Here is a 144,179-nt window from a genome sequence, read left to right as displayed (position 1 = left end):
GTGATGAATAAGAGCACTTGAGCCCAGGAAGAAGAGTGGCTGGAGATGGAATACGAATGATGAATAATGTGCTGGAGAAGCTCTTTATATATAAATAGCTCCATAACTCTGATCACATTACACCGTAACCCAGGTCAGCCCAATGCGGATTGCAGCAAGGCCCTGTTAAAGAGGATGATGCTTTCTGCTACTGCTCTCCCTTGCCACTTATCTGTGAGTTGCCATGGTCTTTTCAGTGCAATTAGTCAGTCAGTATAATCCAACCTTTGCCTTTGCTAGTACTGAACTTGGCCAAATCTGAGAAAATTAGGAAATGAATCAGAGGATGAATAACATTAACAGTGATGCAAAAGGGCCAGAGAAAACCGAATCTCTCTTCATATCCCTTAAAGCCAAGGAAGACAAAGGGTTTTCATAACAGTATCAAAATAGGTATTGATATATAGTAATAGTATCTCTCCATACTCTATTTCTTCCCATGACAGATCTAAAAAGCAAACTCAAATCTGATGCTTTGCATAATTATTAGATTTATTTTAATGCATATCCTATATATACTACAGTGTATGTTTCCAGTTTTTAGTTCTCTGTTTTTTAGTTCTCTGTTTTTATGCAGTATTTACTTTATTTATCAACCTTATATACCTCCTTTTGCCAATAAGGCCCCAGGGTGGTTTAAATCAATAGAAATATATAAAAGCAATACAGTAAAATAAAATTCAAAGGTAATAAAAACAGGTCCATAACTCTGAGAGCAGCAGAAGAAAGATAGCATTAAATTTAATATTTACCATATCTATATAAATCTGTTATATATATATATATATATATATATATACTTAAATGTTCTGCTTTAAACATTGTAAACCATCATAGAAACTTGATTTGGAGTAGAAGGCGGGGTAAGAAAACGCCAAATAGAATACATACATTAATATATAATTTATATACAATAACTTAGATCTATGGCCATTGCTTGCGGGACGCGGGTGGCGCTGTGGGTTAAACCACAGAGCCTAGGGCTTGCTGATCAGAAGGTCGGCAGCTTGAATCCCCGCGATGGGGTGAGCTCCCGTTGCTCAGTCCCTGCTCCTGCCAGCCTAGCAGTTCGAAAGCACGTCAAGGTGCAAGTAGATAAATAGGTACTGCTCCGGCGGGAAGGTAAACGGCGTTTCTGTGCGCTGCTCTGGTTTGCCAGAAGCGGCTTAGTCATGCTGGCCACATGACCCGAAGCTGTACGCCAGCTCCCTTGGCCTATAGAGCGAGATGAGCGCTGCAACCCCAGAGTTGGCCATGACTGGACCTAATTGTCAGGGGTACCTTTACCTTTACCTTTATGGCCATTGCTTGGTGTGTGTGAGCTTCCCAGCCATTGACTCCGCTGTTGTAGTACCATGGAATGTTCCTGAACACTCTCAGGAATGGCTAACCTTTTTATGGCTCATGCATTTTAAGCCACAAAATGGCTGCCAAATGTGGTGGCATAATACAAAATGGCTGCCACATCAAAAGGAGCAGAAACAGAGACAGGAACACAGAATAGTGTGGGCAAGACGTTCCATCAGCTGCCCAATTAATTGGAAAAAAGGCACCTACATTGGCTACCACTGAGCTGACAGAGATAAACTCTTTGCACTCAGCCTATTTTCTGATGGTCGGGGGAGCGTGGGCGTCCAGTCCCAGCAGCCAATGCAATGCTGACAAGTGTAAGGGGATATGCTCAGTCTAAAGGTAAAGTTAAAGGACCCCTGGATGGTTAAGTCCAGTCAAAGGCGACTATGGGGTTGTGGCGCTCATCTTGCTTTCAGGCCACGGGAGCCGGCGTTTGTCCACAGATAGTTTTCCGGTTCATGTGGCCAGCATGACTAAACCGCTTCTGGTGCAACGGGACGCCGTCACGAAAACCAGAGCGCACGGAAACACCATTTACCTTCCCGCCACATCTGTACTTACTTATCTACTTGCACTGGCATGCTTTCGAACTGCTAGGTTGGCAGGAGCTGGGGCAGAGCAACGGGAACGCAGCCCGTCGCAGGGATTCAAACCGCTGACCTTCCGATCAGCAAGCCCAAGAGGGTCAGTGCTTTAGACCACAGCGCCACCTGCATCCCTGCTCAGTGCAGAAGAGACTGCACCAATGCAAATAGGAAATGAGCAGGAAGAGCGGTGAGTCTCTCACGCACTGTGTGCTTTTGAGGGGATATTTACTGATACCTCTTGGGAGTGCTATAGGAAGTGCCACAGGCACATTGGCACCCATGGAGACCACATGAGAAACTGCAACAGCAGAGCATGAATTAGTTTACTGTTATGTACTGAATTTCTCACCATGGCCACCAGGGGTATTTCACTCAGGTCCACATAAGTTAATTTAGGCGGGAAACCCTGGGTTGTTGTTACAGTGTTGACAGCTGGCTGCCTATAAAAGCAGGCTGGCTGAGCTGTTTGCAGTTCAGTTCAGTTCCAGAACCACTTGGAGAAATCTCTGTGTCGACTGCTCTGTCCACCCACAACTTAATATTTACAGTGAGAAACAATGCAGTAAAGGAAACGAAATGTCAGTCTGGATGGGAAAGAATTGCTACTTAAGGACAGTGGGAGGTGGAAAGACCAAGCATGGAGCTGGGTGACAGATACACTTTGCTGAAGCTCAGAGGTTGGATGGGACACAGTTTGTGTTGGTTGCCCTTTAACATGAAGAGGAAGATGGGGCTAAAATGAGCCTCATTTTGTTTGTGTTTGTTCCTCTCCCCGCATCCGTATTTCCAGATCTTGTAACAGTGTTAGAACAAGCAACTCTCTGAATAGTGAGCTGCTAGCCCTGGCACTCCTCTGGCGCTTTTAGTCTGAGAGGCACAGAGATGTAACACGTTCCCTCAAGCACTATGAGCCAACAGGGTGTGGCAGCTGACTGGCAGCAGGAGAAAGGAACAAACACTACGATAACCAAGGATGTGGAGATCCCAGGGGCAAACTTACATGCTCCAGAGCATATAGGGGTAAATAAGTCGGGTCTCTAGTGTCCAGAGTACATAGGGGGAAAAAAATATTCCAGAGTGCTTTTAAAAACAAAAAACAAAAACACCTGATTCTGAAGCAAGCTGGTAGAAATTCCAGCTGAAATAGCCAAATAAATAGGGATATAATAGGACAGTGTGGCAGTATGAAGCAAGAGGGAAGCAGTGGGAAATTCAGATGAGAGAGATAAACATTTAAAAGAAATGAGGACAGGAAAAGCCATTGTAGAATCATCTTGTGGAACGAATGAGATAGTGAGAAAAGCCATCTGGAGAAAAGATGCGACACAAGGCCTTGAAGACGTAAGCCCCAGCAAAAGCCAGGTATACCTAGGAGCCAGGATATTTTAAGGATGGCAATAACCACTAAGGCTGCTACAGTTAATTGAAATTGTTGCTACAGCTCCTGGCCGGAAATAGCCTGCCACCCATTTACGGCTCGTATGGAAACAGCTCGGACTTAGCAAAGCAAATCTGGCAAGATCTTAAGCAGCTTCCATGCCAGGCCTCTAGAGGACGCCAGTACATGTCTGTCTGGCAATTTAGATGACCAAGCAAGCAAATAGCATGCCTGTCTACTAAAACGACTTTGCTTCAAAGCTGTGTCTCCGAGGGTCAGCAGGTTTAACACCAAATGTATAGCTGGCATTTGAGGTGGCTTGTTGTCAGTGCAGCAGCTGGATGAATTGCACCACAGTCCTTGGGGAACATCAGTGACAAATCATTATATGACGGCCACTGTCTGTTCAAATGTCTTTTTTATTGAAACAGGATCTTTTCAGCATCCTTTTCTTCAATAACACCCCCCCACACACCATGTTTCTGGCACAAAACATCATTTTAACTTTCACTATATCCATTTTCATCTCTCCATCACTATGGATTTTAATTACCTTCCTGACACTTAGTTGCTTTTTGGTCCTTGATGCTCATTCCTTTTTACAGTTTCCTTCACAGCTCTTGGCTTGTAGCTTAAACTGACACGTTTCTGGAATCCCAGACAACATCCAGCATCATCTTTTGTTGTCTGCATTCACGGCTATTTCTCTTCGCTGCATGTGATTCTTTCATTCACTTAGCCTGTTATTTATGCATCTGACTTTCCATCAAGCAAGTGAGCAATTGCTGGCAGAGGCTGCTTTCTTGTAATGTCATGCTTCTCCAGTAAAAAGCCAATTTAACAAATTTGGGCCCTCTCTAAATGCATGTATCTGTGTGCAGCGTATCTCGAGACATGTGTGGATATTAAATGTGGGATTATTGGATGTGAGTAGAGGGTGAGCAGAAACACACTGATAATAATAATAATAATAATAATAATAATAATAATAATAATAATAATATGTTATTTATATGCCACCCATCTGACTGGGTTGCCCCAGCCACTTTGGGCAAAAACAAAAATACCTGATTCTGGAGCAGGCATGCTCCCAACAAAAACAGTAAAAACTCAATACAACATCAAACACTAAACAACTTCCCTGAACAGGCCTGCCTTAAAAATCACATAGTTGTTTATTTGTTTGACATCTGCTGGGAGGGCACATTTGGCATGACTTTTTACAGCATATGTATATACAGACACTAATGAGCTTTGCCTGTCAACCTCCTAAAAGCAGGATCCCCATTCATGTGTAAGCTCTTTCAGGTCTTGTGCTAAATCTGAATGAAGGCGTGGGCACAGTTAACATCCCCCTTCTTTGCATGTTCAGTGTCTTGCCCCACTTTGAGTCTCACAGAGGGAAGCCTTGGTCTGTGGCACTTACAAGCAGGCAAGGCAGAGTCCTATGAGGCAAAGCAGCGTCACTTCCAGCAAAGCTGAGTCACATCAGGACCTTGGACAGAGCAGTGTAGCTTCTGTCTGGAGCACAACTGTTGTCTCAGCAGAGCACAGAGACCTTTTGCAGTCTTTGGAAGGCTGTCTCTTCTGAGAAACTATGAGTGCTTCTGAGGGACCACTGTCCAGTGTTGTGGCACTGTTTCCTGTTCCATGGGGACAACATGGGATGTATTGGAAAGGCATCTTGTGAGTCTGAGGTGCCTGACGAAAACATCCTCTGGCATGCAGGATCCCAAAGCTGAGAACAGAAACGTCACTATTTAGCACGCCCACATCTGGGTCTTCCTATGAGGCCTGGGTGGAATTGGGAACTGCAAAACATGATATTCAGTAACCAGGTTTAGAATATCTGCACACAGATCTTACTACAGCTATTATTAGTTGAATGTATGTGCCACTGTTTATTCTAGAGCGTCAACCATTTGCAGATGGGTCTCAGGCAGTCTCCTATGCATTCAGGACCACTTTCACATAGCTCCAGCAGTAAAATGGCATCATTTGCTCAGACCATTCACTGGACCAGTTACTTTCATATCAGATGACTTCTCACCCTCCTCCAACAACATCAATAGAAATGTAAATGGACAGCTTAGGGAAGTTTACATGTGATAGCTGTCAAGTGAAGGCTGTTTTAAATCACTCTGCCTACTGACTGTTGTTACTTGGATTCTGATTCAGATGTTAGCAGACCTATTAACCTCCTACAGGCTGTGGGGCGCAAACCTACAGTATTTTTCAAGGACATATCAGGGGCACCAATATAAAAGAGGGAATAAAACTTCCTAGGTGCTATGTATTTCAGTATTCCAAACCCTACAGTCTATATTCCTTATCCCCTGAGAAATTTAACTAAGCGTTCCTCCCAGCTTAGATGGGGTTTCTTCAAACATATGAATGGCTTCAGCAAATTTCAACCAAGGATGGCCAGTTGTGGACCAAATCTGCCTGTCATAAAGATGGCTGGATCTGTTAATTTGAGTTTTTCTCAGTTTTCCAATCTTATGCTCAGTTCTCCATATTTTCCACATCTGTTTGCAATGATCAGCATCATTATTTTGAAAGTCTTCATAAAAAGTTATCAGCATTTTAGTGCAAATGTCTCCTAATATTCATGTTTATACACATTTTTGCAAAACAACTTCCCCAAACATAATGCATTTTTAATGTTATTTTTACTAATACATGCATTTTTATGCATACCTTACCACAGTATATGCAATTTTGTACACACTCTTTGGCCAGAGAAATGCAGTCCAAAATCTGGGGAAGCGTGAATTTCAAACAATGTGCTTTGGTTCTCATATTGTCACAGAAACTGAATTACGGAGGTTCACCTTTAAAAGTGAACTGAATCAAATCCTCCCCATCCCAGGGCCCTCTTATGAGTCTTCAAGAGCCTGAAGCAAAACTGTGTTGAGCTCATACTGCAGAAGCCGTTTGCTCCCCCAGTAGCAACAACCTTTGCCTCAAGTCTCAGTAGCTACTAGGTTCCACACATCTTCTGTGAGCCTAGGATATTAAAAGGCTATTTCAGAGTGCTCCTCTAATACTCCACTTAGCATGATGTTTGAATGAACCCACTGTACCCCTGTCAGCTGAGTGCTAAAGCTGTTTTTGCACCTGGCCTTAAGAAGCTGGCTATTCCTCCTTTAGAGATTAGCTTGATTCTACCTTTGTGGGGGCATTGGGCATTCTCCAGAATGGTAAGTGTTCTGTTTTGCAAGACAGAAATCAGAGAGTGTTTGTTTTTCAAGCAAGCAAGCAAAATGAAAAAGAACACTCTGTGTCCTAAGCAAGACCTTCTAAATGTGTCTGAAATTTTAGCTTTAGGCAAAATAGTGTGTTAACAACAGAAGAAAGCATGAGTTTGTCTTCTTTTTTGATGTGCATTGAATCAATGGTAATTTCAAGACAAAAGTGAAAGAAATCTGGTTTCTTGTCAGCACTTAAGTGGATTTCTTGTGAATTGCTGCCAACAAAAGTTCTGAGCATGGAGGTCAAAAAGACAGGGCAATGACAAACATCACCTTCGCTGTCTTTCACAATCTTCCCAGATCCTTCAAACTAGAGTTTTAGATTTAACTACCATTGAGATAAACTAGTATTTTGCTAAATATTCAAGAGAGGGCTTTCATGGGCAAGATGTTTCTTGATTTCCTTCCCCTTTCTCTTTCTTCACGGCTGCTCCTTTCCCCAATCATCTGCTTCAGCGCCATTTTTTCTTAGCTCATGTGCTCCAAACCAATCATTTCATGGATGAGATAGATTGCCGTCTTTGAATTAGCTTCATAATAACATGTAGCCACATTTTATTTGTTAAATGGAGACATTATGAAGTCAAGGGAGGGCAATGATTCTTGTCCTCTTTTAATTCTCTCCCACATCCACATTTTCTGAAAAAGAAAAAAAAGAACAAGGAAGAAATTTTTGAGGAAATAGCTACTTTTCAGCTCAGCCCTAATATAAAAGCAAAATGGCTACCCATTCGTTTGCTTGCAACTAATATTCAGGTTCCAGGAGCAAACAAATTTATGGAAGAATGTAAACTGATGTTTTTAAAAGAGAACTTGTGTGTGGTGAGGTGGGTTTATCCTGCACTAGTTTCTTTTGAAATTTTAACTCTTTGCAAAAGGCCTGTGCAGCTATTATAAGTGTGTTTATTTCCAATAATAGGGACACAGGTGGTGCTGTGGAGCCTAGGTTGGCGGTTCGAATCCCCGCGATGGGGTGAGCTCCCGTTGCTCAGTCCCAGCTCCTGCCAACCTAGCAGTTCGAAAGCACCTCAAAGTGCAAGTAGATAAATAGGTACTGCTCCGGCGAGAAGGTAAACGGCGTTTTCGTGCACTGTTCTGGTTCACCAGAAGTGGCTTAGTCATGCTGGCCACATGACCCAGAAGCTGTACGCCGGCTCCCTCAGCCAATAAAGCGAGATGAGCGCCGCAACCCCAGAGTCGGTCACGACTGGACCTAATGGTCTGGGGTCCCTTTACCTTTTATTTACAACAACAACAACAACAACAATTTATTTGTACCCCGCCCATCTGGCTGGGTTTCCCCAGCCACTCTGTGTGGCTTCCAACAAAGATTAGGTAAAGGTAAAGGTACCCCTGCCCGTATGGGCCAGTCGTGACCGACTCTGGGGTTGTGCGCCCATCTCGCTTAAGAGGCCGGGAGCCAGCGCTGTCCGAAGACACTTCTGGGTCATGTGGTCAGCGTGACGAAGCTGCTCTGGCGAGCCAGCACCAGCTGCAGCACATGGAAACGCCGTTTACCTTCCCGCTATAAAGCGGTACCTATTTATCTACTTGCACTTAGGGGTGCTTTCAAACTGCTAGGTAGGCAGGAGCTGGGACCGAACGACAGGAGCTCACCCCGCCATGGGGATTCGAATCGCCGACCATACGATTGGCAAGTCCTAGGCACTGAGGTTTTACCCACAGCGCCACCCGCGTCCCTATGTCCAACAAAGATTAAAAATACATTAAAATGTCACACATTAAAAACTTCCCTGATTGCATGATACTGAATTGTTCACATTCTAAGATCACCAAATTCTTACTGAGCACTCATCTGCCTCGTACCATGCTGCTTACCCTTCTGTGGCATCCAAATAGCTTGGTCAAAGGCCACTTGTGGTGCCAACAACAACACTATGACTTCTGCTTGCAGAACCCCATGACAGCATCACAGCAGAGAAGAGAAGGTCATGACAGGCAAATAGGCCAAACAGATAGAACGAAAAAGGCATAATGATGATAATAATGGAGAAATTTTGCTTTGCTAAGAGTCCACATATGAAAACCTCAGCTGGTATCATGACCAAGATTTGCTAGGAATCTAATGCTTTTAATACTATTTTAATAATATTTTCCTAATGAATGCATTTGGTATTGCTAGTTTTTTTTTAGTATAATTTTAAGAGCTGGATTATTTGACCTAAAATCAGATTTGCATTTTCTTAAACTGATTTGAATGATGGATGTTGTTGTTTTAGATACTTTAATATCTCTTGAGCATCTCGTCCTGCACTTTTGCACTACTTTTTCATATATAATTAAAAGCGGGCGTGGGGTGAGGAGCGAGGAGCTGACAACCAATTTAGTGGGGCTGTAATGTGATACAGGCCACATAGTCCAAGAAGCCCATTATGAAATTCTTAGCACTCACAGAGTTTTCTAAGACAATGCTTTTGGAATGCACTCAACTGTTCCAGTTTGCTCAAGCTCATTACTGATTTTCAAAATAGAACATTTTGCTCAACTCCTATGTAGGAAATAGCTGGGACGACGGTGCTTTACAGCTGTTTTGGAAGTGTGTTCCATCTCAGCTAGAAGGTTCAAAGAGTTGTTTATTAAGCTGCAGCTTCTTGTTTTCGCAGGCTTTGAACTCTGCTGTTCTGAAGCTAACTAGATTTCTTTTTCGGGTGGGGGTAGCGAGTGAGTGTGATATGCTGTCTCGTGAGACACGGTGACATTAACAAAAAGAAAAAGGAATCTTAGCTTCGGTGATTCATTAATATTGCATCCATATGCTATTCCAGTTTCAGAACTTCAGTCAGGGGGAAAGTGCATTAGGAATAGTTTGCCCTAAAAATTATGTTGGAAATACAGAGCAAAGATATATTAGTTGAAGCAGCTGCTCCATGTGTAACATCAATCGTCTTGATAGGAATCTCATTATGAAGGCATAGTCCTCTGCTTAGTAGACTTAGCAGGGATTATGTCTTAGGCACAGTGCTTCTTCCAGTGGAAACCCTCAAATTTACTTTGTTGTTAGGGGTCTGCAAAAATAAAAAATATGTCCAGGGTAGCAGGCATAAGCCACTGGGCCTGAATGAAAACCCAGCAAGTGTGTAAGAAAATGGATTAGAGGATTTTGATGACCAAGCAACAGTTATGAGAGAAAATGCAGGAATAGTAGGTGAATTAGACAGGATTGATGGAAGTCATAGGCTAACTATAGCCATAAATGTATAGGATGAGAAGGGATGGTTGTTTAGTCTGGAAAGTATGTTAAAACCAATAAAAATTTTATTCAAAAAAAGAAAGAAAGAAAATCTAGCAAGTGGCAATAGAAGATGGTCTAGGAGCAGGATAGGGGAAAAAAAATCATTTTTAATACATTCAACTTGGGCACATTTCATATCCAGTGAATATCAGAAAAGAAGCGTCAGCAGACTCCCCCAATATGGTGCTCTACATGTTTTGGACTACAATTCCCATCAGCCCAGCCTGCATGGCCGATGGTCAGAGATGATGAGAGCAGTCTTTTCCCAGAGAAAAGACAAACCTAACCTGGGAAGTTAAAGCCATGGTTTTCCCAGTAGTGATGTATGGAAATGAGAGCTGGACCATAAAGAAGGTTGATCGCCGAAGAATTGATGCTTTGAATTATGGTGCTGGAGGAGACTCTTGAGAGTCCCATGGACTGCAAGAAGATCAAACCTCTCCATTCTGAAGGAAATCAGCCCTGAGTGCTCACTGGAAGGACAGATCATGAAGCTGAGGCTTCAATACTTTGGCCACCTCATGAGAAGAGAAGACTCCCTGGAAAAGACCCTGATGCTGGGAAAGATGGAGGGCACAAGGAGAAGGGGACGACAGAGGACGAGTTGGTTGGACAGTGTTCTCGAAGCTACAAACATGAGTCTGATCAAACTGCGGGAGGCAGTGGAAGACAGGAGTGCCTGGCATGCTCTGGTCCAGGGGGTCACAAAGAGTTGTACATGACTAAACGACTAAACAACAACAACAACCTGGGAACTTTTTCATCCAGGTCAAGGGAAGCCTAGGGGCATCTTGAGTAAGGCAGGGTCACTTTTAAAGCACACTGTCCTCCTCTGGAATCAGTAATATCACTTAGGAACAAGGTGGGCAGGCAGCAAGAATAGCTTCTTCCCTGTTCTAAGACCTTTCAACACCAGTATCAAGAAAAAAGCAAACTGCAAAGGATGCTGGATAGCTGAAAAGCACCCTGGGACATATTTTATTTTGGGGTGGGGGTGGGGAAGGGGACTCCAAAAGGCAAAGCACTGCCTTCAGAATAGATGTTGCAGTTTCTTTGAGTCGTCACAACAACTTATATGCTGTATAAATTTTCACTCTGCCTTCCTGAGGATGGAAATAAATGAATAAGTTGAAATGACCCAAGTTCAAAAGCTGACCACAGATTTGGTTCCAAAAGAATAATTATTTAATGCAATTACAAATTGTAACATAACATTCACCCCACTACTGGCTCTTCTAAACATCTTTGAAGTGAATGATAAATGATTACAGTGTAATAAGTTGATTATCTGTGTGTTAACTCCATAATGGCCTGATTTTGGAGAGATCTAGTTGGAGTAGATATTTATTACTGGTACATGTGACGTGGGTATCGGAAGGAGCCCTCCTAGAAAAATTCACATAACTTGAGACCCTCTAGAGATCAAATAAGTAAGTACAAATTCATATCTTTTTGATATGATTTTATTGTTTATGTTAATAATGCAAAACATAGCCAATCTCCCCACCCAACCTCAACCTATAGATGACTCAGGATAATACAACAAAGTAGCAATATGTGCAGATCTTCAGAAACAAAGCTTTGCTGGCAACGCATGCAACTCATTCCCCTGGAAAACAAGGGATATCCATGTCAATGGATTTTTATAGATTTGGTATAATTTCTATTATTTTCTATTATATAAAAAGTCTGGAATGTACTACTGTTTTCTCTGGTCCCCTCTTTGTTTCTGCTTCAATATTTCATACATATTTTCAGTGATATTTTTGTTCTGTGATGTTTTTGATTTTGTATTTTAATATACGTATATATTTTTCTTTCTTTTTAAAATAGTCTTTATTTGAAATTTTCAACATAACACAAATTAAAACTAATCAATTATTTATCCCTTCTGGACTTGCCCCTCCCCCACCCCCCTGGTTTCCAATATCTCCCCTTTGTTTCCTTACACATCTTATCTTTTCCATTCAATCTCAAATCCATTAATAACCTTAATTCATGGTACTTCATAGATGCTATATCAATCCTGCTAATGTTTTTAACTCTACAATGAACTTTAAGGTATTCTATATTTCCCCCCCAGTCTTGTACAAACTTTTCTTCATCTTGGTCACGTATCTTCCCACTCATCTTTGCCATTTCAGCATAGTCTATCATAGGATAGATGATAGAATATATATATATATTTCAAGTGTTCACGTTCCCAGTGATTCCTCTTCCCTTAGGGCAGGGGTCTGCAACCTTTAAGACAAAAAGAGCCACTTGGACCCGTTTCCAAAGGGGGAAAAAACGGGGAGCCGCAAAACCATTGTGACATTTAAAACAAATATATCTCCGGAGCCGCGATCTGACAGCGGGTGGGAAGGTGACGTCGGGACGCACGCACCGCCCCCATGTGACGTCACAGCCAGTACAGCGCCCGCCACAGTGGGGAGTGTCGGGGCGCACAATGCGCCTCCTCCCCTCGCTAGTATCTGCCCCGGAGCCGCAGAAAAGGTGTAAAAGAGCCACATGCGGCTCCGGAGCCGCAGGTTGCAGACCCCTGCCTTAGGGGAACCAAACCCCTAAACACCACCAATGAAACATCTTCTCACTGCGCAATAATATGTTCTAGCCCTTCCGTTGAAATCCATGGATCTCTCCATGGATATGGAGAGAGGCTTCCGGTTCCGGTCGCAGCCTGTGTGGAAGCGCGGGAAGCCTGCTCTCGGCTTTCTGGGTTCTGCGGAGGCTTGGGGGGACGCTAGGGCGAAGCGTACCCCAAACCCTAAGGGGGGCACCCTTAGGGAAGGTTCCCCAGCAGCGTGGAAGCGGTCGCACCACCCTCCTGAGCCGGTTCGGGAGGTGTAAGAAGGACCGCGAGCGCGAATAGGGGGAATTGCCGACTCTGCAGGGTGACGCCTCAGGCTTCAGCCAGGAGGAGCGACGGACCGCCTTAAAAGAAGAACGGAACCCCCAGCGTTTTCTTTCAGGTGTTTTGTTTTCATATATTATACGTTTTTGCTTTCTACGTACAAAATGCAGTGTGCATGGTAATAGCGAAGCTGGGTGGTGCCTGGAGAGACTGGAATTGTGCTAAGGAGTCCGCTTAGTGGAGGATATAAAGTGGCGCAGACGGAAACTCGATGATATAAGGGGACTTTGGAAAGCCTGCTTGAGTAAAAATAACTTGATCTGAAGATTTAAACCTGGACAGAACTGATTTTTAAGGACTACTTGGCCCCTGGGGAGTTCTAAAGTCTGATGCAGACTGTGTTAGATGCATTGTTACTCAGGGACCATGGCGTTTAAGGACAATAACCCAACTCAAATATCTAACAATTAAATATATAATAATCAAGACGAGGAGCATCTAAGTCAAGTTGGGAAGGTGCTTTAGGAGTGCTCAGGGGCGGGACGGCGGCAGAACGAAGGGGGGGAGGACTTTAAGGTCTTGTGCTTGCTAATTACCACTCCCTCCATCTTACCCCCGGGAGGATACTGCAGGGGGATTGTAACTTTGCGTGGCCGAGACCTGGCTGCCGACTGTGGCCTCTGGAATTTGGATTTTTGGACTTTTGGATTTTGACGCCAGCCAGGACTACAACTATTAGTGAAATTTTGAGTACACGGACAATTAGTGGATTTAATGGACTAAATGGAGACTACACCTTTAAGACTTTAAGACCTTTAAGACCTTTAAGACTTTACGACTGGATTATTAAGCACCTGCCTGCGTGAAGAGGGCGGGGCAGCCTAAGCGGAGCGGAACCGGAGCTGGGCAAGGAAAGAGATCACCAGGAGCGGAGAGGGAAGTACCCATCCCACAACCTCCACCCAGCGGCTCGAACAGGGAACCTCTGCTCTGGGACGTTTGAAGTGTATGTTGGGAGCATTGCCTTTTGAGTTTGTTGTTTAACTCGGCTAGAATCTTTGTTTTTCAGGTCTATTTTAGAGGGTTCCCACCACTAACTCCCACCGATTACTGACATTCCCTGTCTATAATTGCGCTTAATTGGAGGGCGGAAAGTGGAAAGAAGTTAAGACAGGGGAGCAGGAGGGGAGTGCCGGGAATGGCGGGAAAGGATGGGAAAAAAGGGGGTGGGACACCGGGAGAAAGAAAGCTGTCGCGGCAAGAGGAAATCAAAGATTTAGATAATCTGTGGGCCAAAATAAAGGAGGAATTTAGGCAAAATACATTGTATATGGAAAATAAACTAGGAGAGGTCCAGGAGCTGATCGACAGAAAAATAGAAGGAGCAGTTGGCGAGCTCTCAACCAAAATTCAAGATCTTACCGCTAAGTCTAATATGATTGAGGAATCAAATAAAAAGCTTCAGAAAGAGATGAGGGAACAAAAAAAGGAGACATTGAAGGTAAAAGAAGAGCTGGGGGAGTTATGCATCTCTCAAGATAAGATCTGGGACAATTTAGCCATGGCAGACATGCGGCTAAAGCAGCTCCATCTTAAATTCAGGGGAGTAGCAGAGGACAAAAACGAGGATATAAGAGGGAAGATGATAAAGGAACTCTCTAAATGGCTAGGCATAAGTGAGGAAGAGATGGCATCTTCCGTAGTAAGTGTATATAGAATGAATAGGCCTAAACATGTAAACGTGAGTAAATTCCTGGGGGACTGTCTGGTGATCTTTAGTTCCTTGGAAATGAAAAATTTAGTCCTGAGAAAGAGTTATAATAACAGACTAAGAATTGGTGGAAGGCCTATTATCATCTACAAGGAAATACCAGTCAGGCTACTCCGGAAAAGAGAGGGTTATAAACAAGTGGCAGCAGCTCTGAGGAGGAACGGGGTTCCATTCCGATGGGAGTTCCCGGAAGGGATTAGTTTTTTTTATAAGGAGAAAAAGTTCAGATTATTGGAGGTGCAAGAGGCGGATAAGTTTTTGAGAAGATACGAAAAAGAATTGGGTAAAGTAGAGATCAGAACAAGGAGCAGGGGGGAGGAAGAGGAAGGAGATTTAAGGAGCCGGTTAGATGAGGGGAGAAGAGCTGGAGAGGAGGTAGAAGAATCAGATGAAGATAAGGATGAGGCCGTAGTGGGAAGGGATACGGCAGAAGAGGGGGAGCCTCTAGGAAGCCAAGGCGACAGGCCATAGTTTGTGATCCTGGTTAAAGGTTTAGAAGCGGACAAAGGTAAACAATTACACACACATTAAAACTTTTATCATGGAATGTTAATGGGCTGAACGAGAAGGTCAAAAGGAATAAAATTGAGAAAGTTGTGAAAAATAAGAAGTATGATGTAATCTGTTTTCAGGAAACCCATATTGCTAAGAAACACAAACATATATTGGTGAATAAAAAGTTAGGAGTCGATTTTATTAATTCAGATATAAAAAAAAAAAGGGGAGTGGTAATATATGTTAAAGAGAAGTGGGAACCAATTTTGACCTGTAAAGATGAGGAAGGAAGAATCCTGGGGATCCAACTAAATTTCCGAGGGGAAAAAATCAATATCGTGACGGTTTATGCCCCAAACTCAAACAGAGCAGAGTTTTTTGAGAAACTGGAAAGTATGTTGTTAGAGTTGGAAGCGCATAAATTAATCCTGCTCGGGGACATGAACGGTGTCCCGATGCCGGAGTGGGATAGGAGCGAGAAGAAGGGGAAATTGGACAGGGGGAAATTACCGAAGTCTTTTAATGACATGGAAGGGAATTTAGACCTAGTTGACATATGGAGACATAAAAACTCCACCTCTAAACAGTTCACGCACTATTCCGAACCCCATCAGAGCTGGAGCAGAATTGACCAGATCTGGTTAACAAGATTACTTACTACAAGGGTAAAAAAATGTGAGATCCTGCCCAGGACGGTATCTGACCATTGTGCCCTAGACATGGAAATAAAAAGTGAACTGAAGAGACAGTACAGGTGGAGGATGTGTGAGAACCTATTTGATAATGAAGAGGTGAGAGAAAGAATTAAAGGTGCATTAAAAGAATATCTAGAGCTAAATCTGAATAAAGAAACCCCCATAGATATAGTCTGGGACGCCAGCAAGGCGGTCCTGAGGGGCCTCCTAATACAACAAAACAATTACAGGAGAAAGGTAAGGGAAAGTAAGAAAGAGGACATCCTGGCCCAACTGAGAGATTATGAGAGAAAGCTGGTCATAAATCCAACAGATCCTGACGCTATCCGGGTTATTAAGGTCCTCCAGTCTCAATATTCTGCAATATTAAACCAAGAGATAGAGTGGAAAATTAAATTTACAAAACAGAGATATTTCAAGTCTGCAAATAAAATGGGGAAGTTACTTGCCTGGCAGTTAAGAAAAAGAAAGAAACAGAATGTGATAAATAAATTAATAGTGGAGGATAACATCATAGAAGACCCAGAGGAAATAGAGAATAGATTTACTCAATTTTTTGAAAAGTTGTATGAAAGAGGAAGTGAAAACAGTATAGAAATCAAGAACTATCTGGATAGAAACGAAGGGAAATATATCTCAGAGGAGGATAAAGTGCAACTGAATAAAGAGATTACAGTAAACGAGATCAAGGAGGCTATCAGCAGGATGAAGATTGGGAAAGCCCCCGGGCCAGATGGCTTGACTATAAAATATTATAAAACATTAGAAGAACATCTAGTCCCCGTGCTCAAAGATGTATTTAATAATATTTTTCAGGGAGGGAAGATTCCAGCCTCGTGGAAAATGGCATATATAACCTTGATCCCAAAAACTGAGAAAGACAAAACAGATATGAAAAATTATAGACCGATCTCGTTGCTTAATAACGATTATAAAATCTTTGCTAACATAATGGCTGCCAGACTCAAGAAACTTTTAACGAAGTATATACACAAGGACCAAGTGGGATTTCTCCCTAATAGACATCAGAGAGAAAATGTCCGCCACATCTTAAATATCATTGAGTACCTAGATATGAGAATAGATGTCCCGGCTGCACTGATTTTTATAGATGCCGAAAAGGCATTTGACAACGTTTCATGGGAATTTTTATCACAATGCTTGGAGGCGGCGGGTATTGAAGGTCCCTATATGAAAAGCATCAGGGCAATCTATTCAGAACAACAGGCCAGGCTGATTATAAACGACAACCTGACAAAGTCCTTCAAGATTGAGAAGGGCACCAGGCAGGGCTGCCCATTGTCCCCCCTACTGTTTATTATGGTTCTAGAAATAATCGCGAACAGATTAAGAGAGGCAGATGATGTGAGGGGGATAAGAATTGGGAAGAAAGAATTCAAGCTCAAGGCCTATGCCGATGACCTGGTCGTGTCCGTAGAGAGTCCAGTGGACAGTGCAAGTAGGGTTGTAGAACTGTTGGAGGACTTTGGCAGACTGTCGGGTTTTAAATTAAATAGGAATAAAACAAAAAGCCTAGTAAAAAACATGACTGAACAGGACAAAATACAATTGGAAGAAAAGACAGGTATTAAAATTGTGAATAAGGTTAAATATCTAGGAATCTGGCTTTCACCAAAAAATATAAATTTAATTGAGGATAATTATAGTAAGGTCTGGCAGGATATCAAAAAGGATATAGACACTTGGCATAGATTGAAACTTTCATGGACGGGGAGGATGTCTGCAATTAAGATGTGCATCTTGCCAAGACTGTTATTCATGTTTCAAAACATCCCGATAATTAAAGGTACCTCCCTCTTTAAGAACTGGCAAAAAACCCTGTCCAGGTTTATCTGGCAGGGAAAGAAAGCCAGAATTAAGTTTAAATATCTAACAGACTCAAGAGACAGGTTTGGATTCGCGGTCCCGAACATCAGGCTCTATTATGAAGCAGCCTGTTTGTGTTGGCTAAAGGAGTGGGCCACCCTCAGAAATACAGACCTTTTGGATTTGGAGGGATTTAATATTAGATTCGGGTGGCACGCCTATCTCTGGCAAGAAAAAGGGGAGATTCACAGAGGCTTTTCCAGTCATATAATTAGAGGCCCACTACTAGAAGTGTGGAAGAGGTATAGAAATCTGATTGAAAGAGGTATTCCATGGTGGCTCTCCCCAACGGAAATAACTGAAATAAAGAAAATTAATATGAATGAGGAAAGATACACATATGAGGACCTTCTGGTGAAGACTGAGGAAGGATGGAAGTTGAAGCCCTATGAGGAATTGAAAAATAAAATAAAAGAATGGTTACGTTTTCACCAGATCAATGCCTTATGGGGGGAACATAAGAGAGTGGGGATGAGTGAGAAAAAATCAAGGTATCAGGTAGAAATTCTGGAAAGCAATGACAAAATCCTGTCGAAAATGTATAAACAATTATTAGAGTGGGACACCAAAGAAGATCTGGTGAAGGGAGCGATGTTAAAATGGGAAAAAGATCTTGGTTATAATATAGAGTATAATAAGTGGCAGACACTCTGGATGAAAGGTGTAAAATTCACAGCCTGTGTAGCCCTTCGTGAAAACCTAGAGAAAATGGCATATCGCTGGTATTTAACTCCGGCAAAGCTAGCAAAGATGTATAAAAGTGTGGATAATATATGTTGGAGATGCAGGGACAAGGTCGGGACTTTTTTTCATACTTGGTGGACTTGCGAAATAGTGAAGGAATTCTGGACACAAATCTACGAGGAACTGAAAAAAATTTTGAAGTATAATTTTCCCAAGAATCCCGAGCTGTTTCTGTTAGGCATGATTGGAAAAGAAATAAAGAGAATAGATCAAACCTTTGTTCAGTATGCTATGGCCGCGGCAAGAATCCAAATCGCCCAAAAATGGAAAACCCCGGACCTACCCACAATCGGAGATTGGCAAATAAGGCTATATCAATATATTGAATTAGCGAGATTAACACGGAAAATAAGTCCAAACAATACAGTTAAACATAAAGATGAATGGAACAAATTTTTAATTTATTTTGAGTCGATCCAGGGAATAAATAATTTATCAGTAGACGATAATTAATATCATCGAAGTAGACTGTTTTAGAAATACTGTAGAAATAATATAAGAATTGATAATTCCAAGACTAAGCTGGACTGAAGTTTTTGTTATTCGTAACTGTATATGTCTTGTTTGTTTCTTCTATTTTTTGTTTCTGTTTTTCTTTTTCTTTTTTCTTTATTTGTATATGTATATGTTTGTAACATGTATTTGTATACGTATATGTATATGTCTGTAATATGTAAACTGTGTATTTCTTCGTAAATAAAGCAAAAAAAAAAAAAAAAAAAAAAAAAAAAAAAAAAAAAGAAATCCATGGATCTTCAAAGTGTTGATAACCTTGGCAGAATTGTGCTCCTGCTGTGAAAAAGGAATGAGATTTCTCACACTTCCAGCATATGTGGGGTGCTTTTTTTGAAACAAGTTCAGATAGGTAGAGTTGCAAAGAGGAAAGTAACTCATCTGACAAGATATTAACTAGAACACTTTTTCATACTGTGAAATTATACACATCCTTTTCTGCTTATTGACCCAAGAACTACATCTGGGATTTCTGTTGTCAGAATGAACAATGGAGCCCCCTCTCCCACGCCCATATCGAATCCATTCACACCCCAAGCTTCAACAGCAAGGATTACAGTGAGAAATAGAAGTCTGGGTCATTTTCAAAGCCTAAAGTCTATTTTAAGTGTTCATACTTTTTCTTTCAATTGTCTGAAATAGGAGGAACCCGTATGTCAGAAAGCAATGTGAAATATAGAACTGAAGACCATCTATTATGCTCCAAGTGGCTGTGGTATTGGGACAGCTAGCCAATCTTAATCATTTCCTACTTGAAATCAATGTGCAGTAAGTGCTGGACTTTGATAGGATCATGTCCATGCTACTGAATGTGTTGTTCTTTAATGCAGACCAGACAGGTTTGGTTAGGCTAAGTGGTGAAAAGTTGGTGACCTTGTGCATTGCTCCTACATTAATTAGATTTTGGTGGGTTTCCATGTTTTTACATCACTGTGTCTCTATTGTGGGGTGGTGGGGATGGGAAGAGAGGCCAGCAACTGCTGATATTTCCCTAAGTCTGGTCATTCTAGCAGCAGGTGAAAAACAGAAAACAGAAAACTGATATCCAATTTACTGAGCTCTGCTAATTTTTATTTAAGCATGGGTCCACAAACTGCATCTTCATTTGCTGGAGGAAAAATAAAAATAAAGCAGAACCCAGTGAACAGATGAAGAAGAAAGAGAAAGAGGGACCTCTAGTCACATGAGAACTTAAAAGCAAGGGAGCTTTTAACAGCAGTGCAATGGGAAGAGCACAGGCTGCTTTTAAAAAATGAAAGGAGCAGAAGGGAAGAGCACATTTCATTTTTCTTTCCTCTAAAAGCAAGAATATAGTGGATGAGATTATGAAAAGTACCTGCTTGGCTTGTGTTTATAAAGGGAATCAGAGAGCCAGTTTTCTCTCATGTCTCTTCTACCACACTCACAAAGCAGATCAGTGGGTTTTTCCTCTCTCTCTCTCTCTTTCTCTTTCTCTCTCTCCCTCTCTCATGTGGATGAATTGCCTGTTTGGACCACAGACATGCCCAAAGCATGTCTGCTCTATTAGGCACTGCCACAGTTCTCTTCCTTCTCCTAATGAGACTTCCTCCCAGAATGCCTAGCTGCTCTTTCTCTTTCTCTTCCTTCCCTCCTTTTGCTGTTCAGTTTTTTTGGGCATAATCCTTAACACAGTGATGGAGAACCTCCAGGCCTTTTTATCTTTCCCTCAGGACTCTCCCCAGGCTGCACCCCCTCCCCAACTTTACTCCCTAAGCCACATCCCTCAACAGCCCTGCTTTGCACCCTCCTTGATTGCTTTTGGTTGGCTGGAATATGTCCTTGAACTCTCATAATGCTCCTGCTTGCCTGGAAGGAGGATGGAATGGGATGTGTGAGTGTGTGTAGACGTTAGCCTACTGTACAAATGTAAAATTTGCATTCATTGCTCCACCCACTTTTTCCTCTGGCTCTGCCCACCACTGGCATGTGGCCCTCGGACTGAAAAAGTGTGCTGGTCCCGTGGGTTACCCAAGAGGCGAGGTCCAAGTCCGGTCCGTGGTCAAAGGCGCAACATGGAGACAGTCCGTAGTAGCTGAAGCTGGGTGCAGGGCAGGGAGTCGGGTGAAGTCAGGAACAGGCTTGCAAGCAGGGAGCCAGGGCGGGTCAGGAGCTCAAGCAGGAAAGCAGAACAGGGTTCAGGCAGGAACTAGCAACCAACAATGTTGCTCCCGCAACTTGGGACTGGGGCTGGCCGGCTTTTTCTGCCCCGAGGCATAGGGCGGGCCCGATTCTCTGGTGACTCGCCTCTCCTGGCCTGGAGGCGAGCACTCCTCCTGCGGGAACTTAGTTCCCTCCGCCTCTCTGCCCTGAGCCTCTGCAGCTCAGGAGAGGCTGGAGGGTTACCGGACCCAGAGGCAACCTCCTCATCCCCTGACAGGGCTGCGAGTGGAGCACCTGCAGGCAATGGGTCTTCCATCACCTCAGGAGCCAGAGCAGACTCAGCTGATGCCTGCACCTGAGGATCCAGCACAGGTGAGGACCCTTCAGGCTCAGGCCCCAGCCCCGGCTCAGCTGGTTCTGGAGGCGGAGAATCCTGTGCAGGCTGGGATCCCTCAGGTTCAGCATCCGAGTCCGAATCCCAGGCCATCACAAAAAGTTCCCCCATCTTGGCCCTTACTCTTCTTCCTCAACTGAAACAAAACTTAAAGACTGGCAACTTGTTCCATTTGAACTATGTTATCTTAACTCTCTCTCATTGTTCTCCACTGCCTGTTGTTTGTTATCCTTTCCTCTCCCTTCCCATATCTTCCGCTCCCTGGCTGAAATTAAACTTCTCATAGTAGGGACCTGCCTTTGATGCTTGTTTCAGTTCAGCACCTTGGAGAGTACCATTGCTGTAGGTAGCCAGTTGTCGGAGCAAGCCAGCAATAAACCACACTGTGCAAGCAGGAGCTAACTCATTTATCAGCAAAAATACGTTCTTCACTGGCGTGTCAGGCCTAATGAGCACAGCAACACATCTCTGGTAGCTCTTGCCCCCATGAAGCAGTTGCTGAGACTGAAGGTCCTCATCTTTCTTTCTTTAAAAAAATTATTTATTTGGTTTTTCAACTTAAAATTTTACAGAAATATTTCAAACATAAGTCATAACAACAAGATTCCAATAAATCTCCTGGACTTCCATTCTCCCCTTTGTGGGTCCTGTTATTAATCAATTCCTCCTGTATCTTTTATGATAATCCAAACCATTTACCTCTTCCATTATGTCCAGAATTCAACCTTAAACTACAAGTGATATTCCAATCCTACTAACAATGTTAACTGTTTACAATGGTCTTTAAGATAAGCTATAAATTTTTCCCATTCCTTGTTAAAATTTTGGTCTTCCTGATTTCTGACTCTTCTGGTCATTTTAGCCATTTCAGCATAGTCCATTAACTCCATCTGCCATTCTTCTCTGGTAGGAACTTTTATCTTTTTCCCATCTCTGGGCCAGTAACATCCATGCAGCCATGGTCGCGTGAAGGTCCTCATCCTTCCACAGCTGCCTAAGTCTTCCCCCAAGCAATCAGAGACTGGGTCTGAGCGTCACCAATCTCTCCTCTACCCTCTTCTGGTGCTGAGAGACAAGGAGCGGGGAGGGGACCTTGTCGCAGCTGGAGGGGGCGAGACCCGTGACTTCACCAGCCTGACTCATTTCTGCCTCTTGGCCTCTCTTTTCCCACCCTCCTGCTTCAGCTTCTGCCTCTGATTCTGGACTTCTCTCCGTCTGACTCCCCCTGCTCACTAAGCCCTGATACCTCTGTTAGGATATAGTTCCGTTCCACCTTAAAATGGAACAGGCATGACTGTTGTGTGTCACATGCCTGTTTACTTCCAGCACAGTCTGCTGGGAACTTCCATTTGTATATTGCTTTTGCTATTTTGCTGTGTGCTTGGACATGAAGGGAAGCAGACATGTTTTTCCTTTGTTCCTGAACTATGGTGAATAAACGCTTTTAAATAATGCTTACACATGTCTCTGTCCGCCACTTCCGTTGTGAGGATTTATTCACTCTGCTGATAAGAGCGTACACAGCTTCTGAAGCCTTCTGAGGCTTGTGTCACTGATTGATGCTGTTCCGGGAACCGGAGATCACCGAGCTGCCGGCCAGTGGCTGGAGCCAGCTGGGGGCATGCCAGATGCCCCCGTCTCCCCGGCAGCATCCCAACAACCTCCTCAGCTTCCAACACCTCCCCCCCAGTCATCTCCCTCTTCTCCCTCTGACCACTCATCATTGTCGCACCATTACTCCCCAGGCTCTGAGCCTTCTTCCCTTGGTGGTTCCTTCCCCAGCTGGTTCCTTCCACCATTTCTCTGCATCCAACCAGTCCATGACACCACTGCCTTTCCATTGTCACGGCTGCACTAACTGCCCCTGCTACTACCACTACTGCCGTTATTGCTACTCCTGCCACCACTGCCACCTCATAGTGCCTTCCACTTCACTTCGTTTTGACTCAGGCTTTAAGATGAATGTATATTACAATGGAAAGGACGCTGGTGGCGCTGTGGGTTAAACCACAGAGCCTAGGGCTTGCCAGTCAGAAGGTCGGCGGTTTGAATCCCTGCGATGGGGTGAGCTCCCGTTGCTCGGTCTCTGCTCCTGCCAACCTAGCAGTTCGAAAGCACGTCAAAGTGCAAGTAGATAAATAGGTACCGCTCTGGTGGGAAGGTAAATGGTGTTTCCATGCGCTGCTCTAATTTGCCAGAAGCGGCTTAGTCATGCTGGCCACATGACCCGGAAGCTGTACGCCGGCTCCCTCGGCCAATAAAGCAAAATGAGCGCCGCAACCCTAGAGTCGGCCACGAATGGACCTAGTGGTCAGGGGTCCCTTTATATTACAGTGGAAGAAATAAGAACATTATGCTTTCCTTTCTTTCACCTCCCAAAACAGACTACCATATAGCCTGTAGGAGTGGATGGAACAGACTATTTCTGGTCTGTGTCAATTTCACAATTTCACATATTTTTAACTCCATTTCTTCATTCATTAATATATATTTTTTTAAAACCCATCATAATATTCTTATCCCAGTGTACATACTTTTCAAAGTATTTTATCCTAAAAGACACATTTTTAATGCCTTTAATACCATTTACAGTCCCTCAGCCTAACCTACCACACAGGGTTATTGTGGATATAAAATATAAAGTGGGGAGGAAGAGAACCCTGTAAGCCATCTTGAGTTCCGTGGAGGAAAGGTGGGATAAAAATGTAATAAAAAAAATTAAAGTACTCTGCTAATGCCATAGATCATGGGTAGGCAAACTAAGGCCTGGGGGCTGGATCTGGCCCAATTGCCTTCTAAATCCGGCAAAATGGTGTTTTTACATGAGTAGAATGTGTGCTTTTATTTAAAATGCATCTCTGGGTTATTTGTGCAGCATAGGAATTCGTTCTTTTCTTTTCCCCCAAAATATAGTCTGGCCTTCAGACAAGGTCTGAAGAAGAGTGGACCGGACTCCTGCTGAAAAAGTTTGTTGACCCCTGCCATAGATTCTGCACAATTCAAATACACTTAGGCTTTACCATTAGGAACCATAAGGCAACACTACCTGCTTATTATTAACTCACTTGTTTCTATATTCTGCCCTTTTCCTTTATGTTTCAAATTATTGCTCCATCTTAATCATTGCCTTTCTGCAATTGTTTTGTTTTTGTTTTGTTTTTGATGCAACATAAATTTGCTTCCTTGCAGCACACCTTTGTTGTAAATATCTTCTCAAAGCTTGCATGACTTGCCAGGTGCTAACCCCAAATTTGCCAGTTTTATTCTTTTTGGTGAAATATTTTAGAATCAAGCCACCAAATCTAGACTTTGTACTAGCATAAAATCTACTACCCACTCTCCCAAGGAAAAAAAAAGTGTTCCCATTCAGAATGTCCTGCTTTTTCAATATGATTGCTGATAAATGTCAGTGGAACATCACCCCTGCTAAATGGCATAGCAAGGCTCAGGTAATTCGGAGAAACTGAATTATACATAAGTCCATTACCGATGATTGATCCAAATTCCATTATGCTTCTCCATTGGATTTAATGTGTTTTTGGAAGACCATGGTGTACTGAAACTTGCCAGCGCTTTTGTCTCCCAGCATCATTAATACTATGCTGAAAGCACATTTACCAGCAAAATCTACACATTATGAACGAGAAAGCACCTGGAGGATATTTGGCAAGCAGTGTTCCCTCAATGGGCTCTTGTTCTTACTCCCTTGCTGCCTCGTATTCTTGGAGCTGTTTCTCAGAACTGTCTGATGTCCCCCTCTACTTCATTCAAACCATCCTTCTAAAAACCCCTTTTCATGGACCCCCTAGTTCCCACTGTAATTAAGCCTAAGTCCGTGCAACTGAAACAATGGGATATTATTTTCCCATTTCTCCACTGTTGTTTCCTCTGTGTTTAATTTTAGATGGTAAGCTTCTTGGTGCTGGAGCCTGTCTTCTTGGACTCTGTAAAGCAGGGGACTGGACAATTTTGACAGAGCTGCCCACCTGTTAATCACCTGCTGACACAATGATGTCAGGTGAGCATTCTATTATTATTACAGTGGTACCTCGGGATGCGAACAGGATCTGTTCTGGAGCCCCGTTTGCATCCTGAATAGAACGTAAAACGCGACTGTGCGTCTGTGCATGTGCGGGTCGCATTTTGCCGCTTCCGCACATGCGCGTGATGTCATTTTGAGTGTCTGCACATGTGCGAGCGGCGAAACCCGGAAGTAACACACTCCATTACTTCCAGGTTGCCGTGGAGCATAACTTGACAATGCTCAACCTGAAGCACATTCAACCCGAGGTATGACTGTATTATTATTATTATTATTATTATTATTATTATTATTATTATTATTATTATTGCATGGGTCTTGCAGAGCCCTTTGCAAAGCACTGCACATGTTAGCTCTCTAAAAGGAGCTTAGTATGACCCAGCTATCACCTGGTTGACAGGTCTTGCGAAGCCCATATACAAGCATTCCACAAGATAGGTGGGACATGAACACAATAGCCTTCTCCTGCTCTTCTTATCAATTGGTATTTAGAGTTATGCTGCTTCCGACAGTAAAGACAGATGGCTAGAAGCCATTGATAGCATTATCTTCCATGAATCTGTATAATTCTCTTTCAAAGCCATCCAAGTTCATGGTCATCACCATGACTTATGGTACCAAATTCCTTATTATGTGCAATTGGAATATTATTTCATTTTGTCTGTCCTGAATCTTCCACCATTCAGCTTCTCTGGATAACCCCAGATTCTAAGATTACAAGAGGAGGGAGACCCACATCTCTGCCCATGGATATTTTTCTATTCCTCTGAGATGTCCCCTTTGCTGGCTTTTGTTTCTAAATTAAATAGCTGCCAGTGTTGTCACCTTTCCTCTTAGGGGACTTACCCTATGTCACTAATCACTTTGATTGCCCTTCACCTACACTTTATACCTCTCTAAAATATCCCTTTTGAGAGGTGGCAACCAGAACTGCACACAGTATTTCAAAGGTGGTTGCAGCGTAAATTTCACTAAAGGCATTGCAAAATCGACAGTTTTATTGTCAGTTCTTTTCCCAACAGCTCCTAAAATGAATTTTGCCTTTTTCTTTTTTACAGCTGCAGCACACAAAGTTAATGTTTTCATTTAGCTATCCACTTTGTTCCAAGATCAAACTTGTTGCCACTGACCTGGAGTTGGAATGCAAGATCTGTCTGTCAATGTCTGGGTAAGAAGAGGGTATGTTGGGTTATGGGGAGTTGGGGTTATGGGGTTGAGGGATAGAAATGAACAGGTGACTTGTGCCCACATTTCCTGAATGCTGACCTTCAGCAGCCTTACAAAGACTGGTTTTGAGTTTGTCAAGGGCTATCTAATAGATGGTGAAAATGGTCTTTGGTAGACTAGATTGAGTTTTGGTTGCTGGACTTAAGAAATCAGGCGAAGGATACAGTAGTAAACTAACCATTATTATGGGGTCGAGTCTGACCTTCTTTGAATTCATATTAACTTGACGTGTATAGGATTGTACTATTATTGCATTATTACAGACTAGACCAGAACTTCAACCTTTCCAATTCCTTTCAGTTTCCAATGTTGTTCCAACAAAAAAAAAAGTTTTTTGTTTGGCTGTAAATAAAGTGTGAATATATAAGTTTGCGTGTGTATGTGTTCGATAGAAATGGAGGAAGGTACCAGTGAGGCGATTCAACTCTGATCCCAAGAGATGAGATTTATAAACCAAGATATCTCAGGAACAAGTATTTCACCTACTGTAATTGGAAATGAAGTCATTATTATCACAAAATTATTATTACAGAAAATCCCACCATTAGCTCCATTTTTAACATCTTATTTCATTCAGTTTGTTAAAAGATTGAAACTATGGGACATTAGCTGGTAGAAGGAGCACATTGCAAATTTGCCATTTTTAATAGTGATTGATAATATTACCGTGAACATCAAATTAACTGTTGTCACTTAGAGAAGAATTAATAGATATTTTCCTTGTAACACCTCAATCAGTTCCACTGCAGTGATTATGATTTTAATGTGAATTATTCCAATTATCTTTTTAAAATGTTGATATCAGTGTGTAGTAGTAGATTTTGAGTTGTGTGTGTGTGTGTTCTGAGAAGTGGGGTGAGCATAACAAAATATGTTGATATACATGGAATTATGCTTACCCCACTTCTCCAAATGGTGAGATCTTCCAAGTGGTGATCTCCAGAGAGAGAGAGAGAGAGAGAGGGAGAGAGAGAGAGAGAGAGAAAGCGCTTCCCAAGAAGGCTCATCCTCTGATTCCAAAGCTGAGCTCTGTTTCTCACATGAAAGATACACACCCTTAGTTTACATCAGGGGTCAGCAAACTTTTTCAGCAGGGGGCCGGTCCACTGTCCCTCAGGCCTCGTGGAGGGCCAGACTATATTTTTTAAAAATAATAATGAATGAATTCCTATGTTCCACAAATAACCCAGAGATGCATTTAAAATAAAAGCACACATTCTACTCATGTAAAAACACGCTGATTCCCAGACCGTCTGTGGGCCGGATTTAGAAGGCAATTGGGCCGGATCTGGACCCTTAGTTTGCCTACCCATGGTTTACATCAGCCTTTGATGTGGGAGGAAGAGTATGCCCTTCCCCCTCCCTTTTTATCATTTGTTCCTATTCTGAGCATTCCAGAGTGGTCCTGCATGAAGAAGCAATTATCTAAGAGTTCGCTCTGATGGAGACACATCACCTGAATATCACAGGCTATTAACACTCCTTTATCAAGTTCAAAACTCTGGTCAAGTCTTGCCATAAGGGAGCTCACAGTGATAGTCCTAATTACAGAAGTCTACCTACCTAGTTACCAACCCAACCATCCATCCACCTATGTAATTATGCAACCATCCAGTGAGTGGTTTTACTCCTTGATTCCAAATGCCTAGGTGAACAAGATTGCTTTTACTTGTTGGCAGAATCCCAATAGATTTCTACTGTTGGGCAGGAACACCATGCAGCTCTATGTAGCAGGCCCTGCATTCCCCTGCTGACCACAGAATCTGGGGCAGAAGAAATGGGAGAAGGCACTTTGCCGACCACATGTGGTTGAAATTATTTTTTACCATAACTTTTAAGTTGCAGGCTGTGCCGTTTGCCCTCCTAGTTGTGTGACATCATACTGGGTTCATAGGGAAAGGGTTAACTAATTGTAAAATGACTAACCAATGGGAACCCAGGGGGTGGAGTTAACTTTGTATAAGGTTTAAGCACAGAGGGTTTTTTGAGGAGAGTTAGAGTTGGGGTGGAGAAGACAGTCTGGAATTAGAAGAGACAGATAATATAAGTCTGTGGGTTGGGCTAGTCTGGTGTGAGAGAGTGAGAGAATTTGTTAAGAGGAGTCAGTCAAACAGTTGAGATAAAGAGTCAGAAGGTATTAGGAAGGTACAGGCCGGTAAAGAAACTAAAGTTAATATACTGACAGGAATATTATCAGAGAAACCATAAACTTGTTAATGTCTGTAAAATAAACAATAAAAGTTGTTCACTTTTAACAAATGTCTGGACTCAGTGTTTTACCAGAGAGTAACTGGTTGGAGGGGACGTGGGTGGCGCTGTGGGTTAAACCACAGAGCCTAGGACGTGCCGATCAGAAGGTCGGCGGTTCGAATCCCCACGATGGGGTGAGCTCCTGTTGCTCGGTCCCTGCTCCTGCCAGCCTAGCAGTTCGAAAGAACATCAAAGTGCAAGTAGATAAATAGGTACCGCTCTGGCGGGAAGGTAAACAGTGTTTCCGTGTGCTGCTCTGGTTCGCCAGAAGTGGCTTAGTCATGCTGGCCACATGACCCGGAAGCTGTACACTGGCTCCCTCGGCCAATAAAGCGAGATGAGCGCCGCAACCCCAGAGTCGGCCACGACTGGACCTAATGGTCAGGGGTCCCTTTACCTTTACCTTAACTGGTTGGAGGCAGTGGGGAAGCGGGCACAGTGGTGGCACAGGGATCAATAGACCATTAAACGTCCGGGGACCCTGTGTGATCACCACACAGGCTTTGGGGACAGAGTAAGAAAAATAATCAGATATCCAGGATAATGTATAATATTCATTAAATTGCTGGTGGTGTCAGAAGACAAACACAAAGCCCACATTTTACTAGGGGAAACACTTGCAGAAAATGTCCTCAAAATCATTCACATTTTATTATTCACTATGTCAGTCCCACACAATACATGTTCCAAGGGCCTGAGCGCAGCCTCCCTAACTATTTATGATAGCCTGTCAGGGGCTCAGCCCAGGTTTCTGCTGCCTGCCTTCAGCTGCAAAAATCAGGTCTCATTGGTTAGAGTGAGTGGCTGACTTGGAGCTGTCCATGGTTCAGAAACATCTGGCCGGGCTTTCCCTTGCCACTTTCCCCATTGGATCTGGCATTAGACCAGAAAGTGAGATCTGGTTACTGTCCTCTTGTGTGTTTGGAAGCTCTATGTACATTGATGGTGCTATCACTCCCTATAATACTGGACTCAGTGCCCACCCACCATGCCAAATTGGGGCCACCAACAAAGAAGTGGGAAGTATCAGTCTATCCAGGTGAATCTCAAGTTATGCAGAAGTACAAAACTGCCCACTCCAAATAAATAAATAAATAAATAAATAAATAAATAAATAAATAAATAAATAAATAAATAAATAGACATGCTCCAAAACCAGAAATCAATATGCAAGACACACATGAGCTTTCTCATTCGCCCCCAAAAGCCACAGAAGTTTGAATGGGAAAGGAAAAGTGGAAAATGGGGGATTTTTTAAATTATTATTAAAAATAGAATTTTTATTGAAATAATTCAACATTGATACATTTAGACATACATATTACGGATATACAAACTGACATACATTTCATACAATCCTTTAAAATATTCATACATACCCATGTATGTGCGGGATTGAAGTATGTGTGGGATTGAATGTGGGTATGTAGGAAAATGGGGGATTAGTGGAGAAAAGTGATTTGGCTTACTTGAGTCCTTAACTGCTTATGCCATCCCAGAAAAACAATGGGAAACGGAATTATTTCAAACCAGCAAGCAATGGAGATCTAGCAAGCTGGTCGTGCTTGCAGTGCCGTTCTTGCAACCCACATGGGGTGAAGGTTATGCTTGGTAACCTACAGTGATTACGTCAGCCACTCTACACCTTGTAGAATAGATTCTCTTTCTTCTGATCTGCAGTCCATGGTTTACTGTCCAGCCTGACAACCAAGATGGCTGCCAAGAATGGAAAACTCTCTGCCAAGAGGTTCTGTTCTCTTTTGCTAGTAGGGATTCTCTACCTTCGCAGGCCGAATTTGTTTTTCTCCAGCTTCTCTGTCTCTCTTCTTTCCCCTTTTTTTGTACTGTTGTTAAATGGAATGAAATTGCTATGAATTATTATGTTTGTCTTGTATGTTATGTTCTTGACTTGGTTGTAGCTGAAGTATTTTGTATAAGGAAACCACTTTGAGGTGGGCATGACATAAAGTGGGATATAAAAGGTAAAGGTATCCCTGACCGTTAGGTCCAGTCGTGGACTACTCTGGGGTTGCATGCTCATCTCGTTCTTTAGGCCGAAGGAGCCGGCGTTTGTCCACAGACAGCTTCCGGGTCATATGGCCAGCATGACTAAGCTGGTTCTGGCAAATCAGAGCAGCGCACGGAAACGCCGTTTACCTTCCTGCCAGAGCGGTACCTATTTATCCACTTGCACTTGATGTGCTTTTGAACTGCTAGGTGGGCAGGAGCTGGGACAGAGCAATGGGAGCTCACCCCGTCGTGGGATTTTGAACTGCCAACCTTCTGATCGGCAAGCCCTAGGCTCTGTAGTTTAACCCACAGCGCCACCCGTGTCCCCTAAAGTGGGATATAAGACTTCTAAAAAAAAACCACTAAACAAACATTGAGCCTGTGGCAGGCCACAATAAATGCCCAGTGGACTGCATTCAGCTTGGTGGGTCACCTGTTGCATAGGCGCACACTGTTTTGAGCCTTCTAGATAGGCTAGAAGAAACTTTCATTGAAACTTTGTTCCAGTGAAAGTCCTTTCACATCAATATTTCAACACTAGAAAAAGTGTTTTACACTGCTGCCGAGACATAAATTAATATCATGCTTACCGGGATTTATAATTTTCAAGGTGAAATTGACTTAGCATGCTCTACCAAGTGCAATAAATTTATAATAAAGTGCCTTATCCGGTCTCCGATTTGTCCTTGGTAATGACACATATTTTAAAGGAAAGCCAACCTCACTTGTTTCCTCCCCTGCAAGGAAAAAGCACTTTCATGCAGTATTCTAATTTTGGATATATGTTCAGAATACTCAGCATATTTACTGTAACCCCAATCTGTGAAACTGCATGTGAAGCTGGAGGATGAAACTCTTTCCTTCAGTCCTGCTATTGATAGTGCTGCTTCAGGTGTGGCCGCTGGTGAGGTAGCCTTCCACACACACCTAGCAGGTGATCCATTAACAACAACAACAACAACAACAACAACAACAACAACAACAACAACACTTTTATTATTTATACCCCACCCATCTGGTTGGGTTTTCCCAGCCATTCTGGTCAGCTTCCAGCACCTATAAAAACATATTAAAACATGAAACATTAAAAGCTTCCTGATACATGGCTGCCTTCAGATGTCTTCTAAAAGTTGTGCAGCTCTTTATCTCCCTGACATCTGTTGGGAGGGCGTTCCACAGGGAGGGCGCCATTGCCGTGAAGGCCCTCTGCCTGGTTCCCTGTAACTTCACTTCTCACAGTGAGGGAGCCACCAGATAGTCTTTTAACCTGAAACACCAGGACTGAACTTGGAAAATTTGCCATGCAGAGCACATACTCTACCATTAAGTGGTGGTTGTGGTTCGAGGACCCGTACCCTGTGCAGTGGAATGAAACACAAGGACACGCGATATAAGGTTAATGGGCAAGAAAAGGCCACAACTTTATTGATTACAGCAAGTGAAAAGGTATTGGCTTAGGCATTGGATTACGTCAGCTGACTCCACCCCCTCAGAGAGGGGTGAGTCAGAAACAAGGTGGGTTTATTCACCAGTAGGTGGAGCCTGTTGATGCTAATCCAACTATAGGCTCTCCCCTGATGTCACCGAGGGTCATGCCATGGCCTCCCGCCAAGCAGGCATCGGACAGAATACACGACCGCCAGATTCCTTTAACGGAATACCCAAAAATTGAAGGCATAGGCAATGGCCACACCTAGCCCTTCGACACCACAACACATTACTCTACCATTAAGTGGTGGTTCCTCCACTTAAAAGAAACCATTTTTGCAGATAAAGACTACCCCATGAGGTGGGGGGGGGGGGTGCAGAATTTGAGTATTTGACCCCACAGGCAAAAAACTATAGAGACAGCATGGTTGAAACCTCAGCCTGAGTTGCACTTTCTAAAGTGAAATAAGTTTTGTGAAGTGTTGCTTCAGCGATCTTGGATGTAATTTATTCATTTTGCATGCTCACTGACAAATAAATCAGTGTGCACTGTATAGTAGTACTTCATGACTTGCACCAGCTGTGAATTTAACTCAAGTTTTCAGTATAGATTCATTGCAATTGCTCTTACACAAGGGATGAGCTTAGCCCACAGGCCAATATGCCAGCGCATAACTGTCACCAAGATCACATTTTCTCTGTAGTTTATAGTTAGAAGTCAAGGAAGGTCTAATAAGGAGATATTAGAAAGCCAGGAGAAATATAGTGTGGAAAATATTTGACATATAGCTGAAATTAATCTTCTCAGGATTTGAGCATTTACATGTCCATGCTGTGCAAACTTGAATACTCATCCATATTTCTCACATTTGATTCACAGCAGAAACTCCGTTTTCAATATCCCTGTTATTCAAAATTCTTTGTTACTTTTATTAACTCTGAGTATTTTATTTCTCACGTCTCCAAACTTTCTTTCAAGGAACTTCAAGGAATCCTGGGTTAGGCTCAAGAGTCATCTGCAATTTCAACCCACATATCTGACATCTAAGTCCATCACTCTCAAGTACACCATACTGACTCTCTAGTCATCCCATGTTAAGTTAAATAATTAACATTTCAGACCAATTGCCCAGGAAATCCTAGGGGAAATTGATTCCCTTTTTTTATCTACCCTACAAATGTAATGCTGCCCTTGCTGGGAAACCACTGCAGCTATCCTTCTGAAGGCCAGATTCAGAAGGTGTCCTCAGAAGGTGTGGCCATGCCTGAAAATTTCATTCCAATGTCACTCTCTTGATTAATTCAGCAGGGTTGAATTAATCCTCCTTCTCCAATTAATGGTTACTGCTATCAGAGCTGAAAGCACTGACTATGTAAACTGGTGGCATGTTGATAGCCAGCAGGTCCTCCAGGGGACTATATCACACCTATATTTTTTGGACAATAACTATCTCACAGTGCAATCCTACCCATATCTACTCAGAAGTATGCCAAGTTGAGTCAAATGAGACTTATTACTGTACAAGGTAAATGTGTATAGGACTGCAGCCTCAGCCTGGTAAATAAATGTTAGATGTTAAGAGTACAGTAGTAGAACATAATATTGGAACAACATTGGAAGAGTCCTGCTCAAGCAGTTCAAATGCCCATCTAGTCCAGCACTCTGTCTAATCCTCTTTTAAAGCCATCCAAGTTTGTGGCCATCATTACCTCTGGTGAGAGTGAAGTCCATAATTTAACAATGTGCTGTGTGAATAAATGCTTTCTTTTGTCTGTCTTGAATCTTCCAACATTCAGCCTCACTGGTGTTAGGATTGTCCTACTCATGTGTGGGACCCTGGTAGAGACACATGCCCGACTGCCCGAACATCACAGCGACCGATGCCAACCGACACCGGCACACTTAGGGATCCGCAGAATTTGCACACCTTGTGCAGACCTTGTGCAGACCTCAGCAACTCAGCATTTTGGCTAATCTACTTTATTTACATCTAAACACACACGGAGCACTGCAACATGGCTCCCTCTCTCTCTAGCATCAGACAGCAAAGAGAAAGAACAAAGGACAATAGTCCCACTTCACGGAACACAGGAACACAAACATCCTGTCTCCGTCACTTCCCACTTTGTGGAGTCAAAACATATACCGTCATGTGATAGACAAAAACCCCATGACTGCAATCATAGATCAGGAATTCTAGCATCTCTATGGATGTGCCCTCCCCCATCACTGGAGAAATGAGAAGCAGCTGCAATGGCTTCCAGGTTCTGGCATGATCTCACAAGAGCTCCATGAAATTGCATGTGAGATCTCACTGGAACCCAGAAGCTGCAGCTGTGTGATCCCTGTTAAGTGAGGCTTTGGCAGGGGCAGCAAGGAGCACATGGTGCACGGCACCCATGTAGGAAAATGGATGGGCTGTCCCTGTCTTTAGGAGACTGTGAAAAAAATTAATCAAGCAATTTAAGAAGAGATTTTGAAGAGGAAAACCTGGAAAAAGTCAGGAACTGGAAGCAGTTAAGAGTCCAGAGAGGGGCTAGGAGCTGAGGAATCCTTGTGGCAGCAGGCAGCTGAGAAAGGGGAAGGAGCCAAGTCTTCAAGCTGAAATCACTGAAAACAAAAGCTAATGTTTGCAAGAGGAGAAAAAAAAAGACTCCAGCAGCAGTCCTTTGGGAAGATCTAAAGCCAGTGTTTCACCAGCTGACAGTTAATCTGAAGAAACAATAAGTCCCTGACCAGAGGGAAGACTTCTGGTAAATATTGCAGTGACTTCTGAGCATTTGCTTTATTCAGACGCAATACTATAAAAACAACCATCATGCCATGTAGACATAGCTTCCTGCCCTTAATGTGTCTTGTTTGCCCACTGTGACATTCTTGCATAGCCAGGAATGACTTTGCAGGGTTGTGACATCATCATGATAACTGCATGGTCCCCTCATTGGCTGGGATCATGTGACCCAAAAAACAAAAGTGACAGCAGAATTCCAAAAGAGCAGACAGGGGAAACAGCCATGAACAGTAGTGAAAAAAGACATAGGATTAAGGATTATTTTTGAGGAAACAATTGAAGATATTTTGAAGATCTGGATTTCCCTGTTGGGAACTGTTGTGAATCAATGAACTGCAGCCTTCTCAGTGAAGAATTCTTCCAGTTGTGAACTGACTCCACCCACCCAAATTAGCCATTGGATCCTCCTGGTTTACGTACTTCTGAGATGCATAGGCTTGTGATATACCATAACTAATACATAAGAGTTAAAGCAAGATCTCTTAACATAAACTGTAATCTAAAAGTAGCTTAACATGTATTTGCTCAAGTCTTCCTCATTTGCACATTGTTTCCCCCCCCTCCCTTTGGCACCCAAGCAAGATGAGGTTAGACAATAATACAATCCCATGCTTGTCTCATAATGTTAACATGGCTGTTGGATCAACAGACATCTTCTGGTCTCAACAATGGTAGTCATAATTTATAACAGGAGTCACATTTAATGTCCTCCTGAGGGAATACTCTTTCTACTCAGAAACCTCATCTGTGAACTGAATGTGGCATTCATTAATCATTTCTACTTAATCACACTTTCATATAATTGAACCTTGAACTAAATGGGTGCCAATAGCTTAAATTCTTTTTTCCTCTTTTTCCCCCAACTGGCTAATAACAAAAAAATTATTTACCAGTTGCATTTTTAAAGAGGTGCTATCATTTCCAGTGCTTAAAAAAAAACCCCCAGCTATGCTAGAACTTTTACTACTGCTTACTATTATTGCTGCTAGTGTATGGCCACTGCGGGGGGCAGGGAGGATTCTATGTTAGAGATCATTAGGAAGGATATTGAAAATAAAATGGCCAATATCACCATGCCGTTATGGTGAGATCTCACTTGGAACTCTGTGTCCAGTTCTCAGCTCAAAAAGGATAGTGTAGAGGTAGAAAATGTTCAACGGGCAACAAAAATGATCAAGGAGTTGAAGCAACTCCCTCTACGAGGTAAAGTTCAATATTTGGGGCTTTTTAGTTCAGCAAAAGTGTGGGTAAAGGGGGACATGATAAAGGCGTATAAAATTATGTGTGGTGTGGGAAACGGGATAGGGAGCCATTTTCAGCACTCCTTCATAATGCTAGATAGAACTCAGGGCCATCCAATTGTTAGGATTCATTCCCCGTGCTTGCAGTCATGAGATTGTTGTCTATCACATGACGGTGTATGTTTTCATTCCACAGTGTGGGAAGTGATGGAGACAGGATGTTTTTTGTTACTGTGTTCCGTGAAGAGGGACTATTGTCCTTTGTTCTTTCTCTTTTTGCTGTCTGATGAGAAAGAGGAAGGAGCTAAGTCAGAATGCTCTGAGTGTATTATGTGTAAATAAAGTAGATTAGCCAAAATGCTGAGCTATTGAGTCTGTTACACAAACCGCCAATACTCTGCAGGATCCTAAAGCATGCTAATGCCTCTTGGCATCAGTTGCTGTGATATTCGGGCTGAAGAAAGCTTTTGAATCTCCCAAACGATTGACCAGGAGGGAGGGAACATGCCAGTTGGGCATGTGTCTCTGCCAGGGTCCTACTCAAGTGTAGGCTGAGCTCCTGACAAGAGCTGCCCCTTGGATTCTGCCACCTGAGGCAGCTGCCTCAGTCTGCCTCGTAGATGGGCCAACCCTGCTCAAAGGCTGTCCGTGTGAGATGAGTCTGCCCATTTATTTTCTACACCTCCAGCCAATAAATAGCAATGAGGTCATTTAGAGTGCGGATTAATGAGGACAGCTTGCTTCAATCAAAGAACAGCTGTGGCTAGCAAACTTGGGAATGTTGGGCATAGGAACTCCTTGCCACTGAGTGCCAGTCTCAAAGAGAGCCTCCAATCTATGTACTTCATCCTTCAGGGGAAGTGCAACCCCATCCAGGACAGGCTGCCTTCCTAATTCTGAGACTTGAGAACTTCCTACCCATGACGCTTCCATCTTGTTGAGATTCAGCTTCAGTTTATCCAGCCATTTACTGGTTCCAGGCATTGGTCCAGTCTATATTGATTCAAAGGGAAAGGAGAAATTGAGAAGAGCATCATATACAGTACATATCGATGGGGCTTTTTTTCATCCAGAACCTACTGGAACTCAGTTCCGGCCCCTCTCCAGTGGATGCCATTGTCATCATAAGAGAACAAGTGACATGTTCATGGTGAGATCTGGCACTTCTTTTTCTAGAAAAATAGCATATTGCCTATTGATGACACAACACCCCAGATTCCTGGGTAACATCTTACAGTGGTCTCATATAGAGGTCAACCAGCACAGGGGTCAAGATGATCCCTGCGGGGCTACCAGCACAAGAGCCTGACAGAAGCCCTCCAATGCTGTGGTTCTGGTCGAGGAGGTGGAGAACATGTATTCCATTTGCATTTTAATGAGAACTCACCTAATTGGCACTTGCCCCAACAATATGCAAACCTAAACTCAAGACTTGCCCTCGCTGGAAGAATGGCAGATGCAACTGATAGACTATATGGAACTAGCAGAAATGACTGGCAGAATCCGCGATCTGGGAGAAGAAGCAGTGGAAGAGGATTGGAAGAAATTCAAGAACTATCTACAAAAACATTGTAAACTGTATGAATGTTAAGACGATGTAAGAGTAAGAAACAAATGTGGCATCAGTAAGTTAGCTGATAAGAGTTTGAGAAATAGATGAAATTTGAGAAAAAGTTAATCACATGGTTAATATTATGCTCGCTTAAGTTATTAAGACTTTGGAAAATAGACCTAAATTTGGAGACATAATATGGGAAAAACACAAATAAGAATTTGAAACAAGGTGATAATTTGCTGTTTAAAACTTTATACATTTAGAAAGCAGGAACGAAAGATGTGAGGAAGTCCAAAAGTGAGGAAAGCAAGAATTTGACCTTGACGTTATAATATTTTTTTCTCTCTTTTTTTTCTTTTTTGTATGTTTGTTTTTTGTCTTTTCTTTTTTTTGCTTGATTACTGTATTGTTGGGGATGGGATTATATGTGTTGGATGACAAATGTTTAAAAAATGTTGAATAAAAATTTTCAAAAAAAGAAAAAAAAGAAAAAAAACCAATATGCAAACCAAGGCATACCTATCCTTCAAATTTTGCATTCCTCCCAATTTTGTGATGCAGGTTTACAGCCAAATAAAATGTGTATATTAAGAGAAGGTGTGCATCAAAATTCACATATTAGCGAAAGTAGCCTAAAATGCATTACATTAGAGGAAAGAGCTTGCAAAAGTGTGTCTATTGCATACAAAATGTGTATATAAGAACCAATTTGCACCAATACGCTGCTGGATTTCCATTAGGTCTTTTTTTAAAAAAATCCCAAACTTATGCAGAAATGTGGAGAACTGAATTTAAGATTTGAAAAAAAACCAAGAAACTGAGAGAAATTGAAATTGATGGGTTCATCCATTCTCACTCTCTGGTTGTGACATTGCAGGTAGGAGCAAAGCCACTTTGATAAAGTGCCACCAACTCTTGGCCCATTGAGCTGCTCTAGGAAGATATCACAGTGTGACACATCACTGAGGAATCCACAACAATCAACAGGATGGTGCTCCTCATCTCTGCCTCCTGGAAAAAAGTCATCTATCTAGGAGAGTAAGGCGAACCAAACCAAAGTCTGAAGCCAGGCTAAAATGGGTCTAGATATTCTATATCCTCCTGGTGTGTCTGCTGTTGACCTGCCAACACTCTCTCAACCAACCTGCCCATGACCTCTGCCATCCTGTTCCTTTATACCAAGAGAAAAGAGCACACCAAGAACTCAGACCAATATAAGTTTCAATAGTGGGAGTAGTCCCTACTCGCAAATCAATAGTCAATTGCAACAAAAACTAATCCATTCAAAAGTATGTATTCTGACAAGGATTACAAACTCAAACAGAGATTACAAACTCAACAGAGATTACAAACTCAAACTCATAAGGATATGTATATCTAATTATGGATCAGAAACCAGTAAGTTCATGTTAGTCCATAGTCAGATTCGATGTGAAGGTCTTAGTTTCAATCATTGAGCAGAAGTTAGAAGTGGATCAGAAACCAGGACAGGGCCCTGTTTCGATGTTTTCACCTTCATCAGCTGGAAGTGTCAAATATTACATGAAAATACATTTAAATTCTAAATTATCATAAATTGTAAAACAGTCATAAATTATAAAACAGTATTATATAACATTTGGTCCCTTACCTAATTTTTAAAGGGTCATGTAAGTTTGAAGAATTCATAGAAATATATCCTGTTATTTTCTACGTTTCTCAGAGATAACAACAAGTGTGGAAAGGTACACAAGCCAGGCATTCTTGCTGAAAGGGGGGTATCACCTGGCAGGCCAGAGCACATGGCTGGGGGCCTTCATTTGACTTGGTAAAGTAGCAAATTGTTTCAGCTAGATGTAGAAAGACAAATATGTATGGCATATAGTTGGGCATGCCAATCTCTGCTGCTGAAGTGGACTTCTCTGCAGTTCCTCACCATGAAGGAAGAAGGGATTAACACTTCACAAGGGTTGATTTAAAGACTTGGGAGAATCTTGCAGGAAATGAATAACTGAGCTTTGGTGGCCCAATGTAACTTTGATACCACACCTTTTCCCTGAAAATTGGTGGGTTGACAAATGGAATGCAAAGCAACCAATTACTGGAAACGGCAAATAATACATCAGTACATGAGAGACAGCTCTTTGAAACAAATATTGACAAAGGGAAAGCTTTTTTTTGCCCCCTGTAGCCAGCCAGACTGAATCAATGATTAATAAAGACCAATAGACTTGTGCGCTAGATGGACTCAGAAAACAACATGCTGCAAGGCGAAACAATTCGCTTCTTATTCTTGCTGAAGGCGAAGATGATGAAAGCAAGCCCCCAGGGTGATTAGCATTAACTTCACACAAGCGTGTAAACGCCCAAGTTTCAGAACATGCAGTTCTGCTATTATGTATTTACAGCTTCTGTTATTGAATTTATTTCTACTTTTCTTTCTTTCTTTTAAAGCTGTGTTAGAGCTGATTCACGTATGCATATTCATCACTGGATGACTACAGAAATCAATGGTTGCTAAGTGGCAGGGGGAAGGAGGGAGGAGAAGGATGGAGGAGAAGGCCAGCCCAGAATACCCCCTCTCTTCTTACCAATCTAGCTCACTGGGAAATCAGTTTCAGAACTGCTACTCTTCTGTTCTATAAACAAACCTAGCACACATCCCCTAGCAGCTGCTCCTAACAGGCTCAAGGTGTATGAGTGAGGCTTGGGACGCCCGCCCAAATAGAGAGAGCACCACATTTTCTTCCTTTATTAAAAAAAAGTTCCCGCTTTTCTGTTCAATTGTTCAAGGTGGCTAACAAAATCAAACTGTATAAAATAATTACCAAGGCAGCAATCTTAACCCCTGGGAGTAAGGTAAAAGGTAAAGGTACCCCTGCCCGTACGGGCCAGTCTTGACAGACTCTAGGGTTGTGCGCCCATCTCACTTAAGAGGCCGGGGGCCAGCGCTGTCCGCAGACACTTCCAGGTCACGTGGCCAGCGTGACAAAGCTGCATCTGGCAAGCCAGGGCAGCACACAGAAACGCCGTTTACCTTCCCGCCAGTAAGCGGTCCCTATTTATCTACTTGCACCCGGGGGTGCTTTCGAACTGCTAGGTTGGCAGGCGCTGGGACTGAGCAGCGGGAGCGAACCCCACCGCGGGGATTCAAACCGCCGACCTTTCGATCGGCAAGCCCTAGGCGCTGAGGCTTTTACCCACAGCGCCACCCGCGTCCCTACCCCTGGGAGTAGGTCCTATTTAATTTAATGGGAGTTATTTCTAAGTAGAGGACACAGGTGGCGCTGCGGTCTAAACCACAGAGCCTAGGACATGCCGATCAGAAGGTTGGTGGTTCAAATCCCCACAACGGGGTGAGCCCCCGTTGCTCGGTCCCTGCTCCTGCCAACCTAGCAGTTCGAAAGCAAGTCAAAGTGCAAGTAGATAAATAGGTACCGCTCCAGTGGGAAGGTAAACGGCATTTCTGTGTGCTGCTCTGGTTTCACCAGAAGTGGCTTAGTCATGCTGGCCACATGACACGGGAAAACTGTCTGTGGACAAATGCTGGCTCCCTCGGCCATTAAAACGAGATGAGCACTGCAAACCCAAAGTTGTCTGCGACTGGACCTAACGGTCAGGGTTCCCTTTACCTTTACCTCTTTCTAAGTAGACATGGCTAGGATCACCCTGCAAGTTAGTGCAAATTAAGAAAATGAGGGCAGCCTCCTTCGGTAGCTGGCAGCTGAAGATGACTAATATTTGTAGACAGCATGGCAAGCTGGGTTTGGACATAAGCAGGCCTAAGTCTATGGTGGATTGGGTCCATTGCACACAAGTCTGGTTATATATTTTGTACATTACAGCTCCGGTTTCTTTATTTTCACTTTAGGCACTTGATCAATGAAGTTGCAGTCTTAGCATGCTTTAGTTCCTAGGGATTTTGTCCTTGCCCCATAAAGATTACTTTATGTGGATTGCCCATGAATACCAATTGCTGGAAATCACAAGTCGGGTGAGGGCCATTGCACTCAAGTTTTACTTTTAGGTTTCAGAGAGGCATCTGGTTCATAGCTGTCAACTTTTCCTTTTTCTTGCGAGGAAACCCTTGCGAGAATTGCGAGAATTTCCCTTAAGAAAAGGGAAACGTTGACAACTATGATCTGGCTGGCCACTGTGAGAATGGGATAATAGACTAGATGGGCCTCCAAAGTATTGGAGCCTCAGCTTCAGGATCTGTCCTTCCAGTGAGCACTCAGGGCTGATTTCCTTCAGAATGGAGAGGTTTGATCTTCTTGCAGTCCATGGGACTCTCAAGAGTCTCCTCCAGCACCATAATTCAAAAATATACAGTGGTACTTCGAGTTAAGTACTTAATTCGTTCCGGAGGTCCGTTCTTAACCTGAAATTGTTCTTCACCTGAACCACCACTTTAGCTAATGGGGCCTCCTGCTGCCGCCATGCCGCCAGAGCACTATTTCTGTTCTTATCCTGAAGCAAAGTTCTTAACCCAAGGTACTATTTCTGGGTTAGCGGAGTCTGTAACCTGAAGCGTATGTAACCCGAGGTACCACTGTATTGAATCCTCAAATAGACCAGCAGAGTTGGAAGGGAACACGAGGGTCATCTAGTCCAACCCCCTGCACTGCAGGAATACATTTTGCCCAATGTGGGGCTCGAATCCACACCCCTGAGATTAAAAGGTCTCACGCTATACTAACTGAGCCTAAGTTTGTATTTGGAAACCACAGGACAAATTTCTTCAAACTTTAAAAAAGGGCTGAATATTTTAAAAAACACACCCAAATAAAATATATCCCTTAACTATGAATCTCCTTGGCATAGAGCTTGATTATCAGTAGTTAGGCTGGATGGTCACAAAATATACATCGGAATCTGTAATGCACATACAGTGGTGCCTCGCAAGACAAAATTAATTCATTCCGCGAGTTTTGTCGTCTTGCAATTTTTTTCGTCTTGAGAAGCACGGTGTCGGGAAAGTTTTGGAAAAGCTTCAAAAATCACCAAAGTCTTTAAAAACCTCAAAAAAGGCTACCACACCACATTCTATGAGTTGCTCCTCAAAGTCAAGTCGCAACTGTATTAACGGTGTTAAGAAAAAGGAAACAAACTTGCAAGACGTTTCCATCTTGCGAAGCAAGCCCATAGGGAAAATCGTCTTGCGAAGCAGCTCAAAAAACAAAAAACCCTTTTGTCTAGCAAGTTTTTTGTCTTGCGAGGCATTCGTCTTGCGAGGTACCACTGTATGGGCAATAGTCTCTAGAATGCAGAAGTTGCTTAAGGCTAGGAGAGTGCAGGCCTATGGAAGGGGAGAGAGAGGGAGAATTACCACGTTTAAATGTCCAGAAGTGTCTGTCACTCCAAAGGATTACACTTTCTTCCACAGTGGCCAGGAGTGAGTTATTGAAGTGTCTGGAAGTGTCAAGCAGAAGAAGCACGGGGGCCTTCAATAAAGATTATGATAAAGCAATGGCCAGAGGCAACAGCCCAAAGAGATGGAAATTGTGGACAATGTAGGGCAAAGCCAACTGTGAAGGGAAAGAAGGGATAGTTAGTACCCCAAATACTACTCAGCAGCTTTATGGCTACATTTGAATACACATTCCCTCTCCTTGGTGGGCATCTTGTGTGTGTGTGTGTGTGTGTGTGTGTGTGTGTGTTGTCTCTCTCCTGGCGATCAGTCGTGGCCGAGTAAGATTATCTTCCATGAAAGCTGTCGGTAAATGACTGTGGAGGACAATTCTGGATCCGCACGTCCTTCCACAGTGGGGGCATAGGTTTCTGGGCAATCACGATGAGGATTTGCCAAAAATGCCTTCCTCTTAATTCATTTCTCCCTTACACCCTGAATTCGTGCTTCTTCAAAATCCATGACGCCTTTAGTCGAGACTATTCTCCAATTGGAGTGCTTGAGTCTAAAGGTAAATGTTATGGTACCCCTGACCATTAGGTCCAGTCACAGACGACTCTGGGGTTGCATGCTCATCTTGCTCTATAGGCCGAGGGAGCCGGCGTTTGTCCACAGACAGCTTCCGGGTCATGTGGCCAGCATGACTAAGCTGCTTCTTGAGAACCAGGGCAGCGCACGGAAATGCCGTTTACCTTCCCGCCAGAGCGGTACCTATTTATCTACTTGCAGTTGACGTGCTTTCAAAGTGCTAGGTTGGCAGGAGCAGGGACCAAGCAACAGAAGCTCACCCCGTCACGGGGATTCAAACTGCTGACCTTCTGATCGGCAAGCCCTAGGCTCTGTGGTTTAGACTACAGCGCCACCCGCGTCCCAGCTTGCAGTCTAGTGTTTCCCAATTATCGGTGCTTATACTGCATTTTATTTTATTTTTAGATTTGCCTTGAGAGCATCTTTAAATCTCTTTTGTTGTCTGCCAGTATTTCGCTTTCCATTCTTAAGTTGGCAATAGAGTAGTTGCTTTGGAAGAAAATAATCAGGAAGAATATAGCCCAGGCACTGAAATCAAGGGTTTTTTGGGGTTGGACAAGGTGGATGGGGTCAGCCTGTTCACTTTATGAGTGCTTAGGTTCCTAGTTCAGTACCACTAAAGGTTAGTTAATAATAATAATAACAATTTTACCCCACCCATCTGACTGGGTCACCCCAGCCACTCTGGGCAGCTTCCAGCATATACAGAAACATAATAAAACATCAAACATTAAAAACATCCCTATACAGGGCTGCCTTCAGATGTTTTCCAAAAGTCAGGTAGTTGTTTATTTCCTTGATATCTGATGGGAGGGTGTTCCATAGGGTGGGTGCCACTACCGAGAAGGCCCTCTGCTTAGTTCCTTATAGCCTCACTTCTTGCAGTGAGGGAACCACCAGAAGACCCTTGGAGCTAGATCTTAGTGCCTGGGTTGAATGATGGGGGTGGAGATGCTCCTTCAGGTATGCAGGGCCAAGGCCATTTAGGGCTTTAAAAATCAGCACCAACACTTTGAATTGTGCTCAGAAACGTACTAGGAGCCAATGTAGGTCTTTCAGGACTGGTGTTATATGGTTAATGCAGTTATTGTTACACGTATATCCCAACTTTCTTCTAAGGAGCTCAAGGTGGCATACGTGGTTTCCCCCCCCCCCCGCACCATTTTATCTTGCAAGATAGGTGAGGCTGCGATTCAGAGATGTAGTGACTGGTCCAGTGAGCTCTATGGTTCAGTAGGGATTTGATCCATGGTTTCCCTGGTCCTTGTCCAATACTCTAAATGCCACACTCCCTCCTGGGTGGAGCTGCTGAGAATGCCGTCTTCCTGTCCAGGTAACTTGTTGTCGTCCACCACGCAAGTGGCAGGAGCAGCAATTCTCTCTTGTACCTTTGAAAGTCATACTGCATTTGTAAATGCAGAGAACGAGATTCAGAAATAGTGAAAGCTGATTCTCTGCCTCTTAAAATTTCTGTTTGTTCTTCATGACTGTTGAATGCCCTTGTAAATGAGGACACGCTGAAATAAGAAAGGAACCAATGTATGGCTCCCAGACTTCTGCTTTATAATCTACATGGGCATGGATGTAAGGGGGGGGAAAGGAGAAACCAGAAAGAGAAGAAGAAAAAGAGCTGACTTCTGTTCAAATGAGACAAAGTAGAAGGCAAAGCTTTTATGAGGCTGCTGTAGATAGAGCCAAAGCATAAGACAAGAGAGAGGTAGCAGAAGTCTGAAGCAGCATAATAATCAGACTAAGTGCAAGAACAGGGGTAATAAAATGTATTCACCCTAGTCAATGGTGACAATAATTCATCCTGAGCTCTTGCAAAAGTAAATGCCTCTGAGTCACTAGATTAACACAAATCATCCAGTAAAGACCATTATTTTGAGAACTTACAGTTATGTGGGTGGACATTTTTTGATGCACCCTCTTTCCCAATCACTTTTCAATTGGTCTTCAAAGCACAGGTTACTCTGCAAGATCCAAGTGCTGCTGCAACCTGTTGTTTCGTTAGTGTAATAGTATTTGAAGCACATCTGCACAACTTGTGACCTTCTCAGTTAGATGTAGGCCAACAACCATGTATGGTGCCTCTCCAGGGTCTACATGGAATATTTCACGCTGCCTACCTAAAAGAGCAAAATTGTGTTGCAGGGGGCACCTTCAAGCACCTGAGATGCCACAATGCATGAATAATGGGCTACATTCTGGCTGGAGGTTCATACATGGAGTGGTCCTGTTTTAAGGTAAACCAGCACAACCATCTGGACAAAGGGAGTCCTAGTCACCAAGGTCACCTGAACCTCCAGTGACAGTGCTGAATCTAGGAGCAGCCGCAAGCTGCAGCCCTGCTCCTGCCAAGGGAGTGCAACCCCATTTGAGCAGGCTGTCTCCTTACCTTCCTAATGTAAGATCCTGGGGCACATAACACCTCTGTCTTTCAGGACTCTGCTCCAATTTATTTGCCCGCATTCATCCCATCATCACGTCCAAGCATCCGTCTAACACCTCAACCACCTCTCCTGATTCAGATGGAACAGAGAGATAGATCAGGGTGTCATTTGCATATTGATGACACTTTACTCCAGATCTCCTAATGACAGATCCCAGTGGCTTCAAATACATGTTAAATACCATATTTTTCCATGTATAAGACTATATTTTTTCCTAAATTTTTGAAGTTTAAAATAAGGGGTCGTCTTAGACATTGATATTGCATAGTGCATTTTCTTAATTTTGGGTTAAGAAAATAGGGGTCGTCTTATACACGGGGGTGTCTTATACATGGAAAAATATGGTAGCTTGGAGACAAGATGGAACCCTTTGGATGATGAAAGACAACTCCCATGGGGCCAAGCAATAAAAGGATCTGACAGTTAAGTCCAGTTGCATATGACTATGGGGTGTGGGGCTCATCTCACTTTACAGGCTGAGGGAGCCAGCGTTTGTCCTCAGACAGTTTTTCCGGGTCATGTGGCCAGCATGACTAAGCCACTTCTGGTGCAATGGAACACCGAAACCAGAGCAGCTCATGGAAACGCTGTTTACCTTCCCACCAGAGCGGTACCTATTTATCTACTTGCACTTTGGGCGTGCTTTCGAAATTCTAGGTTGGCAGGAGCTGGGACCGAGCAACAGGAGCTCACCCCGTTGCGGGGATTTGAACTGCCAACCTTCTGATCGGCAATCCCAAGAGTCTCAGTGGTTTAGACCACAGTGCCACCCACGTCCCTGGCAAAGCAATAGTGCCCCCTAACTACCTTTTGGAAGCAGCATCTAAGGTAATAGTGGAGACACTGTAAGTCAATACCCCATCTCCCAGAGCTGCTCCAAAAGGATGCCAATAGGTACTTGATTTCTGATTACAACTTTTTTATATGCTTTTAATTTTACCAGTTTTATGTACAGTTGCTTTGATATTTTATGTACATATTAGCAATATATATATATACCATAAGCAATTGTCTCAAAAGCCACTGCAAGATCAAAGAGGACATGCCCTCCTGTCCTGACATCCACATCTCTGTCTGAAGAAATGTTTTCAATCAGGGTGACTGTAGCAATTTTGGTGCCCCAATCTGGCCTGAAACTGAATTGAAATAGGTCCAGATAATAGTTTTTCTGCCAAGAATTCCTGAAGCCACCCTTTCAAGCACCTTGACCAAAGTGAGGATATTCACCAGTGAGTGATAATTGTTAAACACTTCTGGGTTCCATGGAGAAAGCCCTCTCCAGTACTTTCTTCATGAGATGGCAACATGGGCAGTCTCGTGGGGATAATGCCTGAGCCCCCAATAGTGAGGAAATTCAGAAGGTAAGCTGGAATCAAACTAGCATATGCAAGTGAAAATGCCTATAAGATTACACTTCGATTTACAAAGGCTGGAGCCAGAAATCTATAACAAGTCACCTTTCTGCATTATGTTCTAAGGGTGCTCCAAAGAGATATATTTTATAACTATTGCCTCCAGCGGTTTTGAGATTCAAGTGTCCTAGTGTTAAAACTATTTACTTGTGACCTGAATGTTGCCCTCCTCATACAAAATTAAGTAATTTTTACATTACAGACTCTCGGCTCATTTTAAATGATTCCTGTTGAGCTAGAGGTCAACGTTATTTCTAAATAGCTCAACTGAGAAACATTTTACAGTTCTTATTACTCGATCCTAATAGCAGAGGTGCCCACAAAATGGAATTGTGGCAATTTTTCTTCAAACTGGAAAGATAGCAGATCCCTTCTGAGCCACAATGGTTGAACTGGGTGAATTACTTTCTGTGCAAGTCTTAAGTGGAGAGATGGAACAAAATGTACATAATTCATACCCTACATTATGATTTGTTTTATAATTATTTCTCAAAGGAAGCTTTATCACGTATCTAAGGACACCAGATCAGTCGTGATATTCTAGTGATTCAGCTTGAACTTAAGATAACCGTGGTGAATAATCACTGATAATTCAGAGGATGCTTCATACACTCAAGCGAGCATGCGATTCCAGTGCTGTGTGACACACCATAACAAAGTGGGCTGGGTTCAAAATGCAGGAGAAAGCGTGGCTTGAGCCCTCAGTCTAAAATGCTTTGTGTATTTCCCCCCGCACGTTAGACAAACAATGTAAAACATTTATACTGGAATCACCTTACAGGTTCAGATGCAGACTGATCCAGTTGTTGTTGTTGTCATGTCCGACTCTTCGTAACCCCATGGACCAGAGCACGCCAGGCACTCCTGTCTTCCACTGCCTCCTGCAGTTTGGTCAGACTCATGTTTGTAGCTTCAAGGACACTGTCCAACAATCTCGTCCTCTGTCGTCCCCTTCTCCTTGTGCCCTCCATCTTTCCCAACATCAGGGTCTTTTCCAGGGAGTCTTCTCTTCTCATGAGGTTGCCAAAGTATTGGAGTCTCAGCTTCAGGATCTGTCCTTCCAGTGAGCACTCAGGGCTGATTTCCTTCAGAATGGAGAGGTTTGATCTTCTTGCAGTCCATGGGACTCTCAAGAGTCTCCTCCAGCACCATAATTCAAAAGCATCAATTCTTCGGCGATCAGCCTTCTTTATGGTCCAGCTCTCACTTCCAGTAGACTGATCCAGTAGACCCATCAAAATCAGTGAGCCCACTCAAACTATTATGATTAAATCTAATTTCAATCCATTGCGTTTAATTTGTGTGAAACCTGCTAAAGAAGCCATTTTCTTATAATTAGTTCAAATGATAGCCACGTACAGCAACATGCAATGACAACGTTGAGTTCTATAGGTGGCACATTAATCTAAAAGAAAAGGTAACCCAAACAAGATAACCAGTGAAGGATATAATTCCCTACTGCTGTGTAATCCACACTGGAAGACAAAACAAGTTATTTGACTCCTGAGCTGTCTGAAGGCAGTCCTGTATAAGGAAGCCTACCTATTTTGTAATTCGGCACTGCCGCAAATGTTCACAAGAACAGTTGGCTGTAAACATTGCTACAAACTCTGGTCAACACTTGTCATCATCACCACCATCATTTATTATTTCTACCCTGCCCATCTGGGTGGGTTTTCCCAGCCACTCTGGGTGACTTCCAACAAAAGATTAAAGGTAAAGGTACCCCTGACTGTTAATTTCAGTCGCAGACAACTCTGGGGTTGCACGCTCATCTCGCTCTATAGGCCGAGGGAGCCGGCATTTGTCCGCAGACAGCTTCTGGGTAATGTGGCCAGCATGACTAAGCCACTTCTGGTGAACCAGAGCAGCACACGGAAATGCTGTTTACCTTCCCACCAGAGTGGTACCTATTTATCTACTTGCACTTGACGTGCTTTCGAACTGCTAGGTGGGCAGGAGCTGGGACCGAATAATGAGAGCTCACCCCCCTTGTGGGGATTCAAACTGCTGACCTTCTGATCAGCAAGCCCTAGGCTCTGTGGTTTAGACTGCAGCGCCACCCGCGTCCCTAACAAAAGATTAGTAAAGGTAAAGGTACCCCTGCCCGTACGGGCCAGTCTTGACAGACTCTAGGGTTGTGCGCCCATCTCACTCAAGAGGCCGGGGGCCAGCGCTGTCCGGAGACACTTCCGGGTCACGTGGCCAGCGTGACATCGCTGCTCTGGCGAGCCAGAGCCACACACGGAAACGCCGTTTACCTTCCCGCTAGTAAGCGGTCCCTATTTATCTACTTGCACCCGGGGGTGCTTTCGAACTGCTAGGTTGGCAGGCGCTGGGACCGAACAACAGGAGCGCACCCCGCCGCGGGGATTCGAACCGCCGACCTTTCGATCGGCAAGCCCTAGGCGCTGAGGCTTTTACCCACAGCGCCACCCACGTCCCTAACAAAAGATTAAAAATACATAAAAATCATAATGCCATATATATTCCATACGCTCCAACATTTCTCCAATGAAAATTTTACTATTTATATCCCATACATCTTACTAGGTTGACCCAGCCACTCTGGGCAGCTTCCAACATATATAAGAGCATAATGAAACTGTGATGGCCTGGGAATCCGATTCAGAGGCCGAACCGGAGAAACTCCAGCCTGCACAGGAGTCCCCGCCTCCAGGGCCGGCTGAGCTGGGCAGGGCCTTGATTCTGAAGTGCCTGCACCTGTGCCGGATCCTCAGGAGCAGGCACCAGGTGTATCCACTCTGGCTCTGGAGGGGATTGAGGACACATTGCCTACAGGTGCGCCTCTCCCAGCCCTGTCAGGGGAAGGTGAGTCTCCCCCTGGGTCCAGTAACCCTCCAGTCTCTCCTGAGCTGCAGAGGCTCAGGGCAGAGAGGCGGAGGGAACTGGTTTCTCCCAGGAGGAGTGCTCGCCTTAAGGCCAGGAGAGGCGGGTCTCCTGGGGGCCGGGACCACCCATGGCCTCAGAGAAGATAAAGGCCAGTCAGCCCGGTCCCAGGTTGCGGGAGCAATGTCATTGGATACCTGCTTCTGCCCGGACCCAGACCTGTCCTTCCAGAGTTTCCCATCCCCGCCCGGCTTCCTGCTTCGGACCCCGCTTCGCTCTTTGTGAACTGTTTCCAGACTCTTGACTCAGGACCGGACTTTGACCTCGCCAATGGTAACCTTCCCCCTGGGACCAGCACAGAAACATTAAACATTAAAAAAACCCACCTTCCCTATACAGGATTGCCTTCAGACAGTTCGGGGGTTGGATAACTCCATACCCTCCAACATTTCTCCAATGAAAACAAGGACATCCTAAGGAAAAGTGGGACATTCCAGGATCAGATCAGAAACTGGGATGGCTTCTCTAAATCAGGGGCATCCCTGGAGGAATTATTATTATTATTATTATTATTATTATTATTAATACCCCACCCATCTGGCTGGGTTTCCCCAGCCACTCTGGGCGGCTTCCAATTGAATATTAAAATACAAAAACCTAGTAAACATTAAAAGCTTCCATGAAAACATTAAAAGCTTCAGATGTCTTCTAAAAGTCTGGTAGTTGTTTTTCTCTTTGATATCTGGTGGGAGGGCGTTCCACAGGATGGGCGCCACTACCGAGAAGGCCCTCTGCTTGGTTTCCTGTAGCTTTGCTTCTCGCAATGAGGGAACCACCAGAAGGCCCTTGGTGCTGGACCTCAGTGTCCGGGTAGGACGATGGGGGTGGAGATGCTCCTTCAGGTATACTGGACCGAGGCTGTTTAGGGTTTTAAAGGTCAACACCAACACTTTGAATTGTGCTCGGAAATGTACTGTGAGCCAGTGTAGGCCTTTCAAGATCAGTGTTATGTGGTCTCGGCAGCTGCTCCCAGTCACCAGTCTAGCTGCTGCATTCTGGGTTAGTTGTAGTTTCTGGGTCACCTTCAAAGGTAGCCCCACATAGAGCGCATTGCAGTAGTCCAAGCGGGAGATAACCAGAGCATGCACCACTCTGGCGAGGCAGTCCGCAAGCAGATAGGGTCTCAGCCTGCGTACCAGATGGAGCTGGTAAACAGCTGCCCTGGACACAGAATTGACTTGTGCCTGGAAAATAGAGACACTTGGAAGGTCTGCTATAATCTTGCATTGACCATGTCATAGTTGCCTTGTGTTTAAGGCTGGTATTGAGCAAAGAGGCTATCAAAAGAACAAGTGCATAGGAATGTCTGATCATGTTGCCTGGATGGAGTCTCCATGCAGAACTGGCTTCTTATTCAGTGTCGCTGTTACTGTCCTTATCTCCCACTGGCCTGTTCATCTTGAGCAGTGATGGGAAACATTGGCCATGCCGGCTGGGGGTGATGGGTGAGTCCAATGACAACTGGATACCCACATCCTCCCCATCTTAACTCCAGAGATATGCAGTGACTTGAGAACTACATTTAAAAAATCCACATTAATGGTTGTTTTTTTAAAGAAAAAAACAAATACAACCCCGCCAAATCTGCCCCTGATATAGCAGCAGAGACTCTCCTCCCTGAAAGAGAGGGGAGTGGTTGTGGGCGGGAGCCCGAGCACCGCCCAGCAGGGGGCGTTGCCCCCTGCCTCCAGCTCAGCTGGCTGGCGCTCACGCCCCCCCGGTGGCCACCCAACCAGGTGCCGCGGAGGGGGCGTGTTCAGCGGCCTTTTGCGGCAGCGCCAGCCTCTCTCTGGCCTCATTCCTCGTCGTCCCGTCGCGTAACCTTATAGTAATAAATGCTACAGAGAGAACTTCGCAACATTATGAACACTGCAGTTTCTTAATCTGTGTCACTTCTGTGATTGATTTTAAAGACTGATCAGTTGCAAGCCATTAGTGTCGTAGTTACATAACATTAACACCTGACATAAAAATCCTATATGCTGCAAAAAAATTTAATCTAGTTCATCAACAGGGGATTTTGCAGTGATGTTGGAAACGACCGAGGAGACAATGGCTTTATATCCTAAAATGGCTTGTAGAAAATCCTAACTGGGAATTAAAGTTCAGGTTACGATCTCTTTTAAGTACTCTGATGAACTAGATTTGAGAATGAAGGCTTACTCTGCAGTTATATCTGGGGCACACTTTCATGCAGAGCTTTTTCATTGTGAATTAAAGGAATATAGCACTATGCTGAGGTCCAACAGAGGAAACGAACTAGCTCCTTTGAACTTTTATGACTTTAAATATCATCTTGGATGTACGTAGCACTAATGAGTTTAGGTTCACAGTTTTTGCTTAGTTCTATTCTGCTGAAAACAGAATTGAAGGAAGTGGCAAGCAATATTTTTAAGCCCATGGCCACATTTGCAAATGGGCAAAACTGATATAGGCACCATAAAAAGGTAAAGGGACCCCTGACCATTAGGTCCAGTCGTGGCCGACTCTGGGGTTGCAGCACTCATCTCGCTTTATTGACCGAGGGAGTCGGCGTACAGCTTCCGGGTTATGTGGCCAGCATGACTAAGCCACTTCTGGCAAACCAGAGCAGCGCACAGAAATGCCATTTACCTTCCCGCCAGAGTGGTACCTATTTATCTACACTTTGACGTGCTTTCGAACTGCTAGGTTGGCAGGAGCAGGGACTGAACAACGGGAGCTCACCCCGTCATGGGGATCCGAACCACCGACCTTCTGATCAGCAAGTCCTAGGCTCTGTGATTTAACCCACAGCGCCACCTGCGTCCCAAATAGGCACCATATACACCCCACAACCAAGCATAGGCTGCAACTTATTCTATTGCTTACTCTAGAATTCTTCTTTCAGCTCCAACTTCAGCATCAGGGGAGCCCCTGCAGACTCCAGGGGGGAACTCTATGGGCATAGAGTATTAATAATAATAATAATAATAATAATAATAATAATAATAATAATAATTTTTATTTATACACCACCCTCCCCAGCCAAGACCGGACTCAGAGCGGCTAACAGCCAATAATAAAATCAAGTTGATTAAAATACAATTTAAAAAACAAGATTAAAATACAACATTAAAACATTAGGATGCAGCCTCTTCACAGGGGGAGAAAGGGAGAAGAAAGAGGGGGAGGGAATCAAACTGATTCTAAGCCAAAGGCCAGGCGGAACAACTCTGTCTTACAGGCCCTGCGGAAAGAAATCAGATCCCGCAGGGCCCTGGTCTCATGAGACAGAGCGTTCCACCAGGCCGGAGCCAGTGTTGAGAAGGCCCTGGCTCTGGTTGAGGCTAATCTAACTTCCTTAGGGCCTGGGACCTCTAGGGTGTTGCTATTTATGGACCTTAAGGTCCTCTGTGGGGCATACCAGGAGAGGCGGTCCCATAGGTACGAGGGTCCTATTATTATTATTATTATTGATGCACTTGCATGCACCATGTTGGTGAGCCATGGCTCCCAGTAAAGGAGAAGCCTCTAGAGATTTCAGACTCTACTGCATTTCAGTAAGAACTGGGGAATTTGGAATCAAGAACAGATTCTGGAAGAGGGGCTGAAGAAGCGTCAGGTTTTGAGAGATAAAATGTAAGACAAGTCAGAATAGATCAGAATGGTTCAAAGCATTGTCTGCCCACATGTTGGTACAGTGGTACTTTGGGTTACGAACTTAATCCGTTCCGGAAGTCTGTTCTTAAACCAAAACCGTTCTTAAACCGAGGCGTGCTTTCCCTAATGAAGCTTCCTGCCGCCGGTGCCCTTCCACCATTCAGATTCCGTTCTTAGACCAAGGTAAAGTTCTCAAACCAAGACACTATTTCCGGTTTTGCAGAGTTTGTAAATCAAATCATTCTTAAACCGGACTGTTCTTAAACCGAAGTACCACCATACAAAGAAAACAGAAGTGAAATTATGCATACCCAAATGATTGGTCAAAAAGCAGTTTCACTAATTCAGCAATAGGACATGGTAAAATCTGAATACAGTGGTACCTTGGTTCTCAAACCTAATCCGTTAGTCTGTTCCAAAACCAAAGCATTCCAAAACCAAGGTGTGCTTTCCCATAGAAAGTAATGCAAACAAATTAATTCGTTCCAGACTTTTAAAAACAACCCCTAAAACAGCATGAATTTTACTCTCTAACGAGACCGTTGATCCAAATAAAGGAAAGCAATAATCAATGTACTGTACTATAAAATAAATAGGACAGTATTGTAGATGATGAAAATTAAAATTATTATTTTTTCTTACTTGCTCTGATGATAGTCATTGTTTAGAGGGGGAACTTTTATCCATTTCTGCAGTCACACAATCAATCAATCAATCAATCAATCAATCAGCTGAACTGGGTTCCACACAGTCACAAAAACAAATTAACTGAAAAAGCCTCAAAAACAAAAATGCAAAATAAATAGCAAAACCAAAAGCATTAAATACAGTGGTACCTTGTTTCTCGATCTTAAGCCATTCCAGAAGTCCATTTGACTTCCAAAATGTTCGAAAACCAGGACGTGACTTCTGATTGGTGCAGGTGCCCCAGAAACAATAGCTGACAGCTGCATTGGACGTTCAGCTTCTGAAAAAACATTTGAAAACTGGAACACTTACTTCCGGGTTTTTGGTGTTTGAGAACCAAGGCGTTTGAGAACCAAGGTACCACTGTTTGGCCTCCTGTAACAACATAGCTGATAATGGAATGTAGTTTTGTTTTATGACGTGTCAGCCTGGCCTTAACATCTATCCATCTAGCTTAGGAGGACATTTTGAAGAACACAAAATAATCTAAAATCTAAAAATAATGATTGATAATCAACTGTTATCTCTTTTCTTTCAGCTTGTATGTGGGTACCAGTTGGGGGACTGTAGTTACAATGCAAAAACATAGGATTTTGAATCAGTGGGATATATTTTGTGTTGTCCAAAAAACAAATTGTCTCCACCCTAAAAAGAACATTCACAAAGTTAAGCCAACAGCAATTCTTCAATGACTCTACGAAAGAAGTAGATATATAAATATATTCTTATCCTTTGTGTTCAATTTGAAAAAAATGGATTACCCAGCAAAATGAAGCAAATCATGAAGGCTGATTCTTCCTGATCTGTTGTGTGAATCTCAGATAAGAAGCTTAAGTGCAGGATTATCCTTTTTGCATCTTTGAAATAGAGATTGTCACAAATCCTTTTGTCCACCATGTATATATGCACCATATTGAATCAGAGCATAAAGTAAGTTCTTCAGGTTTTGCAAGATGAACATCCTGGTCTAGGGATGGACTAAACACTGAACTTAGTTTTATATTTTACTTACTTTTGTTGCACTTAAGTGGCAAATCTATAGCTGGACTCTACCATTTCAGAATATAGGTAAGGGATCGTGGAAGTAAATGCTCATCTAAGCAAAAAGGTCCTTCCATCCAGAAAACTGTTCTTCGGAGAGAAGAGTTTCAGACATATAGCTGAAATTGACGATTGGTAATTATTTTAGGAGCAGCATACAACTGAGTCCAAGTGGGGCTAGTGGAAACAATGAAAACAATGTTGTTTTTTAACAAAGATTTTTACTGTTTCTCCAATAGATGGATGGATGGATAGATAGATGACAGATAAAATGCTAGAAAGTGGGCTTTAAAAAAACCAATTTGGGCTTCATTTGCACTATGAAAAAGGCATCTTAATGCTGTAATTTTACATCAAAATGTGCCTTGGTGTGTGGGCTGCCTAATTACAATTCCCTGAACTTTATTTGGTATGCAAGTGTAAAAAGTAAACAGAGAAATATTTAGATGAGAATTTACAGGTCCACCTACTCTCTCCCATGCTTTACAGGAAAGACATCTGGGGAAATCAATTTGAATCAAGGAGGTTTACCCAGTTGTCTTTTTCACCACCCTTCATGATGGTTGGTGTGTGTGTGTGTGTGTGTGTGTGTGTGTTGCACTGCCCTCTACTGCACAAAACGTTCATCATTTGACTTAAATTGTCAGTCAATTTAAACTGGTACATTGGCGCATCATATAAGTCCCTTGACTGCTAATAGCTGCTGAAATTTGTCCCTTGCCTTGAGACAGAGATGTCTGGAAGAGATTATGAGCCCTGATTTATTTTATTTTAACACCTTATTTATTGGTGGGGAGAGGAAGGGGAGAAAACCCTCTTTCCCTTTCTCCAGCCAGTGGGGTATGGTGAGCAGTGAGGTCATGGGAGAGGGGTGAGCGGTGGGTGGGTGGGTGGGTGGGGGGATGAAAAGGGATGAGATGGAGAGACTGAGAGGTATCAGTGGGGTGAGGTGGGGGGTTGGCAAGCAACATGAGCAGGGGTGGTGTGTGTGTGTGTGTGTGTGTGTGTGTGTGTGTGTGTGTAGAGGGAAGGAGGGAGATTGCAACAGTCTCTTGGAATTTTGTATAAGGGTTTTATACAAATCCAGTTATTTCTCTAGGACTCATACTTTTAATGTTATTGATTCTATTGAAGCCCGTTATGTTTAATGCATCTTTGCTAATTGGCACAGTAAGTTTCATAAAAGATGAGAACAAAACCTTTCAGAACCATTTTAGTTTAGCTAATTATAGAGCATTCGTCTTTTTTTTTTACTAGACAATGTTGCACAGGAATGCAAAAGGCCAGTTTAAGGTTAAAGGCACAAAAGTGGAAAACAGATAGGGTACCGACAAAAGAGGAATGGCACATTAAACTGTTTGAGTATGTGGAGCTAGCAGGGATGACAACTAGAATAAGAAATCAAAATGACAAAAGATATAAGGAGGACTGGATATTGTTTATTGAATATATGGAAATGTATTATAAGCAAACAATCAACAGGATTTCTAAGGTTTTCAGCAGTGCAAGAAATAATGTAAGTTTACAAAAGTAGTTGCAATAGAGGGGGTGAACCAAGACAATGAGAGAAAAAGCGGTGATAAGAGGAACCATGGAAGGAGGGGATGGGAAATCAGTTAAGGAATTTTTTTTTGAATGTATGCAGATTCTTTGATATTCTAACAATGCCACTTTTTATTTACTTTAGAGATACTTTTCTGTTAGCACTGTTTTAGTTTGTTTTGTTGATATGGAATTCATTAAAAAATGCAAAAAAAAAAAAAAGATAATTCAGTTGCCATTGTTACTATTAATTAAGTTTGTTAGTTGCTTTATCCTACCCAGGGCAACCCACCTAGGTACATTAAAACCAAGAGGAAAGAGAAATACATTAAAAATATCCCACCCACTTCTAAAAGGCCTGGTTATAGGGAAACAGTTTCATCTGGTGCCTAAAGATATGCAATGAAGGCATCAGGTGAGCCTCACTGGGGAGTGCTTTCCACAAGCAGGGAGTCACCCTCTGGACCTCTTGCAAAGGAGGCATGAGAAGAAGGGCCTCAAAAGATGATTGCAAGGTCCATAAAGGTTCATATGGGGAGAGGCCATTCTTGGTGTATTGGTCAAAACCAGCCCTTTGAATTGGGCCCAGACACTAATTGGCTGCCATTGCAGTTGGGCCAGGATCGGTGCTATATGTTCAAACCATCTTGCCTTAGTTCAGACCCCTTCCACTTATATGTGAAGCTGGTGTTTTTTAAAATTTCACTATGAATCTCTTTGCATCTAGTTACAATCCAATCTCATTTGCCATTTTGTTGCCCTTACAATCCAGTTCTGCTTGGGGTTCCCGTTTTGAGTAATTTGCTATCATCTTCAAATTTGGCTAAGTTACTCCTGACTCCAGACCATTATGAATGGATTGAATAGCCCCTGTCCCAAAACAGCGCCTTAATCAACTTCAATGTTTACTTCCCTCTATGGACAGGAGCTTTCCTCAGCCCTGCTCAGAACTGGCTCAGTATTTACAAGCTGTTCCAGTGAGTATTCAGAAAAGCAGCTCATTGACTCCTGAGGATTCTCTTCTGGTTCATAATATTGGCACTGATGAAAATCCAATACTGCTCGGTGCAATGCAACTGAGTCACGGTTGTAACAGTATTCCAGGGATCAGAGATCTAAACTGGGGAAGAATGAGCTGGAGAATACCAGCCAGGTTAAGAGAGTGAGTGTATGTGTGGGAGTTCGTCTCCAGCTCGTTGTAAAGAGCTCTAGGGGCATAATAATCCATCTTGTTTTTAAGGTAAACATTACAAATCGCTGAGTTTCATACAGTGGTGCCTCGCAAGACGAAATTAATTCGTTCCGCGATTTTTTTCATCTTGCGATTTTTTTCGTCTTGCGAAGCACGGTTTCGGAAAAGTTTTGGAAAAGCTTCAAAAATCACCAAAGTCTTCAAAAACCTCAAAAAAGGCTACCACACCGCGTTCTATGAGTTGCTCCTCGAAGTCAAGTTGCAACTGTATTAATGGTGTTAAGAAAAAGGAAACAAACTTGCAAGACGTTTCCGTCTTGCGAAGCAAGCCCATAGGGAAAATCGTCTTGCGAAGCAGCTCAAAAAACCAAAAACCCTTTCGTCTTGCGAGTTTTCCGTTTTGCAAGGCATTCGTCTTGCGAGGTACCACTGTATTCTCAGTCAAAAAATTATGAAACTTGGTGATATCTCTGTTCCAAGTGTATCTTTCAAGCTTTCTTCAGTGAAGATCCATGGCGAAAAAATAATAATGATCCAGCTTCTCTGCAATCTCCCTATCCCTTTTCATCTCATCACATTTCAAATAATGGTACAACTATTTTGCACCTACCCCACCCATTTTCTGCTTCATACATAAAACAACATTTTATTGCTTATGTTAATGTTTTTGGTAAAGTGCTCCACAAATTCTATTTTGCTTCCTTTAACATTTATTTACAGCTTTTTTCGCCAGAGATTGTGCCCCTTTTGATTTTCTTCATCTGGGCAAGACTTGCTAACATCCTGTGTTTAATCTTTACTGGTTTTGTTTAACCTTTTCTAATACTGGTTAAATAGCCTTCAACCATTCTGAAGAGATTTAAGTATCCTAACACTTTCAGTCTCCTTCCTTTCAACTGTTCCTTCATATTAAAGACCTTTTCTTTGATATGGAAAGCCTTAAACTGTTCTTAAACAGAAGGGGGGGGGGGAAGAATTAGAATTCTAAACTATAATCATAATCACAGCAGCATACAGATACAATAATAAGATAGGAGTCAATACAAAAGACAAAAGGAATCCAATGTAATTCAAATGATGTTTTATTGGAATCAGTGGTGAGTAGTAAATCTTTGAGCAGCACAGAGCCTTTCCCCCCAACCCACCTCTCCGTGAACAGTTCTGTGAAGTTTGAAAGCTTGTTGGCCTACCCTATCAGATGTTTGCTTTAATAAACACTAACATCTGAGCCAAAAAAGAAGCTGGTGTTCCCTCTTTTATTTTTTTTAAGAAGGTATAATGCTAGAGTTCCTGGATTATTTTCCATTTACATATATGTTGAACTTGACAGTACTATGCTCATCACTCCTAAGTAACTGGTTACATGTACATTTCAGTACCAGACCCTGGTCGTAATTAAGATTATGTCAAGGGATAGCGCTTCCTCTCATTAGTTCCATAAGTCACTGTTCTATGGAGCACTCATATGTTGTCCAATCTAGAAATGTTGTCTGCTTGCCATAACATGAATGAACATTTACCCAACATGTGGGTAATTGAAGCCACCGATCATTTCTTATTTAGTTACCTCCCTAATATGTTTCACCACAGTGACACCATCTTGAGAGATTGGGTTAGGGGTTTCCAGTACTATATTATTTTTTAGGCTTAGTATTTCCATCAAACGCATCCATTCTTAAGGAAATCAGCCCTGAGTGCTCACTGGAAGGACAGATCGTGAAGCTGAGGCTCCAGTACTTTGGCCACCTCATGAGAAGAGAAGACTCCCTAGAGAAGACACTGATGCTGGGAAAGATGGAGGGCACAAGGAGAAGGGGGCGACAGAGGACAAGATGGTTGGATAGTGTTTTCGAGGTTACCAGCATGAGTTTGACCAAACTGCGGGAGGTAGTGGAGGACAGAGGTGCCTGGCGTGCTCTGGTCCATGGGGTCACGAAGAGTCGGACACGACTAAACGACTAAACAACAACAACATTTCCACCCACGAAGATCACATAATGGTATTTGTTCCCTTTTATGGGATTCCACATACTATTTGACACACAACTGTATACTTCCTTTAATATGCACTTCACACTTCTTTCAATAGATTTCATATCGAGGCACAGCTGTATCTCACTGATACTCAGTTTCTGATATACACACTATATAATATTTCTGAATTCTCTTTTACTACCAAGAACTCCCAATTCCCTATCCTTGGCTTTGAGGCTTCTGGTATAGGGACACCTAACACAAAAGCTAAGGAGCATTAATAAGAATTAATTCCTGCTGCATCCAAACTTGTTGCTCTTGACTTAAAGGCACTGAGGGGATTGCATCCAAGTTTAAAAGTTAAGGGGATATTTTATTATGAGTTTGTGTGTGCTAGACTTCCCTGTGTTATGAGTTTTAGACTCCCCACCTGTTGTGAGTTTCTGGGTACCAAACACTGAACCCCTGGATTCAGCAAAGGTTAAAATATAAGCCAGGCCAGTTTCTTGAAGAGGGAATGGCATGAGAGATGATCCATTAAGAAGAAAAAGGAAGGTAATGGCCCATTAAGAAAGCTACATGAGAAGGGGCTCTGTGACTGGACAAATAGGAAGGGCACCTCCCTCCACCTGTTTAGTTAGTCAGAAAGACAAAAGCTGAGAGTCCTTGGAGTTTTTGCTGGTGTGGCAGGTAGAAGCCGAAAGCAAAAAGCTGCAGGCTGTAAAAGGGAGTAAACTGGAGTAGAAGGTCAAGAGTACAATGGCTGATTTCTGTTTGGATTCAAGACTGCAACTATTGGATAAGCAATACCCTTTTCGGGTGTTAATGCTGTGAACTCCTCCATCATAGGTTGTATATACAGTCATACCTCATGTTACGCCCACTTCAGGTTACGTGTTTTCGGGTTGTGGACCGTAGGAAACCCAGAAGTACCGGAACGGGTTACTTCTGGGTTTTGCCACTCGTGCATGCGCAGAAGTGCCAAATCGTTCCGGTGCCTGTGCAGACACGGCGCTTCAGCTTGCGAACGCTGCAGGTTGCAGACATTCCTCCGTCACGAATTACATCCGCAACCCGAGGTTCCACTTACCTAGGTATCTGAAGAAGTGTGCATGCACACGAAAGCTCATACCAAGAACTAACTTAGTTGGTCTTTAAGGTGCTACTGGAAGGATTTTTTTTTGTTTTGACCGAGGTTCCACTGTATGTGTAAATAAACCATGTTTCATAAAGACACCACAGTCTCCACTGTGCCTCATTTCCAAGAGGAAGCACAAACCCTGGGTAAAGTGCACCTGGAACCCCTGGAATCCTGCACCACTCACAGATTGTGGTGGGGTGCAACAATATTATTCCATTTTATACAATGTTCATGGTTTACTAGATTGATGAAGAATCAGCAGCACTTATGGAGGTCATAATGACCTGTTTTTTTACGGGGAAATACTTCTTTTTTTAAGTCTTCTGTTCTCTCATCACCAGCATGTTTTACAGCTTCCTGTTATGCTGTTGGGGGGATGAATGAGAGAGGCAATGGAAGCAGCTCTTTCTATACTTTGCTCACCCCCCTTCTGAGTGCACCTTATGAATGCCAGTCTACATTGCTGCAAGCAAGACCCACTTTCCCCTCGTTTGCATTTCATCACCTGCGGGGAAAAACACAAAAAAAACACACCGAGACTCCAGAGGAGCGAGATCAAAGAGAGGCAAAGCAGAGGAGAACAGGGTGGCGGAGACCCAGAGAGCCTGAAACAGCTTCTCTGGTGCACATGGATCTGACAAGTGAAAGGCTAAATTAAGCAACAGCCCCAGCCGCCGCCTCCTCCTCCTCCAGCCCATCTATTCTCCAACATCTCCAGCAACTGCTGCTAGTGCAAAGCAGGCACGGAGAGGGACGTCCCCCCCCCAGTCAGCTTCTCCCCCCCCCTGCTTCCCGCCGCCCGCCCCAAATCTCGTGCCGATGCAAACTTCTGGGAAGAGCACGTTTCTTGGGTGTGTGAGCGGCCGGCCGGGATTGCAGTAACCTGTCTGGATGGATCAGCCAAAAAAGGGATGCGCGAGGAAGCAGCCGAGCAAGCGCCAAGGGGGCTGGGGGTGCGGGGCGAGCAGCTGCAATTGGGCAGCGGGGGGGGGGGAGCGCAACTCTCCCCACAGGCCTCCCCATCTCTTCCCCCCCTCCCCCTGGGAGGTTAACCCCGCTGCCTCTGCCCGCTTTGCCACGGGCTAAATGAGGAGGAGTGGGGGTGGGTGGGAACGGCGCCGGCTGCTTCCTCCTTCCCTCACGGGGAGACGACGCTCGCCTCAGGCCGGGCCGTTGCCACGCGAGCTAGAACCACGCACGCCGCGGAGGCGTCTACCTCACAACGAAAAAAGACCACCCCCCCCCCACCAAAAAAAAAGCCCCGCCAGACGGCGACTCCACCGCCGCCCGGTTGCTAGGCAAGGCGGGGGGGGGGGGGGACACGACACGACGCCCTGCGTTAGGGCCCGGCCGAGCCCACGTCCCGCTCCCGGGTGCCTCGGGGCTCCTCCTGCCCCGCGGCGCTCCAGCTGCAGCAGCAGTGGCACCGGTGGTCCACAAACGGCTCTTTCTCCTCACGGTGTCTCTCCCTCTCTCTGCGGCTCCGCCCCCTCACTGTCCCCGTCCCCCCCCCCCCCACGCCACGCACCCTCCTCCTCCTGCCTTTCCTCGCTGGAGCCCCCGGGGGCGCGTGCCAGCTGCATCCGCTGCCTGCGCGAGCACGCGTTTGGCGCGCTCGCCCTCACTCCCTCACCCACACGCACACGCACGCGGTCGCACACACGCAGAGAGAGAGAGAGAGAGACATACCCATATACCCCGGACTGACTGACTGACTGACTGCTGCTGCTGCTCTACGCCCGCCTCGCGCTACTGCTCGCCTGCTTTGCGCGCGCGCGCACATGCACACACACACACACACACACACCGCCGCTCTGGGTCCGCTTCTCTTCGCAGGGGCTGCTGCAGTCGTCTGGAAGCCTCCCCCCTCCCTCTGCCAAGTTTCCTTCTTCTTGAGCTCCCCCCCCCCCCCGCCACTCTCCGGAGCCTCGCTAGGGAGGACTCCCTCCTCAAGCTCGCCAAGTCCTTATTATTAATATTATTATTATCCTTTATGTTTTGGCTGCTCCTTTGAGCGCCTCCTGGTGCTCCCAAGGTAGGCTCCCTACTTGCTCTCCCTCCCTTCTTCTTCTTCTCTCTGTCCCTCTCCCTCCCCTCCCTTGGAATGAGTGGAGAGTGAGTGGTTTCCAGGGGTATGTACCAGAATGAAAAGGAGATGTGTGCTTATGGGTGGTTTGCATTGGGGAGAGGGGGGGGGTGATAGAGGATGCTTTGGCTTTGAACCTTTCCTCCCCCCTTCAGCCTATTTGAGTGAGACATTTGGAAGCTGGGGGGGGGGGGAGAGGAGGCTTCTGCAACTTTGCGCTGCGCCGCGACTGTTTTCGTTGTTGTTTGCGAATTCCGCCTCTCTATGAATTCTCTCTCTGGACATCTATCTCCGTGACTGTGGCAGTTATTATCTTTAAGCAGCTGTCAAACATGTTCAGCATTCGGAAAGAGCTGGGCTGCCTCGGTTCACGGCAGTGTCAGTGAACCCCTTTGCAAATGCCTCTCTCCAACACCCCCCCCCCCACCTGCCACATCTTCCTCAAAATTTTTTTGCTTGAAGATGTAGCGAAACCAACCGAGGAATTACTGGTGGACTTTTTTTTAATATATAAGAAAAAGATAGGGGGAAGTCTTGGATTTCTTTCTATTGCATGGGAGTGAGGAGGAAAAGCAACATTTGCTGCAACTGCTCATATGTCAGCTTTGATTATGCACTGCATGTAGAACAACACATGATCTGGGAGGAGGACGGAGATGTAATAACTTGTTAGTGTGGGGTGGTGGTTGTTTTTTTTAAGCGGGGGAGTGCTTCAGTGACCCATGGGTCCAAAGTCTTCATTGAAGTGGCATCCTTTTGTCGGTTTGAATTGAAGGCATCGCTTGGTTGGGAACTGATTCAAAGCCAAGTGTTTTCTCTCTCTCTCTCTTCCTCCTCTTACATCGCTAGGAAGAGGAAAGGAAGCAGCTATGAAGAGGAAACTGATGTTCTACATGATGCAGTTGGTTCTCGTTTTGTTGGCGTGCTTCTCTGCAAGGTGAGAGGAGGTTCTGCTTCTTGATCAGCAGCAACAGAGATTGCCTTGTTTGCTGCTAGTTAGCGCCGCTCATATACGTTTGGGCAAGAAAGCTGTTCTTTAAATATAAGATCAGTTGGTACGCAGCACAGGTGAAGTAAAGGAGGAAGTCCTGAGGTTGTTGAAATGTTAATAACTTGGGTCAAACAAGTCTTTCTAAAAGCCAAATGACAGTTTTCGTGATTGCCTCTGGAAAGAAGAGCACTGTACAATCTTTCTGTGCAGCCTTTGAAGCTATGCAATGTTTTCTGGAGTCATTGTGTCACTCTAGTTATATCACACCAGTCCTCATGGAGAATAAGGAACAGGAAAGAAACCAAAACACTGAAGATAATGGGATATTTTGCATGTGGACGTGGGTTGGAACGGGGAGTATTTTTGGTCAACATAACAGAACACGGAGACATTTAATATTTAAACCTCTAGGTGGAGATAGTATACAATTCCACAATCCCATAAAATAAAACAATAACCTGATTCATTAATCAACTTTTGATGTTGCTTAATAAACTATATATCTAAAATGATGGCATTATAAAAGGCAATTTAAAATGCATGCTTAGGTTTGGTTTTACCTGGCACCTCTATGCATCCAATTAATGATGATTTCTAACTTCATTTTGCTCATAGATCACAGCTTGGGCTGCAGTAGCATTCTGACTATAACATATTTTTGCATTTTATTTTCCTCAAAATCATAAGAAACTCATCTGATAGTGAAAAGCAATGCATCCAATTTTAGCCAAGTAATTGGCGATATATTTCAGTGGCTAGAATTAAATGCTGCTTTGAGGTTTTGATGTTTTCGGTTTATCTAGCCAGCAAGGATGCTGCAGTATTAGTTAAGCCACAGTGGGCCTGGTCCTTTTACTCAAGTGAGTAAGTCTCATTGCTGCCAAGGAGTCAACATGTGTACCTAAAGACTACTACATTCTTCTATAATTTTCAGGATTAGACTCTAATAGGAATACCAGTGTTAGTTTTTATCTAATAATTTGCTTACAAAACTAGTATTTCTTTAATACTGGTAAAAATATCTGCTTGTATACAACATGCAAGTGCTAACAATAGTATTTTAAATCTTATTGACAGCTCAGATGTGAAATACTAAAGTCAAATAATTACTTGTAAGCGAAGGGTCCTGAAATACCACAAACTGCAAAAAACAACAACCCATAAACATTTAAATGCTTTGTCCATGTTGTTGAATATTCCTATTTTCTTAATTTCTCAATAATGTTTTATCCATATAAAAGTAGTCTTGTTTTACTTGATTATTTACTTTTAGTTCAGACTGTGCTCACATTGCAGAAATTGCCTCAGAAGGAGGATAGCATTAATCATGCATTCAAAAAAACCAAATGTCAGAAATAACTGTAGATTGTTGGGGAAAGACAATGTATATCATATTCTTTTTATGCTAGCTGAATATTTGGAACTTGTATGAAAGGGGCATCTAAGCATCATAAATCTGAAGCAAAAATTTGGTTGTTACTATAAGGTTCATGGGAAAGATCCGTTCAGGGAGCAGAACTGACGTCCAAAGAAATACAACAAGGCCTTGGTTTGGATTTTCCCAGTTTAAGAGACATTCGCTTTTCAGCACCAGTCTTAAGTGGACAACAACTGAAGGAAGTCACTGTGTTTGCTGCTGTTTTTCAGAATGGGGTGAAGGAGGATCGGATTACTTTTCATTCCTTTTTTTCTCCATGGCATCTTCAAAACTGAATTTTAAGCTTTTTCTTCTTCTTCTTTGCCCCCATGTTTATTATCCTGGAAATCCGTTGAATTAATATTTTTACCACAACTGCTACAATAATTTAACAGGATTTGTTTTAAGATCCATACATATTTTAGACTCTCTTGTGGTTTGCTGCTTTTCTATCTCATCGCAACTACCCATGATTTACAAACATCAGAAGCCAGTTTTATCACGACAGCTTCTCTCCATGTCTTGTGTGCTACATGGTCACTGAGTGAAAGCATAGTCGGAATGCCTTCTCAGAAGATGGCAAAGGTGGTCCAGGATGAAGACCATGCTTTTCACATCCTGATATTCCTTCCCATGCAAGCGTTCATTATAAAGAAATAGCTGCAGTATTTTGTTTAATTGTATTTAACGGTACAATTGTATTTAACCATAATGAAGAAAACCAGAATTTCCCAGTCTTTTCCAAAATTCCAGTATTTTATGTCTTTCTCATCAACAAACGTAGTATGTGCCCCAGTTACATTGCAGTTCTGCTTTATTTTTTTTAACTTTTTATGGAAAAAATAAGCATGTAAATATTACCTGCTGGTCCACCCTGCTTTCCCAAATATATTTATATTTCTCCATTGCCTTGTGAAGGAGCACCAATAGCAGGTGTCAATGGCAAAGACCTTACAGTTTGCAACCTGTGTCATTGGGATGCATATGAATTGTTGTTTCCAAGGCCTTGTCACTCAGTGAATGCATCAAGGCCTATGAGTCCTATAAGGTCCCTACCGGCCAATTATTTCCAGTGTTCGTTCCCTGCTTTGCTACAAGGTTTCTTGGAAAAGGAAGTGGGTAGCAGGAGGTCCTGACTGACAGTGATCCAATTCTTGGAAGGACCTGAACTTTTATTAGAAGAGCTGTGGCTTAGCAGTAGAGCATCTACTTTATGCAGAAGGTTCAATCCCTGTACGTATCTCTAGATTGGGGATGGCAGAATCCCCAGTCAGGGCAGACACCATTGAGCTAGATGGACCAATGACCTGACTCCATATAAGGCAACTTCCTGTGCTCCATGGTGTATTGGGCTTAGTGGACAAAGATCTACTCTTGAGTTTGCTGTTACAGGTTTCACCTTACTATGTGCTTCAGGTATTGCAGGTAAATACAACTGGATGCATCTCTTGTTTGCAGCACTTATTACAAGTGTTGGCTTGTAATCAATTCTCAGAGAAGTTGTAAGGAAGTGGACAAGTGTGATATGGGTTGCACCAGTGATTTTGCCACTGTTTTCATTTGTTTTAAGTTTTTTAAACACACGCACACACACAAACACACATGTTGCCTTGCTAGATCATACCAAGGGTCCAAGTTGGCCGGTATTCTGCCTCCAACAGTGGTCAGCCACTTTATTTTCTTTGATTGCCAGAGAAGAAATTGGAAGAAAGAGAAAAAGCATACCCAGCTGAGGTGGGGATTTAAATATCTAGTAGGAAAGTTTTGGATAGGCTTGGCTGAGGAAGCAAGCATACATAGAACAGAGAAGGACATGGTGAATGAATAAGAAAAGGGAAATGGTAAATATTTACATTGCTCACATGATGAAGTGTGGTGGCTAAAGTTGGGTCCTAAAAATGAAAAGCTAAAGAATGTTGATTATTCGCTAAGAAAAGGGTGGCATCTTCAAATAATTTGTATTAAATGCATATACAGAATATTCAGAGCTAATAAATACTAACAGTGTAGTAAATGTACATAGAACATATTTAACATATTATTTTTTTTAAATGTCTGTTTAGATCAGCATCGGTTGACCCCAATGAAGATGAAGCAAAAAATAACATCACCATCTTTACAAGAATTCTAGATAGGCTTCTGGATGGTTATGATAATCGTCTGAGACCTGGATTAGGAGGTAATGAATAACACTTCATTTTGAAAAACAAAAGACCTCATTGGGTAATTAGAATTCTGGTGCTTAACATGTTGATAATTTTGCCTGAGAATATTGACCTGTTCTTCAACCCAAATAGTGTCTACTATTTTGATACTAGGTTTAGGAAAATTGAATCTGTTTATATTTCTGAAAGTGTGACAATTTTGTAGCATTTGATGTTTGCCATTTTGTTCATAGCCTGCATTATTTTGATTGTGGTTTTTTTTAAAGAAAATAGTTTTTACTAAGGGTTTTTATGTTACAAAACAAATAAACAGGGAAAGGTACATCTATTTGGTTTTGACTGCACAGGAGATCATTACAGCTGAGTAATCCTATATAAATAGTATTATCACCCCAAGGGTCTGATGTGGGTACTTTGTATTATACAGGGGTCAAGCCTCTGACCATTAAACCGCCACTGAAATCATTGGAAGGATTCCCAATAACATCGTGGTGAAATAACAGTGTGGTTTTGTTCCTTTATAAGCATTTGTTAAGGTCAATAAATGGCAGCTCTGTTATGGGTTACCTTTGCTTGAGCTCAGAAAGAAAGAGGGTGAAATTTGGAAATGGCTCCTACAAATTGTTTACATGTCCATCTTTCTCCTAGATGTCAAACAACTTTTCTTTTTTCTTTTTAAAAAGCTAAACTTTCTTAATGGCAACCTATCTCTTGCTATTCAATTGCCTCCATCAATTACAATGGTTAATAGTGTATAAACATCATAGCTAATGGCACAGACTGTTCAAGAAGATCAACTAGGTCACTCCCCCCTCCAATCCTGTGGGACTTGTTTATCCACAGCAAGATGTTTAGGTTACCCAAACCTCTTTCATCTTGAGGACACAGAGCTGCTTGTGCCATAGATTCAAGATCAAGACTATTTTGAGCTAGAACTGCAGAGCTCGGTGTCAAAGCATCAGGTCCCTCAGATTCTTGTCACAGGCCCCATAGGTAAAGATCTACATAACAAGAGCCCTTTGGCTCTCACCTCTTCCTCAAGCAGCTCTCAGATACATACATACATACATACATACATACATACATACATACATGAATACATACCTACCTACCTACCTGCAGGGTGACAGGAGCAAGACAAATAAACTCAGCTTCCAGCTTCAAGGTGTTTCCACTCCTGCCCTTTCCACACCAGCCTCTGGCCCAAGCAGCTCTCAAATCAATGCAAGGCAGACTGTTGATGGCAGCCCTGGAAACAGCACTCATCCCCAAAAGCAAAGCAAAGGGGGGAGGGAAGCACCGAATACAGTTGCAGCCAGCAGAAGAGTCTTCGAGCACAAAAGGGCTCCCGCTGTTGTTCTTCATCCTTGTGCAAGGATCAAAAGCAAAGCAGCCCAGGCACAGTTAGCTGAAACAAGCTAATCTACCCCAGCTTTAAGTAGTTTTCAAAAGGTTCCAAGGAATCTTAGTGTTCCTCAGAAGTTGATCAGGAGTTCCTCAATGTGAAGATGACTAAAGCTTCCCTCAAAGATAGTTGCCCGCCACCGCTATCAATTCCTCCCTTGCAACACACAGCTGCAGAGTCGTTCTCTTGAACGCTCTTAATTCTCATGAAGCAATGGTGACACTCAAGGTATATGGCCCTCACTGCACTTGACCTGAGCACGAACACTCATGTGGCCTTCCAGATGTTACTGCTTTCATTCCTCACCATTAACCATGTTAGTGGGGCTCACAGGAGTTGGCGTGAAACATTACCTGAAGGACCACAGGTTCCCTTCCCCGGTGTACCAAAGACACAGATCCCTTTACATTAAAATGAATGACTTACTGGTGCTTATGAAACCATTACAGTTGTTGTGAGGTGTAGAATAGTAAGCATAAAAGACACTTTTAAAAATGCAGTGTGGCTTGTTTGTTGCAAGTTCATCTTGAATATATCCAAAACCAAACCACGCCAAGAAGCTTGCTTACCACAGTCCGCAGTCAGAAATGTACAAGAGGACTATCTGTTCCCCACCAGATGCTGGGTTCACCAGCTGTTATAATAGAATGCAGGGGTGAAAGCTGGTTTCTTTTTCTTTTTTTTTGGAAGTACTTAAGTTGCAGTGAATGTGCATGTCAAGATGATGATACCATAAATGTGCAAGGTGGGCAAAAAGGGATAATGATCATATAATCACTTTTGCTATGCTGGCTTAAATAAAATTTAGATAAATTGCTATGGTTAGGTGAATTTTCTAACCCAGGAGTACTAAAAAAACGGGGAGTGGGGGTGGAAACCTGAAATGAAATGCCAACTCCTTATATATGAACCTTCCTTGGTTTTTATTTATTTTTTAAAAATTTTTTTGCTTATTGATGGAAATCCTGTAATGAAATCTAAACAGAAAAATTGTAAGCAATCTCACTTAGATGCAGTCTCTGGAGCAGTTTTGCTGAGAATAGAAATGAAACCAACAAGTGCTATTTTTATGCAAGGAGGCGAGGCAAAAGCTATTCTGCATGTGCTGGAAGTGTATGGCATTTAGCACGGTGGGGAAAATAAACAGAATATTTTGTTGGTGCACAAATTTGAAAAAGCTGATTGATTTCTTCTTTGATGATGGGTGAATATAGAAAACCAGTTTTCCTTGTGGGGAAGCCTCCTCATTCTTTTCTTAGAAGTGTGCCAAAGCATGTTACAGTGCAGCAATATAGACGACTATGCCTGTTTTTTGTAGTATTCTGTGGTTGCTTTTGCTCACTCCAGTTACCAAGTAGTTCTGTTGCCATGGAGAACCGATGTATTCTTCCATGTATTGCTGCAGTACGGCTTTGTCACAACTTCCTGGTTCTTTGTTTAAGAAAGTAGATGGTTTAATATGTTCTCACAGTCTTGACGTTTTGTTCATACTGATAATGGTGTTACTACAAAGGGCTCAGTAATTTCTTGACACCCCCCCATCTCTTTGGATTTATTCTCTTTCTGTTGGGAGGGGGGGACACCCAGTTTCTTTAAAAAAACTAAAAAAACAAACAGAAGCTTGCCTTACTGTTAAGTTCTAAAGCTAGATATTTTGTGTTATCCTAACTATTCATGGCAAAAATTTAAAATTGCGATTGAGGTGGATGTGTGAATATGGGCACACCCAGGCCTAGCACTACCATCTGGAGGTGTCAGACAAATGTCTGACACCAATACAGTGGTACCTCGGGTTAAGAACTTAATTCGTTCTGGAGGTCCGTTCTTAACCTGAAACTGCTCTTAACCTGAAGCACCAATTTAGCTAATGGGGACTCCTGCTGCCACTGTGCCCCGCTGCACGATTTCTGTTCTCATCCTGAAGCAAAGTTCTTAACCCGAGGTAATATTTCTGGGTAAGCGGAGTCTGTAACCTGAAGCATATGTAACCCAAGGTACCACTGTATGGTGCTCATCACTGAATAAGTGCCCCAGTTTGGCCTTCTTGATTGCTCCAGTTGTAACCACCATCTTTATTTCCACGAAAATGCATTTATTTATTAAAAACATTTAGAACCTACCTTGTAAAAAAATAAAAATAAATGTGAGGATGGCAACGAGAAGTGCCCGTAGCAGCTGAATACAAAAAGACACAGGATGGCTTTATAAACAACTACAGAGCAATCTTAATTCCAGGGTGGAGCAGTGTAGCCGTATTGCATCTGTAGCCCCATTGCTCACACTGACCAGGATGGAGGTTGGGTTGGGAGGCAAAACCCTGCCATGTGCTGTGCCAGCCTGGAGCTTGCATACTGGCCAGGCTCACATTCAGCACATTGCTGTCAAGTGGTGTCAGTAGGGATGGCTCAAGTTCCAGTAGATCAGGCTTCCTCAACCTCGGCCCTCCAGATGTTTTGAGACTACAGTTCCCAGCATCCCTGACCACTGGTCCTGCTAGCTAGGGATCATGGGAGTTGTAGGCCAAAAACATCTGGAGGGCTGAATTTCAGGAAGCCTGCAGTAGATCCTGGGCTGGGTCTACCCTCATAATGCCTAACTTTGGAGCTTTCCATGGGCTACCAGTAGGGGGGATTTCAGCAGCAGTAAATCTACCCACCATGTTTTTAGAACGTGAAAGGGAGAGCTTTACATTGGAGGCATGGTGGAGGCCAGCGGAGGTTGACAGAGCTGTTTCTTCCCCCATCCAACCACACACAGATACATCACCAGCATGGTTAATCAGGTTTAGCTGTAGAGCAATAGAAACAGTTCAGTACAACAAACTTAAAATACCAAAACATATCAGTAAAGGAACTAAAAGTCCTTCATGACCAGAAAGGTTTCCTAAACAGGATGGTTTTAGTTAGAAACTCAGATATATAATCTAGGCGCCAAATGGCTCCTCAAACCAAGGTTACAGTCACCAAAACAGAATGTCTAGTTGCCATTTTTGCGCAAGTCTTATTTTTCAAATGATGGGCTGCTTGATTGATTATCTGATTGATTATCAGTTAAACATATGGCTAGTTTAGATGACAATCTTGATCTAGGTTAAGAGCTTTGAAGAAGATCCAGGGACAGTCCACATATATACTGGCCTATTCTGACCTCTTTTTCTTAATGGCGATGCAAACCATTCATAATGTAAGAATATTCTTCACAACTGTGAGCAGGGCAGTGAACTAGGGTAAGTGAACCATAGAATTATAGAATTATACAGTTGGAAGGGACCCCAAGTTGCCTAGCCCAACCTCCTGCAATGCAGGAATCACAGCTAAAGCACCCATGACAGATGACCACCCAACCTCTGCTTAACAATTAATTACAGTGGTACCTCGGGTTACAGATGCTTCAGGTTACAGACTCTGCTAGCCCAGAAATAGTACCTTGGGTCAAGAACTTTGCTTCAGGATGAGAACAGAAATTGTGTGGCGGCAGCGGGAGGCCCCATTAACTAAAGTGGTACCTCAGGTTAAGAACAGTTTCAGGTTAAGAACAGACCTCCAGAACGAATTAAGTTATTAACCCGAGATACCACAGTATAACGTTTTTCACTGCTCTTGCTCAGGCTGCACAGAAAAAACACATTTTGGTTCCTGAAATTCATTCTTATTGTGCAGATAAAACATAACTGATAGAATTCTACAGGATGAGGTGTTAGTGTATGAAAACAGTCAAGATCCAATGATCCCCAGGCATGCACCTCCAGATGGTGGAGGTGTCAGGCACCATCCTGGTGCCCAGGCATCTTCACTTTGTTGCAAGTGGCAGATAAAGTAAAGGTAAAGGGACCCCTGACCATTAGGTCCAGTCGTGGCCGACTCTGGGGTTGCAGCGCTCATCTCGCTCTATAGGCCGAGGGAGCCAGCGTACAGCTTCCGGGTCATGTGGCCAGCATGACTTAGCCGCTTCTGGTGAACCAGAGCAGCGCATGGAAATGTCGTTTACCTTCCTGCCAGAGTGGTACCTATTTATCTACTTGCACTTTGATGTGCTTTCGAACTGCTAGGTTTGCAGGAGCAGGGACCAAGCAACAGAAGCTCCCCCCATCGCGGGGATTCGAACCACCGACCTTCTGATCGGCAAGTCCTAGCCTCTGTGGTTTAACCCACAGCGCCACCAGCATCAAAGGAAGGAAAGGAAAGAGGGTCACGGGGAACATGGGGCTGATATGAGCAAAACACAGTTATATGGAAACTCAGTTTCAAGGGTTGGTGGTAGAGGGATTAGGCCAAAAAATGCATGGGGGAAACAGTTTTGAGGAAGAAGTTAGGCAGGCAGGGATTAGGTGTTCTTGAAGGAAGTTCTGGGAATCAGGAGCAGCACATATTAACATGTGAAAGCAAGTACTGTACTTTATATTAATATGAGAAAAAAATGAGTGGTATGTTAATCTGCTTTGCTTGTAAAGTGGTTCAAAACTATTTGTTTTTTAAAATTCTGCACAGCTCTACTCAAAATGGTGGCACTGGAATATAGAGGGCATATAGGAAAGGTAGAGAGCACGGCTCATGGATGGTATAGTCTACAGAATCTGCCACCTTCTGGAGCGGGATTGCAAAGGTGCAGGTGCAAAGTAGGAAACCACTCATGTCTAAATTAATCAATGTGAAGGAATTCTCTTGTAAGTTTCCTGCAACCAGATCCATTAATCTGCTTGCCTATAGTAACTCTCACTTTAAGTTGATACCTTGCTTCTGCAGTATGAAGAAGAAACACAGGACTCAGCTGTACAGCTGCAAATAAAACGTTTTAAATGTGTTGTAAAGTGCAATATACAAACGTGACACTAGATGGTGGCAGTGAGCCACGCCAACTTCAATGTATTTTTCAAAACGTTTTTTTTAAAAGGCATTTTCACAGCGGGTTGTTTTTTTAAAAAATATATGTGCGTAGATTCCACCACAATTAATTGGTTCAGGTGTAAGCTAAAACGCTCATGACAGCCAGTAAACTAGAATTCACTGTTGAAAATCCAGTGTGCTTTAGGAAGCAACTTAGGTGTTTTTTAAACCTTTGCCCGCATGGCCTATGGGTTAGGAAGGCATGCTTTGCCTCTGTGTTGTGTTGCATTATACACAAATTACTAGGTGTCACTATGAGATGGAAACATGAACGTGAAATGTCTCCCAACTGTTAAAATGCATCTTTTGATAATATATGCCAGGGTAGCCAACATAGGAACCTCAGGATGTTTCAGGACTACATTTACAATCATTCCAGATTGTTGGCCATGGTGGCTGGGGCTGATTGGAGCCCAGTAACATCTAGAGGGGACCTCATTGATTGTCCCCTATCTATGGCCCTATGCCGTAAATTCTATCTTTGAGTAGGCAATAGGATTCTTTTAAAAAATGGCATTAGCTGTGTTTTGCTGATTTATTTTCTCCCTAATCATGACCCTTTAGAAGAGAAGTCCAATAACTTTCCCAAACAGTAGACCATTATCTTTTCCTTGCTATATGTATGCATTCCTCTTATTCCTTGCTGCTGTTTGTCTTCAGAGACAAATTTCTCTCTGGCAGATGAGAGGTGTTGAAGCAAACAGATGAAAATGTCAAAATGCAAAGTTTAGAGAATCTGTATAATAAGTTCTGAATATACATTTTCATTTTTGCCATTGACTTTTTTTTTATGAAGGCTCCTCAGTCTCCAAGCAGCTGTGTAAGATACAATGGCTAAACTGTTGGGTTGCTCTACAACACACTGACTATGCAATAACCTGTTTAGAACAATAGGCAAGGCATTTTGGAACTAAATTACTAAATAGTCTAATTATTTCTAATTATAGGATTCTGAGAATTGCCATCTTGTTCTGTGTTTTGCTCATGTTCTTTAATGCATGACTTATTTTATTTTTTAATCAGCTAATAGAGGGAAGACTTATTCTTGTTTTTTACACTTGCTCAAAATCCATCAAAGCCAGTTTTGTGAAACTGGTTGATGATACGCAATTCCTCCAATATTTATCTGGTGATAAACATTGTCTAAGAAAGGATTAGATGTGTTCAAGCGTAGGACATATCTGTCCATTGCTAACAGTTAAAAGAACACTCTACATTCAGAGACGGTGTACTTCAGAGTACTTGATGCTTTGGGCATGCAAAATGGAATGGCAATTTCCGTCATGCTCTCTTGTGAGCTTCCTATGGGCATTCGGGACAATTTGTGTCACAGTTCTAGGCTCTTGGTGTGGTCAGAAAAAGGCATTTTAGTTCCAGAAATCCTGGTATGAAGTAATTTGTTGCAAGCACGCTGCTGTACATGAAGCCTTCCCTGTTCAATACATGGTTAGTGCTGGTGCTGTCAGCTTTGACGATGCCAAACATTTTGAAATGAATTTGGTGTCCAAGCTGATATCAGTGTTCATATAGATCCACCTGAGGAATCCAAAGCTAACATTCCAAGTTAAGGAAGACATAGTGAGAAAGAAATTGGCGGTACAAAGGTCCTCACATTTAAATTAACAAAAAGATGTGTGTAAAGTTTAGCATTGCAAGCCTACATGTTGTTTTAGTCAAATCCATGCCGCTGAAGCTGATGGGTGAATTCAGAAGTTATTTCCCTGAATTGTCATACTTTTTACTTTTACAATATTTTAGAACTAACAAATGAAGCCAGCTTTAAAAGCAATGGTATCTTCCACTCTTACACATTTATTTATTTGCCTAAAATATGATCAAAATACTTTTGCTCTAGTTGAAGCACTGAAATAAGATCACTCACCGATTTATGAGTTGCGGTGTACTGATCAATACAATATCCAGTTCCTAAATAGACATATTAAAATTGCCCTGTCCATAGGACATAGGACTACTGAAGTTGTTTTCCGTAAGTGAGGTTTTCCAGAATAGGATCTGCAAGCTTTCTAAAGATGGGATTAGTACTGTATACACTGATCTAATGTTGTGCTCATGCTGACCTCTAGCGACAGGAAATCCTTCATGTGAATGGCTATGATAAGACAAGTGTGGGCTTCTTATATTACAGCCACAGTTAGCTAGGCGTGACACATCTCTACAACAAGTCCGGCAATATTTACTAACCTGCGAATACTATTTCTTCAGTAGGAAATAAAATAAAATAAATTCTATTCTTGTCACTTTCGTTCACTTTCAAGATGGAATCAGTCTCAATAAAAGCAATAGAGCTGTGATTCTTTGTATATTTAACTGATGGCCTACTGAACAGAATGGGATTTACTTCTGAGACAACATGCATAGGATTGCATTGCTAATGTACCATAAGACAATAACATACCCTCCAATATTTCTCTGATGAAAATAGGGATGTCCTAAGGAAAAGTGGGACGCGGGTGGCGCTGTGGGTTAAACCACAGAGCCTAGGACTTGCTGATCAGAAGGTCGGCGGTTCGAATCCCCGTGATGGGATGAGCTCCCGTTGCTCGGTCCCTGCTCCTGCCAACCTAGCAGTTCGAAAGCACCTCAAAGTGCAAGTAGATAAATAGGTACCGCTCCGGCGGGAAGGTAAACGGTGTTTCCATGCGCTGCTCTGGTTCACCAGAAGCGGCTTAGTCATGCTGGCCACATGACCCGGAAGCTGTCTGCGGTCAAACGCCGGCTCCCTCGGCCAGTAAAGCAAGATGAGCGCCGCAACCCCAGAGTCGGCCACGACTGGACTTAATGGTCAGGGGTCCCTTTACCTTTACCTTTAAGGAAAAGTGGCACATTCCAGGATCAATTCAGAAACCAGGATAGCTTCTGTAAATCTGTGACTGGCCCTTGAAAATAGGGACACTTGGAGGATCTAGAATAAGTATCCGAAAAAAGTTCAAAACATCACTGACAGGCACAGAAAGCTCAGCAGGAAGTAAAAAAACAACATTCTGTCATACAAGCCAAAATCTCAACAAAATTGTAGAGTGGTATGTTATCAAAGGAGGGGTCATCTGGGCCTCTTGGAGCAAACTGCCATATATAATACCACTTGGTTATCTACTCTTAGAGGCAATGGCTTTACAATGTCTAAAGCAGAGGTCTTTCCCATCAGCTGCTATGTGACCTCCTTGAATTTGGGGCCTTTCATGTTAAAATACATATGTTCTACCTTATACATAATTGGAGAAACCCCTAGTTCAAACAAATAGGTCTGTTGCCATCATAAGTAGTACCTAATATGTTCCTTGATTCACGTTACTCCATCCTAGTTAAGCTCTGTTAATGTGCCTATGCTATTTCTCAAACTTCAGTGTGGCAGTATTGCATACTGAGCATCAGGCAAATATGCTTTCAGCCATCCCACTTCATATTTAAGGAGCTAATATTTTTATTTCATGGCCAAATTGAACAGGGGCCAAGTAGCCACCATAAATCTTGGAATGAGAAATCTGTATAAAATGGAAGTTAGTTAGCCACAAACACACCAAGAAGAAACACATTTCTATTTCTCATCTTTTTTTGGGGGGGGAGATATAACATTGCAGTTCTGAAGGATTATAACACTCTCCATCTTGTGGATGAGATAGGCACACTGGCATTCCAAAGAGGATATTTATTTTGGATCTAAACCCTGATCCCAAACATATTTATCATAGTTCCAGTGTCTTGCTTCCTGGTATGTTTAAGCATACTTCTTTGTACATCTGTGGTACATGTATATCACAGCAATATGCTGTCCTCAAAACCTTGTAGGAAAATGTCTTAGAAAAAGACTGCCATACCTTTCAACAAGCTTCTTCCAACTGCATGATTCTCCTTGTTAACTTTTGAACATTAGTTCTATGCGACGTGAACATGGAAGTCACTAACAGTGTACCACCCTTCCCTGACTCCCACAGAGCCCCATGCCACACTGAAATTTGGCTTAAAAGAATTATTATCTTGTAGCCAATAGAATAACTTGCGCCTTGCCCTGCGGTGCCAACACCAGTCTCTCCAGTTTGCAAATGGACATGGAAAGGTTGGCAACCCCTGATTTAACAATATTTTGCATATGAAGCTTTTCATTATCCTTGTTTTCCTCACCATTTCAAATTATCTGATCTATTTACTGTGGTGCTTGCAAATTGCTACATGCACAGCCACACTTACAAATTTGCCAGATGGGCATCGCACATAGTGAACTGATTCAGAAGTAAGTTTGGGAGGGGGAATCGGTTTTAAGGATTGGACTGTTGCACCTGTACAGTTTTGAGAACATATTTTGAGCGACATTTTTCACTACTTGTAGGCAGAATTCGTGAAGTATGCCCATGGAGATCATATGACAATGTCAGAACAATGTCAAAGGAACTTAAATAGTACTTGGGGATTTGAAAAGAAAAATAATTAAAATGGCATAAGAAGTGGAAGTGTCTGCAAAAGCCTGGAGAATCCTTTGCTAGGGTTTTACCAGCCGTTGCAATTTTTGGTCGGACAAAATTCTTTGTAAGACTACCACGAAGCTGTAGTTGTGTGATGTTCACCCAGATGTTAGTTTGCCATCATCCATACCTTATTATTATTAGAAGAAAACGCGGTACTCTTCAGCCATAAAGGTAAAGGGACCCTTGACCATTAGGTCCAGTCGTGGCTGACTCTGGGTTGCGGCACTCAACTCGCTTTATTGGCCGAGGGAGCCAGCGTACAGCTTCCAGGTCATGTGGGCAGCATGACTAAGCCGCTTCTGGCGAACCAGAGCAGTGCATGGAAACGCCGTTTACTTTCCCGCCGGAGTGGTACCTATTTATCTACTTGCACTTTGACATGCTTTCGAACTGCTAGGTTGGCAGGGACCGAGCAACGGGAGCTCACCCCGTTGCGGGGATTCAAACCGCTGACCTTCTGATCGGCAAGCCCTAGGCTCTGTGGTTTAACCCACAGCGCCACCTGTGTCCCACTCTTCAGCCATACAAAGATAGTAATTGTTCTTGCCTCCAAATCTGTGAAGTATATGCTGCACCTTTTAACCAAGAGATGCAGATACAAATGTCAGGCCTTTATTTGTGAGGATGAGCATCAAGAATATAAATGGATACAATCTGGCAACAAAGGCTTATACTTCATTACTGATTTATCTTCCACTTGAAAGAGAAGAAGGAGTCAGTCCAAATGTTAGCATTTGCTGGGCTATCAATAGTGTGTAAACTAATTGGAAATAAGCTTTTGAGATGCACTGAATACTCTGTGTACTCAAGCAGAGGCAGAAATATCTCGTCTAAGCCTGAAGTCTCTTTTTTTAAAAGGCTAGCTTTTGATATTGTTTGAAGGCACAGTGTTTCCATGCTTCCAGTGACAGGAGATCAGCAGAAAATTTATGATTGGTTGAGAAGTTAAACAACAAGACCATGCAAGGATAAGCAGGTTCAAATATCATTATTACAGATGATGTTTCCGATTTTAATCCAAACTTTGGGTAAATATTGATTTCCTGGGTAGGACAACTTGCACCACAAGTCCCTACTTTGATTTTTTAATATAATTTTTCAAATCTGCACATCAGCAAGTAGACTTTTCTAGCATCATTTTGCAACAAAAACAGGATAATTCATTAATATAGATATTTCATTTTCATAGTTTAGGGACGCTTTTAATGTTTAACAGACCATTGTATTTTAATATTTTGTTGGAAGCCGCCCAGAGTGGGCGGGATATAAATATTGTTGTTGTTGTTGTAATTTGAAATATATTTGGGCATCCATTTCTCAAAATGTTCTTTCCAGAAGGGCCATTGATTGCTTTTCTTCATTTTTTAAAAAGAGCATTTTTTGGTTATGTATTTTAACACCCACTTTCTTTGTTCAGTGAATTCTCTGGAATATATGTGTGATTTCAAGAACAGTTTTCCAGTGTACAAAATGTTAGGAAGTATAATATGGGATACAGTTTATGTTAAAGTATCTATATTAAAGTATGGAAGACTTTGAATCTTATTCAGAGGGAAGTATTTCCAATCAGGTCATTCATAACATTTTAGTAATCGTAAATATTTTTCGTTTCTCAAGACATAGATGTTTCACATGTTTCAAAACATCAGTAATATCCCACTGATTTTTATCAGATACAGCAGAATATATGCTACTCTTGAAAGGCAGATTTTTTTCCTAAGGAGAGACAAAAAGCTGAGAGGCAAAAGTGGGGCAGAACTGCACTTCTGTGGAAAGAGGTTTTTCAAAGACATCAAATCCAACTGTGTCCAGATTGCATAACAGATTGTTAAAGCAATGAAACACTACTGCAGTAAGGCGTTCTGCATTTAGAGTGTAATTTGGGAGAACTCCCCCAACCCTTAATTGTAAAAAACCTTTAAACTATGCTTTGATATAGTAATTCCCATTCAGAAAGACTCCTCTTTCTGAAATTTTACAGTCTTTTAAAATGATATTTAAAACATGATGATTATGAAACAGACAGATTTCACATGTGCCCTTTAAAGCACTTATGAGACTTCCTTCTGTTATAAATGTAATTTAAAATGTATATGTTTCAGGTTTTTAAATTGATGTGCATGGAGGAAGGACAGTTTATAATCACATTTTAAACATCTTTAATTTTGGTTGCCCTGTGAACAGATGCATTATCCCTAAAAGCACTTCTTCTATCCACCATCCTTCCAACAGACTTTCACACATTTAGGAAGAACTTTTTCCCATGTTATTTTTTGCCCAATTTTCCCACCTTTTTCATGCTCACTGGCATTTATGGTATGGCCATTTACTTCCACTGTCTTCCACTGTCAGTAGAACTGACAAGATTGGAGAAAAGGCTTGTCAGTATAATTTATATAGAAGTGCATGTGTCCCTATGTATCCAAAGTGTATAAGCACACCATGTTACTACACTTGGTAGTATTTTCATTTTTAAAAAACAAAACAAAACACTGGTCGGTGAAATTAATATAGCTTTCCATAACTCTTAGAGCTATAGGATAGACCAGAGAGAGGGCATTGGGTGAAATGTACATGGCTTTCTATGAAATTTGTTGTTTAGTCGTGTCCGACTCTTCGTGACCCCATGGACCAGAGCACGCCAGGCACTCCTGTCTTCCACTGCCTCCCGCAGTTTGGTCAAACTCATGCTGGTAGCTTCGAGAACACTGTCCAACCATCTCGTCCTCTGTCATCCCCTTCTCCTTGTGCCCTCCATCTTTCCCAACATCAGGGTCTTTTCCAGGGAGTCTTCTCTTCTCATGAAGTGGCCAAAGTATTGGAGCCTCAGCTTCACGCTCTGTCCTTCCAGCGAGCACTCAGGGCTGATTTCCTTCAGAATGAATACGTTTGATCTTCTTGCAGTCCATGGGACTCTCAAGAGTCTCCTCCAGCACCATAATTCAAAAACATAAATTCTTTGGCGATCAGCCTTCTTATCAGACCTAAATAAGGGATAGTGAAGGAAACGGTAGAACAGGCTGGTGGGAATTTCAGACTGTTGTCAATCATTAAGGGATTAAATCCAATACTAGTTGCAAGGTGGCATGGGCTAATATCCAGGCAGGCAAGCAGTGAAACATATTTTCTCACACTTGCTGAAGGGGTTGCTGTGAAATATGAAACAACCATAATTTGTGAAAACTGATGCTCTGCATTAACTGCAATGGTTGTCAATGCCTGCGTGATCATTAAAACTCTTAGAAATCTCTGTGTTATTTTATTTTTGTTTAAGTGTATGTTAAAAAAACGTGGGATGTGGAATCTTGCTTGTCTGTTTCTCTATTTCCTACATCACCCTTTGAAATTAGAACTCTCCATTTCCTAGTGCAGCATGGAAAGCGTTTGCAATCTTTTGTAAAATAGGAAACAAATCTTCTCCCTAAGATTTACTAAAGTTCTTGCTCCTACTAAACAACTTACTGGGCTTAATCAAAGGCATAGGCTGGGCACAGTTGTAAATCTATTGCATTTAATTTTCTAGTAGCGTAGCAAAACAATTTGGGCACTATTCAGAAAGCAACCATTTTCCTTCACAGTGAATATATTCAACATATTAAAGGAAACAGTGTACCAGGCACATCAATCCTAATTCTGGAGAGGGGGGAGGAGAAATTTCTATGGAGGAGGCTACAAGATTCACAGGAAGTATCAAAGACCATTCCTGGTCATATGTTACCATTATTTAAAGCTCAGGTGTTGTGTTTATTTATTTATTTTTAAAAAACGAATTATAATAATTCTAGCAATAAATGCAACAAGAGTCACTCCATTTTAAAGCAAATATATTTGTGTTTTGGGTATGCATACATAGGTCTGCTTTATTGTTTCTTACAATAGCCATTCAATGTGCAACACCAGCGTGATCAATATAGATCTCCCTGACAAATAATCACACATGATTTGAAATACCTGTTTCCCCTGCTAAATGGTGCTTTTACCGCATACAGTACAATGCTGTTTATTTAAATAATTGTGGAGTACTGAGATGTATACCTGGCATGCTGCCTCCTCCTTTCCTTTGTACTTTCCTCCTTTGTTCTCTTTTGTTTATTTCTTGATTTGCCTCTTTCCTCTCTGTATCTTTTAACCTTGTTCCCTCATATTTCTTGTCATGTTAGTTTACTCTCATCTCTAATTCCTTGCCACTTGCACTCACCGTGAGTGAAATTAAATCGAGCAAGTGCAACTGTGTCATTGGCCTTTAAGTCTGGTTGGTAGGGGCTTGTGTTCGGTAGGAACATAGTTGGGTGCCAGCAGACAGGGCTAGAATTAGTGGTGCCTGTAAGCTGATTCGCAAAGGCATGCCCATCACCTGATATCTCGTCATGCCCTTGAACTCTTTCCGTCGGAAAGTACTGTTTTGTGGTGTTACGAAAGCTCCACCAGCGAGGGAAGTTTTCATACATCATCATCACTGTGGGTTAAACCACAGAGTCTAGGACTTGCCGATCAGAAGGTCTGCGGTTCAAATCCCCATTATGGGGTGATCTCCTATTGCTCGGTCCCTGCTCCTGCCAACCTAGCAGTTGAAAGCACGTCAAAGTGCAAGTAGATAAATAGGTACCGCTCCGGCGGGAAGGTAAATGGCGTTTCCGTGCGCTGCTCTGGTTCACCAGAAGTGGCTTAGTCATGCTGGCCACATGACCCAGAAGCTGTACGCCAGCTCCCTTGGCCAATAAAGCGAGATGAGCGCCGCAACACCAGAGACAGTCGCGACTGGACCTAGTGGTCAGGGGTTCCTTTACCTTTACTTTAGACTTGATTTACTAATCACCTTCTAAACAACATAAAATACCGTATTTTTTGCTCTATAAGACTCACTTTTTCCCTCCTAAAAAGTAAGGGGAAATGTGTGTGCGTCTTATGGAGCGAATGCAGGCTGCGCAGCTATCCCAGAAGCCAGAACAGCAAGAGGGATTGCTGCTTTCACTGCGCAGCGATCCCTCTTGCTGTTCTGGCTTCTAAGATTCAGAATATATTTTTTTCTTGTTTTCCTCCTCCAAAAACTAGGTGCGTCTTGTGGTCTGGTGCATCTTATAGAGCAAAAAATAAGGTAATTAAAAACAGTTCAACACACAAAAGCAACAAATACCTTGAAAGCAAGATTAAGTCCCTAACAAGTTCACACTTGTGGCAAAGTCCCATTTACCCAGCTAGGAAAGGTTGATAGAACAAAAAAGAAGAGGTCTTCAGCTGTTTACAGAAAGTGAAGATAACGGGCACCTGCCATACCTTGACAGGAATGCCATTCTACAGATACATGCATGTCATCATTTGATAGCCAGGTCATCAAGTAAAGAATGCATGAACTTGCCCTCTGAGGTAGCTGGTTGACGCAGGCTGTTTCAGGAGGCAGATATTGAATTATTTATTATTTTTAAAATAGTCTCCCAGCAGTGATGTCTTCCTTGAGTCTGCTACGACTACATCACTACTCAGATAGTGTTCCAGATGTTCCATTTTAAATTTCTTTTTTTTAAAACCATGAACAGCACACACAGTGCTACACGGCAGGTGGTGAGTCGCAGAATCATGGATAAAGGTAAAGGTAAAGGGACCCCTGACCATTAGGTCCAGTCGTGGCCGACTCTGGGGTTGCGGCGCTCATCTCGCTTTATTGGCCGAGTGAGCTGGTGTACAGCTTCCAGGTCATGTGGCCAGCATGACTAAGCCACTTCTGGCGAACCAGAGCAGCGCACGGAAATGCCATTTACCTTCCCGCCGGAGCGGTACCTATTGATCTACTTGCACTTTGACGTGCTTTCGAACTGCTAGGTTGGCAGTCTAATCCATGAAGCCTGATGGCTCACTCTTAGCTCACCATCACTTCCCTGTCCTGCTGGAGGCTGCTGTGCAGGCAGAAGGTGGAAATAAATGTTAATACCATGAGTGTTAATACGATAGGGCCGCTCTCTTTCTCCTGCAGCACCACTGACCGATGAACCTGCAGATCAATACGAAGGCTGCCAAGCTCCTTTGACTTGTATGCTGAACAAACAGAATGGGGTAGCACATCAGGAAGAGGCATTGCCCAGAGGCAGACCACATGCTTTGTATGCAGAAGGTCTCTGGTCCAATTCCTGGCGCCCGTGGTTAAGGCTGAAAGGAAAACTTGCCTGAAACCCTGCAGAGCCAGCACCATGCTGGAAAGACATACACAGCTAGATGGGCAGTTGGTCTGACTTAGTTTAGAATCATAGAATCATAAAATTGTAAAATTGGGAAGGGACCACAAGGGTCATCTAGTCCAACCCCCTGCAAGGTAGGAATATTTTACCCATTGTGGGCATTGAACCCACAACCTTGAGATTAAGAGTTTCATGTTCTACTGACTGAGCTATTGAGGCAGCTTCCTATGTTCCTTCAAGAACTCCCTTTGGGGTAGCCATTTGAGCCACATCACCCAGTGTGGTGTTGTGGTTAAGAGCGGTGGACTCGTAATCTGGTGAATCGGGTTCGCTCCCCCGCTCTCCCACATGCAGCTGCTGGGTGACCTTGGGCTAGTTACACTTCTCTGAAGTCTCTCAGCCCCACTCACCTCACAAAGTGTTTGTTGTGGGGGAGGAAGGGAAAAGGAGAATGTTAGCCGCTTTGAGACTCCTTCGGGTAGTGATAAAGCTCCCGCTTTATCAGATCCAAACTCTTCTTCTTCTTCACCCCCAAAGCAGGTGCAGATTGGCATAAAAAATTACATGTGCTTTTTTTTTTTAAAGAAACAATGACTACAGATATTGTGAACTTTGGATGAAGGATAGTATATAAATTGAATAAAAAACAACAAATTTATTTCATAAAATTTATATACCACTTGATTGTGAAAAAACTCAAATTGGTTAATAAATACGAACTCACCATAGTGGGAGAAGACTTGTATGCCTGCTGTCCAAGCACTAACTGTGGATGGGCAATTTCAAAGCCCCTGATCTCCTTTCTGATGGTTTTTTACCTTTAAACTGGACAGTCCTTTAAAGAGAGGAGTGTCTTCTATAAAGTAGGGCACATGCCCACCCTGACTCCCTCTGACATGTGCTGCTGTTGCCTTTCCCTGCAGACTCTCCTTGCTCCCACCCAGGGAGGGATTTAGGTTTGATGAGGCCCTAAGCTACTGAAGGTAATGGGGCCCTTTATATGTCCAGCTGTCCTTTGTCAACAACAAATTGTCACTGTTTTTGTGTGTTGAATATATGCTATATGGTAATTTATGGACCTCATAGGTATCTGTAGTGGTTCTAGGGGTTGCTCGTGCGTAAGTCGGTGCAAACACCTGGCTGGGTTGCCTGAGTGAACCTTTTCTGTCTGGACAGCCACTCTCCCATGGCTGTCTCAATCGCTGGCAGAATCCGTTAGTGGGCGTTTCTTAAACTTCTTCCAGCAAAGAAGCTCTTTGACGCCTAGTCTCCTCCTACTCTCTCTGCGCGAAAGCCTTCTGCGCAAGGAGGGCGTAGGCAGCGGAGGACCTCTACTCTCCCCGCTGGTCCCTGGCAAGGAGTCATGGGACTGTCTCGCCACTTCCCCCATCTGCCCCCCTTCTCCACTGGTGCTACGCTGATTCTCTTCCCCAGAAGATGGGCTGCCTCTCCCACTCCCGGGACGCTCTCTGGAATCCCTCTGGATTTTGCTCTCTCCCTCCGGCACTGATGGTAGTTCCCTGACAGTATCTAAAGCCATTTGCACATAACAAGTACAGTGGTACCTTGGGTTAAGTACTTAATTCGTTCCAGAGGTCTGTACTTAACCTGAAACTGTTCTTAACCTGAAACACCACTTTACCTAATGGGGCCTCCTGTTGCTGCCGCGCCGCCAAAGCCCGATTTCTGTTCTTATCCTGAAGCAAAGTTCTTAACCTGAAGTACTATTTCTGGGTTAGCGGAGTGTGTAACCTGAAGCGTATGTAACCTGAAGTGTATGTAACCCGAGGTACCACTGTAGCAGCCTACAAAACACAAAATACTGTTGCTGTATGTAGGTTTTATTTTATTTGTTTTTTATCTTATATTTTGGGAATGTACATCCAGGTTTTTTTCCCTTTAAACTTTTGGGGGGCACCCAAGAGAGTGGGGCCCTAAGCTATAGCTTGTTTAGCTTATATGTAAATCCGGCACTGCTCCCACCAGCACTTCATGTTTCTATCTGTGCTGCTTGCCATGGCAAGTGTGTGATAGTAGTTAGAGTGTTGGACCAGGACCTGGAAGACCTGGGTTCAGTTCCCTACATGAAGCCCACAGGGTGCCCTTGAGCCAGTCATTATTGTTGGGATACTGCCGGGGAGACGGGGGCATCAGGCAGGCCCCTAGCTGGCTCCAGCCACCGGCCGGCAGCCGGGCGATCACCGGTCTCCCTTGCAACAGCATCAATCAGCGACACGAGCCTCAGATACATTTAGAAGCTGTGCATGCTCTACCAGCAGAGTGAATAAATCTTCTCACAACGGAAGTGGCAGACAGAGCCATGTGTAAGCATTCTCTACAACATTTTATGCAGCATAGGAACAACGGGAAAAAACATGTCTGCTTCCCTTCGTGTCCAGCTAAACAGCTAAAAGCTGTGGTGTAGTGGTTAAGAGCGGTAGTCTCATAATCTAGTGAACCAGGTTCGCTTCTGCGCTCCTCCACATGCAGCTGCTGGGTGATCTTGGGCTAGTCATACTTCTCTGAAGTCTCTCAGCCTCACTCACCTCACAGAGTGTTTGTTGTGGGGGAGGAAGGGAAAGGAGAATGTTAGCCGCTTTGAGACTCCTTCGGGTAGTGATAAAGCAGGATATCAAATCCAAACTCCTCCTCCTCCTCCTCCTCCTCTTCTTCTTCTTCTTCTTCTTCTTCTTCTTCTTCTTCTTCTTCTTCTTCTTCTTCTTCTTCAATATACAGACGGACATTCCCAGCAGACCGCTGGAATGTAAACAGGCACGTGATACACAACAGTCCTGCCTGTTCCCTTTTAAGGTGGAATGGAACTATATCCTAACAATTATCTCCTGGCCTAACCTATCACACAAGAGGTTTTTTGAGGGTAAAATGAAGATGGGGAGAACCACGTATGCTTCCTGGAACAACCCCCCCCCCCAAAAAAAAACCCACCACCACCCAACTGATATTACTTAGATAAGAAGTGAAACAGTGCGTTTGTTTCTATAATATAACACTACTTCCCTGCAATTCCAAGAGGTGAGCAGTGGAGTGGTAATCCGCAGCAGTCCGAAAAAGCTGCTTCCTGCTCTGCTTGGCTTTGCCTGGGAGCCAAGAGGCAAAGGGAGAAAGTTTGATCACCAAGTATTATTTTGAAGCTGCTGTATGAAAAAGAAAACTGGCAACTCTCCCCCTTCCCTCTGTGTTCTTCCCTTCACTCCACCTATTCAACCCTAATTAAAACCAAGCTGTGAATTTAGCACCAGTTCCTCCCTTTGTACTACAAGCTGCAAATTGTACATTTGTTCTTCTTCAAGAGCTCCAGGGACATTGCAAAAAGGGGGGGTGGGTTCCATTTTTGCTGCTGCGTTGAACTCTGAAGTGGCTGAAAGGAAATTGACAAACGTTTTCACTCCGTGTGAAACATTTGTCACTTTTTGATGATTTTTCATGAGGACAGAAAAAAGGCTATGAACAGAGGCGGAAGTCTTCACAATGCAGCAACCACAATGCTGCCTCTAATATAATGCCAATTCATAACAGGGCAATGGTTCCTGCCCTTACTCTGAATTGGTAACAAAAACCAAGGAAGAATAAGGTAAAGGGTAAAGGGACCCCTGACCATTAGGTCCAGTCGTGACCGACTCTCGGGTTGTGGCACTCATCTCGCTTTATTGGCCGAGGGAGCCGGCGTACAGCTTCCGGGTCATGTGGCCAGCATGACTAAGCCCCTTCTGGCGAACCAGAGCAGCACACAGAAATGCTGTTTACCTTCCCGCCAGAGCAGTACCTATTTATCTACTTGCACTTTGACGTGCTTTCGAACTGCTAGGTTGGCAGGAGCAGGGACTGAGCAACGGGAGCTCACCCCGTCGCTGGGATTCGAACCGCCGACCGTCCGATTGGCAAGTCCTAGGCTCTGTGGTTTAACCCACAGAGCCGATTCATAACATGGGCAATGGTTCCTGCCCTTACTCTGAATTGGTAACAAAAACTAAAACCAAGGAAGAATAGATGTTTGAAATAAGATTCATTCCAGAGCCCATGTCCATTTGGTAAGAATTGCTGCTAAAAATGTTCCCCAAGGACAGATTTGCTTTGAAACGCTTTGGGCCTGGCATAAATATCATTTCAAACACCTGGAATTCCTTCCCTCTCCTTCCTCCCCTCCCTTTTTGCCTGTGTTCCAGTTTTGTGATTGGTTCTCTTACTCTGAATTGGCTTCATTATGTAGCTAAATCTGATTGGTTATTTGGTTACTATGTGTGCTTAGCCAAGAATGATCTTTGTGGTTTGTGTGGAGTGAGACAAACTATGACCCCAAGTTCAGAAGTAATGCTAAACCACACCACGGCTTAGCTCTGGGTAGCATGGTAACAGAACAACTGGGAAAGAAGCAAAGTGCCACAATTATTATTGTGAGTACTCTCCTGCTCACACATTCACAGTTTGGCTTAGCATTATAGGTTAACTGGACAATTGCCATAAGTTGGTGGCCACAGCCTTTTTGGTGGTGGCCTCTAAGCTTTGAAACCCCATCTTCTCAATACTGTGTGGCATGTGTGGGAGTGCGCCCTTTTTAAACAGGCACATAATATCTTCATTTATGGTCAGAGTTTGAATGATAAGTTTTAATGCTAGGTTATGGTTTTATTATGTTCTTGTATTGTATCCCCCCCCCATTTGTTGTTATTTTTAATTGTTCCCTACTTTAAAAATAATTTTGCTTGAAAATGATATATAAATAGCCCAAATAAATATAATAAATAAGTCTGTCGATCACTAGATCTGAGTGGCTGTATGGCAATGTTGTGATGTTTCTATACTGGCTTTGCGATCCGTATCTGGTAGCAAGAAAGAAGGAGATGCTGTTTCCTAGGCAACCCAATTTAGTTTCTATTGACTTTTTACCTAGTGAACACCTGAAATTAATCTCTAGCTTTGCTAACATAATGAATACTATGTTAATCTTTACTTACCTTTGTTCTCTGCCTCTCAAGGGATCTCTGTGTTCCGATTAGTGCTATAGGCAGATCTTTAAAATGGCAGAATCAGCCTTTTGTGTTTGTTTGTTCTAGTAGCCCTTCGTGCAACCTGTAAATCTGTTCATCACCCAGCAGAGGCTAATCTAATTAGGTCTGCACAACAACTGCTGGAATCCATTTTAAGACTGTTTCAGTTTGCAGAGTTGTGGCTTTCACATCATGCCATCTTTTTATTCATCCTTCTTGTTAGACTAACATGTAGGAAAATGAACAGTTTTGGAAAACGCAAAAGCTAGTTGGGACTTTTTGTAAGGTCCTAATAAAGGTATTGTCCTATTGTAGATTTTTGGCATTTTTGTATGGACCAGCAACATTTCCCTCCCTCCCTCCCTCTGAACAGTGTTAGCCTCATAGGAAAAAGTGCATGAACAAAGAGAGAGAAGTGTACAAAGGAACATATTGGGAGTTAATGTAGATTTCTTGAGAACAGTTTTATTATTGCTTGGAAAATGTTTGGGGATGTTCTGTTTTGAGTGACCTGCCTCTGCAGGGGAAGGGAAGGCTTCAGTGGCAACCTGGACAGCTCCGTGCACCAGAGGTTAAATCATCATCATCATCATCATCATCATCATCATCACCACCATCATTTTAATTGTATGCCGGGTATATAAATGGAAGGCTTCACAAACAAACAAACAAGCATGTTCCTTGTATTTTAAAGACTTGGTCTTCTGGTATATACAACCCATGGGATGGGTATCCTTTGAATCCAATTCCCCCCAATTCTTTAAAGTCAGGGATGAGAACCCTGTTGGATTCCAGCTTCCATCAGTCTCACCAGCCAGCATGACCAATGGCCAGAGATGATGAGAATTGTGGTCAACAACATCTGAAAAGCCACAGGTTCCCCATCTCTGCTTTAAAAAGAGAGACAGTCATGAATCTATTGCTATTCAGTAATCATTGAGGGACAGACTATCTAGCCCAGGCTTCTTCAACCTCAGCCCTCCAGATGCTTTGAGACTACAATTCCCATAATCCCTGACCACTAGTCCTGCTAGCTAGGGATCATGGGAGTTGTAGGCCAAAAACATCTGGAGGTCCGAGGTTGAGGAAGCCTGGGCTAGATAGACTGCCCCTAAATGATCTAGCCTTGTCCCCCACCACCATGGGCTTCAAAAGTATAGGCAGTATTATTTTTTTACATCATATCTGTGTTGTTTTTCAATTTGTTGATTTCTTTATGTGGAGCATTTATGTATCTAAGGTATCTAGAACCTGTGGCTAAGGTAGAGGTTCAGTTACAATTGAAGAACAGGGAACCTTATTGCTCCAAGTCAAATCAGACCTAAAGACTAATTGATCCTCATTTGGCTCCTCATCATGGTTCTTGGGGGCTTATTTGTAATGTATAATTAGTGTCTTATTTTGGGAGATGTGGTTGGATGCATTTTATCTGTTTTTACTGGCTCATAAAACACATGGAAAGATAGAACTTCCTACTGTGAATTTTCTTTACTGGTTCATGTTCAGATTTCATTTTACAGTGGAGTAAATGTTGAATTATTCCATTCTCTTTTATGGTTTTGCTTAATATTACTATTCTAGTATGACGGCGATAAAATTAAATCTGCTTGCTTTACTTCCTTTCTCTTGCATCCAGTTGTTAGGTAAAGGTAAAGGTAAAGGACCCCTGGACAGTTAAGTCCAGTCAAAGGCGACTATGGGGTTGCGGCGCTCATCTCGCTTTCAGGCTGAGGGAGCTGGCATTTGTCCACAGACAGCTTTCCGGGTCATGTGGGTCATAAACTGCTTCTGGCACAATGTAAATTTGACGGAAACCAGAGCACACAGAAATGCCGTTTACCTTCCCACCAAAGCAGTACCTATTTATCTACTTGCACTGGCGTGCTTTCAAACTGCTAGGTTGGCAGGAGCTGGGACAGAGCAACGGGAGCTCACTCCGTTGCGGGGATTCGAACCACCACCTTCCGATCGGCAAGCCCAAGAGGCTAGTGGCTTAGACCACAGCGCCTCCCGCATCCCTATCCAGTTGTTAAGCAGTACTGTGAACTGTGCCTACAGGAGAAGACAGATTTCACAGTCTCCTGTGCTCCATTCTTCCCTCCCGCCCTTTATTGCCATTTTTATACATTTCCTAACACTTTGTACAGCTGCTAGTGTAGAACGTTTTCTCTGTGCTAATGAACTATCATAGATGATACAAATACTCTTCTATCATGAACTATCATAGATGATACAAATGCAAATACTTGAGAGCCAGTGTGGTGTAGTGGTTAAGAGCGGTAGTCTCGTAATCTGGGGAACCGGGTTCGCGTCTCCGCTCCTCCACATGCAGCTGCTGGGTGACCTTGGGCTAGTCACACTTCTTTGAAGTCTCTCAGCCCCACTCACCTCACAGAGTGTTTGTTGTGGGGGAGGAAGGGAAAGGAGAATGTTAGCCGCTTTGAGACTCCTTAAAGGGAGTGAAAGGTGGGATATCAAATCCAAACTCCTCCTCCTCTTCTTCTTCTTCTTCTTCTTCTTCTTCTTCTTCTTCTTCTTCTTCATTTCCAGTATATATTTATGGCTCCCATATGATAAGTGCAAATATATTGGCATCTTTGGGAAAGGAATTAATCAGTTATTTGTGTACAAAGATCAGAAAACTGTGGCATGCTTTAAAGAAACATCTATGCATGCCTGTTTCCAACAAGGATATTTTTGTCCCCTTCCATGGGCATGTAGAGGAGAAGGAGAAGGGAATTGCTCTATAGTTGTTGCCTAGGTATAACGTCATTTTATTTTACCATTTAGATTAGCTGCTTCCTAAACTTAGGGACTGGGATTCTCCTTTCACTACAGAAAACTTCATTCTTGTGTGCAGTTTAGATTGCTTCAACTCAAAAGAATGACTCCAAACTGAAAAAGGTTTAGATAAAGGCAATTGATCCCAGAATGTCCCGCTTTTCCTTAAGACATCCCTATTTTCAACAGACAAGTATTGGAGGGTATGATAGGAGAAATGTTCGTGAGGATGGAGTTGTCCTCCCCACAAGTCATCTGAAGTAGCCCTGTATAGGGATTTTTAAAAAATGTTTAATGTTTTATTATGTTTTCATATATGTTGGAAGCCGTCCAGAGTGGCTGGGGCAACACACAAGCAGATGGGTGGGGTATAAATAGTAAAATTATTGTTGTTATTATTATTGCTGTATTATTGTTATTGGTATTGCTATTATTGAATAGAACATCCCTATTTTCATTGGAGAAGTGTTGGAGGGTATGCTGAGTGAAAATAAACAAAGGCAGAAAAAAGGGAGGATAAAGGAAAAGTAAAAGCTCAAAAAATGAATGGAACCAAGAATCCCAACTAGAATGGTCAATGTGACTTGTCAGTGCTAGCTAAGTCTTATCATCTGTTTCACCAAGCTACATGTAAAATGATGAGTTGCTTTTCTCTGTGTATCTACCTCATAGCAACATCTCTTTCTGTAATTGAAATCTTACCTTCTCACTAACATAAATATTTATCTTACATTACATTTTAATAAAATGTAGGGTTCCCATTTTATTTCTACCTTTGTTTCAAATATTTGAGGAAGCATAAACAGGTATTTTAAAAGCCAACATTCACATCTTGATTAGTGGATCTGTGTAGGCATGAATTCTGCTTCTTCGGCAGAGCCTCAGCAGCTGCCTATGGATGCATAAACAGAGCTTCCCCCTCAATAGAAGGAAATAGAACAGCTCATTTTTGAAGGAGCTAAGTGTGCAAAGGAGTACATGAATATCTGGAGGAAGAGGAAGGGGTGGGGAGTTCAGTATGTAAACATGTAAAAAGCTGTGGTAATTGTACTGCAGTATGACGCAAAGTGTAGGTGATGGATCTCTTCTATCTCCACTGTTGGAGTCAATGTGTCTCTGAATGCCAGCATCTGGGAATCACAACTGCTTTTACACGCAGTCCTGCATGCGGACAACCACAGGCGTCTTATTTGCCATAGCGAGAACAGGATACCGGACTGGACAGGCCTTTGACCTAATGCATTTATGTTATGTCCAAAATCCAAAAAAGTGTGTGATGCTTAAATAGCCATTAATGAGGAAAATTAGCTTGTAAGTTTTCTTGCTTGAATTAAACTAATAGTTAATAATAATAATAATAATAATAATAATAATAATAATAATAATATTTACAGTCCCCTAACTAGACTTGAAAATTATTTTGGTGTTGGTTAAAATGGGAAATATGTTAATCTAAACTGGAGCATCTGAGAGTGAGAAAAAGTCTGGAATTTTTCAACTGTACCCTGAAAGGGAGGAAACATGCTCACTTTACCTTTCTGCCATATTTTGTCTCTTGTTGATTTTCCTAAATTTTACTTTAAAAGTAAGGCTCCATCTCCTACTGTTCCAGGCATATGCTTATAGTAAATACATATTCTGAATCTCAAAAGCTAGAACCCAAAATAATTATAAAAAATATTGTGATTTCTACAACATTTTAAGAAGGCTATCCCTAGGTATCTCACATTCTGAATTAAGAGATACAGAACAACATGAATGCAGTCTACCTATCTATTGGCCTTTGGGTTGATTTGCTTTTCAATGTATTTATGCAAATATGATATTTTAAGGCTGTTAGTTTCTTGCAACAAGAAGTCCAGAATTTTAACTGGGTCCAATTTTAGGATGTGCTTCTACAGTGACCACCAAGTTACTCACGTCTGTATTTAATAATAATAATAATAAAATGCTTGTTTATTGTTGCATTTATTGAAGAAAATACACCATAGGACCTTTCTCAGCATACTTGTAAAAAGGGAGAAACCTACATCCTCACACTTGTTCTTATTTTCTTATGCCAGACAGTACAACTGAAGTCTTCACAAACATATATGTGACCAGCTTTGGACCAGTTTCAGATACAGACATGGTGAGTTCCCCAAAGCGAAATAAATTTTGGCATGAAATTATTTTGTTAAAAATATATACCCCCAGCCATTTTACAGAAATTTCACAAGGAACCAGTATGCTAAATTGTATTACTGTATTATCTTGATGATGGCCAGGAACGTCCAAGGCACGGCTATGAAATCTGAGTATCAGAGACGCACTCCAGACTTCAGGGCCAGTTGCCATGCCATATCAAACAAAGCACCATGAAGATGAGGAACTTTGATTTGCCAACCTCGTTTTCAGTTGTAGCCACTGTGGTATAAAGTGAACGAGTCTGCAGATGGACTATCTGGTAGGGATGTTGGAGAGAACGGGTGTGCTGGAATTTATCAGCCAGTGTTGTTGACTTCAGGCTTCTAGTTTTATGAAAATGAGAATCAGCCACTGAGCATGGCAGCTTCCCATTCCAATAATAGACTGGCTGTAACTTCCATCACTGGCAATATATATTGTATACTGTGTACTGGCAATATATATTGGTAAGCTGCTGAGGAACATTTAGTGAGATCTCTCAGCCTCCAAGAATGAACCATTTGGAGGCACCATTCTCTAAATGCATATATTAAAATTGGGGCTAGAACACAAGCGGTCTGATACTAATAACAAAGATAACATAGCTTAGCTATAAAGGCTGTTTACAGGCATATGAGGCTTATGTGCTTGAAGAGGTGAATTCATTGATTGTGGGAGGGGAAGAGGAAAAAAAATACCGTTTCTGAAAGAGTCACTCAAAAGAAGATTAGTAATGACATTTTGACTTTTCAGGAAGCACATGGTACACAAATGTGTGACACACACATGGTGTGTTACCAATTCATTTCCGTACAGGAAAAACTAAGCAACCATTTTTACCACGTCGGGGTGAGATATCAGTCCAGGTAAAGGTCCAAGATATCAAACTAGCACTTACACATTTGTTTCCAGTAGTAATTACTCTTTCAACCTTGGAGAGCAAAACTCAAGCCTGACCCAGTGTCAGACTCACAGAATCCAATTACAGCAGCATTTTCTGTCAGGCACGGCTGAAGACCGAAGACCCTGCAGGCAGCTTAGGACATGCCTTTTAAGTAATCTACAATCTGGCAGTTTGAGAAGGTTGCCGTCCTGGAGTCCATGAGACTTTGAGCTCTTCTCATAAGGATCACGTGGAAGCTGATCTTAATATCCTGCGGTGTCAAAGAAATAATCAAATGTTCTGCTAGAGAAAACCATGGGCAGCAGGCAGTGTACTTGATCAACGCAAGAAGAGGCCATTATGGGCAAGAATAAAATATCTGGAGTTGTAACTAACAGCTTATTTTGAAGGGCTTTAATGTGAAGTCGGAATGCTTCTCTTGGTGGGATGAAGAGTGTGACAGTTTTACCAAGGAAGGGTAATTGATATGCAAAGTAGCTTACCAGGATCAGAATAAAAAACAAGAAATGGCCTCATTAATTTGTTGACTAGGAAGCTTCATTACATGATGACATTTGCTTTTCAACCAGGAAGTACATACTTCTACCATCTACCGAAAAGTAATTAATCATTCTAGTCTGTAGACCAAAGTTAGAAACACCACAGATCCATGCATAATTGCTATAGAGAAGTGTGCAATACAAATATAATACAGTAGTAAGCAACCGCAAGAGCCCCTAAAAACTACTACGCTGATGACATGTTGTTATGAATTTCCTTATTAGAAACCTCAGCAATAAATAAGAATAAATAGGCTGTTGAGATTCATAGTTTTACTGAAGCAGCTGTTTGATAGAAGGTAGTGAGATCAGGGCATTGGCTCCCTTAATCACAGTGCTCCCTTTGTTAAACAAAAAATACAAACGACTCAACTTAGCCAATGTTACATCTAATGCAACTCTTGTCACCAGTTGTCGCTGAATTTGTCACATGTTTTGATTTCAGTCAAAACGGGTTCTTCACTAACATGAACACAGATTATTGATATTAGTATCATGTTGAGCTCCTTTTCATTACACCAGTGCTGCTCGTTTCGCCTGACAAGTGTTAAACGATATGCCATTTGAATTTGTCCAGGGCATTTCTCATTAGTGGAAGGGCTCTTGTTACACTTCTCAAATCCCTGCTGAAATAACATATACTGAATAAGGCACTTCAAGAAGACAACTGGCTATAGAGCATATGTGGTTTATGCATAATGATTAAGGATAGCAGTTAGTCAAGTGAAGAGCAAAATTTTATCCATATGACACAAAGCGTTACATCTTACTTTAGCAGATACATTATTTTATTGATATTGGTCACTGTGGGCCTGATTTGCCATTGCGGCACATGTTAAGTGTGAAACACATTTATTTTTTTTAATCTAGTGAGGTGGGTGGAGAATTCACTTGGCAGCATTTCGCACTTGCTTTGCTTGGGTGTAAATGAGAACATAAGACACACAGCAATGGATAACAGAATCCTAGTTAGCATTTACAGAAATGATTGTTCTCCAGAGAGCACTTATGGAAATGAAAATCTGTGCCTCAAAATGACAGCCACAGTCATTAGCTGTAGGTCTCAGTAGTCAGCTATATAAAAGTGGTTAAAGTGTTTACTAATGCCAAGGGCTGACATTAACTCTAAAACGTGAAAGTTACTTTCCACTTTTTAAAAATAAAAATGTTGGCAATGTTGAATAGCCAGCTTCCAGATAATTCTGTGCAGGGACAAACCTGAAATAATATACCCCATACTTTAAAAGGGAAATTAATGAGAGATCTTCTGAGCAGGATTGCTTTTGGTGTGCAATGACACAGAAATACTGTGTTCAGCTTCTCAGTATAGTTGGGAAAATAAACATTTCTTTGGAAAGGAGATACAATTAGGTTTCCTAGGCAGTTTTAATTTTTGCTTCTTTTTATTTTTTAAAGGAAGTTTTTTAAAAACAAAACAAAAACAAAACCTCTTTGTTTTATAGCATTTGTTTTTATAGCATTTGTTTATAGCATTAGATTATTATTTTGGCATTGTCTTTCCTTGGTTTTCTGACTATCCATTGTTCAGAGCCACCTCATATGCATTTAGTGGTGGAAACACAAGATTGAAACCCCTACTCACAAAGCGTCCATGTTGGCTTCAGTCAAGTCACTATCTGACAGCCAAACATGGAGTCAAAGAACTGTAGAGTTGGGAAGGGGTCACTAGGGTCATCTTATCTAACCCCCTGCAAGGCAGGAATCTTTCACCCAATATGGTGCTGGAACCCTTGACGCTGAGATTAAGGAGTCTCATGCTCTACCAGTTGAGCTATCTACCTCACAGGTTGTTGCCACTTTAATGAAGTGTGAGCCTAATACATAAATAGAAGCGGAAACACAGGTAAGCTACCGATGAAGCTATGATAAACAAGGCCATGTTTCCCCTTATTTTAATTACTGCTATTATGGGATGTAATCCACCGAGAGCAGTCAAGTACAACATTCCTTGTTTTCCTAGAGTGGACATGTAAAGGAATGTTTGGTCCAGCCCAGGGGTCGGCAAGGTTTAGCTCGCCTGGGCTGGTTCACTCCAGTGGAGATCCCTCTGTGGGCCAGATTGTGTGCCCATGATTTCTGGCGTCTGCGCAGATGCGATTTCCGGCACTGCGGAAGTGAGTCCCTGCGCCACCCTGTGCTGGTTTAGCGCAGTGCGAGGGGAATCGCCGAGCGGGCGGCTCAGTTTGGGGGCAGCTCATGGGCCGGTTAAACAATCCCCGTGGCCGCTTGTGGCCCATGGGCCTTAGGTTGCCTACCCATGGTCCAGCCAGTCGAAACTGTTCCTCTTGGCCTGGAGCATCCTTCCTTGCATGTGACTAGTGGGTGGGCTTGACCTTTCCAGACCTGGTAAAAGGCCAAGCATGCTACCACTCTCTCCCCTTTTCCATCTTCTTTTCGTCCTGCGAGCCTCCAGCCAAGCGGTCCCTCTGGCCATCTCCCTTATGGGGTAAACCTGTTTTTATACGTTTGTAACTTTAAGCCTTAACCCTGCCTGATCGTGAGCAAACTTTCTTTTTATTGCTTATGAATAAGACTGTGATGTCTTTATCCTTTTAGGAGGGATTCAAGGGGCCTTACCAGGAAAATATTAGGACACATTTCGATCTGGACAAGCCAGATTGAATTGTGTATTGTCTCAAGAAACTTGCACGAGTTTGCAGCTTGCTTTCTGCTGTGTAAAGGGGAATGCACTCTGCTAAGTAAAGGAACTTGTTAGAGCAAGTTAGGAAGGATATTAATAAACAATATATCCTCTCCTGCCACCCTGAACATTCCCACAGCTACAGCTGTGTAGAGTCCTGAAGAAAATGCCTATCATTATGATGGGTGGAGGCAACAGAGAAGTTCAGGGGAAGCTCTCTCCCTAACCCTCCAACCTAGATGTGGCAATTTTTGACTTGGATTGCAACTTGCAACCTTTGTCTATTGAACTCAGTGAGAACCACAGAAAAACCAGCCCATCACACTCTCGAGTCTTGCTGCTTCATCTCCTCCTTATCCTCCTCTGGATTCTCATTTCTTGAATACAGTAAAATGGGGCAAAGTGATGAAAGAAATCCAGAATCTGGCATGTAGACACATGCTTGCTTACACGGTTAAGCTAATCCTAAAGCAATATATGGGACGGGAAAGGAAAATGGAGACAAGGAATTGGAGTGAAGGCTTTGGCTTCACCATGTTGCTTCTCTTCCTTCCTCCTGTGCAGATTGCATAGGACATGCACAGCTTGTGTTTCCTGACATCTACCACATGAACAGGGGGAGTATGGGTGCTACATGTTTTTCAGAGACAGAAATGAGGTAACGTAAGTCAGATATTTTTCTGTGCTTGTAAAGATGACCGCAAGTGGGATTTGAACTCTACCAAGCTCTTGAAGGCAAAAGAAATAGAATCTTCAAATAGAATCTTCAAAAGTTACTCTCTCCTGTGGTATCCACAGTTTTCAATTTTGCCTTCAATAAAGTGGTTCCTTGTTACCTCTCTGAGATTTCATTTGTTGGTTCAGGCTTGTAGTTTTATTTTCTCTGTTTCCTCTCTCTGTTTTTGTGTGTTTGTTTTTGTTTGTTTTTTGTGCTGCCTCCTTCTGTTTCTGAAAAATAGAATAGAAAAGAAGAGTAGTGTTTTTCTCCTTCCCTTCCCTTCCCTTCCCTTCCCTTCTACCAGCAATTTTCCTTAGCCCTGAATTCCATTCTCATTTTTTCTCAATATCATTCGCTCTTTCTCTGTCTCCATGGCATGACCAGCTGTTTTTACCTCAGCCTGAAGATCCTTATCTGTGTCTGGGCACTTCATTTCCATATTCCATTTTCTCCAACCCCATTTGTTCTCAGTTACTGCCACACAACTTGACGAAAGCTCTCAATAAGTCTGCCATTCCCTGCAAACAGCATTTGTGGGCCTCTCAGCTCTCTTGGTGCTAGCTAGCTTCGACTTCAGACCCTGTACAGGGGAAAAAAAGGCAGACATAGTAATTTCCACTAACTCCTACCTCCCTTGCATCAAAAAGGAAGGCAATGGAAGTCTCACAAGGCTCTGGTGCTTGAAGTGCCTTTAAATAGCTTTTCCTCCTCCATCTTTGAGTGCCAGACAAGGGTCCTCAGTGGTTCCTTCACTGCCCAGGCTGAATTTATACAAGCTGGGAGGTGGAGGCAGCAGCTGAGTGAGAGCAGAGTTCTGTATGTCTGGATCCTAAACCCAAGTCCAAGATGGTGAAGTTGCCAGCCTTAGTCCCTAAGGTTATTGAGTCTGAACTGGATACACCTCTTCAACACTACCGTGGCTAATGCAACAATCATTAAAGGTCGGAGCAACAAGTCATGGATCAGTTGCAAGGATAAATTGCTGCTTGCTGATGCACCGGTGACAGGATCAGCCCATCACATACTTCATCCTAAGGACTTGGATGCACAACTTGAGGACCCTACAGAGCAGGAACTGGATTTGGGTCTCAAGTGAGTGCATGCGGGAGTCGGTGGTATGGGCAACTTCTTCTGCTCCCATCTTTGCCAGAGCTTCTCTCTTGAGACTGGAGGACCTGATAGATGCAGCTAACCTGAAGCTGGAGAGCCAGTGTGGTGTAGTGGTTAAGAGCGGTAGTCTCCTAATCTGGGGAACCGGGTTCGTGTCTCCGTTCCTCCACATGCGTCTGCTGGGTGACCTTGGGCCAGTCACACTTCCTTGAAGTCTCTCAGCCTCACTCACCTCACAGAGTGTTTGTTGTGGGGGAGGAAGGGAAAGGAGAATGTTAGCCGCTTTGAGACTCCTTAAAGGGAGTGAAAAGCGGGATATCAAATCCAAACTCTTCTTCTTCTTCAATGCTCTCTTAAGCTTTAAAAGCTGACAGCATTTATTTCAGATGTGATTCAGCTTTCAGGCTGCTTATTGGTGACAAGTGACTTGGTAGGGAGAGTTCTCTGGTTGTGCCACTGGGAGGTGGTTGTTCTCTTCTGCTCCAGTTCAGCTATGGAAATCTATGGCGGGGGAGTAATGCTCTTAAGAGCTGCTGCACTCCAGGATGTGCTTCTGGAATCAAAGGATGAAAATAAGGCCATGCCCTCAAGCCCCTAAGAAATGCTCCTTTGAGATCCTACCAGTCCCACCAGATCCTCCAACAATCCTACCAGGCCCTTTGATTTATCAGACCCAACAGAAGAGGGAGAGAAGTTTGGTCCTCCTATTGCTCCTGGAATAAAGCTGGCAGGGGAACCAGAAGCCAGCAACAAGAAAGATTCCTTAGATTTTGTTCATTCAACTAGTTCAGAAGATACAAGCATCAATTCTGAAACCAGCCTATAGGAGGTCTTCTCCCCCTTTATTTGTACAGATGTCAGGCCATCATGTCAGACCTTTGGGTCCTGGAGACCATCGAACAGGGTTTTCATCTGGAATTGACATTCCTACCTCCCTCACAAAGGGGGATTTCTGTGCATGTAACAATATGACCTCCAGGCCTCACCTTGTTATATAGTTTTTTCTTCCTGTCTTGAGTTTTTTGAACTATGCATGGTCCAGTCTGTCTGAGTCCCTGCCCCCCCCACTTTTTATTGGTTATCCATCAGAGAGTGTTTTTTGTTTCTTTGTTTTTCGTTGGCTGTTCCTGTTATCTGTTCTGCTTCTCCTTCTCTGGCCTGTCATAATGGAAAACTGAGAATTTCAGAGGAGATAAGGATTTTTGAAGCTTCTATTTGGAGCTACAGATTTGCCTTCAACCACCAGGTGGAGCTCAAGTCCCACTGAGGCCATCTTTTTACCTGTAGGGGTATCCTCTTTATAGGTAAGAACCCAAATGGTCTTACTTAAGATGATCTTAAATCCGTGTCAAATGATATAGGTTGCCCTGCATATTAGTAGACACCTCTTGCTTCATGCCTAGAGTAATGTAATCATAGAATTGTAGCATTGGAAGGGACCCTGCTGATCATCTAGTCCAGGGGTCTGCAACCCGCGGCTCCGGAGCCGCATGTGGCTCTTTTACACCTTTGCCGCGGCTCCGGGGCGGATACTAGCGAGGGGAGGAGGCGCATTGTGCGCCCCGACACTCCCCACTGTGGCGGGCGCTGTACTGGCTGTGACGTCGCATGGGGGCGGTGCGTGCGTTAGTCACGCACCGTCCCGACGTCACCTTCCTGCCCGCTGTCAGATTGGAGGGCAGCGGCGCGCATGCTTTAAATGTCACAATGGTTTTGCAGCTCCCAGTTTTCCCCCCTTCGGAAACGGGTCCAAGTGGCTCTTTTTGTCTTAAAGGTTGCAGACCCCTGATCTAGTCCAAGCCCCTGTAATGCAGGAATATGCACCTGTGTCAGCCTGGAGCATTAAAGAGATTCACTTCATTAGGTGCAAACTACATGTTATCCTAAAAGGGACGCGGGTGGCGCTGTGGGTTAAACCACAGAGCCTAGGACTTGCCGATCAGAAGGTCGGTGGTTTGAATCCCTGCGATGGGGTGAGCTCCCGTTGCTTGGTCCCTGCTGCTGCCAACCTAGCAGTTTGAAAGCACGTGAAAGTGCAAGTAGAAAAATAGGTACCACTCCAGCGGGAAGGTAAACAGCGTTTCCGTGTGCTGCTCTGGTTCGCCAGAAGTGGCTTAGTCCTGCTGGCCACATGACCCGGAAGCTGTACGCCGTCTCCCTCGGCCAATAAAGCGAGATGAGCACTGCAGCCCCAGAGTTGGTCATGACTGGACCTAATGGTCAGGGGTCCCTTTACCTTTACATGTTATCCTGCAGCTGCATGCAGTGAAACTCTGTATTTCTCAGCTGTGTATTCCCACCAGTATTCTAGATCTAGACCCATTTTATCTCACTAGATCTAGAACTTTGCAGAGATAAAAGCTGCTTAGTGGTGTGCTGGAGTTTTTTTTTGGGGGGGGGGGAATAGACTAAAGGGCAAAAGCTAAGCAGTCCTTTTCTCTCCATTTGCTTTTCACTTAACGGTGTACTAGGTACATGCAACTGCATGGTATTCTGCCCCCCAGACTCCTTCGGAGTAAGCTGGATGTCTCTATTTGTTCCCAGTCTAACCTTACTTTCAATCACTGCTTTACAAGTTTAGGCTCAGTGCATTAGTAACAATGCTTTGAGTGAAGGATGCAGAGATGATTTTCGGCTTTATTATGTAGAATAATAGAGACCATCAAAAGGAAGGCAAAGTGCAAGGATAAAGCAGATTGCACCTTTGGAGATTCAGCTGTCTTGTAGCTGTTTTTATGAAATGTGTAAGCTTAGTGTTGTGATGAAAAAGCCCTAAAGAATTGCAAGGAAGCCAGTGATGTAAATTTATTCTGACATTAGCCTGAGAGGAAAAGCTGTGTTCACTTAAAAAAATTAAAAAGAAAGTTACTCCCCTCAAACACAAAACAGAAAAACAAATCAGGAACTCTGAACAGTTAATCACCATAATTGACAAAGGAAACCTATAACATTAAGTCCTGATTTAAATAGCTAATTGCATATTCACTTCGTTTAGAAAAATGTACAGCACATATCCTTACAATCAGGAAAAAGAAGGATGGATTTAGAAAATGTGTTGGTATTCCCTGCCCCCATTGTCTTCATTGCCATGTTGTAGGAATTCAGTGCTGCCCAAAGTATTTTAACTGTTAAATCCATCATGCATTGCACTCTTTCTGAAGCCCCGCTTTCACTGCAATAAGAAGGGAGGGTTTTTACTGACCCGACGGTGTATTAGAAGAGTCTTGGCCATGCAAGTCACATTTGCAGTTGCCCAGACTGAAGTTTAGACCCAGTCTGGCAATTCACTGGAGACTTTTGGCAATGCAGATGGTGTTAGAGTGAGGCATATTACAGATTCTTCCCACATAAACTTCTTGTTCTACCCTTACAGTATTTTCTTTTTTGGGGGGGGGGCTGTGCCTCAGTGGTTCCCAGTCTGCTCATGTAATACAGTGGACGCTCGGGTTGCGAACGTGATCCATGCAGGGAGCGTGTTCGCAACCCGCAGCGTCCACAACCCACAGCGCCGCGTCTGCACATGCGCGGGTCATGATTCGGCACTTCTGCGCATGCGCAGAGCACAATTTAGTGCTTCTGTGCGTGTGCAAGTGCCGAAACCAGGAAGTAGCCCGTTCCGGTACTTCTGGGTTCGTTGCGGTGCGCAACCCGGAATCACGCAACCCAAAGCGTCTGTAACCCAAGGCATGACTGTAGTAGAATAGGCTTTTAGAACTTCTATTCTGGTGAAAACCCAGTCATACTTTTGCTACTTGGCACTTATGAGGTCCTGATGACAATTCTGAAGAGTGCACTGGGACATTGGAAAGACCCCTGTGCTGAATATATGAGAGATGTATGGAATTTTCAATAGTTCGGCATGTGTTGCACCCCTGGAACTTCTCACCATTTGGGAACTGGTTGAGGAATACACAGTTACTATTAAGGATGGAAGAGAAATTCAGTTTAGATCACTTTTCACCACGGACCTACCTAATCCATGCTTCTCAAAGCAATGCATCAACCGAAATGCAAGTAGCCTTCAAAATTTGCACTTCTTTTAATTTTGCAATTTTGGTTCTGCAAACCCGCCCCCCATTCAATGTTAAATTAGGGTCAAGCGTATATAAAAAAAAGTGCACATATTAGTGCAGATAACAGAAATGCTCATAATATGGAAAATTGCTTGCAAAATGTGTGTCTTAGAAGAAATATGCATCAGAATGCTGATGGATTTTTGTGAGAACTTTTCTTTTTTTAATCAAACTGATGCAGAAACATGGCAAGCTGCATTTAAGGGGGGGTGAGAAACTGAAATTGGCAGATTTGTCTATCTCTAATTACTGTCGTTCAAATTTATAAGTTTATTGTTTTGGCCGAAAGACCATGACAAACATGTAGCAATAGTATTAATAAAATAATAAAGAACAAGCACCCATAAAATGAATCAACATCTACAATGTAAGAGAGATAAGATACCAAAGACACCAACAAGCTTAAATCTAGTTTGATTAATTACTGTTGTTAAGGAACTTTCTTCAGAATCCTTATTGATGTTTGGCACAAAGGTTAGAATTCATTAAAATGGAGCAGTAAGGAATTACTCAGCAACAAAATGAATTGTGGGAGCCGCACCACTTTTTCTGAGTGTGTCTCACTCAGGTACATATCATAAAACATCTATGCTCAGATACCTGGCAGAAGTGTGTGCTTTGAACATTTGTTTTGGAAAATGCTGTTTGAGCAAAACAGCGCCATTAGCTTCCTAGATGTGTTTCTGATACAGCACAGTAATGCTATTAACAGTTCTGAAACTAAAACAAGGCAAAATTAAATTAGAAATGCTTATCACTAAATTGCCTTATGACTATGAAGGTGGTATGCCAAGGAATTGTGTGTATGTTGTTTATATATATAAAAGTTGAGAAGCAATAATTTGTAAGCAAAATATATATATGAAAATGTCTGTGTTTACCAAAAGTATGATCCAAACACCCCTAACATGAAATGGCGAGGCTGCAGTGATTTTCGACTAGTCATTCGCATGTCTCCAGATTTTCATCCACTCATCCAAGAGCACTGATAACTGAATTGAGGAGCAGCTGGATTTCACTCTCTGATTTATCAGCCACAAGGGAGGTGGGCATATACTTTTATCACTTACAGAAATTTATACATGCCAATATTTCACATCTACTTGTACCAAGTAGATTTATGAGATGCTGTTTAGTGAATACAAATGCGTAACAGAACATCTGCAACAAAAGGTGAAGTTTTCAAGGTGGGAATGTTGCCATGGCCTACACTGAATCGAATTTGGAACATCCCATCCCACACTCACATCCAAACCTTCCATAAAACTGAATATCTCTTATATTGGATTTTGCGTACAGGAGTAGAGAAAGCTCAGCCAGATTTCATCTTGAGGCTTTTAGGTTAAGTTGTCAACTTTTGAATTCAGTGGTGTGTGCGCCCAGCCAGATTTCATAGATTTCACCTTATAGAGGCCTTCTGACTTTGAACAAGTCTGACTCTGTGCTATAACTGAAGAGGGTGGCAGTTCAACAAGAACTGTCCTGATTGATCCACAAGCCCAAAAGGAGGGCCAGTGTGAGTGGTTTGGTGCAGGGGTTCCAAAAACAGATGTCAAAAACATCAGAGTGATCCGTGCTAGTGCTTTACTAGAAGGTGAAAGCTGGCAAGACAGCCTCCAGAGCCCTGCTGCACTCCGAAACAGGAAACATTCCTTATGACTTGTCTGTGGGGGGGGCTAATACGTTAAACAAGCTAAGTAAGATGGCAATAATAGCCCAATTAACACACCCCTTGCTTAGAGGCACCTTCCTAACCCATCTCTCAGATAAGGCAGTCAGTACGAGAAGCCTCCCCTCTCCAAACTAACTAAACCAAAACTAAGGCTTCAAAATTTCAAAGCCGGGGTTCTCCAAGGTGGCATTTACAGGCTTTCCAGGACATTTGCACCATTTGGATCTACACAATCTGCCCCATGTGTTCTTCTGTAGTTCCCTTGGGGTCTCAAAGGAGGGGAGTCATGTGGTGCATTTGTTACTCGGCTGCAAGCAAAATCCACAACAATATAAAAACAAAACAAAACAAAATCAATCCTATCACTGTAATTGTGACAGTCATAATTAATAAGCAGTGCCACCATCCTCCAAGCTTTTGGAACCTATATCACAATCCTCCATGTTTCTTGTTCCAAGTTGGCTGTCTTAGTGCTATCTTGATACAAAGCATGCATCCTTTTACTTAGGAAGCTAGGTTTATCTGGACATATATGCGGCACCCCTGCTTTATAAAAGCACAACACCCTCCTTGAGCAGCTGCAATCATATATAAACCTAGCCTGTTTTGCAAGACAGCTGCTTTCACGGCAGAGGCTTCCTCATTGAGGGCAGCCAACCCCAGTGCAGTGGTGTTTAAAGCTGCCTGCATTATCTCAGCAAACTCACTGACCTTCATCATGGTGAACATAATTCCAGCAGGTGGAATCAATACTATCAAATAATCACCATGGTTAAAAACTGATCAAAGTCCATCTTCCTTTCCAGGTTCGCCAATTTAATGCCCTGTCACTAGACAGGGCTGGCATCATCTGATACGGTACCCAAGGCAGACCCAGGTAACATCATCCATGCCACCCTGGGGGCAACCACAGCCAGGCATAGTTCCCACATACCCAATAGGTACCATTTGTTCCCACCCAGTAAATCCTAGGGGTCTGGTCCAGTTAGTTCCAGGCCATATCATGTCTGTAGTGGTCCTGGATCCAGCAAACAACCCAAGGGTGTTGATTCCATGCTCCATATAGGTTTCCTCTTACCAGGTCTACTGTAGGTTGCATTTTGTTGGTCCCAACAAATCCCTCCAGCTTGACTGATGGCATATAAAGGAGTTAACCATATGACCCCATCCCACATCTGCTTAGTATGACCCTAATCCCTTCAGGATACATTATCCCTTCTCGTCTCATTGCATTGACTGAGAAGGTAAGATCAGAGAGCAACTCTTGTACACACTGGGGTACACAGGACAGGGTGCACTTGCTTAGCATAGCATTCAAATAACATTGCACCACACAATAATCATTTTTATCCAATGGCTTGAAATAAGTTGGGGAAACCACCATGTCCTTGCATTGGCATCTGTGTGCAGATCCAGCAATTATAAGAGCCAGTATTTTCTGCTGATCGATGGGTCCAACCGAGGTAGAAATTTCCACTGCCGCTGTGGGAGTTGATGACAGCCAAGCTCCTGATCTACAGAAGCTGCAGAAACATCTTGGCACAAGTGTGGATACAGTCAGTAGAGGAACCGTGGGACCCTTCAGATTATGATGGCTGGGACTGCTGCTATCCACTCCAGGTGCAATTCTAGGCACATTATCTCCTTGTACCAGTACTACACAAGTAGCTGTCCCAGCTGAGCTCAGCATTTCAGCAGCTTGCAATTGGCCAGAGGGCTTCCACCAGCGGGCTGAGTAGAGCCAAACCCTTTGCTTCCCCTGACACTGCAGCCACTACAGCCTGTTCTAATATGAGTTGAAGCAACCTTTCCCCAGCCTGATAGGGCAACTTCTGTGGAGCTTGGAGGATCGGTTTCACTTCTTCTTGGTAGTCAGGGGTCTTTCACACCTGCTAGAACTTGCACTGCTTTCAAGGCCCACCCAGGTCTGGGGCTGTTCTTGCATAAGTGCCAGTAGGAGTTTGAAGTCCCCGTCATAAGTGGAGCGGACTCGCCATTGCCTGTGTATGCCATGGGGGTGTTCTACCTCCATCTCTGCTATTGCTCCCCAAGCATCTTGATACATGGCTATAATCCAATCAAGCAAACAGTGATTGCCTTGCATCTTCTGAGACCCATGCAGCTGCTGCCTTGGGGCTGGGTGTGCAGCCACATTGCTCACTGCCTCTCCCTGCAAGAGACTCAAACTGCCCTCTCCTTCATCCCACAAATGTAACAGCCAGGCCAACAGTGTTTCATGTGGCTACTAATGAAATTACTTAGCCAGAAATTACTTAGCCAGAGGCTACTAATGAAATTACTTAGCCATGAGCTCACCAGATTTATCATCGTGAACAGTATTCACCTAGATTGGCAGGGCTGGGGCAGCACCAACCCTACACTATTTCACTTTAGCCTGCATCAAAGGATGTGCAGCCAGCCTCATTCCCTCATCATCATCACTACTTCCCCTTCCTCATTCAAGGTGCTGTCCTCGGCTTTATCATCCCATCCTGATCATGACCAAGCAGGTCGACCAAGAATAGTTGTACCCTAGGGCGATGCAAACACCTTTTCTGTACACATCAAGAAGCCAGTGCGAGCAGCTCCTTTTCCTGCTTCTCTAACTTTCCGCCTGAATCCCTTACAACTTCACAGACGGTAGCTTGCATATCTCTTTCCCGAGCCACATCCTCCTCCATGGCCTTCATCCACTCCTGCAAAGCCTTCAAGTCATCTCCCTGCATTTTCAACACAGGCAGAAACAGCCAGCCCACTGCCGAGGCTGCTTATCTTTCCCCAAGGGCTTCAGTGGTTAAATTCATCCGCTCATAGGCAGCAGTTATAGCTGCTGGATCTACTTAGACAGCTGACCAATCCTGGGAAGTCCCAAACCCATCCAGCACCTCTGCCACAGGCACCCACCCACTCTCCCTAACTCCAGCCAGGAATTCGCCATCTGGCTGCTATGGCTCCCGCAACGCATCCTTACTCTGCAATCCTGCTAACTGTGCCTATTGTCCTGACGTTTTATTATGTTTTTGTAGGCGTTGGAAGCTGCCCAGAGTGCCTGAGACAACCCAGCCAAATGGGTGGGGTATAAATAATGTTGTTGTTGTTGTCACTATCATTATCATCATTATCCACAGGCCAAAAGGAGGACGTGTGTAAGTGGCTTGGTGCAGGGCTTCCCAAGAAGGATGGGGGAAAAAATGCCTGAGTGATCAAAGCTAGTGCTTTATTAGAAGAAGGCGAAAACTTACAAGACAGGCTTAACCTCTGGATCATGAGTTCAAGCCCCACCTTGGGCAAAATATTCCTGCATTGCAGGGGGTTGGACAAGACGACCCTTGTGGTCCCTTCCAACTCTACAGTTCTACGAAAAGCCTGCAGAGCCTTGCTGCCATTGCAGGCTCAGGATAGATGCTGAAACAGCAAGCATTTGTCATGACTTGTCCTCGAGGGGCTAACATGTTAAGCAACGCTGATAATTTTACAAAAGCAAGCTACGTAAATTGGCAACACTAGCCCAATTAACTCACCCCTTGCTAACAGACACCTTCCCAATTTTCATCCACCTCTCTGATAAGAGAGTAGCACAAGAAACCTAGTCCCTTGACTACCAAGATGGAGTGTACAGGCTTTCCGGGTCGTTTGCACCATTTGGTTCTACACAGGAGCTTGTGTCTTATTGCAGGGCAAGATTAGCACAAGCCTACTGTTTTTGGTATAGAGAGAAGTGAACGCAACGTGAGAAATGAAAGAAAAGGCTCAGGAGGAGCAAGAAATACCCATGCCAACAGTGCAATCCTATCCATTACTCTTACTAAAGAGTAAGCCTCGTTGAGCTCAATGGGGCTTACTCCCAGGTAAGTGTATGGAGGATTGTATTCCAGCTTTACCTATTCTGAAGATATTTCCCTGTTTTCCAGGCTGCTGAAACTGAAGCTTGCATTACCAGAAGAAAATTAGCAGAATGGAAGTGTATCAAATGCTGCATTGTAATGCATGGACTCCTATTAAAAATATTTACTGTGGCACAAATTAACAGGAAGACCTCGCTTTTTTTGCAATTACTCTACTGAATTGCAAGGAACTGGGACTGTCGATATGCAAAGCAACCATTATAGAATCACATTAGCTAGCAAAATTAAGTTGGAACACATTAGGTAGTAAAATGAAGCTGTATGTTTATCATTGTGTGTATTATAATGAGGGGAATAGCTAAGGCAACAAAACTCTTTAGCATAGTTTTGCAGGATTTAATATTTTTGTATTTTGGGGAATATCCTATTAAAGGACTTAAAACAAAACGTTTAAAATTGAGAAAAAATGTTTTGGAGGAGGTAATAAAATTGAAGGATGGAATAAATTTATTGCTGTCTGAAAATATGGCATCTAATGTGTAGGCCAGTTTTTCTGCATCTGTTTTTCATGAATGCAGCGAAGTGACTATAATAAAGATATTAAACATATATTGAGTTCCATTATGATCTTGCAGATCTGTTTAGGATATCTTCTTAATGATACCAGCAACTTCATGAAGTCATGGCACGAAGAGAAGCATTTTTTGGTTATTTTTTCCCCTTCATGCTATATTATCCACTACAGACTCACCAAAGTCCAAACTTAAACACAGTTTGGAAGCATTGTACACAGCAAACTTCATGAGCCATGCAGACATGCAGCAAAACTTTGAAAGTATGCATCCACACACACACACACACACACACACACACGCACACAAACACACAATTTCTAAATATGTATTGATTGTCCTGCCTCTCCTTGCTTTTTCTCCAAGTTGGTAATGTGCTACTTTTACTTTATTGAGATGGACTGATAGTAACTAACTTTAAAACACTTTTAATATCCCCCCACTTCAGGAATACACAATAGATGTTTTCTTCCGCCAAAGATGGAAAGATGAGAGATTAAAGTTTAAGGGTCCAATGAACATTCTTCGACTGAACAATTTAATGGCCAGCAAAATCTGGACTCCAGATACATTCTTTCATAATGGAAAGAAGTCAGTAGCTCACAACATGACAATGCCAAATAAGCTACTACGAATTCAAGATGACGGGACTCTCTTATATACCATGAGGTGCACATTTTATTTTGTCTTTTGATCACTGTCCTGGTAAGCTGTTCTCACTTTAGCATCAAGCCAGCATGTTCCCTATTATTAACACTCTCATTTCACGGCATCCTGCAGCAAACACTCGGGTAAGCAGACTCCTAACATGGCAAAATACACCATCCATTTCCCAGAGGTACTGGATGCAAAAAAGAACTGCATCCTTCCTAGTGCCCTGATAATCTAAAGACCTCCCTAGTAGCCTATTCACACATACATACCACCCATTGCATGCTATGAAACTAGCAGATGAATAGTTTTGAGATGCCCTAATACAGGTGGATCAGAGATCTGTTACATTTGCAAAAAATACATAAACTTATCAGTTTGCAAATATTGGTTCATTTTGCATGTACATGTGGATTCTAAAAAAGGAGACTGCAGCCACTGCACTCCTCTACTGATATTTCTGCTGTTGCGCTATCCAGGGCTTAGCATTTGAACCTAGGCACGTGGTTTGTTTCTTTCAGCCCAACCACAAGCTGTAAACTAAGCACAAAGCTTGTTTGCAGCACATGGCTTGTCTAGAATGAGAACACCCATGAGCCTGAGTTCAGATGAATGAATTAGCCAAACCATGGCTTGGCACTGGGTAGCACAGAAGTAAGAGGTCGAAGGAATTAGTGTGTTGCCCATGGGAACACGGGAACCATGCTAAGCCATGGTTTGACTTACTGTTACATGCAAACTGGTTTGCTGCATGTTTCTAGCTTTGATAGATAAGTCTTTGCTTTGATGCATTTATTTTCTGGGGTGCTTTTATTGAAACAATCAACATTTAGTTATTTATCAGTTTTATTTAAGGTCCGTGCCTTTAATAGGACTTCTGTGTTCATGTGGCATGTATTTTTGAACTGAATGTTACTGGGTAACCTGTAGTTCCGTAATTCACCATTTTGTTCAGCTGGCCTTATAGTTTTGGGATCCGTTTTGTTGTGATGAGGCAGTGTCCTCTGAAGGATGAAATAAAACAAATAAAGGACAAATAGAGGGTTAAGTTTTAATTGATTTTGTGTAATTAATCTCTGCAATCTGTAAGTTCAGTTTACTTTTATGGAATTGGTTTTCATGACTCTTTAACAGCAGACTTAAGTATATAGTGGTCTTTTCCCTTTTAGGCTTACTGTCCAGGCTGAATGTCCAATGCACTTAGAAGATTTCCCTATGGATGCCCATTCGTGCCCATTGAAATTTGGCAGCTGTAAGTAACATGGCTAAAAGCGCAGCCTCTAGCTAGTAAATATCTTACGTAGTTCAAGATCTCATTTCTGCTCTTGGACTTGCTCACGATTTATGTATGCTTCAGCAACATTGTGCTGCATTATATGTTCTGGGGTTTTTTATATTTAAAATAATTCATTTCCAGTGCTTTTGTCTTTGAACATGTTAGCTAATTCCCTGGGTTCTTGTTTTTCCAGAAGATATTATGGCCTAATTGCAGCATTCATCATAAGTAATGTCATTTATTGACCAATAGGTTTAAATCGTTATAGTAGCAGAGTGACACAATTGTTAATACAGCACCTGGATAAGAATAATTACATACCTGATGCAGTGTGGAAAATGAAATAAAATATCTGGAAAACATGTGCTTTGAAATTACGCCAATGCAGTCCCTACACAAGCTGAAGTTTATCTTAATGTTTTGTTCTTTTGTACTTGTATGAAGGCTGTAGCAGGTAAAATCTTCTACAATACTCTTCTAATGCAACAAATACGCTTTTTAAATTGTACAAAATAAGTGCAACTGAAAATGCATTTGCACTAAATAGTGAGCAGGTTCACACATCACTTTAAGTCCAAGTTTAGTTTAACTATGATTTAAAGGGCTGTTTGGAGCTTTGCTATAGTTTGGCTCAGTGTTATGTTCAACCCAAGCAAAGAACAATCCTTGGTTACAGCTTACGGTTTTTTGTAGAAAGAAACGGGCCAAACCATTCCAACCCGTGCACCAGCACACTGCGCTTAAGCTTAACTATGGTTTAAAGTGATGTGTGAAGCAGGCTAATATGAGGATAGGCTAACTGGTATGAGTCCATGCTTAATTCTGTTTGTGTGGTGGAAAGGTGACAATATATCTCACTAATATTTTGTTCTTCCTTTGAGAAGTATAGACTTGGCTCAGACACTACACAAAAAACCATGGCTTGTAAAATCACATGGGTTGTTGTGACATCTGAGCAGACATTTTGTGAATCATCTTTGCTTTGAAGCTAGTTTGAAGATCACACTTTGTGTAATTCTTTGTGATAAAATGTCCTTCACCAAACAAGTAATAATATACGTTTTTATTGTGGTTGTGAATTACGTTTTATACATTGTGCTTTGAACTTAGGCATCAGCCTCTCAATTAGATTTAAGCAACTGCATCTCACCCAGGAGAAAGGATGTCTCTTTTGATGTGAATGCTCTTGCAAGTTTTCAAGGTAAAATAGGTTGAGTCACCTAAGAATTACATAATGAAAGAATCCTTAGTTGACACTCTTAGTCCACACGTGGACACAGACAAACAGGAGAGCCTCAAAGGGTCTTAGGGAAGGGAGGCATTGGTGACTGAATAGGATCATTGTTTTGTCCAGGGTTTCCCAAACTTGGGTCTTCAGCTGTTTTTAGACTACAACTCCCATCATCCCTAGCTAGCAGGACCAGTGGCCAGGGATGATGGCAATTGTAGTCACAAAAACAGCTGGAGACCCAAGTTTGGGAAACCCTGGTCTAGTCAGTTAAGGAAGGACTCTGGATGCCCCAGATTTTAATTCCTGGACACGACCTAAAGAAAAAAACAATATGTGCTCTGGTTAAGATCTACGGAGCAAATAAAAGTAGATAACACTCATGTGTTTGAATCTTTAATATGAATTTTTGCTGAGAGTGTGTAAAACAGAAGAAAATGCTAATGTATAATGCCAAGAGTGTCCAATGGTTTGATGAGGAGTGCAATTTGATGGGGAAAGGCTCTAAAAGGCTCCTGTTTTTCTTACAGGAAGTCAGGGCTAAGCAATCTTTCCTTTTGTTATTTTCAATTAGGGGGGAAAAACTTAAAGGCTTTATTACCACACAAAGAGCACCAGGTTTTTTGTGATCCATGGATTCTGCTTCTAAATGCTTCCCTTAATAAAGACCGTAAAACCTTCTGGCAAGTGGTCTCAGGAGTTTTGCATTCTTGATCACAAGCTCTAAACCGTTGTATCTCAGCACATGTCTGAGGGCCACTTTAGAGCCAACTTTACAGGCACAGTTGATATTATTACCGTATTTTTCACTCTATAAGACACACCAGACCACAAAACGCACCTAGTTTTTGGAGGAGGAAAACAAGAAAAAAAATATTCTGAATCTCAGAAGCCAGAACAGCAAGAGGGATCGCTGCGCAGTGAAAGCAGCAATCCCTCTTGCTGTTCTGGCTTCTGGGATAGCTGCGCAGCCTGCATTCGCTCCATAAGATGCGCACACATTTCCCCTTACTTTTTAGGAGGGAAAAAGTGAGTCTTATAGAGCAAAAAATACGGTACATCTTATTTAGGCTCTCTACTTGATGCTGTGCTATGAGTCCACACCAAAATGGAACCCAGTTTCTGTAAAAGCCAGCCTCATTCCCTCATCATCATCACTACTTTAAAGTCTGGTACATCATGACCTTTAAAGCCCTTCACGGCCTAGGACCCTCGTACCTACGGGACCACCTCTCCTGGTATGCCCCACGGAGAGCCTCAAGGTCCATAAATAGCAACACCCTAGTAGTCCCAGGCCCTAAGGAAGTTAGATTGGCTTCAACCAGAGCCAGGGCCTTTTCAACTCTGGCTCCAGCCTGGTGGAACGCTCTGCCTCATGAGACCAGGGCCCTGCAGGATCCGATTTCTTACCGCAGGGCCTGTAAGACAGCGTTGTTCCGCCTGGCCTTTGGCTTGGAGCCAATTTGATTCCCTCCCTCTCTTTCTTTTTTCTTTTCCTTCTCCTCCTGCAATGAGGCTACATTTTAATATTTTAATGTTCCATTATTTTAATGTTGTATTTTATTTTTGTTTTTAAGTTGTAATTATTCTTCTTGTTTTTATTATTGCTTGTAAGCCGCTCTGAGCCCGGCCTTGGCTGGGGAGGGCGGGGTATAAATAAAAAATTATTATTATTATTATTATTACTTCCCCTTCCTCATTCAAGGTGCTGTCCTCAGCTTTATCATCCCATCCTGATGGTGACCAAGCAAGTTGACCAAGAATAGTTGCACCCTAGGGCGATGCAAACAGTGTCCCCTTTTCTGTACACATCAAGAAGCCAGTGCGAGCAGCTCCTTTTCCTGCTTCTCTAACTTTCCGCCTGAATCCCTTACAACTTCACAGACGGTAGCTTGCATATCTCTTTCCCGAGCCACATCCTCCTCCATGGCCTTCATCCACTCCTGCAAAGCCTTCAAGTCATCTCCCTGCATTTTCAACACAGGCAGAAACAGCCAGCCCACTGCTGAGGCTGCTTATCTTCCCCCAAGGGCTTCAGTGGTTAAATTCATCCGCTCATAGGCAGCGGTTATAGCTGCTGGATCTACTTAGACAGCTGACCAATCCTGGGAACCCAGTTTCTGTAAAAGAAGTCTTACCTGTGATTCCTCAGATCAAGAGTGGGAAGGATTTGGATTGATTAATAAACCTCTGAAACTTATATAAGTAAGGCAACCTTGGTGGGCACCATTGTTGGACGCCCTTTTTACTACAGTGAATTGTTCTGGCATGATCCTTTCTAGATGGAAAAAGCAATAGTGGTACCTTTTTTTTTTAAAAAAAGGGTCAAGCTTGTGATCTGGGAAACTGTAGACTTATTAGCCTGCCATCAGTCAAGGGGGGTTGTATGCCAGGTTCTTAAGCAATGGAATGATTTCTTTCTTAGAATCTGAGAATATACTTACTGATTCTCAAGCAGCATTTAGAGAAGATTGTTCAACCCTTGATCACTGTCTGATCCTTTGTCACCTTCTTGAGAAATATACAAGAACCTTGTGAGGGAAACTATTTGCTGCCTTCATGGATTTAAAGGTAGCTTTTGGTTATATCTCCAGGGTCAAGTTATGGCAGAAAGTGGAAGAAATTCTTGTTGATAAAAGACCTCTCGCTTCTTCCTCTTTTGCCTTTGTATTGCAATAGTCTTTCACAAATCAGATGTGGTAATAAGGGACAGTTTACTAAAGATAAACCCACAACCAAGGGAGTTAAGTAAGGATGTATACTTGCTGCTACTTTGTTTAATTTGTTCCATAAATGATCCCAGAACTGTCTTAAATGACCCATATGGACTCCTACCAAAACTAGGTAATAGGAATGAATGAAACTTTATTTGTGTCAGCCGTTGGCCATAGCAACAAAAAACATTGTGATATACACAGAACAAAATAAAAAGTCAATTATATAAAACACAGTTTAGGGTCCTGAATCAGCAGGTAATAGGAAAATTTGTATCTTACTTTATGCAGTTTTCCCCTCCTGCTCTATACTTGGGCTAAAATGCCTGTTATCTCAGTTTTTAATCTACTGTAAGCACAATTGTTTAAAGTTCAATTATGGAAAAGCAAAGGTTTTAGCTTTTGAAAACAGCATTTCCCAGCATAGGTGGGTTTTAGATGATCAAATTATGCAACAAGTTATATTGGGGGTAAAATTCAATCATGCTACATTGTGGTCTACTCACAGATACCTGGAACATGCTTTATAGAATAGGAGTGTAATTGTTATTGCATTTCACACCTAATTATTGAAGCTGAGCTTGAGCAATAAGATGAGATGGTGTTTATTTATTCATCTTAAAGTATCAGATACCATTTTTAGAACAATTGTCTCACAAAGTGGTTTACAATCATTAAATACATCAGCCGTCATTAAAATACAACAATAAAGTTTCTGAATTTGATTAGAATAAGGCAGATGAACAAAAAGTTTTTTGTCAAATGCTTCACACCTCAGTCTGGGGATGGAGCTGGGAGAGGCACACATATGCTTCTGAGACCTGTAGCTGAGCATCCCAGCCCTTGGAGACCTTTCATTCTCAGTTCAGGTATGAGGTAGTTTTCAATTGACTATCCTAAAAAGTGTGCAAGAGGGGATGTTCCATAACCTCTGTCCCATGATGGGAAAAAGTGAAAGTCTTCAAAACAACAAAAAAGGAGCTCACCATGCACGCAGAGACTGGGGGGGAAATGAGTAAGAAGCTCTATAAGAAGCTAGTGCCATTCCTGTTGGATGGGAGAAAAATGATCCCTGTGCAGCAGGAGACAACGATTGAAGAAACATCCAAGGACCAGCAATATGAGTCTTCAGCCCATTATTATTATTATTATTATTATTATTATTATTATTATTATTTATTATTTATACCCCGCCCATCTGGCTGAGTTTCCCCAGCCACTCTGGGCGGCTCCCAATCAGTGTTAAAAACAGTACAGCGTTACATATTAAAAACTTCCCTGAACAGGGCTGCCTTAAGATGTCTTCTGAATGTCAAGTAATTATTCATCTCTTTGACATCTGATGGGAGGGCGTTCCACAGGGCGGACGCCACTACCGAGAAGGCCCTCTGTCTGGTTCACTGTAGCCTCACTTCTCGCAATGAGGGAACCACCAGAAGGCCCTCGGCGCTGGATCTCAGTGTCTGGGCTGAACGATGGGGGTGGAGACGCTCCTTCAGGTATACAGGACCGAGGCCGTTTAGGGCTTTAAAGGTCAGCACCAACACTTTGAATCATGCTTGGAAACGTACTGGGAGCCAATGCAGATCTCTCAGAACCGGTGTTATGTGGTCCCGGCGGCCACTCCCAGTCACCAGTCTAGCTGCCGCATTCTGGATTAATTGCAGTTACCATTAATCATTACCCTTGATTGAGATGTCTCCCAGCACAGATCCAACAGAGGCAACCATTCGTTTACAACAACTAACACATCCTGCAATAAAGCCACAGCAGCACACATTGCAGAAGGTTGTTGTGCACCAGGAACTATTCTGGAGGAGCCTATAGGACACAGTAGGTCAGTGCAAGGGGAGCTACTAGTGAGCAGCTTGCTCAACAATAGCTATTGGTGAACTTTTTGATCCTCTGCCTGCATCTACCTCTCCTTTGCCCCGTTCCCTTTTGAAGAACTAGAGTCTTTTAAAAGGCCAACGCACATCTGAAGGGAGGTATGTTCCCTGAGCTCCACAGTCTCCCACCTAATCCATTTCCTGTGCCTGGTGCACTCAACACACCCTTGAGAATCCTGTCTCTGATTCTATAGGCCCTGGAACTACGGGATCTCTTCAGCAGGCTTCTACTTGGATTTCATGATCCCTGATCTTCAGCATGAGACTCATAGTCAGGAACCTAGACCAGCTCCTTGGCCAGTGACACTGTAGGCTCCAACTCAGTGCCTTAGTCCCTGAATGACTTGGGGATCATGACAGGCACCAAGTACACTGATTTCCTGAAGGAAGTAAAAGGGGCAACAGTGGCAGCTAAACGTTGGTCTAACATGTTGTTCAGGCTCCTGCTCACCAGTAACTCTCACTGGTGAAACTGTGGGGAAAGCCTGCATCACTCAAGGCAGGATCACTTGAGGTCCTGTTGATCCTGGAGTGCAACAGTGGAAAGCACCTTGTGCCATGATGCCTGAGAGATGCAACCCATGATTTGGAATGATAAGATGGATCCAACGTTGCTGCTGCCTAATGTCGGTGAACCAGATGTGTGGGCCATCTCTCTCTCAACCTCCAGTTCTCATTTGAAGATTTATTCTTAACTTTCCAGAGTTAATTCTGCATGGTTTCTGATGAGAGCAGTCCAAGCACACACCACAGTTCAGTCCTGGTCAGCCTCTCCTGCTTTCAAGTTTCACAGAGTTACAAGGTGAGTGGATTTTGGTTTTTTTTTACACCTCTCTTAAATGTCCCCCTCCTCCTTGCTTTATTGCCAATGCTATATGTAAAATTTAAGAACCTGGTTCAAACTGCAGCAACTTCATGACGCCCAGGTGCGCCATGAATGTAGTGTTTCTCAAAAGGTGCTCACAACTGCTACATATACGTTGCGGCATATACATCTCTCACAAAATATAGGGGTTCTGTTATACTCATGGAAATACCCCTGCATTCCCTCAAGCAAGCAGCCCTGAAGTGCATGCCTGAGTCATCATTAACGATAGAGAACCTGCTGCGCTTACCATATTTGCAACCGAAACCAAAGATACCTTGAACACTGTTTATCCACTGAAAATAAAGAGGGTGTAGCCTACTGACCAGTCCTTTATTTCATGCACAGGTGTAGACGAAGTAAACCCAAACGTGGAAGAAACAGAATGGAATGTCCCAGATAGAAAAGTATTCGCGACACCCTGATCTGTGGAAGCGGAGTTTGTTGGAGAAGAAAACACCCCAAGATGCAGAAACCAAACTAGCCCCACCTTCTCCTGGTGCTAGATAGAGTGGCCAACTAAATGCTCATATTAAGCAGTCAAGCTGAGAAACAGGAGGCAAGTAGATAATGATGTCTGTGAAGGACCTGGTCATCAAATGGCAAAGGGCAGGTGAAAGCTTCAGCTTCTTACATGAGCAGATACAAATAAGACACAGAGATATGGTTTGTTTATTTAATCAAATTAAAAAAACAACACCATGACTAACATCTTAATACGTAACAGGTACCATTTTCATTATCACATTTGTGCCACTCATTTGGAAGGTAGGGACAACAAAGCTGATTTTATCAGCATGTCCTGGATAATGTCATTTTATTTTCCCTGAAAGCCCCAAATGTTGATTGGGCCAGCATGCTATTATTTACTTTAATATTTAATAAATTATAATGCTGCTTTAAATTGATCTTAACTGTGATCCTTTGTCTTTAAAAGTATAGTTAAGACAATAAAGAGCTCATGGATTTGGAGATAAGATGACCAAGTATTTTCATTTCTGAAAATGGAAGGGTCAGGTATTTCAAAATTACTCTTGTGCTATATATATATATTCTTTGTTTTTTTATGTTATTGTTTATGTAAATTTAAATGAACAATAAATAAATAAAGGGCTGTTTCACTGAACACTTCCGGTGGTTTGTTTGTTTGTTTGTTTGTCTTTTGCCACATTTGTGGGTCATGAAACACCCACTGTCTATCTCCAAGCAAACTGAAAACATAGTTTGGCAAACGTTGTTCAACTGAAACAAAAATGTTTCGATTTACAAGAGAAGAGTCGCTTGTAGAAACAACAATTTGTGGATGAAACCGAATAGAAAGTGCAGAACAACTTTAATCCGATTGGCTTCAGATAAATGCCTAGTCTATAAACAATAAGTGGGGGCAGTAAGAGAACCGAAGCAGAGGACAACCCAACAACAGAGACAGGAGAAGCATTGGGGGTGTTTTTCTGCTTTGTGTTTTCCTTCTTTCTCTCCCTCCACGATGGGGTGGAAAACCTCCCTCTTCTCCTCTCCCATGTGCAGCCATCGCTGCTTGACAAGTAAGTAAAGGGTATAGAATGGGGACGCTGGGAATTCACATTTTGATCGCAGCTGGAAATGAATTTAGGGGCTTTGAAAGCTCAGCTCTCATTTGAGGTTGGCTTCTCTGAGCCTCCAACTTCTAATTCGAGACTGGGTCTTGATTCAGGCTTTAGGTCCAGTTTTGGTTGCCCTGTATTATGCCATCCGTCAGGAAAGAAGGGAAATGTGTCCCTGTTAATTTTCCTTTACCTCTCAGCAACATTTGATATAATCGGCCGTAGAGCAACTGTCCAAGTTGGGGGTGGGTGTCATTGCTTTGCAGTGATGCCAGTCCTCCTTGGATGGTCCTTTTCAGGGGGTAATGCTTGGGCAGTGTTCTTCGGCTCTGTGTAGCTTTCAGCGTGGGGTTCCTCAGGGTTCAAATTTATCCCCTATGCATTATGTGTAGTGCTGCCTTTGAAGATGGTTTGGAAACTTCAACAGGTGCAGAATTTGGCAATCAGTTAGCTTATCGGGGCAATTAATTTAAGCATATTATGCCAATCTCATGGTGTAGAAGGCTGGATGTCCTAGAGTATGATCATTGCCAAAACCAAATTATTGATGACTTTCTGAAATTTACACAGAGGAAATACATGTTTTAGGACAAATTTCCAGTTCTTTGGGAGCAGTTTTCTAATATCTGGCCTGGAAATGGCTCTAATATTGCAGGTGCAAAGAAGAGGTTTGCTATACCTGTGGAGAAGAGAATTGCACAAGCTATGGCTATAAGAACTTCTGCAACCTGCTTGCAGCGTTTTTCTATACTGCTTATGTGGTATTCTGTGAAGTGGTTTGAGTCTTCAGTTGCTATTTCTTGATGATGTGATGATATTAGGGGTTAAGGAGAAGGTTATGGTTGAATTCCTTCATTTGGACTTCTCATGAGTGGAACATAAGGACACAAAGAAATCGAGGCGCAAAAAAATTGTGATGAATTTTGCATCCACAAGAATTATGATAGTATAGTTATCCAAGTACCGGTACTCTGATGCTAAAGGTTTATAGTTTGCAGTTGTCTATGTTGGTATCTCTGGGCAACATTGAGGTGTGCTGATTTTCACCTTGATATTCATATTGAAGCAGGAATTTCTTCTCTGGATGATCACAACTAGTTTAATGATGCGTCCATGAAGCCCTTTATTATTAGTGCTCAGACATATGCCATTGTGCTGCAGTTAGTGAGAGTCTATAGCTGGCATCTCACAATGTCAAAGGATTCTGGATCAGCTATTGTAATAGCAATGTATAGTTGTTGTTAAACCACTTTGCTTTTTTAACGAAATACGTAGCATATAAGTATTTTTTAAAATTAATACATAATAGCAGTCTTATTCATTTCTTGGTATATACAGGATTGTTTGTGTTATGGAAATACATTATGCTTTCATACACTGCAAGTTTTAGTTTCTGGTAGAGTCTATGCCAGGGGTCTGCAACCTGCGGCTCCGGAGCCGCATGTGGCTCTTTTACACCTTTGCCGCGGCCCCGGGGCGGATACAGTGGTGCCTCGCAAGACGAAATTAATCCGTTCCGCGAGTCTCTTCGTCTTGCGGTTTTTTCATCTTGCGAAGCACGGCTATTAGCGGCTTAGCGGCTTTAAGAAAAAGGAAACAAACTCGCAAGAACTCGTAAGACGTTTCGTCTTGCGAAACAAGCCCATAGGGAAATTCGTCTTGCGGAATGACTCAAAAAACGGAAAACCCTTTCGTCTAGCGAGTTTTTCGTCTTGCGAGGCATTCGTCTTGCGGGGCACCACTGTACTAGCGAGGGGAGGAGGCGCATTGTGCGCCGCAACTCTCCCCACTGTGGCGGGTGCTGTACTGGCTGTGACATCGCATGGAGGCGGTGTGTGCGTTAGTCACGGACCGTCCCGACGTCACCTTCCCTCCCGCTGACAGATCGGACATTAAGGTAAGAAACAATATATGCAGTTTTATATTTGTTTTAAATGTCGCAATGGTTTTGCGGCTCCCAGATTTTTTTTTCTTCAGAAACGGGTCCAATTGGCTTTTTTTGTCTTAAAGGTTGCAGACCCCTGGTCTATGCTGTCAAAAGTTCCTGTAATTCAAATCTGGTAACTTACTTTCACAAATGCAAACCCATGTGATTTAATGCAGATACAATAACATGAATTCCCTTAAATCTAAATTAACAATTGCCTATAGGAAAAACCAACAATTTTATACAACTGAATCCATGTTTTCCATTGTAGGATAACATAAATGAAGTATCCCATTCTTTAAATATCTTTGCTCCATGGCATCTCCTGAAGGCCCATCAGATATCAGACTTCTAGGGGGCGAAATCATGAATAGATATGGGGAAAATTTGCCCCTCCCAGATGTTGTTGATCTTACAACCCCCATCATACATGGCCATCTGCCATGCTTACTGGGACTGACTAGTCAGCAACATCTGGAGGGCCAGAGGTTCTTGACACCTGCCCTAAGATGTTCATGGGAGATGTTTACGCTGAACAGTCTTTTTAAATCAATTTTGTTACATCCAGTGCGTAATCTATTTTGACAGCAGATATCCAGTATTTTCACAATCACAAAGCAAGGAATTTTGGATGCAGTTATGTCCTCCATATGCTCCTTTCTTCCCATGTTGTTCTCTCACCTGCTTCTGAGCAGGTGTCAGCTGGACATATGTACATAGGGCCTGCCATCACTTGGGTGACAGTTAAGGGGAGGGAGCCAACCTATGCCCTCTCTCTTTCCCCAGTTTGGCTTCTCATCTCTGCTGAGACAAGCAGTGCAGGCCCCTGGGGAACACTGCAGGCCCAGTGGATGGAGTGGGAGGTTGTGCTTGCTGCACTGGTGCCAGCACTGATCTGTAACCATCTCTGCATCCTGTCCTCTGCACATGGAGAACTGCTTTGCATCCTTTATGTGTACTCTTACATCAGGGATTGGGGAGTTTTGTTTTGTTGAGGGTCACATTCCCTTAGTGGCAATCTGTCAGAGCCACGTACCAGTAATAGGTGGGTCCAGAGCTCAAAGTGGGTGGGGCCAGCCCCTTCTCCCTTTTACGGCCACCCCTTTCCCCCCTCCCTCTCTGTCTCCCTCCCTGTCTCCTAGCTAAGTTGATGGCAGAGGGCCAGGGCTCTCAATGGATTTGCTTGTTGAAAGCTTCTCCTCTTCTTCCCCCATCACTCAATCCATTTCAGGTTTTGCCCTTCCCATCCTATCTCTCCTACCTTCATGAAACTGGGCCAAGGCCTGCATAGGTTCTTCCCCCCCGTCTTATATAGACAAAGCACTTCCAAGTTCCTACTGCTTAAGAGATCAAGAGAGTCAGTGAATATCAGAGGCTGTGCTGAATTCTCTGAGCAGCTATTCCCAAATAATTGCTCTCTTTTGAGCTGATAACGTGTCTTCTTATTTCCCCCCTGTAGATGCATATACATCTTCAGAAGTGACCTACAAGTGGACCTTCAATGCATCTAATTCAGTAGAAGTGGCTCCGGACGGTTCAAGGTTGAATCAGTATGATCTCATAGGGCAAACAATTGGAGAAGAAACAGCTAAATCAAGTACAGGTTAGTAAGACAAAGAAGAAACCGTTTGAGTCCTTTTTCCTTCAGCCACTGGTGCACTTTTGGCCATACATGCAGACTACACTCTGTGGCCTTGCCAGGTTGACTTGTGGACATAGGAAATTATAGATGCTAGAACTTAATTTAAGGTACAGTATTTATATGCCACTGAATTACCAAAGTCTCTAAGTGATGTTACAATAATATACTATATCATAGAGGGCTTCCATATGGGAGCTCTAGGTTGCAAAATGGCTCATTTAGATAGAATTCTCTCTGTGTTAATTGGAATGTGAACGTCCACATACTCCATTTTTTAGTTTTTCTTTCTGAGTGACCTATCATCATTGTTTGAATTTTTCTGTGCTGTGCTTTGTGGCTCCTTGCCCTAATCATTACTCCCTACCCTCCATTACAGTGGTGCCTCGCAAGACAAAAAGAATCCGTTCCGCGATTCTCTTCGTCTAGCGGTTTTTTCGTCTTGCGAAGCAACCCTATTAGCGGCTAAGCAGATTAGTGCTATTAGCGGTTTAGCGGCTTAGCGGCTATTAAAGGATTAGCGGCTAAGCTGCTAAAAGGCTATTAGCGGCTTAGCGGCTTAGAAAAAAGGGGGGGAGCGGGGGGGGAAACGCAAGACTAGCAAGACGTTTCGTCTTGCAAAGCAAGCCCATAGGGAAAATCGTCTTGCGAAGCAACTCAGAAACGGAAAACCCTTTCGTCTAGCGGGTTTTCCGTCTTGCGAGGCATTTGTCTTGCGGGGCACCACTGTACCTTTTCCTATTTGTGGCATGTACACAGATATTTGTGTGCCTGTGCACATAAAATAAATAAATTGCCAGACATGCACAAGAGCAAACATTGCCAATCTTTACTTATCATGTTTCATGGTTACTTACCATGTTTCAAGGGTGTGTGTTTTTTTTTGGGGGGGGGTGTTATCTATTTCTACAGTGGTACCTCGGGTTACATACGCTTCAGGTTACAGACTCCGCTAACCCATAAATAGTGCTTCAGGTTAAGAACTTTGCTTCAGGTTGAGAACAGAAATCGTGCTCCGGCGGTGTGGTGGCAGCAGGAGGCCCCATTAGCTAAAGTGGTGCTTCAGGTTAAGAACAGTTTCAGGTTAAGTACGGACCTCCGGAACGAATTAAGTACTTAACCCGAGGTACCACTGTATTGGGGTTTTTTTGTTTTTTTTTTAAATTAATAGGTCCTTGGAACTGGATTGCTCAAATTCAGATGTACCTTCTGCATGTGGGAAGTGGTACAAAAATGTGTGCTTGCACCACTTGGACTACCAGAATCAGAATGGCTGGAATGTGTTCTAAAAAGTTAACACACACATGACAAACCATACGCCCAAAACAGTGTGCTAAGGAGCAATAACATGGGTTATTTTTATTTAACAGAGTTTCCATTGTAAGCAGAAATCTGGATTAAATATAATTTTAAAAAATATGGGCTGCCATTTTGATGATGACAATGTCAGGTGGACACTGCAAAAAATCTGCCGTGCATGAGCTGCACAATAAACCCCCATCTAGGAAGTATCTGGAGTCATAGTTCCGGATGATTCAACAATAGTAGAGTATCGCATTCACTTTTGTAGAGACTGCAGAGTAAAGGAAAATGTTGAGATCCAAAGAATTGTGCATTTAGTTCTGTACTCTTCCCCATCACGCAAATCACGTTTTAGACCAAAGTGAGCTTTAGGTGCAGCTTTTAATGCTTTGAGGGTGTGCTGCTCAAAATTAAACTATCAATCAATCCAGCCAGATGGGCAGGCTATAAATAACTACCACTACTACTATGGTCAATGACCAATATTCAATATGAAGCTTTGTCCAAATATATAAAATAGTATCAAAACAAAGTAACTAACCATAACAATAACATTACTAGTAACTGTATCATACTATAAAACGCCAGGCATAAAGTATAAGTTTGCTGAAATTAGTTCTTAGGTGTGCTTGTGTGGGGCTCAATCTTTGTTTGGATTTATTGACATACAGCTTTTTTGAGAGGGGCATGTGTGGATATCTGCAGTGGCGTAGTGTGGGGGGTGCAGGGGGGACGGCCGCACTGGGCGCAACATCTGGGGGTTAGGGGGTGCAAATCCACAGGTTAGGGGGCACAAATCCACGGGTTAGGGGGTGCAAATTACTTGCCTTGCCCCGGGTGCTGACAACCCACGCTACGCCACTGGATATCTGCAGTATGCTTGCCTTGTTAAAGCAGATGTCTTCGGCTTGTCATGAAAAATGGTTTAATGTGGAGGCAATTCATAATTATTTCTAGCGCTCCTCCTAATTTGATCCATTCATTTCTAGGTGAATACAAAGTAATGACAGCTCATTTTCATTTGAAGAGGAAGATCGGCTATTTTGTGATTCAGACCTACCTCCCCTGCATCATGACAGTCATCCTGTCCCAGGTGTCCTTCTGGCTGAACAGAGAATCTGTTCCGGCAAGGACGGTCTTTGGTGCGTATTGCGATGGACACCTGGATGTTGTGTTAGTTAGCATTGAAGGCAGCTCAGCATTTCAGGTGCCAGCTACAGCACATTTAGTTCATCTATCTTTTCATTCTTTTCTTTTAAGAATGCCTTCTCTTTTGTGATTGAAGTTCATTATGCAGTGTGACAAACTGTGGCTATTTGTCACTAATACTACTTTCAGGTACAGGCCACAGAGCTCCAGGGAGTTGGAAGGGGAATTAACATATGGAAGCGAAGCACGTAGAGTCAATATTCTGCTGGCATTGGAATGCGGGAGGAAAAAATGTGCCTGGTTTTAGGAAAGTTCTGATGGTAAATGTTTTCAAGCCCAACCTTCTCTCTTGAATTCTGGTCTGCCATTTTTATACCATGCAAGTAGAGACCACAGCCCATATCAGCAGTGCTCCTGTGCCCAAAGGAAGCTCAGCGCTTTAATGCAACATGGAACTTGTCATACAACTTTGAGATTGGGATGACTCCATGCCAGAGTCTGGGTACCAGCAAGGGGCGTTTCTCAATCATGTTCCTGTTGTAAAAAAGGAGAAAGCTCTGGTAGATGTTTGGGTTGCTATTGTTATGTGTACAAAGTGATGACCTACCATCCCGTGTGCCCCTGCCTCCAGCCAAAGTCCCATTAGAACGATACTACATCATGACTTGCTTTTCCTCCAGGGGCATTAGTAGGGTGCAATGACAGCTGCCAACCAGCTGCCACCGAAAGGAGTTTCATCACTACTAATGAAGAGGAAAAGTTGAGGAAGCTGCTGCCAATGGCCACCTCTTCTAAACTGAACCCATATCACTTTTTCCCACTCAGCCCAGTTTTAAGAATTCATTTTTTGCGCCTTTCATTCCAGTCATATCCCTTCATTACATTTTTTTTCTTTCAACATACACCACTCCCATTTTGGCAAACATCACACACACATACATACACACACACACACACACACACACACACACAGACACACCAGAGAGAGAGAGAGAGAGAGAGAGATTTCAGGGCCTATAGGGATTTTCAGTACCAGCAATCCAACCTTCCCATGGGATGGATGGAGGGGAGTACAGTTTCAGCGCAGTGAAAACCCCATGCAGAGGCAAGTGGAGGCTGTACAGTGGTACCTCGGGTTACATACGCTTCACGTTACATACGCTTCAGGTTACAGACTCCGCTAACCCAGAAATAGTGCTTCAGGTTAAGAACTTTGCTTCAGGATAAGAACAGAAATCGTGCTCCGGCGGCATGGCAGCAGCAAGAGGCCCCATTAGCTAAAGTGGTGCTTCAGGTTAAGAACAGTTTCAGGTTAAGAACGGACCTCCGGAACGAATTAAGTACTTAACCTGAGGTACCACTGTATGTCTGATCTGCATTCTTTTTGCTTGCCTAAACATTCCTCAGCTGTTCTGACTTGAAACGTAACCTCAATATCTTCCTTGAATCCCACTTGAGTTAAAGTTACAGTGGAGAAACGTAAGTTGTGCCTCATTTGTTTGTTTGCCTGAGGCAGGCAGGGGAAAACCCTGGTAGCTTCCCTATGCTAGCACTGGGTTAGGAATACATCCGAGCACAATTATCAAAAGAGCAGTTGCATGGGGACCATTCTCAAACCCAAGAGCAGGTGTGCTTGCAGAATAGTGGGTGTGGCGATCACACAGGGTCCCCGGACATTTGACGGTCTATTGACCCTGTGCCACCACTGTGATTGCTTTCTTCGCTACCACCAACCCGTTTCTCACAGGTACACATGGAGTCCAGACAGTTGTTAACATTAACAAATAATCAAGTTTATTTTTATAAGCATGAAAAAGCTTGTGGTTTCAGTTAATTTTTCTTGGCAGTTTCTTAATCTTAGTTTCTTTACTGACCCAATGTTCCTAACAACGTCAAACAACTATCTGACTCCACCTAACAGTTCCTCTCACTCTCTCACAACACAACTCAACCAGCCCACAGACTTCTCCTCCCTCTTCCTTCTCCAACTCCCAACTCTCCACTGACTTCCACACAACTCCAACTCTCACTCTAACTCCTCCTATCAGTTTCCACTGGCCAATCACGTCACACTCATTTAACCCTTTCCTTATGACCCACCTAGGACGCAAACGCCATAGTGGGGTATGAGCCAAATGTGGAATATTACAACTGTGCTTTTCCATGAAAAGTTTCTTCTTCTTCTTCTTCTTCTTCTTCTTCTTCTTCTTCTTCTGAATTATGCACATGAGCGAGCTTGCTTTTTATATTGGAACACACCCTGAAGCAGCCTAAAAAGAAACTATTTTTAAAAACTGAGATGTTGAGTATTTCTTGTCTGAGATCTACTCTCTGCCCCCCTGCTCTCTATTTCACTTTGCTCACATAATGTACTTATAAGCAGTAGGTTGCATTTAAGGACTTGGGATAATGAGGCAGTTTTAATAATCACGCTCTCCAGTTCCTTTCATTTATGACATCTGTTTAATTTGGTTGACCTAAAGTGTCCATGGTGAATTACGACCAAATGATTTGTTGTCTTTGCCTTGCTTCAAATTAGCCTGTGTAAAAAGTTGCAGTGCTGCTAATTGGATAAATCTTGACTATGTTCTTCATAGAAGATGCATTTGAAAAGCATTTGATTGTGCCTTCAGGGACTAGGCATAAAGCTGGCACAAAATTGTTTGGTTCAAGATTCCAATCTGTTTTTATTTCTTAAGGTATCTGTGCCATTTGTGTTTTTTCAGCAATGCAAGTCAATGACCCTGCGCTGCTAATTAAATGCCAACTATTTTTTAAAAAAGAAAACTTGCAAAATACAGACACATTAAATACACTGGATATTAAAAAAGCATACAAAGGATATCTAAGTCAAAACCTTCACCACCTTTGTTAGTACACAAAGTAGTTTTTCAGGTATAGCATCTAAAGTCCTGGGCTACATGTCCTGAATATTGACTTGTATAAAGAGCAGGTACAATTTACCCCATGACATGCCAGAGGGAGCTTATCATAATCTGTTTTGGGTTCAACAATAGTTTCCTTTCCAAATTGGTATTTGGGAAGCACAAGTCCAAATTTACCTTTTGTGCATAGAATAGTTTGCATGCCATTGGTCAATCCTGACCAAAATGTTCTTTCAAAGAGCAGGCTTTGACTTAAAGGTAAAGGGACCCCTGACCATTAGGTCCAGTCATGGCCGACTCGGGTTGCGGCGCTCATCTCGCTTTATTGGCCGAGGGAGCCGGCGTACAGCTTCCAGGTCATGTGGCCAGCATGACTAAGCCGCTTCTGGAAAACCAGAGCAGCGCACGGAAACGCTGTTTACCTTCCCGCCGGAGCGGTACCTATTTATCTACTTGCACTGGCGTGCTTTCGAACTGCTAGGTTGGCAGGAGCAGGGATCGAGCAACTGGAGCTCACCCCGTTGCGGGGATTCGAACCGCCAACCTTCTGATCGGCAAGTCCTAGGCTCTGTGGTTTAACCCACAGTGCCACCCGCATCCCTAGGCTTTGACTTAGATCACAAATATTTCAATTTTAGAGGTCAAGTGCATGAACAGGAAATTATAACCCAATTGCACAATTTTGTTAGCATTGAGAAATCTATTAAAAAATATGAGGACCAAATAGTGACTACTATTGCTGCTTCTTTTTCTTTGCCCGTCAGTTGAAAACTAGAGTTGTTAGAAATGTTAACAGGATCCCCAAGTTGCTTAGAAATAATACTCAGATAGATATGGAGACATGTTATACAATTCACTGAATTAATCTGTGTGTGTGTGTGTGTGTGTGTGTGTGTGTTTGTAGTGGTATACGTATATTTTGTGGTAAGAGCTTTTTTCTAAAAGATTGCCATCTCTGTGATACAATAGAGGTTTTGTTGTTTTTGTACTAATTATGCCTGCTTCCTCAGCATTGCTAATTTTCGTACAAAGGCAGGTCAGACAGGCAAGCCACAGGCAAATCATCTTTGCATAGTTCTCTGTCCTGGGGGAGGACAGATAATGTGGAGAGTTTCTTATTCTAATTAAACTTAATCAAAGTATGTTATATTTGAATGAAAAAAATCACAGCTAAAAATGGAAAGAGTATTAAATATTGGACTTCTGCTGTTTTCAGATTACTATCTTTGTCATTTGGAGGAGACTAGACTCTTGACATCAAGTAATTTATTTAATGATGCTCTCAAACCCTGCCAGAAAACTACCTCACAAGTTTCAGTTTATGGACAAACTACGCATAACAGATGCAGCTCATTTGTTGAAGCTTCAGTCTTCCTCCCCAAATACATATAAAGCAATTACAAATTTTAGACAAAAAGTATGGGGTTGGCTTACAACAGAAAGATCCCAAGAACAAAAAAGAATTAGAATTGTTTATATAAATATGATGGGGGGGGGGGGAAATGCCACCTCAATTTACAAATAAGCAGATACCTGCAATCTAACAAATAAATCTGCGTGTTCTTCTCTTGAGCTTTCATTACACTAGTGGGGAAGCTCTGGTCCTAATAAGGCATGGCAGGCTTCTCCATTTGGCCTGCAAGGCCTTTGGGGCAAGCCACGGCCACCTGCCCATCACCTGATGTCATACGGCAGGCATCCCCAAACTCCACCCTCCAGCTGTTTTGGGACTACAACTCCCATCATCCCTAGCTAACAGGACCAGTGGTCAGGGATGATGGGAACTGTAGTTCCAAAACAGTTGGAGGGCCAAGTTTGGGGATGCCTGTCATATGGTGTCAAACATGGGATTGGTAAAGCTGCAGTTTCAAAGGTATACTTGGGAATGCAATCTAAACCTTCGAATCTGCTCCTATAGCACCACAATAGACCCATGGCTGCCAAGGAAATATTGGGAATGTGTGACTGCTTATTTGCACCTATGCATTTAATTCGATATTGTTTGAATTTGGTGCTTTGCTCTGTTTTACCTTTTTCAGCATGGAAAGGAACTGAATTAATAGAGCACTGAATTCAAGCCACTGTGTATTGGCACTTCAAATAATGTATTGGATATGGTCAGAGGGGTAACTCCTGATATCTCAAACAACCCCTGAAAAATAGTAAATAATTGACTTGTGCTCACACACCCCACCGCCCCCACCCCCACCTTGTTTGTAGTTCTTGTGAAACATGTCAAGGCGAAACCTACTCATCTGCCTTTTCATTTTGCCAGATATATGTGAAGCTCATTCATTTTCCTGCAGGAGAGAAGCAGAAGTTTCCACTTCACATGTTATACAAAGGGAAGACAGTGTGAATTGCATATTGTCTGTTGGTGCTATTTTGTCACATTATTGCTACCCTAAAAAGCAATGGGTGGTATCCAACTAAACAAGGGTGCTTAGCAGTGCAGTGGAATTTCCTTATCCTCTCTTATACCCACAATGCACTGCGGAACCTGTAAATCTCTTCTGGAGTATTCCCCAACCCTCTGGGGCAGATTTCCTCAGGGTGGAGAAAGAGGAAAGGGATTCCACTGCACAGCCAAAAATCCTTGTATAAGTGGAACCGTTTAGTTGGCTACCACCCAATGTATCTGCACAAAGATACAGTGGTACCTCGGGTTACATACGCTTCAGGTTACAGACTCTGCTAACCCAGAAATAGTACCTTGGATTAAGAACTTTGCTTCAGGATGAGAACAGAAATTGTGCTCCGGCAGCACGGCAGCAGCAGCAGTCCCCATTAGCTAAAGTGGTGCTTCAGGTTAAGAACAGTTTCAGGTTAAGAACGGACCTCCGGAACGAATTAAGTACTTAACCCGAGGTACCACTGTAGCATCAAGTTTTGTGCATATAATCTTGCATACTTTCTTAGTCACAATGTGCATCTTAACTGTGACTTCTGTAGAGCTTTATCTCTCTCCACTGAATTCTGGATCAAGCCCCCATAGTGTTGTTATCAGCTGCAATCAGCAGCTTTACACTAATCATTTGTAATCACTAGTTTTTGCTCCTGATGATAAATATTCTTTTTTTAAAAAAACATTCTGAATTACCCTGACCAACACTTTATTTTCCTCCGTTTTCTCCCCAGGAGTCACAACTGTGCTAACAATGACAACTTTAAGCATCAGTGCTCGAAATTCACTGCCCAAAGTAGCCTATGCCACAGCTATGGACTGGTTTATTGCTGTTTGTTATGCATTTGTATTCTCTGCCTTGATAGAATTTGCCACTGTAAATTACTTCACAAAAAGAGGATGGGCGTGGGATGGGAAAAGCGTAGTCAACGATAAGGTGAGTGATAAAGAAACGTGCTTAAAGTTCCTTCCAGTTCTAAGAAATCAATTTAGTAGCATCTACAGCTGATAGCTTTCTATTACTGAAAAATAATTGAAGTCTTAAAACCAATATAAAGGCAGAGCAGATTGACGCAGGAGAGGAAAGGAAAAGAAGCTGACAGTTTGAGCACACACTTCAGCAGAAATTAAATTGTACATATGGAGTCCCCTCCATCTGCTTCATCTTGGAGAAACAAATATTGTCCCAAGGCTGCCTACAAATTAAACAATAGCCCATTTGTGCCTGTTAAATATCCAAAATAATCTTAGGCAGCATTTCATTATCTTCGTCAGTTTGTTGCACGAAAATGGATGAGGCCAAAGCTACTTTCCTATGATGAACGTTAATCAGGATTAATGAAACCCAACACCTCATATTTCAGTCCCACATTTATGCTGTTATGTGAGAAACCTGGTACTTGCTGTTTTAGCTTAAACACTTCTCTGGTGTGTTTGGTTCTTTTTTTATAAAAATAAATAAAAATAAATGTTATTTCTGAAAACTGCCCCGAGAGAGGTTTTTTGCCCTGAAAAGCTGCATAAAAATATCAAAATAATTAGTTCACATTGGAGCTAGTTTCAAACCAGTTAGTGGTAGAAAGTCAGCAGTTTTACTCTTATTTTACTCCATTTTAATCTGCAAAACTGCATTAAACCCTACTTAAGAGCCCTGTTCCAGCTCCCCACTTTTCACTTCACCACAGAAAATAGGGATCTTCTTCATGGGGGCTATTTTTCCCTGAGCGACGCAAATAAATTACTTATTTATTATAGTTGTTTACCATACTTCTCCCAAGAAGCTAGGGCAATATAATGTGAATATTCTGTGGGGCAGAAGATAGGGGCCTATAGTCATCCTTTTCTTCAACTCTCAGAGCTGAAGGCAGGACTTTGCCCAAGATGTTCTAATCACCACACCAACCAGGTAAAGGGTGTGTGTGTGTGTGTGTTTTGTTGTTGTTGTTTTGCCAACTTGTTGCTCAACCTGCTAGTTTGCTACATACATGTCTCATGTGAAAGTAGAATTTACGTGTAGATTAAATTTGCAGGCTTAAGGAATCCGATTGCACTGAACATCAGAGACGTTCTAAGATTAGGAACATCACAAAGGTCTTCTGGGTATGTCCCATAATACCCATGGATCACAAAAGATGGAAATTGGAAATCTTCATTGGATATTTTGCAAGATGTATTAGCATTTAAAACAGCAACTCAACTGTTAGAGACAATAGATATTTTTTATTGGGGATGGTTCCTCCCCCCAGCCCTATATAGCCTTATGTTTGAGCATAAGCATTAGCTCACAAAAATCTTTGGGGGGGGGGGGGGAGATTCTGAAGTTTCCAAAGGAACACTGGAACATTATGAGAACATATATTTATTGACCGTACAGTCAGATTCCTTGCAACATCTGTCTCCCTCCTAAGCCTATTAGGATTTTGCATCCCTTATACAAGGCATCATTTTCTATTCTGTCCTGTATTTGTCAGTGGCAACTCGCCGAATTTCTCAATTGATTCTGTTGATGTGTATTATTTGTGTGTTGGGGAGAAGAGAAAGATTGGAACGATTACCAAGAGGCTTGCTGAATCTAGGCACACATTGCAGCCGATGTGGGAATTACACATGCTCCACATTATTAGAGCAAATACCTGAGAACAGAGTTGCTATGTATCAACAAGACCTGAAGGTATGCTAAGGTAGTCTAAGAAGGCAGGTGAAATTTGGATGTATCCCCACTCAGCTATACATTTGCACAGAGGAAAGAGAAAGCCTGGTCACCATAATTCCAGTTTCTACAAAACCTGCTTTCACGTATGCATTGGGCGAGATTTTCAGAGGAAAACAACTGCCAGACTTTTAGAAGACATCTGAAGGCAGCCCTGTTTAGGGAAGCTTTGAATGTTTAATAGATTATTGTATTTTCATATTCTGTTGGAAGCCGCCCAGAGTGGTTGGCGAAACCCAGCCAGATGGGCGGGATATAAATAATAAATTATTATTATTATTATTATTATTATTATTATTATTATTATTATTATTATTATTTGTGCCTGTGCAATGTTGCAGTGTATACATGCCCCTGAAAAGGAGTTTACAGTATTTCATACACCCAGGGGGAGGGGGAGGACTCAAGCAAGGGTAAGTAAAACTACTAGCCACCATTGTGACATAATGCAAGTGCCATGATTGGGTAATCAAATGCCATTTTTGTTCCCCCTCAGAAAAAAGAAAAGGCATCGGTTATTAAGAAAAACAACGCCTATGCAGTGGCAGTTGCCAATTATGCACCAAATATCACGAAGGACTCTGTTCTCCCGACAATCTCCAAGAGCGCTACCACAACAGAACCCAACAAAGCCAAGCCGGAAGCCAAGCCACAGGAAGCAAAGAAAACCTTCAACAGTGTTAGTAAAATTGACAGGATGTCGAGAATAGTTTTTCCAGTCTTATTTGGTACTTTCAACCTAGTGTACTGGGCAACATATCTAAACAGGGAACCTGTCTTACATGGGTTTTAGGAGCAAACCTTAACTTTATGCTGAGGGCGTATAACATCATTATAATCAGATTGTTTTCCTATGTACAGTACGACTAATAACTGCTAACCCGTGAACCGAGATGTACAGAATGTATATAGGTATCATGTCCATTTATCTCCAAAGGAGGTGCACAGAGTTTATTCATGGGATCTGTAAACAGATGGCACCCATGGCAAATATAGCCCGCTCTCCTATCCGTGTGAGTTCTCCTAAACTGGTATTCAAATAATGCTGAATTATATCCATACAACCGCATATGGTCCTACATAACTATTTAGTAACACTATTTTTTTAATTTAAAGTTTAAGATATTTTTCTATAAAATGACTGATTCTACTTTAATGCAAAGAAACTATCATTTAAAAGAGAAGGGTTTTTTTATAAGAAGTAACCTTAATTTCTTACGGTAGCAGTGCCCATGTAAATATTACAGGTGTGTGGTGAGCTCAAGTATTCTCTTATTCGCAACCATTATGAATGCAAGATATATGTAAAGGCTATTGGAATGTCAGGGTTAAGCACCTCTTTACTTTTGAGTCAAGCGCTGAAGTTGCTGATTAACAGATCTGTGGTGCGGTCAGCACTCTGCCCCTGAAGCAAAAGGATTGGGTGCTTGGGCAGGTCTCACAAGAAAAGTTAAGTTTCCAGCCTAGCCCCAATGCTGGATTCACATCAATCATTGTAGCAAAAGTGTTTTTTCTTTCTTTCTGTCCAGTGCTAAAGTGTTTTATAAAAGCAGTTGTGCAATGTGGGGGGAGGGATATCGGGGGCAAGGGAATTGATGCTGAGCCAACCTCTCCGTGCCACACTGTGGTAGAAGTTGACAACATACTTTAAAAAAAATAAAAAGTGATGATACACCAAAGTAAACAACACAAACTTGCTTGCTCCTAGTGGAAAACATTGGCCAATATTCATTCAGTCCTTAATAGTTCTTCTAGCTGTTAAGAGTTCCTTGATTTGGGCCCAGGAGGGGTGGGTCATATGGCTCTTTTTCAATATGAAAAAAAAAGAATCATATGAAAAAAACATGTTTAGGGGCAGTGTTCATTAATAACAATGACTTCATACATTATTTTCTTGGCTAATCACAGATGTTTTCTATGGTGAGCTTTACAGGCACTTCCTTACATAGCATTGCATGGGCTGTTTTGGCTCTGATATATTCAGGTAGATATAGCAAGAAAGGGATGCTTGTCTGGCAAGTGGTACAGAACAATCAAAGTAGGATATTTCTTTTTTGCTGTAGTTGCACAGAGAAGCAGAACTTATTCCCAAATAAACATTCAGGGTCAGGGGTGTAAATAGTGCACAGTAAGGTGAGATCAGGTATTAGAGCTGTTGTTTTGTAATTCGTTGATATGCAGAAGGAGAGCTAGTCTCCTAAATAAATTGCAAACTCTGGATCTTTCAGATGAGCAGTCCTAGGGCTGGTTCACATGTTACTACACCTGGTTGCTGTGCAGTTGACTACTTGCAGCTGAATGTACAAATGGAATCCATTGATTCAAAGCTTGCCCACCTACATGCAGAAGCTGTCTTCTGCTCATGGAGGGGCTGTTTGGCACTGTGCCCCGGAGCGTCGTATGAGAAAAGCAAAACTGGACCCAAATACGTTCTTCCATTTGTGCAAGCTCTTGTAGTAGCAGAAACTTGAAAGCTGCTATAAAACCTACCTGTTGATGGCACTAGGAAAATAACTGTGCAAATATTTGCAGGTTGACACAAGTGAGAGCTTATCTACACTTACCTTTCCTCCACTGCTGTTTGTTGCACTCGGCTTTAAAGAGCGGATTTATGCTCCGGGGTGGGGAGAAAAGAGCTCTCAGACATGAAACTTTGGAACTGTCCCTGGAAAGGGCGGAGCAAAAGTTGTGTGGATAAGCCCTGGCTGTTTTAATTCTGCTTATGGGTCTTTGGATTCAATCCGTTTGTTTGAGGCGATAGTGAGAAATGTTATAGCTGTGTTTTATATCGGCAGTGACCGTGCATTCACAAAGGCAAGTCATTCGTCCAGACGTGCTCCCACAAAAAATTCCAGGGACCCAGTACAGGTGGGAACACTTTTTTGCAAATGGTTCAATCTGCTCTTTGAAATCTCACAAAGAGCAACATTCCAGATTCTTAGCTGTAGGTTTACAAGGTTACCTAGTAACATATTGCACATAGTAGCCATTCACGAGACAATTTTAAGTATTAATCCCGTCTTGTGAATTGAAGCTTTTATAAATTAAAGAGAAGAAGAAAAAGCCAAATGTCCAGAAAAAAAGCTTTCAGATACTCTTCAGGGTTTAAGCATATTGGTAATATAAAACTTCTGTGTACAACTTTTCTGAAGTACAGTTTCCATGAAATCTGCCTTAAAAGGTTAACTTCATGTATCCATAGCAGCCACTGGAAACCGTTCTTTGGGATTTCGTTTTCATGAGGGGGTCCTCATGATTAAAGATTATTGCTGCTTTTGTAAATTGCAAGCTCACACTTTGCTGGCATAAATTTACAATGACTTTATATATTAGAAATAATTTTGCTAAGAGGAGGTCTTTTTTTTTTTAAGAAAAGAAAATCCAGTGCATTATCAATACTTAAATGCAAACGGAAACAAAACTGGAGCCTCTGTTTGCAAATTTTGTATAATATTTAATATTGATCCATTAACTATTTCTCATGAAACCTTTGCAAATATTCCTTATACCCCCCCCCCAAAAAAGGCCCTGTAAATCATACTACCATAAATAATTGTGTACTGTATTTAGATTTTAATAATACATTTGGCCAGTCAAAGGTATTTTGATTCACGTACATATTAGCAGTTATTAGTTGACCTTAAAAAAAGATCCACCTTTCTGATGGTGTCTTTATAGTAGAAGCATATGTAGTCGTATAGTGTCATTTATTGCAGTTTTGTACAGTACTTGAGTATAGTGCATAACTAGATATTGCAAAGTTTAACAACACTGTTTAAATATTTCTAAAACAATTTTAAATTACCTTAAGAGGTGGAAACACACATGCACAAAATCAAACGATATTTCCATTTGCTGTTTTATTTTCTGTATTGTTTCATTTTCCTTTAACATGGTTATGGTCTTTACTCTGCATGAGAAATATTGATGGCAAGGTCACAAATGCATTTTATTGGTTAGAACATTGAGGTAAAATAGATCTTCTGAGATTAATAGTTCCATCCTTTACATGTAAACTCAGAAGTAACCCCACTGAGTTCAGCAGGACTTACTCCAAAGGTGACCATGTGTAGGGTTGCAGCCAAAATCAGGTAAGATACTTAACACAATGAGAATAGGTTGAAAGGATAGAACATTACCTTCCCCATAATGTATACATTTGATCCCCTCTAATCAATTCATCCTCTTCAGTAACAGTAGTTGGGGAAAATGAGCACTTTATTTGAAACATTAAAATAGAAAAAAAATTCCTTATTTTCATACCTATTTATATATAACGTAGATCTGTGTAGTACAGAAATGTGTGATAAAGTTGTGCAAGGTTTGAAGGCAAGCAATAAAAAAAAGTTATTCATGGTACAGTTATACATATCTTTAAAAAATGTTTTATTTGTAAAATATAAATATACCCTTTGATGCTACATTTTCCAGGTACAAATAAATATATAAATATGTACATATGTAAAGCACTTGTAAATACTAGTAATATAGACAATTTTATTCAATTTTATCTTTGATTTTGGCAAAGGGCTCTGACAGCATGACTTTAAAGCAAGGCCCATCTAATCAGTTCTTGTCCTGTTTAAACATTACATTCTTGGGAGAATTCTCAATCTGTATTAATATCAGGTATATACAAGCCCACTGCTGCTTGTCGGGGGAAGAAAATAACTACCATATTTTGTTGGCTGTGACAACTCTCTTTTTGGCTACCCAATTCAGATTTCATTCCAAGGGTGGACCAGGTGGTTAGAGACACGATTTACCCAAGTAATATGATAACAGTCCAGTTCATTTGTTGCTTTCTTCCCACTGCAAAGAGCACAGGAGATCCAGAGTTTGTGGTCAGTGGGTTGTGAGAGCACCTAGGAATGTAATAATTGGAGCTTTGTTGCTGGTGTGCGGTGTGCAAGCTCTTTTATTGCCAAACGCTATGTGCTTTCAATCTCATTAATTACCATGGCAGCTGAACAGCTCTCAGTACTGCATAGGACTGGGCCTTGAAATAAGGAGGCCAATGACTATATTTTACATCCTACATGTTTCGTGTAATCTAGGTGGACAGCTGAGATGTTTTTCTCTTAAACAGTATAAAATCAGAACTTTGCCTTCTAGAAATTGGCAGAGGGATGAGTTTAGCATTGGTTACTCAGTAAGGCACGCGTTCTTAAGGAACAGTAGACCCATAAAGAAACCTACAGAATCAAGGAGGTTCCTCCTGTTCTTCCTTTGGATCAGTGTTAATATACGTGCAAAATGCAATTCCTATTTATGGATAACGGTTGGTTTTGTAAATTCAGTCTGCACAAAGGGACCTATCTTCACCCTGTTGCAGTTGTCAGAACTGTTGGAAGCCAAAGCTAGGAATGTTGACTTAAACAGAACTATTTAATACAGTCTGTCATATGTCTGAACACTTAGTATACAATCCTATGCACACTTAGCTGGAACTGTAAGCCCATTTGAACATCATGGAACTTATTTCCAAGAAAACATGCATTAAAAAATCGAACTAACCATGAACCATGAACATCCATAATTAAACAGAACATAAATTCAAATATCACATTTCAAAGCTTCCTAGAATAAGGAAGTCTTTGTCATGCACCTAAAGTTCAGCAAGGAGAGGGCCCTCTCTAATTGTAAATTGGGAGGGAGTTGGGCCCACAACAATGAATGCATAGCTTCTAGTAGTTACAAGCTGTGTGTCTGAACCATGAGGGACCACCAATAGAGACTCTCCCCAAGATCCCTTGTGATTGGGCAGGGATATAAAGGATCATCAGGTCCTTAAGATATCCTGGACCCAAGTTGTTAAGGGCCTTGTAAATTTGAGTCTGGAACCTGGTCTGGTAACACACGGGCAGCCAGTGCAGTAGTATGTCCCCATCAGTGGAAGTAGTTTACATCTACACTAATAGTAATAATAAACACCATAGAATATTAGTAGATTCACTGCAAAGGCACAAACCATAGCTTTGCTTATACCCAGGGGTCAGCAAACTTTTTCAGCAGGGGGCCGGTCCACTGTCTCTCAGTCCTTGTGGGGGACCAGACTATGGGGGGGGGGGAGATGAATGAATTCCTATGTCCCACAAATAACCCAGAGATGCATTTTAAATAAAAGGACACATTCTGCTCATGTAAAAATGTGGCCCGGATTTAGAAGGCGATTGGGCCCCTGGGCCTCAGTTTGCCTACCCATGTTTATACCCATCCCCTTCCTACTTAAATAGATGAGGCGGTAATTGTTACGTTGTTTTTAGCAAAAGCATAACTCACGGAAAAATTAATGCCTCCAAATTCAACAATAATACCCTGATTCTCAAGTTATGGGTAGCTGTAGTGGTGGCCCAGTGCTGGCTGCAACTACAGAGCTACAGCTATGTCCTGCACAGAGCAAATGATGTCAGTCTGTCCGGTGCTAATGCTTGTGAACTGTGACTGCATTCTAATAGGATATAGATGAGGACAGTTGCACTCATATGGATGGCACTGTGTCCAGCACTTTCTAAATGTATGTTAAGTAGTCATTTTGGTGGTTATATCACTAGCTCCAAGCTAATTAGTTCTCCCCTCCCTTTTCATACCTTTGCAGCCATTCTCAAAAGCAAGAGAAAGATTATAATGCTTTTTTTGGGGGGGGGGGGGTTGTGTGTGTGTTTTTGAGAGAGAGAGAGTTGGAGATTGCATGATAGAACCATTGTTGCCTGTGGTACACTTCGTTTCATTTTGATCGCTATCTTCGCGATCAAACAAGTTTTTGCATATTTCCGAAACACCGAAAGAAACCTGTGAACACAGATGATAGCAGGCGAATATGCACACTTAGTATGCAATGAAAGTAATATTACTTCACCTTCAGGTGTGAGGAGTGGTGAATCTCCTATCATCTGCTTCCAGCCTTACTAGCTTTCTGTGATAAAACTCTCTTCTATATCTGGCAGTGCCACACGGATCAGTTTCAACTGACCATGACTATTCTGGGTCAGGGCCCCCTCCCCCCAAAAAACCATTGTTCTGGCACAGGGATCATAATGGCTTTTTCTGACTGCTGCTAAGTTCGCTTGTTTGCATGTGTAGCAATGCATAGGATCTAGCCTGCCTCCTAGTTTTTCATATGAAAATGATTTTAACTATTTTCTACCCATTGTCATTATTTTCTGGTTATTATTTTAAAATGATTAGCGGTATCAATTTTAAGTGGCCTCTGTTTAATTGAGCATGAAATTCAAGTTATAAATGCACTCTTAAATAGACGTACTGTTTATTTTCCTTGGCAGCCTTTTATCTCCCCCCAGTATTTAGCCTAAAGTTTCAACCCTAAACAGAAAAAAATAAGTCTCCTAGATCAGGCATAGGCAAACTCGGCCCTCCGGATCTTTTGGGACTACAACTCCCATCATCCCTAGCTGACAGGACTAGTGGTCAGGGATGATGGGAATTGTAGTCTCAAAACATCTGGAGGGCCGAGTTTGGCTCTGCCTGCTCCTAGATCCAAAGGTTAGGGACTTTAGATGGGCAATATGTCATAGTAGCAATGACCAGTCCCTCTGTGGTGTTGTCCATCATTAGTTAATCTCCTTGCATTTGTGCCTAGTAATCCAAAGAACTAATGCAATATGGGTGCTTGTATTACTCTGATTATGAGGCAAACACAATGAGCTTATGGTGGTTTGTCTTTGCCACAGTAGCATTGATAGTTGTTGCAATGACTGCTAGGCCCCGTGTTTCCAAACCTGTGTCTGGTTTGCTAGGCTGGGCTTCCTGCACTGCTGAGGAATCGTATCAGCACAGCTGGATGCTGACATTTACAATTGGATACAAAATAATTCTGCATTGGCAATTGGATCAGTAGCATTGAGGCTCCAATGAAGGAATTAAGAATGACTTCAGTGGGAGCATTGCACTGCATAGCACTAAATCACAAAGACTATGGTAAGTGTTAGCAGGCAGTTGAAAATTTTATTAGCCACTTAGAAAGATAAGGAGCTGCCTTATGTTGAGTAATCAAAACCATTATTATCTACACAGACTTGGCAGAAGCTCTCCAGGGTTTCACCTTACCTAGAGTCATCTGGGATTGAGCCTGGAAACTTAGAGGTGCTCTAACACTGAGCCATGACTCTGATCTCCTGTTTTATTTTCTGTTTCCAGAGGATTCCTTGTCCAGGTGCTTGGTGTCAATTCTTCTTGTGCAAACTGCACACTTTTAGGATTGCATCCAAAGGGACAGTCTAGATATAAAGCCTTGTTTGTATGTGCAGGCCATCTTTGCTGCATCGGTACACAATTGTGAGTTGGATCAGAGTGTAAGTGAGGGGAGGGGAGAAGGAAAAACGTGAGAGTTAATCTAGGGAACCTTTAATGGGAGAATCTGAAAATGTAGGTGATCTAGGAGTTACAGAGAGCTAGGATAGTGTTCAGTAGATTGACCATCAAGGAAGAGACTGATTTGTGTGCTTTTCTGAGCACATAAAAAGAAGTACAATGTGGTCTTTGGGTTTATTTAGAGTAGATAGAAAGTGAACCTATTTT

At 42.6% G+C, this 144,179-nt stretch overlaps 1 protein-coding gene across 3 annotated transcripts; it reads left to right on the top strand.

The window, feature by feature from the left end:
• Nucleotides 1–63,328: 63,328 nt before the first annotated feature.
• Nucleotides 63,329–139,413, top strand: GABRA2 (gamma-aminobutyric acid type A receptor subunit alpha2). Of its 3 annotated transcripts, XM_077934329.1 has the most exons (10): nucleotides 63,329–63,808; nucleotides 64,709–64,796; nucleotides 68,331–68,446; nucleotides 95,222–95,289; nucleotides 111,868–112,088; nucleotides 113,240–113,322; nucleotides 125,012–125,155; nucleotides 127,483–127,635; nucleotides 133,666–133,868; nucleotides 136,138–139,413. In XM_077934329.1, exons 2-10 carry the CDS (start codon nucleotides 64,729–64,731, stop codon nucleotides 136,432–136,434), a joined length of 1,353 nt encoding a protein of 450 aa, XP_077790455.1. In that variant the 5' UTR covers nucleotides 63,329–63,808; nucleotides 64,709–64,728; the 3' UTR covers nucleotides 136,435–139,413. The 3 variants fall into 3 exon arrangements, with proteins under 3 accessions (XP_077790455.1, XP_077790456.1, XP_077790454.1); XM_077934328.1 differs by lacking the exon at nucleotides 63,329–63,808 and having other exon boundaries at nucleotides 64,366–64,796; XM_077934330.1 differs by lacking the exons at nucleotides 63,329–63,808; nucleotides 127,483–127,635 and having other exon boundaries at nucleotides 64,358–64,796.
• The last annotated feature ends 4,766 nt before the right edge of the window (nucleotides 139,414–144,179 follow it).

This window comes from Podarcis muralis, chromosome 9 (assembly GCF_964188315.1).
Source record: "Podarcis muralis chromosome 9, rPodMur119.hap1.1, whole genome shotgun sequence".
NCBI lineage: Eukaryota > Metazoa > Chordata > Lepidosauria > Squamata > Lacertidae > Podarcis > Podarcis muralis.
The sequence above is the reverse complement of the archived record's forward strand: the minus strand, read 5'-3'. Positions and strand labels throughout refer to the sequence as shown.

Bases quoted from the DNA above. Each gene is read 5' to 3' on its own strand.
- GABRA2 (XM_077934329.1), top strand. From the start codon at position 64,729: ATGAAGAGGAAACTGATGTTCTACATGATGCAGTTGGTTCTCGTTTTG. The intron at 95,290-111,867 runs GTGAGTTCCCCA...CCCCCACTTCAG, and splicing joins CAGTTTCAGATACAGACATG to GAATACACAATAGATGTTTT. The intron at 125,156-127,482 runs GTTAGTAAGACA...ATTCATTTCTAG, and splicing joins AACAGCTAAATCAAGTACAG to GTGAATACAAAGTAATGACA.